General features: G+C 42.0%; 7 protein-coding genes across 8 annotated transcripts; all 7 read left to right on the forward strand.

Annotated features, from left to right (window-relative positions):
• Positions 1 to 16,441: 16,441 nt before the first annotated feature.
• Positions 16,442 to 47,549, forward strand: LOC311034589 (uncharacterized protein; the record flags this gene model as incomplete). Of its 2 annotated transcripts, none has more annotated exons than XM_084042469.1 (14): positions 16,442 to 16,700; positions 19,818 to 19,888; positions 22,541 to 22,657; positions 29,644 to 29,820; positions 32,213 to 32,308; positions 36,619 to 36,714; positions 39,099 to 39,188; positions 39,774 to 39,890; positions 40,598 to 40,687; positions 41,280 to 41,396; positions 43,834 to 43,923; positions 44,506 to 44,622; positions 46,969 to 47,085; positions 47,326 to 47,549. In XM_084042469.1, the coding sequence occupies exons 1-14, from the start codon at positions 16,666 to 16,668 to the stop codon at positions 47,547 to 47,549; spliced, it is 1,554 nt and encodes a 517-aa protein (XP_083898595.1). In that variant the 5' UTR covers positions 16,442 to 16,665. The 2 variants fall into 2 exon arrangements, with proteins under 2 accessions (XP_083898595.1, XP_083898596.1); XM_084042470.1 differs by having other exon boundaries at positions 16,442 to 16,684.
• LOC311034591 (uncharacterized protein) lies at positions 47,417 to 53,367 on the forward strand. Its single transcript, XM_084042472.1, has 2 exons — positions 47,417 to 48,759; positions 50,375 to 53,367. The coding sequence occupies exons 1-2, from the start codon at positions 47,569 to 47,571 to the stop codon at positions 50,408 to 50,410; spliced, it is 1,227 nt and encodes a 408-aa protein (XP_083898598.1). The 5' UTR covers positions 47,417 to 47,568; the 3' UTR covers positions 50,411 to 53,367.
• A 1,569-nt stretch (positions 53,368 to 54,936) lies between these two features.
• On the forward strand, positions 54,937 to 60,574 carry LOC311034593 (rano class II histocompatibility antigen, A beta chain-like). The gene is made up of 6 exons (XM_084042474.1): positions 54,937 to 55,077; positions 57,520 to 57,789; positions 58,063 to 58,347; positions 59,355 to 59,471; positions 59,649 to 59,678; positions 60,242 to 60,574. The coding sequence occupies exons 1-6, from the start codon at positions 55,014 to 55,016 to the stop codon at positions 60,280 to 60,282; spliced, it is 807 nt and encodes a 268-aa protein (XP_083898600.1). The 5' UTR covers positions 54,937 to 55,013; the 3' UTR covers positions 60,283 to 60,574.
• A 2,086-nt stretch (positions 60,575 to 62,660) lies between these two features.
• On the forward strand, positions 62,661 to 111,624 carry LOC311035199 (H-2 class II histocompatibility antigen, A-U alpha chain-like; the record flags this gene model as incomplete). The annotated part of the gene is made up of 5 exons (XM_084043278.1): positions 62,661 to 62,977; positions 64,620 to 64,877; positions 109,667 to 109,767; positions 110,565 to 110,745; positions 111,473 to 111,624. Exons 1-5 carry the CDS (start codon positions 62,902 to 62,904, stop codon positions 111,622 to 111,624), a joined length of 768 nt encoding a protein of 255 aa, XP_083899404.1. The 5' UTR covers positions 62,661 to 62,901.
• Positions 82,442 to 88,102, forward strand: LOC311034594 (rano class II histocompatibility antigen, A beta chain-like). Its single transcript, XM_084042475.1, has 6 exons — positions 82,442 to 82,571; positions 83,357 to 83,626; positions 84,770 to 85,054; positions 86,333 to 86,446; positions 86,560 to 86,589; positions 87,928 to 88,102. Exons 1-6 carry the CDS (start codon positions 82,508 to 82,510, stop codon positions 87,966 to 87,968), a joined length of 804 nt encoding a protein of 267 aa, XP_083898601.1. The 5' UTR covers positions 82,442 to 82,507; the 3' UTR covers positions 87,969 to 88,102.
• On the forward strand, positions 88,908 to 93,956 carry LOC311034595 (H-2 class II histocompatibility antigen, A-U alpha chain-like). The gene is made up of 5 exons (XM_084042476.1): positions 88,908 to 89,045; positions 90,589 to 90,846; positions 91,188 to 91,288; positions 91,747 to 91,927; positions 93,741 to 93,956. The coding sequence occupies exons 1-5, from the start codon at positions 88,976 to 88,978 to the stop codon at positions 93,860 to 93,862; spliced, it is 732 nt and encodes a 243-aa protein (XP_083898602.1). The 5' UTR covers positions 88,908 to 88,975; the 3' UTR covers positions 93,863 to 93,956.
• A 3,213-nt stretch (positions 111,625 to 114,837) lies between the features above and the next one.
• Positions 114,838 to 120,238, forward strand: LOC311034951 (tripartite motif-containing protein 16-like). Its single transcript, XM_084042986.1, has 6 exons — positions 114,838 to 115,208; positions 115,620 to 115,715; positions 116,276 to 116,509; positions 117,043 to 117,202; positions 118,409 to 118,459; positions 118,610 to 120,238. The coding sequence occupies exons 1-6, from the start codon at positions 114,840 to 114,842 to the stop codon at positions 119,125 to 119,127; spliced, it is 1,428 nt and encodes a 475-aa protein (XP_083899112.1). The 5' UTR covers positions 114,838 to 114,839; the 3' UTR covers positions 119,128 to 120,238.
• The last annotated feature ends 23,941 nt before the right edge of the window (positions 120,239 to 144,179 follow it).

Genomic DNA, 144,179 nt, shown 5'->3' on the forward strand with positions numbered 1-144,179 from the left:
TAATATTGTTGCTATATGCTGTTGTGGTACACATTCACATCATTCTGACGTTCATACTGTACATACTTGAAGTACCATTAAATAAACAGTATTATTATTGGTTGACAGTCTTTGACGGGTGTCTTGTGTCTGTGTCTCAACGGGGGTTGCGCTGGGACGACGCCAAATGCTGGGATTGGTATCCCTCTATCTGCACCAGGAAGATCTGAGCCCCCCATTGGTGACGTCACAGTCACAGCAGTGACGTCATACCGGTGACATCACTGTGTGGGGGAGTGTCATTGGTTACCTGGAGATTGTAAACCACAGATCAAAGATTCACAATGAGACAAAACCGTTTTAGAACACTAACTAATTAGAAGCATAGCTAATTTGTTTTAACCAATCAAGAAAGAGCACTGTCTACTAGGGATATTCTCGACGAAATAAAGTAAAGTAAAAAGTTACTCAAAATTGTACAAAAAAGTACATGTATTTAGTTACTTTCCACCACTGATTGTCATAGCAATTTGTCGACTGTTGAGAACTGTTGATTTCACTATATTGGCCTGTACACTGGTAGAATGAAACGGTAATATAGTTTATTTTTGTATATAGCTTACAAGAGATGTGCTTATAATTGTTCAAGAAATAATTAACTCAGCATGGAAAAAGCAAAAAGTACAAAGTCTTGGTCGACTAAGACCAAACTGAGCATTTAATTGATGATTTGACCATGAGGGGACAGCCCTACTGAGGGGGTTCAGCCACGGGGCCCACAGACTGGCATGGGGCCCTGGTTGACAGTTCAACCCATTACGACCGGTAAAGCATCTGTCATTTTAACCATTATCTTATACTTTGGCTAGTCAAAAATAGCAGATCTACAAGCTCATAGCGTGGCACTCGGTGCCGCGCTATGAGCTTGTATATCTGCTATTTATTTTTTATTTTTTTGAGTGGTTCTCAAACTTTTTCATTTCAAGGGCCCCCAAAATTATATGTATTTGGGCGCGGACCCCCATCTCAAAATATATTGTTCCAGGGACCCCCCAGAAGCAAAGATTTGAGTTAAAAATGTTCGCTTTAAAAATTATATATATATTCAAAGCTTTGCACAACTTCACGATTTTTCAAAAATAGCAGATCTACATTTGAAAAATCTGCTATTTTTCAAAAGCCAAAGCATAAAATAATGATTAAAGTGGTTGCACAGATGCGTTCCCGCCTTCCCGGCCTTAATAAGTAACCCTTGGGTTCGGCAGCCTTTACATTTGCAACCCTTTTGTTGTTCATGTGATATAGGATACAAATAAAGAGACGATGAGATGATTAAGACAAATTGTCAGGTTGTTTTTTATGTATGTTCCAATTACAATTCCTTCTTTTGGAATTCAGTGATGACGGTGTCACATTGACATAATTAGTTGTAGATCTACAAGCTCACAGCGCATCACAACGTCACAGGAAAGTGACAGTATAATGTAAAGTGATTAGATGTGGTAATTAAACATACAAACACACCAGTATGGTCCTTTAACCACTTAAACCACTTAAACTCCAGCATCCGGAAAATAGCAGATCGTGAAGCTCACAACGCGTCGCAACGCGACACATTGTGAGCTTGTTGATCTGCTATTTTCAGCGAAAGCTTTTTCAGCGAAAGCAATAACAGAAAACAGAAAAGACAATAGCATAGAGCCCTGAGTGGTTAAGAACATTTTTGGTTAGCATTTTGGTCAGCAACCAACTGTTATGCGTAACTACAGAAGTATAAGTGTGGATTTTGATTTGTATTCCTCCTGCAGAGGACAGACTTGACAGTGGGATTATTGAGACAAACATTTTATATTTTAACATGCAGTCCAATAATCTGGCATCACACTGATAATTAAACCAATATAGTTAAAGAACATCATCCACATGGCAAATACAAGACATTTCACTATGTGCAGCAAAACATTATGCACTGATGACAACATAAGCACATTCTAACCAAATATGTGAACCACGTTTTGGCCATTCCAAATTATATCTTGTCCCATATAGCAGTGGTTCTCAACCTGTGGGTCGGGACCCAGATGACAATGAAGTGACAATTTAAGGACTTTTAAAAGTCACAAAAAGAAAGAAAGAAAGGGAAAAAAGACCATTACTGCATCAAAGTAATCAGCAAACTATACTATAAAAACTGGTCAAACATTGGCCAAATTGTCAAATAATATAAGAAACAGGCAAAAATTATGAAAATAGCCGATCTGCAACGCGAGGCGCTGTGGGCTTGCGGATCAGCTGTTTTCACAATATTTATCTGTGGAACCGAGTCAAACTAAATGTAATGCCTCAACTCCTACATTCCAAGTGCTTATCAGGGTAGGGGGTACCCAGTTCAAAATATGATTATTTTGGGGGGTCCCCAGTTCAAATATGATTATTTTGGGGGGTCCCCAGTTCAAATATGATTATTTTGAGGGGTCGCGTACTGGAAAGGTTGAGAATGAGTGCGTGCCATATAGGGTGTGACAGCTACACCGTAGTAGTGTGACAACGATACATGTGTGATGAGGTCGTGGTTATGTCTCCAACATGGTCGGCGGAGATTGGATATTCTTTGCACACACGAAGGGCTTCTTGTTGTTGCATGCCAGGTCATTCCATTCCAATGACACTGAAGAGGAGGACAAACGGGTGTTAATGGGAATGCGCGCGCGTGCGTGCGTGCGTGAGCGTGCGTGCGTGCATGCGTGCGTGAGTGTGTGTGTGTGTGATTACCTCCAACATTCATTTCCAGACATTGCTCACTAGAACTCATGGTCAGTCCGTGGAGCCACTTCTTAAAGTCGAACCTGCTACCATCGCTCCACAGCCACAGTCCATTCTACAGACAGACACACATTAGATTGATCATTGTTGCTTTGTACAACTGGACATGGTCACTTTGCACATTTGGGTGAACATCAGCTGTTTTTGATCAGAACTGATTGCACATGTAAACGTTGCTAATTACGATAAGTTACGGTGCCTGTCTAAGGCAAACTTCCCTAAGTATTAATACACCTATCACTGTATTTTGTATATATTATTTCTTATTATTACACGGCTTGGTTGAATGCTCGATTCTGATTGGTCAGTCATCGGTCATTATTTCTGGATAATGACCGATGAGCTCTATAACGGACCGCTGTGTAATCAGAGACTCAGAAACCATGGGGGAATACCAAAACGCTCGCCCCAAAACACAGTCGCCTCGGGGCAAATCCGGCGGTATTACAGGCAAATTGGCAGTAAATAGAATGGGGGGCGAGTGTGTTTTGGGGCGAGTTTTTTTCCATTTCGTCATTTGTTTTTGCGAGGCGAACTTGTCCGCCCAGCCCAATACTTATGGAATACTTTCATTGCCGTAAGCAAGGAAATACTTCGTTTTGTTGTTACTTTTGGGTAAATGTATTTATGTATTTATTAAGTAGCCGTGTAATAAGGGCGATTAACCACCTCGGCTGCGCCTCGGTGGTTAATCGCCCTTCAGGGCTTTAAATTTCAATAATGACTACCTCCCCATGCATTATCCCTTGCTTACTAATTTGTTATGTGCTACTTGTTCATGACCATGATACAGTGAGGAGCATGGTTGCCTGGAAGCCAGATGGAGAGGTTGGTGTTCAGATGGTAAAACCTGCAACCTCGCTTTCAGAGTAAAGACAACAATGCACTCATCTAAGGCAACATTTTTTAACACAGAGTGAGAGACAGAATGGTCCGCAGCAGGGAGACATCTTCCCTTGCAGTCTGAGATCAGTCCAATGCTGCCGCTGCCTTTGCTGTTGTGCCCATAAGGGGCGACCTCGGGCATTAGTCAGTGGGAGTTGGTGTTCTGTTCCACACACAGTCATAGATGCTCTGACAGAGATACTGGGGTCAGATACAGCCATCGCCTCAGAGTTAGACCCTACCCACTCCAAGGTAACATCAGCCCAGCAAGTCCGGCCAGTCTGATCACACACCGAAGTTCACACACACACACACACACGCGCACGCGCACACGCACACGCACACGCACACGCACACGCACACGCACACGCACACACACACACACACACACACACACACACACACACACACACCTAGTAGTACCTGTATTGCATCCGTTCCTCCTATCCAGGTGCGAGGGAATTCATGGGTGTTGCCTCGAGTCAGAGTCTGCAGGAAGCGAAGCTCCTCCTCGCTGTGGACCGACGTCAGCGTGGCCCCCTCAAACAAACAGTACGTCTGACAGACAGACAGACAGACAGACAGACAGACAGACAGACAGACAGACAGACAGACAGACAGACAGACAGACACACACACACAGACAGAGAGGTTCACCAGTCAGTACTCAAAGCTGCTTTGTTTTCAAACCACCTGATGACGAGGAGAAGAAAAATGAGTGTGGGAGAGACTGATGGGGGGATGAAAGCCGAGAGAACGAAAGAGGAAGGCGAAATAACTAGGCTACTAAATACAGGGGTTATACGTATAGGGCATATCAGTGGCGGACATTTTCTGGTTCCACCTCAAAAAAGCCAATGCATTTTTCCCATAGAGATTTCCAAAAATATTTAGATACATTATTTTAAGCCTAGAATCAAGCCATCCAGGGTCCTAGTGATTCATGACCATAGAACATTGTATTCTGTAGGAAAAAAATCTATATTTAATTATATGATATACTATATTTAATAAATACCCTTTGTTTTACTTTTTTTTTTTTTTTTTTCACAGAATCAAATGGTTTATGATCATCATTCACCAGAACCGTGGATTACTGACCGTCTCTCTCTCTCTCTCTCTCTCTCTCTCTCTCTCTCTCTCTCTCTCTCTGTCTCTCTCTCTCCATTCTACTCACCTCAGCTTCGATCCAGGTCTTTATGGTGCTGATGAAGATGTAGCAGCGCGTGCCAAAGCGATGCCAACCAGGCGGACAGAAGTCGTTCTCTTTGTATCCCTCTGAGCTGGAAGCTGAGGAAGAGGATGGATGGATGGGTGGTTGAGTGGGTGGGTGGATGGATGGAAGTAAATGGTAGTGACACAAGAGTGTAAATGGTAAATGGACGCGACATACTAAAGCCTATACAACTTGTGCTATAACCACACCCCCCTTCTGTGGCCAACGCGGAAGTGCCTCTGCATGCCTACAACAACTGCGGGCATTTTTAGCGGTGCCAACCGCTCTACACTTGACTTTGTCCGTATGTCCGTCCGTCCGTCCGTCCGTATGAGCCTGACGGCAAAGAAGAAACATACAAACACACACACACACACACACACACACACACACACACACACACACACACACACACACACACACACACACACACACACAGCCTTGGACATTGCCTATGCCATCTCTCCTCTCTTTGGCCACACGTGCCACTGCTTATCAAAGAGGGGTCCAGGGACCCCCAATGATGTTATGTCCATCCACCCGTTTATAGCACGGGATTTCAAACAGCTATAACTCCAGTTCGCAGCATGCCACCAAGTCCTAATTTGATATGTGGACTTAGACCACCAATAGGGACGAGCATGAATTGCTGAAGTTATCAAAGCAGGCTCCAGGGACCCCCCCCGTAAGTTATGTCCGTCCGGCCGTTTCAGCACGGGATGTCCGTTTCAGCACGGGATGAGCACGGGATTTTAAACAGCTATAACTCCAGTTTGCAGCATGCCACCAAGTCCACATTTGCTATGTGGACTTAGACCACCAATAGGCACGAGCATGCATTGATGAAGTTTTCAAAGAGGGGTCCAGGGACCCCCAGCGCCCGTATGAGCACGGGATGAGCACGGGATTTTAAACAGCTATAACTCCAGTTTGCTGCATGTCACCAAGTCCACATTTGATATGTGGACTTAGACCACCAATAGGGACCAGCATGAATTGCTGAAGCCCCGCCCCCTCTGTCTTCCCATTGGCTGGCCTTCAAACAGCCATAACTCAAGTTCGCAGCATGCTATGGAGTACAAATTTTGTACATGGACTACCGCCCCAAAGGCACCGCTTCCTTCACACAGGGTGTGATTTTTTTAGCCCGTATAGTTTTTGACCGCGACGGAGGCGCGCCGTCCCAAGTGAACTTGAGCCACGTGAGGCACCACCAAGCGAGCTGAAGCCAGCGAGTTGCCGTGCCGAACGTTGCGAAGTTTCGCTTGGGCCGACTCAGCGCCGTCCGAGTTATGTACCGATAGGGACGGAATCGTAAATCACGTTTTGGGGAGAGCGTTTGCCCCAACTGCCACTCAAAGTGGCTACTGGCCAATCACAGCGCGTCCTTGCACAGGCGTATTGGCCAGTCACAGCGCGTCCTTGCACAAGCGTATTGGCCAATCACAGCGCGTCCTTGCACAAGCGTATAGGCCAATCACAGCGTGTCCTTTCCTTGCACAAGTGGTATAGGTTTTGGGATGACGCACAGTCGCACACACGTGAACTCACTGCAGTCTACAGGTATAGATCCGGGCGGGGTCCTGGTGCCGGGTATCTCCGCTCCGGTGAGGACGCTCACACACCAGCAGTAACCCGAGGAGGCCCAGCACTGCTGGGGCAGGAAGTTCCCGTCCGGGCTGCACTGTGGGACGTACGCGCCCACCACGGGCCTTGCTCTCTCCCTGTTATTCTCCTGCTGCGTGACGAACGCACAGCGCGAGGCCGTCTCCTCCCGACCCACGCTGATGTCACTGTTACCGGGGACGTCCGTGGAGTTCCTGGGCATGCTGACCGCGAAGGACTGGCAGAGGACGAGGACGAGGGGGAGAATCTGGAGGCGCGACATGGATGGCAGTCGCATGACGTTGATGGTGGTGTCTGTGGAGGATGGAGAGAGAGTTGGAAAGGAAGAGGAGACAAAGACAAAAGGGGGACAGAAAAGGACAGAGAGAGAGAGAGAGAGAGAGAGAGAGAGAGAGAGAGAGAGAGAGAGAGAGAGAGAGAGAGAGAGAGAGAGAGAGAGAGAGAGAGAGAGAGAGAGAGAGAGAGAGAGTTGGAAAGGAAGAGGAGACAACAGAGAAAGGGAAACAGGAGAGAGAAAAGGGGGACAGAAAGGGACAAAGTGAGAGAGAGGGAGAGGGAGAATCAAGGGGACAAGGAGACAAGAAGATTAGCTGAATTAGCTGAGAGAGAGAGAGATATGAACATATTTTCAAATATCCAAAGTATAAAATAGAATTTTAAAGTCTCCCTTAAACTGTTCATAGGGATGAAGGTACCACCTCAAGGACCCCATTTTGAGAAACTGTTCCTCATTAGTTCCATAGTTGCATTCATTTTGAGGCATCCTGGCAGCTCAGGTAGCTGGCATACAAGTTCACAGGTGCTCCCATAATACTGTATATCATGCCTACTCTTTTACAGTGGTGGAAAAAGTACTCACATGTTTTACTTAAAAAGTTAAGTAAAAGTATACTGTGGTGTAGAAAAAACTCTGTTACAAGTAAAAGTCCAAGTAAAAGCCCGGTAATCAAAATTGACTTTTAAGTCAAAAAGTACAAAATAAAACGTAAAGTATAAAAAGTATTGGCATCAAAAATCTTACGTACCAAAAGTAAACATACTCATTGTGCAGAATGTCCCATTTCACAAGTTCAAAATGTGTAAAAAATCTTTTGAAAATAGCAGATCTACAAGCTCACAATGTGTCACATCGCGACGCATTGTGAACTTGTAGATCGGCTATTTTCAAATGGCCGAAATGTAGGGCTGAAGTGGTTAATGTATGTTTTGTAATAATAATCTAAATCAGCAAAGTAACTAGTAACTAAAGTTTTCAAATAATTGTAGTGGAGTAAAAGTACAATATGTGCCTCTGAGATGTAGTGCAGTAGAAGTAAAAGTATTGGAAATGGGAAATACTCCAGTAAAGTAAAAAATCCTCAAAAGTGTACTTAAGTACAGTACTTGAGTAAATGTACTTAGTAACTTTACACCACTGCTCTTTACATTGAGAAACATTACTTTCACATCACCATAATGTAACACAACATAGGGCTGGGCTATATCATTATATCGATATCGCGATATAAGACTAGATCTGGGATTCGTCAGGGATTTGGGATTTTATAGTATTGTGATATGGCATGAGTGTTGTCTTTCCCTGGTTTTAACCATTTAAGCCTTATTATACTCAGCAATTGTCATATATTTTCAAAAAGTAAAAGCTCACAGCCGTGGTCTTTTTTTGAAAAAAAAAATGTAAACAAAGAAAATCGATATTATAGTCACAATACGATATTATCATCACAAAATCAATATTGATGTATTTGGTCAAAAACATTGCTTTAAAAAAAAAAAATAATAATATCCTTCAGCCCCAACATAACAACTTCAAAGCTGCACTATGTAACCCGGGATTTGAACACGGTTCCCTACGCGAGCGCTGACATTTTTTACCATTGAGGTAATAGAGCCGGCCTGCTTGCTCGGCGGATAAATTGACCTTCAGGTCAAAATTGGGGTCAGATCCTGTGTCTAGGTGAGACATAGCCCCCTTGGAACCTCTCCCTCCGCTGTATGGCTCCGAGATGAGGTTCCACATTACTAGGTGCCTGTAGGGGGGGGTGGGACCGGCGAATATTTTACTATGCATGATCCTTATCCTTTTCTGCACATCATATCCAAACAGTAAAGTTCGTCGTCCCTGCTCTCAGATGTTTAAAATTTTAGCGCTCAAGAAAATCTAACCGGCGGGTTCAAACAAGCGTTTTGATTGCTTTTTTTAGTCGGCCTGTGTCACGTTTTCCCAAAGCAATCTTACGGGAGCAGTACTGCTCATGCGGACGGGCGCTGACTGGCCACAGGCTGACTAAAAAAGCGATTTAAACGCTTGTTTCAACCTGTCACTTAGATTTTCTTGACCGCTAAAAGTTAAAACATCTGAGAGCAGGGACGACGGCCGTAACTTTTTGGATACGATGTGCGGAAAAGGGTAAGAATCGTGCATAGTGGAAAATATTCCCCGGTGTCCCCCTCTTACAGGCACAGAGCAATGTGGAACCTAATCTCGGAGCTATACAGCGGAGGGAGAGGTTCCGATTGGAGCTAAGGTGAGACGTGACCTTTCACACAATCAAAATAGAAGAGCAGGGAGACAAAGTACAACCACTCCAATTGTATGAGTTATATTGTATTAACATACTCTACCATACAGATTGGACAAAATTACATTTGCTTTAACATCAACTTGAACTAAACACAGGCACTCACTTTTAGCAGAGCGTAACGGCCCAGAGCGCATCGTTGACAAAAGTCCAAAGTGAAATAGCTGCGTGTCTGTGTCCAGTGTGTCTCATGTCCAGCCAGCCTGTTCTGGGTCCTGGCTATATGGCGTCCCAGCCTTTATTAAAGTAGAAGCCAAATGCAACTTTATCTTCTGACAGGGCCGTCAGCATCACCTTACTTCCCTGAGGCGTCGGTTTAAGTACAGTGGGTCATTTCTATATTTCTATTAATAACACGCCCCAAAGATTCTCCTCTGTCGAATGATTCCTATCATGTGTCTCTAATACAATGGCACTTAGCCTCCTGTGGTCGTGAGTAGATTATGTATCTATTGTGTGGGTCTTGTCACCGTGATACTGTTGAAAAAGGCGTCATTGTAGACGCAAATGGTTCACGAACCCCCATTGATATCAAATGACTAGTTTTTCTTTAGAGTGAGATGCTGAAAAACATGTTGTATGTAGACACAACATATAGATTTCACTGTGAAAAGTGGCAATCTTAGCCGGAGGTTTTATTCTAGCTTGCAGGTTTTCAATTCCAAACAAACACTCCCATTTATCTTTCTTTTTTTAACTGCTGAAGTAGCTATCTCTCAGAAAATATATTTTGTGTCCAAAATACATTTTTGAGAGAGAGAGAGAGAGAGAAGAGAGAGAGAGAGAGAGAGAGAGAGAGAGAGAGAGAGAGAGAGAGAGAGAGAGAGAGAGAGAGAGAGAGAGAGAGAGAGAGAGAGAGAGAGAGAGAGAGAGAGAGAGAGAGAGAGAGAGAGAGAGAGAGAGAAAGAGAGAGAGAGAGAGAGAGAGAGAGAGAGAGAGAGAGAGAGAGTGAGGGAGAGAGAATATACGAACATATGTTTATATGACATAAACGAAATTGGCCGCCTGCATATATGTCTCTATATATGTACATATATATCCATATATGTGGCATATGTGTGGACATAGAATAGATATATTTCCTATATATCCACATATACGCACATTTATGAACCTGAATGTGGCATATATGCGGCATATATTCTGCATATACTTGCCATATATTGGCATTAAAAAAAACGTCCGGCCACCGGGGGGGGGGGCATGCCCCCCCTAACAATCGCCTAATTTGTCTGTCCCCACAATCAGTCCACATGAGCAGGTGAAAGATCCAACTCTTCCTTCCCACGGTCACAGTCATTGTGCACGTGTGTGACAGATTACTTCGCCGTCTAACTGTTTATGCGTGTGTCTTTGTTGGACAGCAGCATTGTTGTGTCGTAACATGTTTTTAAACTTCTCAGGGCACTGTAATGTCACTCAGCCTCGCCCTCTGCAAACACGTAATCTCTCAAGACAGATTCAGCAGCCAGCTGCAAATTCAAAGGCTGTTTTCCCCTTCTTATTTTGCCAATTGGTTCCCAGATTGGCAAACAGGAAACAGGAACCACTAAACATCAACATGACCAGAGTTCAGTGGTGTAAAGTAACTAAGTACATTTACTCAAGTACTGTACTTAAGCACAATTTGGAGGTATTTGTACTTTACTTGAGTATTTCCAATTTCCAATACTTTACTACTCCACTACTACACTACATCTCGGATCCAAATATTGTACTTTTACTCTACTACAATTATTTGAAAACTTTGGTTACTCGCTGCTTTGTAGATTTAGATTATAATTACAAAGCATAAATTAACCACTCAGCCCTCCATACATTTCGGCCATTTCAAAATATCCGATCTACAAGCTCACAATGCGTCGCGATGCCACGTGTTGTGAGCTTGTAGATCGGCTATTTTCAAAGGACTTTTATACATTTGAAAACTTGTGGAATGGGACATTCTGCAGAATGAGTACTTTTACTTCTGGTACTTTAAGTATTACATTTGTAGTTTTATTGGAGTAAATTTTGAACTTTTACTTGTAACAGAGTATTTCTACATTGCAATATTGATATCTTTACTTAAGTAAAAGATGTGAGTACTTTTTCCCCCACTGCTAGACAGTGCGTAATTTTTGCACGCCTTTGACCTGGAGTATTTGGAATCCTCCCTGTAGACGTGCCAGGTTGGTGTTCTGAAATTGGATGGCACTTCATTCATGAGACGATTGTTTCCCAGAATGGGTCTCTGCTTCACTTTCCCTGTGACCAGCTGACATTGTTATCTATTTCCTGATGGTATCAGCCACTGAAACACAATGATGATATTGTGTATTTTTGTGTGTAAAACTTGACAGTCGTCCAAGGTATTAGCACAAAAAGCTGTGTCTTCATCCCTTCAATCCGATTCCAGACGTTGTTACTTTAAACCTTTGGTTTTGTTTCATATCTAGGCTATCTAGGCTCATATCCACCACACCCAGGCCATTGGCAGAGCAAGTAAAAGCTGAGCCATTCGAAGGTTTAAGCCTTTATTGTTTCCAGGGCAGCAGCAGCACCCGTAGGAATTTCATGAGACATGAGAAGATTTGGTCAAAGTTGGTATAGACACGTTTTGAGGACTTGACCTTTGAACTCACATTAAAAGGAACAGTCTGTCTGTTATTTCTCCAAGATATACCACTCCACTTTGTTTTGTATTGATCAGTTGTTTCAGAATCAGAACAAACAGCTTTATTGTCACATCACAGGTTTACAGAAGTAAAACGTAGATATTAGTTTTCGTGCATAGTTCCCATCGTATCGTTATCTCCATAGAAAGAAAGAAGGGGAAGAAGAAGAGTTTATTTACACAAGTTACCTGAGATAAGATCTAAAGGTGTGTGAGCACCTGTATACTGTATCAGTATACTGTGCATGATATACTTATGGACGTTAGTTAAGGTGCTAGAAAAACACACAATAAAAAGACAAAAGTCAGTGCGTTGTACATGGTATTAAAGGAGAATTTCGGCCGACGGTTTTCTCACCTTTCTGACGATGTTATGATATCCTAGGACGAGTGGTACAGTAGGGTAATTTCATAACTCCATATCGGGTCCGCCGCAGTTAAAAATCCACGCCTATGGTCCTTGCTCTAAACACACGCCACTTTTTTTCTACAGTTCCTGGAGCGCGGGGAGCTCGCCTCCCATCATGCGCTCTGCCGATCGTACTACTCGCTGTAGGCTGATCTTTTCTCGGGCAGTACAGTTCCCATACCAGGCCGTAACAGAGTCTGATAGAACGCCTTCAACGATGGATGCGGTGTCCTACTCCGAACTTCTTCAGGCGGCCGAGCCAATACAGTCGCTGCTGAGCTTTTTTCCTCACGTGTGTGGTGTGTGTCTCCCATTTGAGATCCTCCTCGATGTGTACTCCGAGGAACTTGAACTCGCTGACCCTTTCCACTGCAGCGCCATCGATGAGGATGGGCACATGATCCCTCCGTGGCCTGCTGAAGTCCACGATCAGCTCCTTGGTCTTGTCGACGTTAAGGGCAAGGTTGTTCTCCCGGCACCAGAGTGCCAGTGAGTTGATCTCATCTCTATAGTCAGACTCGTCATTGTTGACGAATCGGCCTATCACTGTCGTCCGTGTACTTAATGATGGTGTTGCATACGTGTACAGGGAGTAGAGGAGAGGGCTCAGCACGCATCCCTGGGGTGATCCAGTGTTGAGGGTCAGGGGGTCAGATGTGATGCTGCCCATTCTCACCACCTGATGTCGGTTGGTAAATGGTGCATTTTAAATGGTAAATGGTGCATTTATATAGCGCTTTTATCCAAAGCGCTTTACATAGATTGTGCATTACATTCACCCATTCACACACACATTCATACACCGATGGCAGAGGAAACCATACAAGGCACCAACCTGCTCATCGGGAGCAATTAGGGGTTCAGCGTCTTGCTCAAGGACACTTTGACACTAACTCTGGGGGATCCCCCCAGCCCAGGATCAAACTGGGAACCTTGCGGTTTCCAGTTCACTCTACCCGGCCACTCTACCCCTGAGCCACTGCCGCCCCTAGATACAAGAAGTCTTGCATCCAGTCGCACATGCTTGGGTGTAGCCCTAGGTCTCGGAGATTTGTGTCAAGTTTTTCTGGGACAATGGTGTTGAATGCTGAGCTGTAGTCCACGAACAGCATACGCACATATTTGTCCTTCAGCAGTTTGTTGTCCACGTGCGAGAGGACGGTGTGGAGAGCCATGGCAATAGCGTCATCGGTGGATGTGTTTTTGCGATATGCAAACTGCCACGGGTCTAGCAAGGCAGGAAGCATGGAGCAGATGTATTCCCTCACCAGCTTCTCAAAGCATTCGCTGACTTACAGGGTGAGAGCGACAGGTCTCCAGTCATTCAGGCGTGTCACACTTTGGCCTTTTTGAGAATGGGCACAATGGTTGACATTTTGAAGCCTGCAGGGACCACAGCCTGGGGAGGTTAAAGATGTCAGCGAAAACACCCGCCAGCTGGTCTGCGCATGCTTTAAAGGACCCGGCCTGGAATCCCATCAGGTCCCGCCGCCTTGTGGATGTTGACCCGTGGGAAGGCTGTGCGCACGTCTCTCTCCGAGATGGTTAGAGGGTTCTCCTCTGCTGGTGCTGCTGATGGCCCTGGGCTCTTAGGGGCCCTTCGATGGAACTGGACCGTGCAGCCATTGACAATTTACTAAAATTAAATGTATAGGTTAATCAAATATCAAATGTGTGGGCCCCTCCTCTGTATTTACAGCAGTGATTCTCGCTGGGTTTGAGGCCCTTCAAGGGCTCCTGGACTCCAAGGGCTCCTGGGGCCCTTCCATATATGATGGAATATGATTAAGGATTTCATATCATACACACCATACCTGTAACTTTCACTAGCCCCCCCCAAAAAAGGTGTGTAATGCCTGCCATGTGCCCTTGATGTCGCCAATGCTGAATTGGTCTTCGATCTTTGCAGTGTAGGCCTTTTTCGGGAGCTAGGCTTTGACTTTTACAGGGGCCAGTTTCGAATTGCAGCCACCTGTAGGTACTCTGTTAGAGCGGTTTTGAAGGAGAGTAGGGTTTTACACTCCTTCACTATAGCTAATGGGGGGGGGGGGGGGGTCCTTTATCAGTCTCTGAGACTGTAATATTACTGGTTCCCATTTAATGTTGAAAACATCAGTCCTTAGTTGTAGTTTAGATGTAATGCTTTCCATCATATTGTGCTTTTTAATCTCTCCCCACCATTATTGGTCTTTGTTTTCTGTTAGCTTTAAATAAATTGCTATATTATTGTCAAAAAGCGGTGAGTATACTTCAATACCATACATGCGCAATAATACTGCAATAATGTATACTACAATACTATTCTTCAGTAGCTTACTATATACTATATAATATCATCTAGATGTATTGATGAACTTCCATGGAGTAATTCTATAATATAATGACATTACTGTGTGGATAAGTGTGAAAATAAAACTATATATATATAATATCGGACAGTTGATCCCATGTCCTGGGCATATACTGTAGGAATAATAGACCTAGCCTGGTAAATCCTCCCTCCGGAAATCTCATTTCCATTTGATTTCAGGAGTCAATTGGAAATGAGATTTCCGGAGGGAGGGTTTACCAGGCTATAATAGACCTGGGATGGCAGGTTGTTTGTTATCTTAGTCATTCCTGGTTCAAGGAATGTTTCACATAAACATTACTGAAACCAAGTTGAAGAATGCTTTGCTGCCATCTACTGGACATTTTCCAGATTGCCCACATCTTTTCTTTCTTTCATATTTCAAGTTTTCAAATGGATAAAATGTATAAAGATCTTTTGAAAATAGCAGATCTACAAACTCACAATGTGAGGCATTGTGAGTTTGTCAATCTGCTATTTTCAAATGGCCGAAATGTAGGGCTGACGCGATTAATGTATGTTTTGTAATAATAATCCAAATCTACAAAGGAATCACTAAAGTGTTTAAATAATTGTAGTGGAGTAAAAGTATAATATTTGCCTCTAAGATGTAGTGGACAGAAGTGAAAGTACTGAAAACAGGAAATACTCCAGTAAAGTAAAAAAAAAAACTCACAATTGTACTTAAGTACAGTACTTGAGTAAATACATATGTACTTAGTTACTTTACACCACCTGACTGTGTGGAGCGAGAACAGGAAGTGACGCACAGCTGGGTGATGTATTGTCCAATCCACTGTCTTTAGCATTGTGTCGGTGAGCTTGCTCAAAGATATTCATCAGTAAAGATACGCCACACAAATCCTACAAAATGGTCTAGTAGAAGTAGATCCCGCGAGAGTGTGTTGCAGGGACAGAGAAAGGTCGATAATAAAGTAGATTTTCTCCTCGTTTGTCTCAGAAAAATACCCATTTTAGTATGAAAAATCTTGGGAAGATTATTCAATTTATTTGTGTGGCTTTTGAGGATCGGGTCCAATATTTAGTTCTGTGACCATGGAGCTAAAGCATGGTTCTTCAGAAGCAGTGGTGTAAAGTAACTAAGTACATTTACTCAAGTAGTGTACAATTTTGAGATACTTTTACTTTACTTGAGTATTTCCAGTTTTCAATACTTTTACTTCTCCACTACATCTCAGAGGTAAAATATTGTACTTTCCACTACAATTATTTGAAAACTTTAGTTACTTGTTACTTTGCATATTTTAATTATTATTACAAAACATACATTAACCACTTACATTTGGGCCATTTGAAAATATAGCCGATCTACAAGTTCACAAATGCGTCGCATTTTACTTCAGTAAAACAGTTGAGTACTTTTTCCACCACTGGAATTAATAGACTCAATCTTTCCAACAAGTCTCCTTAAAAGGCGGCCGCCTAATACACGCAGATACAGGAACTTTATCTTGTCTTGTCTTGTCACGACTTGTCTTGTTTTTTGTATTCTCTTGGGCTGGCTGGCCGCTACCAACTATGAGAGTGACGACACTGGCGTTGACTCCGACCGTAAGAATGGAATGCAAAAAAATGCTCTGTCTAGCTCAATGAGAAAGTTCCGGATGTTTGGAACTACAAGCCCACGGCAGCCAGTGTTGCCAGATTCTGTGACAGAAACAAGCAACCAGGTCCAGGAAAATAGCTCACAACGCGTCGCGATGCGACGCGTTGTGAGCTTGTAGATCGGCTATTTTCAAATACAATCTTGCGGGGAAATTATAATAAGTAGATCTGGCAACCCTCCCTGATGGCAGCCCGCTTTGCGGCGAGATCAAAGCGCGTGATGCGCGACTCTCTCTTTATACGGCTCTGACTGATACCATAGCGACGTCACAGTGCTATGATAAGTTACCTAACTAACTACAGGACAAACGTCAAACTATACAGTCTGAACTTAAGTTCTGAAGCTTGGCATTCGGTTACAACAAAGAATTGGTATTCAAAAAGCAGTCTTTTAGTGTTTAATATCTAACTAAACGGTTACACGTCGCGAAGAAACGGAGAACAAACGACTATTTGTGACGGAGTTTTGGATCTCAAGGGAAAAGCTGTTCCCTCAGTGTTACCTATGAGTTGATGAAAGCAGAGAACAAAGGTACACGGAACAGCCGGTATGTATGTATTATGTTCACATTTGGTCTAAAATACTGGGTTTCTTCTTTTTTTTCTCAGCCCTAAACTAGCTATAGAATACAACTCTCGTAGACGTATTTATGATTCTGACGTTTTCAATCTACGAGAGTTGTAAGGGTTCACCCCCCCATGGACACAGGGACTTTCAGCACTATGCCCCGTAGATACTCCAAACATGTACAAATGTGAAAATAAAGGTGCTTGCCGCCACGCCCCAAATGTTAACTCTCCCTACGGGGTAGTAGTTAAATGTAATAATCCATATCTTTCAACAAAGAAGCGTTTTAATGCCGTCTGTGGCCGAACGCCATGTTTTCACCCTCGTTTACTTACCTGTTTACATTGAGTGTAATTCCGGCTTTCACCAGATGGGGCGCGTCAATACCGCCCAATGGGAACTTCCGACAGAATTGGCCACAGACGGCATTAAAACACTTCTTTATTGAAAGATAAGGATTATTACATTAAACCACTACCCCGTAGCGAGAGTTAACATTTGGTGCTTGGGGGTAAGCACCTTTTATTTTCAATTTGTACATGTTTGGAGTGTCTACGGGGTATAGTGCAGAAAGTCCCTATGTCCATGGGGGGTGAACCCTACAACTCTCGTAGATTGAAAACGTCAGAATCATAAATACGTCTACGAGAGTTGTATTCTACAGCTACATCTACATAATTTCAAATATAGTGTGCTTACGCCATGGCCATGGATGTTACAATATTGTACGGGACCTCAGAAGTACCCGTATCATCCTTATTGTTCAATAAAAAGCATTTAAATCAGATCGGTGGTCATTTTCTCATAGAGTTATAACGTTGTATCAGCGTGCAATATACTCCCCAACCGATAAGGTCGCGTAGTTGGAAAGCATACGAAGAAAAATGGCCACCGATCGGATTAAAATGCTTTTTTATTGAACAATACGGAAGGTACGGGTACTTCTGCGGGCCCGAACAGTGTTATAACATCCGTGGCCATGGGGTAAGCACTTTATGTTTGAAATCTGAACGTTTATGCAGATGTACGAGAAAGTGCAAACACCAGGTTGATCATCCATGACGGTCGTGACAGTTGGTGTCGGCTCTTCTAGTTTAATATACATTTGACAGTTGAACTTGTAGCAGAAAACGTGTTTCCGCCATAAGTATTTTAGTGCGTGGTGGGCTGGCGGCCAGTAACTAAGTAGTGGTGTAAAGTATGTACTGTACTTTTACGTGCAATTTTTTTTTTTTTACTTTAGTGGAGTATTTTCAATACTTTTACTTCACTACATCTCACAGGCAAATATTGTACTTTTTACTGCAGTTAGTTGAAAACTTTAGTTAAGATTTGTATTACTAAACATACATTAACCACCCATAAGCTCTGTATCTTTGGCTATTTGAAAATAGCAGATCTGCAGGCATTATGTATGTATGTATGTATGTATGTATGTATGTATGTCTGTCTGTCTGTCTGTCTGTCTGTCTGTCTGTCTGTCTGTCTGGGGTCTTCAACGTTTTCAGGCCAAGGACCCCCTAGCTGAGAGAGAGATGAAGCAGGGACCCCCTCTATATTGTATGAAATGGTGTTTCAGATATACTTTTGCTGCTCTTTTTTTCCCTCTACACACCTATAACTCTTTGCCAAAAATAGCCGATCTACAAGCTCACAGCAGCGCGAGGCGTTGTGAGCTTGTAGATCTGCTATTTTTGGCTAAAGTTCTCCTCAGAAAAGGGATGCTAGGGTTCAAGTGGTTAATATAGAAAAAAGAAAAATCATACAATCATACAAAGATTTGGCGGACCCCCTGTAGTAACTCTGAGGACCCCCTAGGGGTCCCGGACCCTCTGTTGAAGACCCCTTATGTCTGTCTGTCTGTATGTATGTATGTATGTATACATACACACACACACACACCAGTGGCGTTCCCAGAAATTACATTTAGGGCAGGCGAGATTTTTTTTCTCTACCCCCTCGCCCCCCCCCACTCGGGAAAATGTCGGGGGGAAATCTCCGGGGAAACAAGTTAACAACAACACTACACTGACTACAAAACTGAAAAACGTTAATAAAAACAATATGCAAGTATAATCAAGCAATCAATTATTCAGCGGTGGTCTCTTCATGTTGTAGCCTAGTTTAATGGCTCAAGCTGCTCTCAGAGCCCCTTTTATGCCAGGTGAGTACAGGTGATGGCCCAGACCCCCACACCTGGCACTCCTGGCACCCCATGAAGATAAAGGAAAACATTTGCATCACTATAGGCGACGTCGCTCTGCCGCGTGAATGGACGAGGAGGTCCGACGGCCACTATTGTCTTTGGATTTTTTTCACTGCCTGTTTTTCAGTCTTTTACTTTATTTTCTAGGGGAGGTTAGATTTTAGTTGGGCAGGCGGCCGCCTGCCCTGCCTCTATGGTGGGTACGCCACTGACACACACACACACACACACACACACAAAATGTCAGAATCATCTTTATTGTCGCGTCACAGGTGTAAAGAAGTGGGTGAGATTGATTGATGTACTTTATTTAGTAAGACATGAGAACAACAGTACATGGAAGTACAAATTCACAATACAAGGTCTACTAAACTAGCCTGGTTCCAGACGAATCTGCCTTTGCAAAATCGCATCGCACTTTTAGCCCTCGGCAGATTACGTCTGGGATTGCACAGGGAGTTGAGCTGCCCCTGTCGCTGCGTTTTCGAACCAATCAGCGGCTGCTAGGGGCGGGATCATCCAATCACCTGCCTAGTAGCTTGAAAAAAAAAGAAAAACCGCCTGTCATCGATTCTGCCTACGGAGTCTCAGATGGAAGTACGCTGTGAAACGAAAGTGTATCGCAAGCTTCTTCCATTTGACGGTGTCAGGTTACTACTAAACTGGAAGACTCATTAAGCACTGAGCTTGTTTAAAATGAGATCCCCACGCACACAAATCATGATGACATAAGAGACAGACAGATACACACTACTATACAGAACGTCATACAATCAGCTTACAGGTTACTGGTATGAAGAGTGAAAAATATGTACAAGAGAAGGGAAAAAAAGGGAAGGGGGGGGATTGGTTGTTGTGCAAGCAGCTCCATAATCTTTGTCTTGTTTTCAGAAAGAGAGAAGACATGAAGGGGGGCAGGCAGAGCAAGGAGAAAAGGAAGACAACAGAGAAACGTGTCGCAGGTAGGCAAAAATCTAAAGATATGTACATAATATACCTATATACTCTATGACAGGGGTCTTCAGCGTTTTTCATGCCAAAGACCCCTTAGCTGAGAAAGTAATGAAGCACAGACCCCCCCCCCCCCCCCCACTACATAGAATACAAGAACGCTTGCCCCAAAACACGCTCGCCTCGGGGCAAATCCGGCGACCTCGGAACGGTCGCCACCAGGTATTCCTAAACGTAACCTCAGTAAAACTATGGCTAAACCTAACCTTATTCCTAAACGTAACCTCAGTAAAACTATGGCTGAACCTATCCTTATTCCTAAACGTGACCTCAGTAAAACTATGGCTGAACCTAACCTTATTCCTAAACGTGACCTCAGTAAAACTATGGCTGAACCTAACCTTATTCCTAAACGTAACCTCAGTAAAACTATGGCTGAACCTAACCTTATTCCTAAACGTGACCTCGGTAAAACTATGGCTGAACCTAACCTTATACCTAAATGTAACCTCAGTAAACTATGGCTGAACCTAACCTTATTCCTAAATGTAACCTCAGTAAAACTATGGCTAAACCTAACCTTATTCCTAAATGTAACCTCAGTAAAACTATGGCTGAACCTAACCTTATACCTAAACGTGACCTCAGTAAAACTATGGCTGAACCTAACCTTATTCCTAAACGTAGCCTCAGTAAAACTATGGCTGAACCTAACCTTATTCCTAAACGTAACCTCAGTAAAACTATGGCTAAACCTAACCTTATTCCTCAATGTAACCTCAGTAAAACTATGGCTAAACCTAACCTTATTCCTCAATGTAACCTCAGTAAAACTATGCCTAAACCTAACCTTATTCCTAAATGTAACCTCAGTAAAACTATGCCTAAACCTAACCTTATTCCTAACCTTATCCTCAGCAAAACAAATACAAGAATGTAAGAACCGCCGCACTATAACTACTGTATAACGAGAACTATAACTATATTGTTCACCATTGTATTTGTTGTGGCGTAAACTCTGCCATCCACTTGACCATTTTTAAAACTATATATATTTTTATAGTTATAGTGCTCAGTGTGACCTGCCCTTTGGTCAGTTTTACAGAGTTACAGACCTGTAATGGTCCATTTGGTTACTAACTATCAATCATTTAGCTGCGGGGACCGCCTGAAAACAGACAGATAGAGAGACATGTCATGCATTGCTCTGTAAAGAGGAGCAGTTCTGTTGTCCACACTTAAGTTCTATATTTACCCAGGGTGGTGACTGTTCATTTCCAGCAACGCCCTGTACAGACACACACACATTAAAACCTGTACAACCACAAATATCTTATACCGTTGACCACTAAGCAGCCCCAATGGAGCAGTTGGGGGGAGGCCTGTCACAATTATTACGTAATCGTCTAATTGCATTTATTTGAGATAATCGCAATTATTTTTGCTTAATCGTTTCCATGTTGAAAAATGTTCATACGTTTTCAAATATTAAAAAAGCAGAAATAGCTGATCGACAAGCTTACAACGCGTCACGAAGAAGTGACGCGTTGTAAGCTTGTCGATCAGCTATTTCTGCTATTTTTGCATTCCTACAAGTATTAAATATGTCAATAATGTCTTTGTAAATTTAAGTTATTTGTCTTATCTGCCCTGTGCAATTTTTTGATTACAAAGCCTAAAAGGCAAACAGAAATTATTTTTCATTGATAATGTTCCAGTGTTCAATGGCCAAACACACAATTAAATCGTTCATCGCAATTATTTGAGTGACAATTAATCGTCAACTTAAGTGTGTAATGGTGACAGCCCTAGTTGGGGGTTCAGTGCCTTACTCAAGGGCACTTCAGCGGTTGTGGGTAGTGGTGACCATTCACTTGAACTTCCCCACCCGGACTATTCCTTAACTTTCAGGCAACACGTGCGCTCATCTATCTATTAGGCCACCGCTGCCCCACTTATACTGATGCAGTGGCACGAACGTGGCGCAAAGCGTGGCCAATCCGTGAATTTATTCTCATACAATTTATTCTTATACATTCTTAATCCATTAAGACCGGGAACGCATCTGTGTCATTTTAAGATTTCTTTGGCTAATCAAAAATAGCAGATCTACAAGCTCATAGCGCGGCACTCCCGAGTACCGCGCTATGAGCTTGTAGATCTGCTATTTTCAAAAATGTGTGCAAATCTTTGAATATGTATTTTTCAAAGTGAACATTTGTAAAATATTTTGTTCCAAAGATTTGAGTTACAAATGCTCGCTTTAAAAAAATATATATTCAAAGATTTGCACACATTGTCACGATTTATTTTTCAAAATAACAAGCTCATAGGTTATTTGTAGATAGAATATATGCTATTTAGAACTTAATTGCCCCATCATAAATCAAGCTACAGTAGGAGTGTGCTGGGTCAATCAGGAAACAGTGGTGCTAATACTTGTGGTTCGATGCATAGTATGTCATTGTCAACCAGACAATGACTGGGTCTTGATCTCCATCCCTAGTTACACACAAGACAAATAGGATTAGTGCTCTTGCTCTGCATGATGATCAAAACGTAATGACCAAATACACAGGTAATTGACCAACTTTCCTCCTCCCTTATCGTCTGCTAATATTGAAGTTGAGTTTATTAATCCTGTATCAATTCCTTCATTGCAGACACATCTATGGAGTCCAGGCTGCAGGTGAAGATGATCAGACTGCAGGTGAAGATGAATTCTACAGACCCAGCTGTTCCTATTAAACAGCAGGAACCTGAAGACCAGCAGAAACTCAGTACGTTTCATGCTCTCTCTGTTTCTTTGCTTTAATATGTCCTCATCTCCCACTTTTCATTGAAAATTGATTGATTGAATACTTTATTAACAGTTTGCAAATAGTACAGTGGTATGATTTTACAATGCTTGCTATAAGGATAACACAAAAAGCCCTAGGGGCTTGTTTCCATTGTGGTTCTGTGCATATGAGAGAGAGAGAGAGAGAGAGAGAGAGAGAGAGAGAGAGAGAGAGAGAGAGAGAGAGAGAGAGAGAGAGAGAGAGAGAGAGAGAGAGAGAGAGAGAGAGAGAGAGAGAGAGAGAGAGAGAGAGAGAGAGAGAGAGAGAGAGAGAGAGAGAGAGAGAGAGAGAGAGAGAGAGAGAGAGAGAGAGAGAGAGAGACTCATTCATTCACTCACTCACTCACTCACCCACCCACCCACCCCTGGGGGAATCCTTGGGGGACTATATAGTTGTGTGAACTCTGCCATCCACTTGACTTAGAATCAGAGTGAACGTCCCTTTAATTGGTTCCATTGGGCCTTACAGGTTGAAGTTACAGATCTGTAAGGGTTCATTTGGTTCCTAACTATCAATCATTTGGCTGAGGACTGCCTGAAACCTCCCCCAAGGACCCCTTGGTGTCCTTGGACCCCCACTTTGAAAACCACTGCTCTAAAGTTTAATTTAATACTAGGCCTGGCTGTCTGTGGGTCTCTGCCTCCCATTTATGCCCATGGACGTCATCAACATCACATCAGCAGTTTTTGATGACATCAGGGAACCCCATATCCATATTTAGTTGATCAGTCATATCGTATGGTAGTGGGTACCACACAGGATACTCTGACTACAGGTACAATGGATATTCTGTACAAGTACAACAGGTATTGCATAAATGGATGGGGAATGCATTCCCTAATGGGAGACATACAGTCAGACAGATACAGACATGTTGTGCATTGCTCTGTAAAAAGGTGGAGTTCTGTTGTGCATATTCTTAACCGATTACCATAAGTCCTTATGGTTAATTAACCGTTAACCGTTAACAGGGTTTCTGTAGAAGTCTTAAGAAATATTAACTTCATCTATGTGAAAATAAGGCATTTTTATGCTTTTGCTTTTCTTTTTTGCTTTATTGTTAAAGTAGTTGTAATTGTATTCTTGCTCTGTAAAGCACTTTGAGCTGCATTTCATGTCATGAAAGGTGCTATACAAATAAAGTTTATTATTATTATTTTATAAAGGACTCAGTTGTATTTAGGTCTTAAAAAGGCCAGACAATGTTAACTGTTCTCAAGCAACATTTTTTCAGAGGACATCAGTAAGATTAGTAACACAATTAGTAACACAGATATTAGTAACACAATATCGTCAAGCTGTCCCCAGATTACTGGTACTCAAGGTAATTAATAGCTACTGTGAGTTCATCTATTCAGCTGATAAATAGACTGTCCACAGTCAGTTTCCTGGCATTCCTGGCACTTCATAAACAATAGATGTTATCACCAGATAGCCAGATATCCTGTATGTAAACATTATGGCTATCTGGACTTGGGTACAAAAGTTATCGGTGTCGTGTGCTAGCAAAGCAAAGTTTGTTGTTTACCCAGGGTGTTGGACTAAGTGCGGAACTTATTTACAGCCAGACCCTGCATGGAAGCCTTGCTGAAGGGCTATTCAGCGGTGATTCATGATTGATGTGATGAATTGGGGAATCGAACTAGGGACCTTCCGGTATCAAGGCCGCCCCTCTAACCACTAGGCCACCGCTGCTATTGTGTTACTAGTCTTAAATTTGTCATGTATGTAAGTCTGAAGGGTATTAGAAGTCTTTAAAAGGTATTATATCCACTGGTCCTCCAGGTTGGGGGTTGGGCACAGGGCTAACAACCCAGTACAGTAAAAAAAAGATCTTGTTACAGAAGCAGCAACAAAGGAAATTAACAATCCTTTGTTGCTGCCCTACATGCCAGCCGGCAGTAAGTAAGTAAGTAAAAGGTATCATATCTGACTTAACCTAAACCTGAAAGCCCGCCCACAGCTCATTAGGACCTAGATTTAACACATACCTTTCTTGACATAAATAGAAGGGAGGCTAACAATACAAAGACAAATACCATATTAGTGTTTACGTGCGTGCATGAGTGAGTGCATGCTTTAACTTGTGCGCATGGGGGTTCATTTGATAATAAGACACTTAATGCTCAAGCAGAGAAGTGTTGTTTGTGGAAGTCGGCTGTACTTAGTGGAGTAGTGGTTTCCAAACGTTTTGAAAATAGCCGATCTACAAGCTTACACTTTGTGAGCTTCAATGTATGCTATATATGATATGCTATTTGCACATGAACATCTTTTTTTGAAATAATAATTATTAAAAGGTAAATCTACTCGTCGTGACCCATAAAAATGGGACCTGCCCCTCAGTTTGGAAACCACCGCTGTAGCCTACAGCTGATGTGCTTTGCTTTGCATCAGTGATCATTCAAAGATTTACATATTTAATAAATAATATTATATTGTAGTGACTGTCTTAGGGCATAATTCACCACTGGCTCTTTAAGAGAGTGGAGGGGTCTGATTAGAGACAATACTGAACAGGTGTGTGTTGTTGTGTTGTCAGTATGAGTGAGTGTGTGAAATAAATGGGACACGTTGTTCTGCGTGCCCAAAGAGAGAAGTTGCAGTACGTTCCTTCTTGCAATTCCTACATTGGTGACCCCGACTTTCGTCTGCTAGACGTTTCTACTAGTGACAGTGACAGCACGTAACCATGGCGACGGCCGCTCCTGTTAAATTACCGGAGTTTTGGGAAGCTTCTCCCGCGACCTGGTTTGCACAGGCGGAAGCTCAGTTCGCGTTGCGGAACGTTACCGACGACGCTACTAAGTATTATCATGTCGTGTCAGCCCTTGGAAGTTCAACTGCGCTCAGAGTGGAGAGTTTGATTGTTTCCCCCCCTCGGGCGGCTAAATACGACGCGCTCAAAACTCACCTGCTGAAGACGTTCCAGCCTTCTGATGCAGAGCGTGCCGACCGTCTCTTCTCCCTGCAAGGTCTGGGTGATAATAAACCATCTGAACTTATGGATAGGATGCTGAGCCTCATGGGAGCAAATAAGCCCGATTTCCTCTTCATCCACCTGTTCCTGCGACAGCTGCCTTCTCAGGTACGGGCTGCTCTGGCCAACACTAAAATAACAGACTGCCGTGCCCTGGCTGCGGAGGCTGACAAGTTTTTTCCTCGCTGGCCAACAACAATGTGCGGCTGCGCTGTTACCTGCCCTGCCCTTTTCGCCGCTGCCCCACGTCACGGCGGTCGCTGTCGCGGCAACAGCCCCACGCCAGGGGCGGGACACTGGTTTGTGCTATTACCACACAAGGTTTGGCCCCACTGCCAAGCGGTGCCGGCCCCCGTGTTCTTTTGGCGTGCCGGGAAACGCCAGCGCCAGCACACGGTAGTGGCCTCGTGTGCTGGCCGGACTGGCAGGCTGCTTTTCATTCAGGACACAATCTCCGGCCGGCGGTTCCTGTGTGACTCAGGTGCACAGAGCAGCATCCTGCCCGCATCAGCAGCGGACATCCGGTCCAACGGACACGGCCCCCCGATGGAAGCTGCTAATGGTACCCCTATCCGCACCTACGGCACCAGGCATGTGTCTCTGGGTTTTGGCGGGCAGCAGTTCGACTGGGACTTTGTATTGGCAAACGTGTCTTTTCCCCTCATCGGCGCAGATTTCCTCTGCGCGTATGGCCTGCTGGTGGACGTGAAAAACCGCCGTTTGATCGACGCGGCCACCTACTGTTCTTACGCGTGCACGCTCGGGGGGGCGAATTCTGTCAGACTGTCCAACATGCTCTCCGCCACGGATGAGTTCACCCGGCTCCTCGCTGAGTTCCCGGCCCTCACGCAACCCACCTTCTCTTCGTCCACAGCCAAGCATGGTGTGGAGCACCACTTAGCCACTGCAGGTTCTCCGGTCTATGCTCGGGCTCGCCGTCTCGACCCTGCCAAGCTTACCATCGCCAAAGCAGAGTTCGAGTCCATGGAGCGCCTCGGCATCATTCGCCGCTCCAGCAGCCCATGGGCTTCCCCTCTTCATATGGTCTCAAAGCCTGGCGGTGGGTGGCGCCCGTGTGGCGATTACCGCCGTCTTAACGAGGCGACTACGCCGGATCGTTATCCAGTCCCGCACATCCAGGATTTTTCCGCCCACTTGGCCGGGAAGGTCATTTTTTCCAAGGTGGATCTTGTGCGTGGATACCACCAGGTGCCTGTCCACCCGCTGGACATCCCCAAAACGGCTGTGATTACTCCTTTCGGACTGTTTGAGTTTCTTCGCATGCCGTTTGGCCTTAAGAACGCTGCACAGACATTCCAGCGCCTCATGGACTCGGTGCTGCGGGACCTGCCTTTTCTTTTCGTCTACCTGGACGACATTCTCATCGCCAGCACCTCCAAAGCCGAGCACCTGTCCCACCTCCGGACTCTGTTCGAGCGGCTCAGCACGCACGGCCTTATCATCAATCCGGCTAAGTGCCAGTTCGGCCTGGCGACCATTGACTTTCTCGGGCACCGAGTCACTGGGGAGGGGGCTGTTCCCCTTCCGTCGAAGGTGGATGCCATCACGACCTTTCCTAGGCCGCTCACGGTCAGGTCCCTACAAGAGTTCATCGGCATGGTGACATTTTATCACCGTTTCCTGCCCCGAGCTGCTCACGTCATGCGGCCCCTTTATGAGGCCCTTAAACGCAAATCCCCCAAGCACGCTGTGGACTGGTCCCCGGAGAGGGACAGTGCATTCAGGGCTGCCAAGACTGCTCTAGCCAATGCAACCATGCTGGCTCACCCGTGGCCCGGGGCTCCCATCGCCATCACTACTGACGCTTCGGACTATGCTGTCGGCGCAGTGCACGAGCAGTGGGTGGGCGGCGCCTGGCAGCCGCTCGCTTTCTTTAGTCGACAGCTGCGTCCCAGCGAGCGCAAGTACAGCACTTTTGATCGGGAGCTCCTAGGCCTCTACCTGGCTGTCCGTCACTTCCGGTTCCTGCTGGAGGCTCGCCCATTCACAGCGTTTGTGGACCACAGGCCGCTGACTTTTGCTATGGCCAAGGTGGCTGAACCGTGGTCTGCACGCCAACAGCGTCACCTCTCCTACATCTCGGAGTTTACTACGGACATACGTCATGTCGCTGGCAAGACCAACCTCGTTGCTGACTGCCTGTCCCGGGCCGTCGCTGGGGCCGTTCATCTGGGCCTCGACTATGCCTGCATGGCTGCGGACCAGGCCGCCGACCCGGACGTGCAGGCTTACAGGACGGCGATCACAGGGCTTCAGTTGCAGGATGTGGCCTTCACCGATGCCGGTGCCACACTCCTGTGCGATGTCTCAATGGGTCAGCCCAGGCCTGTCGTTCCCAGTGGGTGGCGCCGACGTGTTTTCGACGCGGTCCATGGGCTCTCACACCCGGGCAGGAAGCCATCTCAAAAACTGGTCACGGCTAAGTTCGTCTGGCATGGCCTCAAAAAGGATGTAAGAGACTGGGTGACCACATGCGTGGCGTGCCAACGGGCCAAGGTGCACCGCCACACCAAGGCTCCCTTGGCGCCGTTCCTGGTACCTGAGCGGCGGTTCGACCACGTGAACGTCGACCTGGTGGGTCCCCTGCCTTCCTCCCACGGCTTCACCTACCTGCTCACCATGGTGGACAGGACAACCCGCTGGCCGGAGGCCGTTCCGCTGTCTTCGACGACGACTGCCGATGTTGCCCGGGCGTTCATCGGGACCTGGGTTGCTCGTTTTGGCGCCCCGTCTGACCTTTCCAGCGATCGTGGCTCCCAGTTTACGTCTGAGCTGTGGAACGCTGTTGCTGAGGGCCTGGGCACAAAGCTCCACCGCACCACCGCCTACCACCCACAGGGCAACGGCATGTGCGAACGTTTTCATCGTGCTATGAAAGCTGCTCTGCGGGCCAGCCTCACGGACAGTGCCTGGGTCGACAAGCTCCCGTGGGTTATGCTGGGTATCAGGACCGCTCCCAAGGAAGATCTCCAGTCCTCATCTGCCGAGCTGGTTTATGGTCAACCACTGCGGGTCCCGGGGGATTTCGTTCCCTCCACCACGACTCCCTGGTCGGCTTCCCATCAGCGTTCCTTGCTCCTGGATCGGGCCGCGACCTTTGCCCCTGTCCCCACTGCACACCATGGCCTGCCGCAGTCTCACGTCCCTGCGTCCCTGCGGTCGGCGGAGTTCGTTTTCATCCGCCATGACGCTCACCGCGGACCCCTGAGGCCCCCTTACGATGGCCCTTTCCGGGTCCTGAAGGTCGGGGACAAGGCCTTTGTCGTCGAGGTCGGCGGCAGGTCGGAGCACATTTCCGTGGATCGCCTTAAGCCTGCCCATCTGGATTTGGGCCGGCCTCTGGGCCTGGCACAGCCCCCACGGCGGGGACGCCCTCCCGCCTCTTCCCCTCCCCACAACAGGCCAGGCACGGCCTCCCAGCCCACCTCCCACGCCCCTCGCCTCCACACGCCGGCCCCTGCGCCCGTCCGGCGGAGTCGCGGTGGTCGGGCCATTCGCCCCCCTCTTCGTCTGCGATGACTTCCTTTTTCTGTTATGGTGAATTCTGGGGGGGCCTGTGTAGTGACTGTCTTAGGGCATAATTCACCACTGGCTCTTTAAGAGAGTGGAGGGGTCTGATTAGAGACAATACTGAACAGGTGTGTGTTGTTGTGTTGTCAGTATGAGTGAGTGTGTGAAATAAATGGGACACGTTGTTCTGCGTGCCCAAAGAGAGAAGTTGCAGTACGTTCCTTCTTGCAATTCCTACAATATCACAAATCATTGCCATGCTTAGTATTACACCCTTCCAAGAATCCACAACAATCAAGCAAGTTACTGGCCAGAACAGTCAATACCATAAAGAGTACTCATAATTTCACTGTTATTCTCATGACATGATCTCACGACATGGTTGTTTTTTGCCTCTCTCCCTCTCTCTTTACAGAGAAGCCAGGTCCAGTGCAGAAGCGCATTAAAAAGGAGCCTACCAACACCCGGGAGGCAGGCTTGCCGTCTGGTATGGGGATGCCAGGGATCCGGGCCGGGCATTACCCCGTCTCTGAGAGGCAGCAGCTGGCCTTGCTGATGAAAATGACGGCTGAAGAGTCCGTCAACGGTCCAGGTGCGTGCTTGTTGCAACGGAGGCCACGTCTCCATTGTATCTCTATTGTCTTTATTTATTGATATTGTGTTGTATACAGTAGCTGCTATTTGGGAAGTAACTAAGTACATATACTCGACAAGTACTGTACTTAAGTACAATGTTGAGGTATTTGTACTTTACTTGAGCATTTCCAATTTCCAATACTTTTACACTTACTCCACTACATCTCAGAGGCAAATATTGTACTTTTACTCCACTACAATTATTTGAAAACGTATTTACTAGTTACTTTGTAGATTTTCATTATTATTACAAAACATACATTAACCACAGCCCTACAGTGTATATACATTTTGGTCATTTGAAAATAGCCGATCTACAAGCTCACAATGTGTCGCAATGCGACGCATTGTGAGCTTGTAGATCGGCTATTTTAAAGAGATTTTTATACATTTGAAAACTTGAACTTGGGACATTCTGCACAATGAGTACTTTTACTTTTCATACTTTAAGTACATTTTGATACCAATACTTTTGTACTTTTTTTTTGGAATTCCGTACTTTTACTTGTAATGTATTTCTACATTGCAGTATTGATAATTTTACTTAGTAAAAAATCTCACCACAGCACTGCCCCACACACACACACACTGAGGCCGATTTCACATGCATCTCGATTCACTGCCAGAGATATGATACATTAACCATACATTGAATCCTCTGCATCGATTCACCCCTGTTCACGATGCGATTTGATAACGATTTGATCACGATTTGATTCTACACGATGCGATATGATGCAATTTGGTGCAATTGAACGTAATTCAAATGATTTATATTAAAGCCCACGTTAATTTACTGTAGGTTAGTAGGCTCATCTCTGTCTCATAGAATTCTGGGAGAAAACAAAGTGTCTGCTGGTTATGGGAGAATTGTTTAATTACTAATCATATCCTCCTATAATTTGACTAACCTCTGTGGCTGTGGTGTCTTGGTGTCTTGGAGCGCGCGACTGTTGGTGCGCGCGCTCGCTCGCGACACACACAGCTGGCAACACACCGTTGCCAGGTTTCGCGCGAGAAACAAGCAGCAAGGTCTATGAAAACAAGGCCAAACGAAACGAACCCTACAAGCAACAAGGTCTATGAAAAGAAGGCCAAACGAAGCGCCTTCACACATATACCTTGCCTCTTGGAAAACAGCCGATCTACAAGCTCACAACGCGTCCCCACACCCACCTGCACTTTCACAACCAACGCCAAAACACAATACCACCAATATTGCCCCTAAACCGCTTACAGTAGGCCTACATGGCAACTAGACTCCTTCAACACCAACATGTCTGTGCGACGGGTGACGGTGTTTGTGTGTGTTCTGTGGGGTCCATTTGGTTCCAAGACATAGAAATGCCATTAAATGGGGGTCCATAGCCCTGATGCATGTCAAACTGGGGGTCCTTGAAATTAAAATGGTTGAGATTCACTGCTAAAAAACCCTCTCTTATGGGGGTCCCTGGCATATCTTTTCAAATGGGGGTCCGCGGGCTAACAAGTGTCAATTTGGGGGTCCTTGACATAAAAACGTTTGAGAACCACTGCACTACACAGTACAAACTCACTTTTGATCCCTGATAAACTGTCTGTTCTCAGCGCATAAGCCAAACTGCACACTTTGGGTGCTCATATTCCCCTACGGGTATGGTCTAGTAGTTTATAATTATTATATATTATTACATGGGTCTTCAACAGGGGGTTGACAGGGGGGTTGAACATTTTATTTGTTTATTTTTTATTTTTTACATTAACCTCCCTAGCATCCCTATTCTGAGGAAACATTAGCCTAAAATAGCAGATCTACAAGCTTGTAGATCGGCTATTTTCGGCAAAGAGCTTATTGGCGCTTTAAGTGGTTAAATATATATGAAAATTCATTACTGGATTAATGTTACTAACATGAATCCAACATATTAATAGAAAATGTAATGTGTAAACAAATAAACACAAAACCTTAATTTACACAACACTGATGATAGTGCTGTCAAAAAAAAGTCTATGAACAAGTTTAATCTGCAGCAGTTTTATACAATATGTAGCGGGTGTCTCTGCTTCATCTCTCTCTCAGCTAGTGGTCCTTGGACTGAAAAACATTGAAGACCCCTGTATTATTATATTACTTAATCCAGGATTATACAATTTTTTGGTGCATAGTATGTCAACCAGAACTGGGTCTTGAGCTCCATCTCTCTAGTTACACACAATATATCTGTAAATCAAATTAGATTAGTGCACTGGCTCTGCATGATGATCAAAAAAGGAATTGACCAACTCTCCTCCTTCCTTATTGTCTGTTATTATTGAAGTTGAGTTAATGAATCCTGTATTCCCCTGGGATTTCAATTCCTTCATTACAGACAAGTCTATGGAGTCCAAACTGCAGGTGAAGATGAATTCTACAGACCCAGCTGTTCCTATTAAACAGAAGGAACCTGAAGACCAGCAGAAACTCAGTAAGTTTCATGCTCTCTCTCTGTTTCTTTGCTTTAATATGTTCTCATCTCCCACTTCTCAAAAAAAAGAAAACCTTAATACATGAACATACATGAACACGTACATTTAATGCATCACTACATGTGCGTACACCAGGGGCCGCGCTAGGATTTTAATCTGCCGGTCCCAATGTCCGGAAGGATTCAAATTTACCGGACATCTGACAAAAATAACGGTCATAATTATTTTTATGCATTAATGCCAAGCAGGTGCGTAAATACAGCATAACACTTAGGCCTACAGCATTATATTTTGGATTGAGCTATTTGAACATGAACCATCAGAATATACACATTTTATATAGCAGGGTCATCTTACACAAATACATGAATTACCTACATTACCATTTGCGCATGCTGCGTGCGTAATGGTTTCTCAATAATCAATTGCGTTTGAATGCATTTTCTAATCAAAGGGCACCGCACAAAATTGGGCATTTCAGATTAATCCTTCATAACGTGGCTCAGCTGACCTGTTAGGGCAATAAATTATAGACCACTACTCACTCACAGGAGGTTATAGCTACTGTATAGTTAGACAGTGGATGCCGTCCGTGCGTCTTGGGACAGCCGCGGGAAAGTTGATGAGTTGTGAGAATCCTGTGGTCTCCTCATAGAGCTATTCAGTTCAAAGTGGTAACGTTTTAACGTGTCCACCTCATAGAGTTAAAAATAGGTCCACGATTATGATTAACGTCGTGTTTCACCTCGATGCCATATTTGCAGTAGCCTAAAGCTGTTGTGGAGAGTATTTACAGTGTTGGATATTTCATCTTCAACCTGCATTGTTGTTAAACTGTAGGGCAACTTGTCAACTTTACTCACAAGTGCCCTTGTAGTAGCCTAGTATCTGTGACATATTCTAACGCGTAATGATACAACTTGTGAGTGACTGACTGTTAAATACACAACTTTATAACTTGTAACCGCGGACCGCGGACGCTGTCTGACTGCCGAGACTCTACGCAGCAGCAGCAGCAGCAGCAGCAGCAATAACAACAACTACGCAGCAGCAGCAACAACTCTCTTTCTTCCTGTTGTACCTTCACAATAAAGTGTCTCCCATTTACCGCCCAATGCAGCACATTTTACACTGGTTATTATTAACAGGAAATAGGTGTAAATTAACAGCGTGTGAACACACTCTTTCTACCTCTCTCTCTCTCCCAGAAACACACGCACGCTGTTAAGAGAGAGAGCGAGAGAGAGAAAGAAAGAGAGAGCGAGCGAGCGAGAGAAAGAGCTTGCAAAGCAGACTAGCAGAGGATTTGAAATGTGCCTGATTTGCAGTGATAATTAATGAACTGCCGTGGCATTATCAACCGGTCAGGATGTCCGAAGAGATTTATTTTTTCCTGTCTTTGTCATAAAAAAACGGTCAAAACCGGCAATTGTCGGACTAAGGCGACCTCTGGCGTACACATGCATGAAACAAGGACTGCAATGGAAATAACCCATTGACTTTTGCGTTTTGTCCTTTTGACATTGGTGTGATAATATATGTAAATATACTGTACATATATTGTTTACTATCTATCAATAAAGAGGTCAAAGTCAAATACTCTCTGGGGATTGACCCAGCACACTCCTACTAGTCCAGGGGCCAAGCCAGATTTTAGTACCACCTAAGGTGACCGTAAACGTTTTGTATTTTTGTCTTCCTACATGTCTCTAGTTTACATTTTGGTATGATAACCCTGCCAATCTTGTAGCTTCATGGCAGTTATCACTCTCTAAACAAACCTACCCCCATATGAAACCATGTTGTGTTTGTGTGTGTGTGAATCATTTATACTAGTCCATACCCGGTCGAGGCATCCGTGGGAGGATATGCGCACATGATCTGGCAACCCGGGAGGCAGTTCGTCCCATAGCTGGGCAGCCCCGTAACCATGGCGACATTCTTTTACACAAAAACGCTAGTAAACAGCTGAGATTTGGCGAAATCGAAAAAGGGGATTCGCTGTTCCGTGCACATGGTAATGGTCAATGGCTGTGTGTAAGATCAATAGCTCCAGCCACTGAGGAGAACTGGGCAGAATAGTTGTTTTTTTTCTCATTTTATAGGACAAGTTTAATCTGCAACAGTTTTATACAATATGTAGCGGGTGTCTCTGCTTCATCTCTCTCTCAGCTAGTGGTCCTTGGACTGAAAAACATTGAAGACCCCTGTATTATTGTATTACTTAATCCAGGATTATACAATTTTTTGGTGCATAGTATGTCAACCAGAACTGGGTCTTGAGCTCCATCTCTCTAGTTACACACACTGGCCCTCATTTATCAACGCGGTGCAGCCCGAATAATGAGCGTACGGCGTGATCACCGCACCTTTCGGCATTTATCAATATATCCTGACGTGGGCTTCATCCTACTTTACGCTGAGATCTCACGTCTGGTCGAGACCAGTTGTTGACGTTGGCTGCTCCCGTTTATTCCATTCTAGACCTGCAGAGCAGCATTGTTTGACTGTCTGAGAGGCGTCTGAGAGGCATCTGGACACATAATCCACCCATAAATGTATATATCTACACTAATAAATAATCCCTGTGAAAATATAACATTTTATAAAGTAATTCAAACAAACTGCTTTAACAGTCATTCGGTTAAGCTTGCAGATTTGCATGGCTGCATTGGCTATTTGAAAATAGCAGATCTACAAGCTCACAACAGGTTGCATCGCGTTGTGAGCTTGTAGATCTGCTATTTTCAGCGCAGCAGCGCTTCTACGAGAGAATTTTCGGGAGCCCCGACCATCTTTTCACTGACAGTGAGGTCTACAAACGTACAGTAGCTTGTCCTATGTTATGGAGTTATGTCATAGAGAGTTATGTAGGCTACACAACCTGGCTGGGTTAAGGATATAAACCCGACGCTCCAATATTAACGTGGCGGCACGGAATCACTGCATTCCGCCCGAGTCTCATGTACCGCTACGCTACATGAAAGACAAAGTTGGGCGCGCGCGCGTGTGTGTGTGTGTGTGTGTGTGTGTGTGTGTGTGTGTGTGAGAGTGAGAGAGAGAGCGAGAGAGCGAGTGAGAGAGGCGTGTGCGTATGCGTGTGTGGCGAGCGGGGGACGTTTCTTATTGGCTTTTCATGTCTTTAGTTGTATTCTGGTTCGTCTTCATGTCGTAAAATCGGGGCGTTTTGAGAATATTTAAGGGCGTGTTATTTAAATGACGCTCGTTTCAGCCGTGACATTTATCAACGCTGGGACCAAGTGTAAGCTCGGATCAGCTGTGTAGGATGCGTTGATAAATGTGACTTCGACGTTGGTGTACGGCCGAATATATGGAAAAATATACGCCGGTTTCTACGCTGCGTTGATAAATGAGGGCCAATATATCTATAAATCAAATTAGATTAGTGCACTTGCTCTGCATGATGATCAAAAAATCACACCCTGTGTGAAGGTAGCGGCGCCTTTGAATACATTATGTCATCGATATGTGTTTATAATGTGTTTATAGCCATGTGTCATGTGAAGCTTGACCAATCACTTTGTTGACGGGTCTGACCAATCAGAGCGTCGACGACAGATAAAGTTAAATTGAGGATCTAACTTTAAATAACTTACCTAGAAGGAGACTTTAGCCAAATAAAAATATATACAAAAAAAAACATGAGGAAATAAAAAATAAACCTTGACATCATAGTGATGTCATGAATAGTCCCCTTGCCTGACAAATCACAACCTTGACGGGCCTGACCAATCAGAACCTTGACGGGCCTGACCAATCAGAACCTTAACGGACTCTTGGATTCTCGATCGTCTCTATCAAACCATTCTGTCATAACGGATGACTGGGTCCCGAACTCAGACTTTCTATACATTCACCCTTCATCTGTTCTTGTATCTTTCTCTTTCTATTCGTCATATTAACTTTAAATAACTTACCTAGACGGAGACTTTAGCCAAATGAATAATAAGATGAAGTCATTGTCATCGTTTATATAGACATCGAATTCTATATTCATGACATCATAGTGATGTCATGAATAGTGACCAATCACAACTTTGGCGCACCTGACCAATCAGAACGTTGACGCACCTGACCAATCAGAACGTTGGCGCACCTGACCAATCAGAACGTTGACGCAAAAGCCAGGCATAGAGGGCTAATATCCGCTCTATACCTAAAGGTATAGAGCGGCTAGCGCCGCTAAAAAGGAATTGACCAACTCTCCTCCTTCCTTATTGTCTGTTATTATTGAAGTTGAGTTAATGAATCCTGTATTTCCCCTGGGATTTCAATTCCTTCATTACAGACAAGTCTATGAAGTCCAGACTGCAGGTTAAGATGAATTCTACAGACCCAGCTGTTCCTATTAAACAGAAGGAACCTGAAGACCAGCAGAAACTAGGTACGTTTCATGCTCTCTCTCTGTTTCTTTTCTTTAATACGTTCTCATCTCCCGCTTCTCATAAAAAATGAAACATACATGAACACATACATTTCATGCATCACTACATGGACTGCAATGGAAATAACCCATTGACTTCTTTTTTTGTGTTTTGTCCTTTTGATATTGGTGTGATAATATATGTAAATATACTGTACATATGTTTACTATCAATAAAGAGGTCTAAACAAACCTACCCCCATATGAAACCATGATGTGTGTGTGTGAATCATTTACCGTAAATTTCGGACTATAAGCCACGACTTTTTTCCCATTTTTTGACCCTGCGGCTTATATAACGGTGCGGCTTATCTATGGATTTTTATAGCTAACGGCCACTAGGGGACCTCCTAAATCTAGGGATTTTACACCCGCGGCTTATAGTCCAGTGCGGCTTATATTACCCTGTATATATGTACAAATCATTCAATTTAGCTGCTGCGGCTTATATTCAGGTGCGGCTTATAGTGCGAAAATTACGGTATACTAGTCCATACCCGCTCGAGGCATCCGTGGAAGGATATGCGCACATGATCTGGCAACCCGGGAGGCAGTTCGTTCCATAGCTGGGCAGCCCCGCAACCATGGCGACATTCTTTTACACAAAAACGCTAATAAACTGCTGAGATTTGGCGAAATCGAAAAAGGGGATTCGCTGTTCCGTGCACATGGTAATGGTCAATGGCTGTGTGTAAGTTCAGATCAATAGCTCCAGCCACTGAGGAGAACCGGAGAATCTCTGATTTGGTGGTGGTGATTTTACCAGTATAGAATCCATTTCTTCTGAGGAAAATTTGGTATTGTGCATATTTAATGCATATTATTTGCGTATTTGAACACATTTGTGGAAATGGATATGGACTGAACGGCGGTTCTGGACAACTTTTTTTCCCGAACAACTCGGCGGTGGGCACTATACTCCCTCCAGTCCTTGCCGATGCGGGCGCCGAGTGTGAGGTCGGTCGCTCCCGCATATGGACATGACCATATATGGGCATGGCGGTCGGATCTGTGGCTCTGGACAACCGGATGTCCATATATGCCTATATATTGGCATATCGGGTTTGTTTATGGTTATGTCTGAGTCATAGTAGCCTGTCTGATATCTGGTCTAGAGGGGCGGAGTCAAAATCTCCGGTGAAAACAACCGTTGGCTCCCCATTGGGTTCACCGATCTGTGCGCCTATCAGTGGTTCTCAAACCGGGGTCCCAGGACCCCCAGGGGTCAATGACTAACTCAGAGAGTTGCATGACTAACTCAGTTGCATGACTAACTCAGAGAGTGTACAAATGGAACCAAATGGACCCTTACGGGTCCATTTGGTTCCATTTGTACACTCTCTAAGTTAGGATTCCATAGTATAGACTGCGGTCCCAGAGATACAATTGGCATTAAATGGGGGTCCATGGCCTAACGCAGGGGTCTTCAACAGGGGGTCCAGGACCCCTAGTGGGTCCTCAGAGGTACTACAGGGGGTCCACCAAATCATTGTGTGATAGGAACTTAGTTTTTTACACTTGAACTTGAACCCTAGTATCCCTATTCTAAGGACAACTTTAGCCGAAAATAGCCGATCTACAAGCTCTACTGTGAGCTTGTAGATCGGCTATTTTGGGCAAAGAGGGGGAAGAAGAGCAGATTAAGTACAGAGTGAAAGTTTACTAAGTATTGACGCTTTAAGTGGTTATAAATGTCTGAAAATACACATTAACATGAATCCAACATCTACAAAAAGCTTTAATCTGCAACACAATTTTATGCAATATATAGTGGGGGGTCCCTGCTTCATCTCTCTCTCTCAGAGAGGGGGTCCTTGGGCTGAAAACGTTGAAGACCCCTGGCCTAATGCTTATTAAACTGGGGGTCATGGAATTTAAACCACTTTGGTTTGAGAACCACTGATCTAAATCAAATGGGATTAGTGCACAGTTTGCTCTGCACCGTGCATTATGATCAAAGAAATAATTACTAACTTGATACACAGGTGATTGACCAGCTCTCCTCCTCCCCTTTGTGTCTCTTATTATTGTCTCCGCCAGGAGACTATGTTTTCGTTCTCGTCCTTCCGTGTGTCCACCAAGCTAACATTGGTCAAGCTTCATGTGACACGTGACAATATGTTGAAAGGGTGTGCTTTGATTGGCTAGCGAGACGCATGATGAAATAGAGACCTATACATAGGTGTGTCACTTCAAAAGATCATTTATATCTTTTGAAGTGAGGTAAGACAGGATTAATCAGGAACAGTACTGGCGGAGACCTGTGCTCCGTGGAGCACATTTTCTAGTTGAAGTTGAGTTAATTAATCCTGTATTCCCCTGGGATTTCAATTCCTTCATTACAGAAAAGTCTATGGAGTCCAGACTGCAGGTGAAGATGAATTCTACAGACCCAGCTGTTAAACAGAAGGAACCTGAAGACCAGCAGAAACTCAGTAAGTTTCATATGCTCTCTCTGTTTCTTTGCTTTGATATGTTCTCATCTCCCACTTCTCATAAAAAAAAAGAAAACCTTAAGATTAATATTGATTGTGTTACTTGGTGTTCGATGCATAGTAATATAACCACCTTCCTCTTCCTTTACGGAATCATCCTTATCTTTTGTTGTATTTTAAAAGAAAGAAGGAGTCCATGCTGAAGAACTGGCGATTTGTGGCTTGTTTTGAACAAGATGCCGCAAATCATGAACGCAGCGTCCGATTGTGGTGAAACTTTTCACGCACATTCTATGTTGAGGAACAAATGTCACCCTTTTGACATTGCCCTATTATAGCGCCACCAGGAAGCCGATTCTTGCAAAACATTCTTTTTTTTAAATATTACTACCACAAATTGTGTCCAAACATCACGCAAATCGGTACACATTATCTCTATAGTCATGTGATCAAGACGGATCCTTCCGATTTTTCATATTCCATCCTGATTGGCGAAATTCCGAACATTGCTGGGCCACAATAGCACTTTTTCTAGTTGAAGTTGAGTTAATAAATTCCCCTGGGATTTCAATTCCTTCATTACAGACAAGTCTATGGAGTCCAGACTGCAGGTGAAAGTGACTAGACTGCAGGTGAAGATGAATTATACAGACCCAGCTGTTCCTATTCAACAGGAGGAACCTGAAGACCAGCAGAGACTCGGTAAGTTTCATGCTCTGTCCGTGTCTTTGCCTTAATATGTTCTCATCTCCCACTTCTCATAAAAAAAAGAAAACCTTAAGATAAGGCGAACGGGTAAGGCACCGGCAAAGATGGGGTCCCAACTGTTTATTGCGCACCCGCTTTTACCCAACGCAAGAACAGAATGTAAACAAGAGAACAATCCCTTCACTCCTTCTCCCTTATTAACTGTTATTACTAGAAGTTCGGCCGGCTGCGCCGGCCTCACATCTAGCGCCCACGTAGCGCCCACTTGGCAGCGCCGATCACTGGCGTAGCGTCATGAGGGCCAGTGGGGCCATCATACATCTTATAAAGTAATGTGTTGACAGAGAGACCAGCTCTCCTCCTCCCCTTTGTGTCTCTTATTATTGTCTCCGCCAGGAGACTATGTTTTCGTTCTCGTCCTTCCGTGTGTCCACCAAGCTAACATTGGTCAAGCTTCACGTGACACGTGACAATATGTTGAAAGGGTGTGCTTTGATTGGCTAGCGAGACGCATGATGAAATAGAGACCTATAAATAGGTGTGTCACTTCAAAAGATCATTTATATCTTTTGAAGTGAGGTAAGACAGGATTAATCAGGAACAGTACTGGCGGAGACCTGTGCTCCGTGGAGCACATTTTCTAGTTGAAGTTGAGTTAATTAATCCTGTATTCCCCTGGGATTTCAATTCCTTCATTACAGAAAAGTCTATGGAGTCCAGACTGCAGGTGAAGATGAATTCTACAGACCCAGCTGTTAAACAGAAGGAACCTGAAGACCAGCAGAAACTCAGTAAGTTTCATATGCTCTCTCTGTTTCTTTGCTTTGATATGTTCTCATCTCCCACTTCTCATAAAAAAAAAGAAAACCTTAAGATTAATATTGATTGTGTTACTTGGTGTTCGATGCATAGTAATATAACCACCTTCCTCTTCCTTTACGGAATCATCCTTATCTTTTGTTGTATTTTAAAAGAAAGAAGGAGTCCATGCTGAAGAACTGGCGATTTGTGGCTTGTTTTGAACAAGATGCCGCAAATCATGAACGCAGCGTCCGATTGTGGTGAAACTTTTCACGCACATTCTATGTTGAGGAACAAATGTCACCCTTTTGACATTGCCCTATTATAGCGCCACCAGGAAGCCGATTCTTGCAAAACATTCTTTTTTTAAAATATTACTACCACAAATTGTGTCCAAACATCACGCAAATCGGTACACATTATCTCTATAGTCATGTGATCAAGACGGATCCTTCCGATTTTTCATATTCCATCCTGATTGGCGAAATTCCGAACATTGCTGGGCCACAATAGCACTTTTTCTAGTTGAAGTTGAGTTAATAAATCCTGTATTCCCCTGGGATTTCAATTCCTTCATTACAGACAAGTCTATGGAGTCCAGACTGCAGGTGAAAGTGACCAGACTGCAGGTGAAGATGAATTATACAGACCCAGCTGTTCCTATTCAACAGGAGGAACCTGAAGACCAGCAGAGACTCGGTAAGTTTCATGCTCTGTCCGTGTCTTTGCCTTAATATGTTCTCATCTCCCACTTCTCATAAAAAAAAGAAAACCTTAAGATAAGGCGAACGGGTAAGGCACCGGCAAAGATGGGGTCCCAACTGTTTATTGCGCACCCGCTTTTACCCAACACAAGAACAGAATGTAAACAAGAGAACAATCCCTTCACTCCTTCTCCCTTATTAACTGTTATTACTAGAAGTTCGGCCGGCTGCGCCGGCCTCACATCTAGCGCCCACGCCCACGTAGCGCCCACTTGGCAGCGCCGATCACTGACGTAGCGTCATGAGGGCCAGTGGGGCCATCATACATCTTATAAGGTAATGTGTTGACAGAGAGACAGACAGGCTAGATATAGATAGATACCTGTATAGTTAGATAGATAGAAGTTTCGTTTTATGCTGATGGATGGATATATAATGTACATTTGTTTGTACTCAAGTACTGTACACATTTGAGGGATTTTAACTTTACTGGATTATCTTCAATTTTCAGTACTTGTACTTCTACTCCACTACATCTCAGAGGCAAATATTGTCCTTTAGTAAACTGTAGATGTGTATAATTCTTACAAAACATGCATTAACCACTTTATCCCTATATACTTTGGCTATTTTAAAATAGCCGGTGTACACGCTCACAACGCGTGCCTTTGCGAGTTGTTGTGAGCTTGTAGATCAGCTGTTTTCTAAAGATTTTTTAAACATGTTGACTTATTAGAGGTTGCACATGAACATGAACATAGCTGCTATGCTCAGGTACCTTAGCTTGTTTCTTATCTCAGGTACTCTTGTAAATATGTAGATAACTTGTTTGGCCTTTCTGCTGTTCTCTTGTCTGATCTCCTTCCCACTTACCCCCCTTCTTCTTCTCCCTCCCCCCCTCTTCTTTCTATGGAAATTAACGTTGTGATGGGAATGATGTAAAAAACGAATTTCACCCACTTTTTTACCTTATAAACCTGTGATGTGACAATAAAACTGATACTGATTCTGAACTCTGCAGCCGTACTGAGGCGTTCAAACACAAACACTCTGACATTGAGCTGGCTTCACACAACAAACATGAGCACCAGGCTGCTGTTTGTCCAAAACACACAGTATCTCCTCTCCCGTTGCTGCGGCTGACTGTGATGTCGGCAGCGAGCTGTGTGTCTCCAAGGCTGGTGATCATTTGGACGTGACATTGTGTCACAAAAACCCACAAAATACACCAAAATAACACTGTTCAACGGGCTAATTAGTTAGCATTGATGACATTGACCACACTAACGGATATACAGGTTGTTGATAAGATGTTTAACATATCCGTTTGAGTCACGACAACAGCGTTAGCATTAGCTGCATGCTAACGCTACTCATTTCTTAGTTTAGCTACACGCTAGCGGCCCATTATAGGCAGCTCTTGGCTAATAATCCTTAAACCCAACTAACACCAACACAGTAATGGACATAAGCATTCACATACATGCTTTAGACGGTATTAGCAACAACCAGCAGCAACAGAATCCAAGTATATCAGGCCACGTTGACCACGTTAGCTACATGCTAACGGTGAAAGTGCGTTAGCCTCATGCTAACGGCTCATGTTAAGCGCATACACCGATCGCCGCTATGCTATCACAGTAGTGGACATAAACATGCGTTACATTAGTAAGAGGCTGCAGTGACCTCAAAGTATTGACAATATGAATGACAGGGTGATTTATTAGAGAAATGACGGTGATTGTGCTATCCAGCTGGGCTCGCACAACAATCACGGAGCCCAGCCGTTGTGGCGTCTGACTGTAATGGCGACAGTGAGCTATGTGAGCCAGTACTTGATGCTGCTGTCTACAAACTGCCCTCAGCATGACACGACCAATGAGAGTTAGCAAGATACGGTGTGTGGGACATAGCGTCTCTGCCCCATAGCCTGTAGATCTCTCACACATGATTGGCGTAGCCTGCGTTGCCAGGTCTGACATTTGTATAAGCGATTTTGGGCTTATTTGGGCACGCTTTTGGGGCTCGTTTGCATAGCCCATGGCAGCGCTTGTTTCTTGCCCGTTTTACGGGTGTGGCAACGAAGGTGCTCAGTTTTGGTCGCAGATGATGATGATTGGCTGTTAAAAGAACCATCGGGAAGTAAATTGCGAGCTGGCGAAGTGATTTGCTTAAGTATTGGGGCATAATGCATTTCATATTAATTGTACATCCTGCAAGTACAGTAACGGTATGGGAAGCAGCTGGTGTTACAGAGAATATTGAGGAATTTTGGAGGAAAATGTGGGGTTAGTTGGGCCATGTGTCTGCTTGGAGAGTGGCCCCATACACTCGTGTACACTCCATGAGTGTGGCTGCCAATTATGGTGGCAGGATTGAAGTTGAGTTAATTAATCCTGTATTCCCCTGGGATTTCAATTCCTTCATTACAGACAAGTCTATGGAGTCCAGACTGCAGGTGAAGATGAATTCTACAGACCCAGCTGTTAAACAGAAGGAACCTGAAGACCAGCAGAAACTCAGTAAGTTTCATATGCTCTCTCTGTTTCTTTGCTTTGATATGTTCTCATCTCCCACTTCTCATAAAAAAAAGAAAACCTTAAGATTAATATTGATTGTGTTACTTGGTGTTCGATGCATAGTAATATAGCCACCTTCCTCTTCCTTTACGGAATTATCCTTATCTTTTGTTCTATTTTAAAAGAAAGAAGGAGTCCATGCTGAAGAACTGACGATTTGTGGCTTGTTTTGAACAAGATGCCGCAAATCATGAACGCAGCGTCCGATTGTGGTGAAACTTTTCACGCACATGCGCACATTCTATGTTGAGGAACAAATGTCACCCTTTTGACATTGCCCTATTATAGCACCACCAGGAGGACGACTCTTGCAAAACATTCTTTCTTTTTTTATATTACTACCACAAATTTTGTCCAAGACGGATCCTTCCGATATTTCATATTCCCTTCTGATTGGCGAACATTGCTGGCCCACAATGACCTACCTGACCTGGCGGAGACCTGTGCTTGGAGGAGCACTTTTTCTAGTTGAAGTTGAGTTAATTAATCCTGTATTCCCCTGGGATTTCAATTCCTTCATTACAGACAAGTCTATGGAGTCCAGACTGCAGGTGAAAATGACCAGACTGCAGGTGAAGATGAATTATACAGACCCAGCTGTTCCTATTAAACAGGAGGAACCTGAAGACCAGCAGAGACTCGGTAAGTTTCGTGCTCTGTCCGTGTCTTTGCCTTAATATGTTCTCATCTCCCACTTCTCATAAAAAAAAGAAAACCTTAAAGGAGAATTTTGGGCTAAAGTTTTCTTACCTTTTCTATGAGCAGGGGTGCACATAACTTTTTAGGTCTGGTACGCAGAAGAGCACCTGGACATGTGACTTGGTGCGCATGGCGCCCGTCCCGTTTTGTCAACGGGGGGAGGGGGGTTCAGCCCGTTTTGTCAACGGGGGGGGGGGGGGGGGGGTGTTCAGCACGGCGCCCACAGGACAGTTTTGTCAACGGGGGGGGGGGGGGGGGGGGCGAGAAAAAAAGGACGCTCTGCTTCTAAATTCCGCCGATTTTCGCCGTTTTATTTTCCTCACGCTGTTACATAAAGCCCCCAAGGTTGGTGCCCTGTGCTGCTGCGCTGATTTTATCCGCCAGATTGGGACGTTCACGGCATATTTTGTTCATTTCATTTCGTTCATCATCGGTGACGAGTGCCTCTAACAGCCGCTGCTGGCTGCGTGCAGGCAGCGAGGCAATGCGAGGCGATGCGAGGCGACGCGAGTCATATCTCTACCCCTGCGCCTAATGGCTGTACATGGGGCCGACGGGTGCTTTAGAGTGATTGTGTGAGTGTGGCTTCAGGAAGTAAATTCCTAGCCTCGATCTCCAGGCTTTTATTTTTTAGTTTTGCTAAAAAATAAAAGCTTGGAAATTCCTGTCCCAGCTGTTGGTGCGCAAAAGCGCCTCGCGTCGCCTGATGTGGTGCGCATTTTTTATTTTGGGTGCGCATGCGCACCTGCGCACCAGTTATGTGCACCCCTGTCTATGACGTTATGATATCTTAGGATGAATGGTACAGTAGAAAAATTTCATAACTCCACCCCTGAGCCACCACAGCTTAAAAGGTGCGCGGATAGGCCTTAGGTTAGATCACATATTGTAATAGCTTTTTTCTTTATTTTTTTTGGTGAGATCTGACGTTCATAATGACAGAACACTGTCCCCCCCCCCCCCCCCCCCCCAAAAAAAAACAGAAGTCTCGCTAGACGAGATTTCAATCTCGTCTAGCGAGACTTCTGTTTTTTGTTTTTTTTGCATAGTGTTCTGTCATTATGAACGTCAGATCTCACCAAAGAAAAAGAAAGAAAAAAATTATCCTTTAAGATAAGGCTAACGGGTAAGGCACCGGCAAAGATGGGGTCCCAACTGTTTATAACGCGCCCGCTTTTACCCAATACAAGAACAGAATGTAAACAAGAGAACAATCCCTTCACTCCTTGCCGGCGTGCTCAACCTTAAAGGACCATACCACCTATTTATACAGCATAGGGTTACAGTATGTCAACCTAGAACTGGGTCTTGATCTCCATCCCTAGTTACACTCAAGATCAATCTAAATCAAATCTAAATCAAATAGGATTAGTGCACTTGCTCTGCACTGGCTCTGCACGATGATCAAAAAGTAAATGACCAAATACACAGGTGAGGTCATTGACCAACTGAACTCTACAGACTCAGCTGTCCCTATTAAACAGGAGGAGCCTGAAGACCAGCAGAAACTCAGTAAGTTTCATGCTCTCTCTGTTTCTTTGTGCGTAAATCGGTACACAGTATCTCTATAGTCATGTGATCAATACAGATCTGTCCGATTTACTATATTCCATCCTGATTGGCTAAGATTGGCTTCACAAAGTTTGCAGGATTGGTTCGTTTTGAAAAAGATGCCTCAAATCATGAACGCAGCATGTGTTTTCTGTGAAAATGTCCACATAGATTCCCACTTGGCCCAGGAAGAAATGCCATTTGAAAACCTTCAAATCAGCCTCATGGTGGCGCTATAACAGGCCGATTCACATTTTTACCTATAACTGCACCGATCTGCGTGAAACTTTGCACGCACACTCCATAGAGGCCAAGGAAAAACCTTTGCCCAGCATTTTTCATATATCCCTGTTAGAGCGCCACCAGGAGGCTGACTTTTGTAAAACATTTTTTTTGCTCTTACTCCTTCAGATTCTGTCCAAAAATCTCGCAAATCGGTACACAGTATCTCTATAGTCATGTGATCAAGATGGATGTGTCCGATATTTCATATTCCATCCTACTTGGCTAACATTGCCTTCTAAAGTTTGCAGGATAGGTCCGTTTTGACCAAAATTCCTCAAATCATGAACGCAGTGTGCTATTTCCGTGAAATTCTGCGCGCACATTCCCACTAGGCCGAGGAAGAAATGCCCCCCTTTTCACATTGGCCTGTTATAGCGCCACCAGCAGGTCTAATTTAGCAAACCCCATTTTTCAAACAAAATGCCCCATGGGATTTCAATTCCTTCATTACAGACAAGTATATGAAGTTCAGACTGCAGGTGAGGTTGACCAGACTGCAGGTGAAGATGGATTCTACAGAACCAGCTCTTCCTATCAAACAGGAGGAACCTGACGGCCTGCAGGAACTCCGTAAGTTTCATGCTCCCTCTGTGTCTTTGCTTTAATATGTTATCATCACCCACTTCTCATTAAAAGAGACAACCTTGAGATAAATATTGATTGTGTTTTTCTTCTTTTGTAAGTAAAACAAAATGTCAAGGAACTGGGTACATTCCAATATTTCAAAGTAAAATGCTGGCTCTGAACTCAAAGGCTATGACGCATGAAGCCAGTTCTTATCAGGTCTTTGTTTTCTGTTTTCTTTCTCAGGTGCTCTTCTTGCCCTGTCCTCAGTTAAACCAAAAAGTCACCCCTGTGACCAATGTGGAAAAATCTTCTCTACAAGTACTCGTCTCATAATACACCGAAGAGTTCACACCGGAGAGAAGCCTTACCACTGCGATCACTGTGGGTTCAGATGCACTCAAATGGGCAGCCTCAAATCACACAAGAGAATTCACAGTGGAGAGAGGCCATTCGGCTGTGACCTGTGACGAGTGTGGGAAAAGATTCATGAACAGCTCCAATCTCCATAAACACAAGCTACTTCACACCGGAGAGAAGCCGCACTACTGTGACCATTGTGGGACGAGCTACACTTCTATTGGTAACCTCATATCGCACAGGAGAATTCACACTGGAGAGAAGCCTCACCGCTGTGAGCAGTGTGGGAAAACGTTCTCGCACAAGCATAACCTCGTATCGCACAAGAGAAGTCACACCGGGGAGAAACCTTATATCTGTGATTGTGGAAAAGGCTACCGCCATCCGCATATGCTTAAGCGTCACAAGAGAACACACACAGGAGAGAGGCCGTACCGCTGTGACCAGTGTGGAAAAAGCTACACTCGAATGTTTGACCTCGCGACTCACAAGAGAGTTCACACCGGAGAGAGGCCTTACTGCTGTGACCAATGTGAAAAATCCTACAATTACGGGTCTGAGCTCAGGGAACATAAGAGAGTTCACAGCGGAGATAAGCCTTTCTCCTGTGACCAATGTGGAAAAAGCTTCACGTACAGGAGTAACTATAGGAGCCACATGAAAATTCACTCTGGAGAGAAGCCTTTCCACTGTGAAACATGTGGGAAGTGTTTCGGTAAGTATGGTTCATTACAAGCCCATCAACGCACCCACACCGGAGAGAAACCTTACCATTGTTCCGTATGTGGGAGACGCTTCACTGAAAAAAAATCCCTTAAGAACCACACGAGAATTCACACTGGGGAGAAGCCTCACCGCTGTGACCAGTGTGGGAAGAGCTTCATTCAAACGTCTGAGCTCACGTCACACATGAGAATACACACCGGAGAGAAGCCTTACTGCTGTGCCCTGTGTGGGAAGGGCTTCGCTCACTCGACCAGCCTCACCAAACACATGAGGACCCACACCGGAGAGAAGCCTTTCGCCTGCGAGCATTGCGAGAAAAGGTTCGCTACAGATGGTGGCCTCGTGAAACACACGAGAGTTCACACCGGAGAGAAACCCTACCGCTGTGACCAATGTGGGAAAGGTTTCGCTCAACACTATCCCCTCGTAGTACATAAGAGGCGTCACACTGGAGAGAAGCCTTTCAGCTGTTACCATTGTGGGAAGTGTTTTTCTTGTAATAGATACTTAATGGACCATAAGTGCGCCCATGCCGCGTCCCATCCAGGACCATCTCCGTTAAACGGAAGGGACCCGAAGACCACCAGGACCTCAGTAAGTGCTATTCTCTGTACCTTTTCTCTCATGTCCAGGATGATAATATTTCCGCTATAGGCTGTAGGGATGTACATCAGTGGTTCTCAACCTTTTCAGGCCACGACCCCCCCCCCTCCCCCCCAAAAAATCACACCCACTGTGAAGAGAGTGGTGCCTTTGAAAGTGTAACTGGTTGCATCCGCAACAATCAGCAACAACATGTTGTCACGTGTCACGTGAAGCTTGACCAATCAGCCGTGCTCAAACATACGGACGGACATACGAACGGACATACGGACACACAGACAAAGTCAAATGTAGGAGTGGTTGGCACCACTCAAAAATGAACTGGGGACCCCCCCCTCTCTGACAAGCACTTGGAGTTGTAGGAGTTGAGACAATACATTTAGTTTGAGTTGGTGCCACAGTTAAATATTGTGATAATAGCAGATCTACAGGCTCACAACGGGCATCGTGAGCTTGTAGATCTGCCATTTTGTTCGCTTCTTTCTTATATTATTTGTCAATTTGGCCAATGTTTGACCAGTTTTTATAATGTAGTTTGTTGATTACTTTTGATGCAGTCTTTTTTCCTTTTTTTATATGGTATTAAAAAGGTCTTTAAATTGTCACCTTACTGTCATCTGGGGACCGCCCAAAAAAATCATGTGGGGACCCCCCTGGGGTAAGACTAAGACGGTGCTTAAGTACTTTGTCAGTCTTTTTTTCCCTTTTAAAAAAAAATGTGACTCCATACTGCGGTGCGTGCATGTGTGTGTGTCCGTCTGCGCTTGGTATGCTCCTGATCGTTGCGTACAACCTCACAAAATGGATTGTTACATGTACACATATGTAGCTTTCACGTGCACTGACCGATGCCAAACATGCAGCAGGAAGAGATCAGCCTTGATCATCATGTACTCACACGAAATCCCAGCCTGTGAAATCTTAACCCAGTAAAATCGGGAAAGCATCCATGTAATTTTAGATTTTAGCATTGGCTATTCAAAACTAGCAGATATACAAGCTAACAGAGCATCACTTCTGCTATTTTAGAACACAAACGGAAAGGTTTGAGAACTACTGATTCAGAACGCATTTGTAGAATCGGCCTCAGGACTTAATGGGTTAACATTAACACATTGATTGCCAAGATCGCATTGATGCGTTCTTTCAAATCCATCGCTTGCTTGCCAGCAATTCAAAAGAACGCATTGATGCATTCTTTTGAATTTTCATTGTTTAATCTGTGATCGCGCGGGTCTGTTTATTTTTCATCAGCACTTTCGTTTTCCACTTACGTCACACTCACCCGGAGCCGGATGTATAACGCAGATTTTGTTTCCGGGTCACATTGTTTTTCTCTGGTCATTTTCGGCCAGAATAGGGAAAAACACGTTTTTTCATACGGTATAAAAAACGAACGGACAGCTCAACTTCTATTTGCTTTAGTCCGGGTGACTAACAGTCATCGTCGTCGTGTATCACAACTGCCCGCAGTTTTCTTCTTTAAACTTGCCCCGGGCAATCGGACCCTACGTTTTAATTTCTACTCGGTGCTCGACTTTTAGTTAGTTTCATGCATGTTAATGTCCCGTTTCTTTGGCTTCAAATGTGTTCGTCTCTCTTACAGGCTGTGTTAACCAGCTCTGAATCGCGTGACGTCTGACATCCAACCACCAGGGTCCTCTGGACATCGAGGCGGATCAACCAGGTGTGATCAAGTGACCCGTTTTTTTTTTTACCAGTACAAAAAGACTAAGTCACAATTCAGCAGCCCTTTTTCACATTTCATTTACTAAATTTGCAATAAAATTGCAACTCTGACTATATGCAATTGTAAATAGTTCCACCATACATTACAGTAAAGGGAAGCGAATTGTGTCATTGTAACGTATTGACAAGTTGAAGTTATATTACGGTTCAAGTCGGTGAATGGTCATATTTATTTTTCTTAACCCATTAAGACCTGAGGCGATTCTTTAAAACAAATCTAAATCATAACAGTTTTTGGAAAAAAATCTAAAAAAAATGTTTTCAGGATTTTTCAAAAATAGCCAAAGACATCTAAAGTGACACAGATGCGTTCCAGGTATCAATGGGTTAAAGAGTTTGCTAACACTTTCTATGAAGCCCTTGTGTATAATGCATTATAATGATGCTTAAAATACATTATAATATGCTTATAAAACTTTATAATTATAGTTGACCGATTGACTTCAAACTTGTGTCATGTGTATCGCCGAGTGGGAATTCAGTGCAGGGACTGGCGGCTGTACGGATTCATAGAAACGGTTCGTTGGCAGGAGTAATGCACGTAAATTCTGTTGAGCTGTAAATGACGTGTTGATCATCAATGAGATCAACTCAGGCTTAAGGACTTTGAGGACGGATCCAGGGTAGTCAGTCAGCAATGGCTGATTTGTGTTTATTAATTTATTGTCTTATGTCATGTGTTCAACTTCTGTTTAGTTTGAAATTAGTTTTTAAAGGGGTTTTCCTAAAGTATTTATCTCTTAACCCATTAAGACCGTGAACGCATCTGTGTCATTTTAGATTTATTTTGGCTATTAAAAAATAGCAGATCTACAAGCTCATAGCACGGCACCGAGTGCCGCGCCGAGTGAGCTTGAAGATCTGCTATTTTATATTTTTTTCAAAAAACTGTTAGGATTTAGAAAAACATTCTTGAATCGGCCTCAGGCCTTAATGGGTTAATCTTTAGTTTTTATTAGTGACAGTTTTAGTGTAATAATAGAAAAACATTGAAAAAATATGTATTCACTTTTAAATTCGTACCCCCAATCCCCCTAAAACTAAGGACATTTTCTCTATGATTTTACATTTGAGTTGGTCTTACTTAGCTCATAATATGGTTTCAGTCGGTTATCGTTGTTTTTGTGGTGTTTCTGTGGTGTTTCTGTAAAGCCTAGTTTTATTTATTTGTTTCAGTTAACTAAACTATAAATAATCCAAGAAACGTGTTGAGTTGTATTTAAGTTCCTGTTCTGTTTCATAACCATTATGGTTACTATCTATATAAGTTAAGGTTTTTGGAACGAAAACCCACATTTTTAATTTAACAAAGTATCCTATATCATATCATAAATAATATAATTACATGTCTGACATTTGTAACAATTTGACGCTTTTGCATTTTATTTTCATAAATCAGGGCCATTGAACACCCTTTACGTCTGTGTGTTGGTAAAAAAAAATATTGAACCAATGAAAAGCATTAAAAAGCGCTTCTGACAAAACCAGCTAACTCCATTGGATCCTCAAACTTTCTGCTAAACCAGCTAACTACACCGGAGTTAGCTGGTTTTGCTGACTCTAGGCTCCACCCCCTTTTGACCTCCAACCTCATTGTGAGCTTGGAGGTCCATTCAGCTGTTCTTATCAATGATGAACAAAACCTCCACTTTTTTTCATTTCCTGAAAAATGAACATTTTGGAGTTAGCTGGTTTCTGCCAGATAGCAGAGATATACTATAGTGGTTCTCAAAAATTCAAGGACCTCCAAATTGATACATATTGGGCTGCGGACCCCCATCTGAAAAGACTTTGTGCCAGGGTCCCCCAATGTAAGATCTTCCCAAAATGTTCAAAAATAGCTGATCTATAAGCTCACATCGTGACGTGTTGTGAGCTTGTTGAATGGCTATTTTTGAAAAGGCCTAAATATGAAATAAGTCTTAAAGGGCAAGACCACTTTGGTAGAGTTTTGGGTTGTGAATTTACCTTGCCATGATGTAACCCCAAAAGTGGACAAGAAATCAAAAATAAATGCTCCATTGATTAGAAAAAAATCTGGGTTTGGTGATGTTCTATATTGTCTGAATCGGCTTTGTTTGTGTTAGTTTGTTCGAAAAGAGTGACTTTGAGAGATGTTTAACCGACACCGTACAATGTAAGTCAATGAGGAGCATATATTGAATTATCAGTTTCTAATCAATGGAGCAATTATTTTTTCTCGTCCACCTGTGGAGTTACATCATGCCAAGGTAATTACACAACCCAAACCTCTATCAAAGTGGCTTTTTAAGTATTTAAACTGCTCGTTTTGCCCGGGGCTCAAGGACCCCTGGGGGTCCCTGGACCCCCTTTGGGAACCACTGCTGTATACGTCTACTCTCAGCACCCACTCCTCTGCCTGATTGTTTAGTGTGTTTTACCCCATTAAGACCGGGAACGCATCTGTGTCATCTTAAGATTTCTTTGGCTATTACAATTTTCACGATATTTCAAAAAATAGCAGATCTACAAGCTAACTCAAAGCACGGCACTCCAGGGACCCGCAGTGCTCCCCCCCCCCTCCAAAAGCACTGATCGGATTAAAAAACGTTTGCTTTAAAATATATATATAAATACATTATATATTCAAAGATTTGCACACATTTTCACGATTTTTCAAAAATAGCAGATCTACAAGCTGCTATTTTTGAAATGCCAAAGTATAAAATAATGGTTAAAGGGGTTACAAGGATGCGTTCCCGGTTTTAATGGGTTAACTATCTTCAGCCTTGATTTTATGACCTGGTTGATCATTTGTTGCCTGTTTTGGGGCCACTGTCTCAGATTTTCCCTCTGGGTTTGTTTATTTGCTTGCTTGTAAGCTTGTGTTGTTTCAATAAACCACCTTTTAAACGGTTCCTTTGTGCCCTCTTCAGTCTGCATTTGTTTCCTCCTCCCTGCTCACAAACTTACAGTTTAAAGACCCTGTAATTTATAGTCACCATTACGTCTGTGGTTTTTTATTGTTGTTGTAACCAGGGTTGCCAGATTATAATTTCCTCGCAAGATTTTATTTGAAAATAGCCAATCTACAAGCTCACAACGCGTCGCATCGCGACGCGTTGTGAGCTTGTAGATCTGCTATTTTCAAATAGCTGATGTATATGTTAAAGTGCTCACGTGGTCGCTAATCTGTCCACTACAGGGTGCTGACTAAAACAAACTCAGTCAGACTCCACAAATGACAAATGGTGAGTCACACATTCTGACTCATTGTCAGTGGTTTAAAGTAACTTAGTAAATTTACTCAAGTACTGTACTTAAGTAAAAATGTTAGGTGTTTTTACTTTAGTGGAGTATTGCCAATTTTCAATACTTTTACTTCTACTCCACTACATCTCTTGAGGAAAATATTGTACCTTAACTCCACTACAATTATTTGAAAACTTTAGTTACTTTGTAGATATAAATTATGATATTATAAAACATACATTAACCACTTTAGCCCTATTTTATACCTAGGCTATTTGAAAATAGACGATCTACAAGCTCACAACGTCTAGCATCGCGACGCGTTGTGAGCTTGTAGATCTGCTATTTTCAAACATTTTAGTACTTTTACTCTTGGTACTTTAAGTATATTTTAATGCATTTGTACTTTCAGGGGCGCCGATTTATGTACGGGCTACTGGGGGCGCAAGCATGCTCGCTCGCATTTTTTTTTTTGTTCGAGTTTGTTACTTTTTTAGGGGGGGTTTTGTTACTTTAATGTGGTTAATTTGGTACAAACAATGTTTGTGGTGTTGGGTGCTCGTCATTTCTCCTGGGTGCTTTAGCCCCGAGGCACCCACAGTATTGGCACCTTTGTGTACTTTTACTCAAGTAACATTTTGAACGCAGGCCTTTTACTTGTACAGAGTATTTCTACTGATAATTATTATTGATAATTTCACTCAAGTAAAAGTGAGTACTTTTTCCACCACTGCTCATTGTTGTTAATATAATGATATTAAAGCTGGAATCCATAACTTTTATGTCCTACCCGTAATTCGAACCCAGGTCTCTTGTGACGAGAGACCAAATTTCTACCACTCCGGGTGAAACATTGTACTTCAGGCAGTACTACTTGTCAACCACTAGGTGTCCTCCCAACACCAGGGTGTAAATGTCTCAATGACCAGAGAGGCCACCTCCAACCACTGCTACATGTACTAGTTATGTTGTATTAACTCAACTTAAAATATCATTTTATTCATTAAAATAAGCAACTCCAATCATTTATAACTACATCAAAGTTGTGAATCTTTTCCTGCGCAGAAGTCTGGTTTTGATTACTGTTTAATTCAGAATACAAGGGGGGGGAAACTGTTGAGGGACTGTAGTCTTCACATAATCTGTTGTTGTTTGTGTTGTTATAGTAACCAAATCACAGCTTGTAGATCAGCTTTTCTGGTGCGCGACACTGTCGAACATCAAAGTCCAAATGGGGCTTTAACTGCCAGTGACTGCAGACTGTTCCTCATTCCTGGTCGATCATGGCTGTGGTAAAATGCGTCTGCTCTGCACTCTGGATGTTCATCCTGTCTATGCCTGCTGTGGGTGAGTTCACCGGAGAAGTGTTTCTTTTCTTGACATTTGAGATGTATTATTTATCATGATGTTACGTGTGTGTGTGTGTGTGTGTGTGTGTGTGTGTGTGTGTGTGTGTGTGTGTGTGTGTGTGTGTGTGTGTGTGTGTGTGTGTGTGTGTGTGTGTGTGTGTGTGTGTGTGTGTGTGTGTGTGTGTGTGTGTGTGTGTGTGTGTGTGTGTGTATACAAGTAGGCAGTGAGTATTAGGCTGAATCCACATTTGAAAGACCAGAACAAGTTGGAAAACAGCAATTAGTTGACATTAAGCTTTTAAGAAATATATATGTGTATGTATATATATATATATACACGTATGTATGTATGTATGTATATCTCACATACACACACTTGTTGGAAGACTTGGTGTATGTGTGTGTGTGTGTGTGTGTGTGTGTGTGTGTGTGTGTGTGTGTGTGTGTGTGTGTGTGTGTGTGTGTGTGTGTGTGTGTGCGCATCATGTTACAGTAAATGTAGGGAAACAGGACATTTCCCACCAGATCAGTAAATGTGGGAAAGGTCACAATACAGCTAGACAACTTAAAGGTCACTGTGAGTTCATTGTTGTAGAGAGAAGTATCAACTTCACCTTCCTGTTAAATCATGTCTCTCATGTTCTGGATCATGTTTAAAAACTCATATTTTTCCAAAGATTTCAGAGGGAGGACAGGGGATCATGCAGTATGTGCAATTTAAAAATGGCCAATAACCTGTTCAACCTTTTGTTAATGGCGGGTCCGCGGACCACCCTGGGTCCAAATGATCCAACACTGAGGATTTTACAGTGAATATTGGAGTTTCAGAGATTAGTGATTAGAGATTCATTAGTGGTGGAAAAAGTATGACATTTTTTTACATAAGTAAAAGTATCAATACTGCAATACTGAAATACTGTTTCAAGTAAAAGTTCTGTATTAAAATATTCGATACCAAAAGTATTGGTATCAAAATGTACTTAAAGTACCATAAGTAGAACGTACTCATTATGCAGAATGTCCCATTTCACAAGTTTTCAAAATGCATACAAATCTTTTGAAAATAGCAGATCTACAAGCTCACAATGCATGCAATGCATGTCTAACTTGGGATCTTGAAAAAAAAACGTTGAGATTCACTGACCTATATGACTTCCACAATGGCTTTCCAACTTGGATGTGGTGGCATGAGGTCATTGGCTGCACGACACGGGCACTCGGCTTGATTCTCAAGGCCTTGCTGTCGGCGCACCTTGCCTCAAGTGATGAAATGTGTGTAAAAGCATTCTTTATTCTGTTGAGAGTGAGACAAAACCAGCGCTCCCCCCTCCCTCACTAGGGTCCATTCAGTCTAGCACCTCAAGGTGGCGTCCGGGGACCGCCAGGGGTCCTCAGGTGAGTTCCAGGGGGTCCTCAGCAAAAGCGTCACAATGCGTAAATCCATTTATATATGTTGGCTATTCAAAAATAGCAGATCTACAAGCTCGCAGTGCGGCACGAAGTAACCCGCTGCGAGCTCGTAGATCTGCTATTTCTTATAACAATATTGAAAACCGACAAAATAATTTCAGATGGGGGTCCACGGCCAAATACATGTTAATTTGGGGGTCCTTGATACGAAAACGTTTTGAGAACCACTGCTCTAGCATTAACCGCCTCAAAACATTCTGATGGACCACTCTCTGGTGGATGTCATGCCCAATTTAGGATCTGTTGTATATAATAATAATAATAAACTTTATTTGTATAGCACCTTTCATGACATGAAATGCAGCGCAAAGTGCTTTACAGAGCAAGAATACAGTTACAGTTACAACCAATTTAACAATAAAGCAAACAAAAAATAAAATAAAATAAAAGCAAAAGCATAAAACATTAAAATAGGCAATACAGTGAGGACTTAAAATCAACCAAAGAGTCAGCTAAAAGCAAGAGTGAAGAAATAGGTCTTGAGCTGTGCTTTAAAGCTATCGACAGCTATTTGTCATAACTTTGTATGACAAAGTTAAAATCAGGCTTTAGTGTGCTTATTAAATATATTATTTTATGAATATAGACATTTACCTGCCATTGGAAATCCCTGTTTTCCTACATTTACCATATAATTTAAATGTATTATTAATACATTTATTTGTTATTCAATAATGAATTAATTAAGTGACTCATTAATTCATTCATTCATTTTCAGGCGCACCTGCCTCAATTGATGAAATGCATATAAAAGCATTCTTCATTCAGTTGAGAGTGAGACAAAACCAGCGCTCCACCTCTCTCACTCAGGTCCATTCAGTCTTAACCACCTCAGAGCGTTCTGATGGACCATTCTCTGGTCTTTTAGCCAAATAAATCTAAAGTGACACAGATGCGTTCCAGGTCTTAATGGGTTAATCAAAACAAGTTGAAAACCAACCTTTTTATAACATCACTTTCACCCCTGCAGATGGTCTATTCGTTCATGGCATTATGCACTGCCAGTTCTCTGCCAGAGACAGCAGTGATGCTGTGTACCTGGAGCAGTACTACTTCAACCAGAGGCTGGTGGCTCAGTACAACAGCTCTACGGGCAAGTACACCGGCTACACCAAGGAAGCCATACGCTATGCGGAGGATGCCAACAAGAGCGCTTACATCATGGCGTTGCAGAGAAATAACAGTAATCACAACTGTATGAGCCACGTGTCTGCAGCGTATGATGCACTGAAAATAACTGGTGGGTGTATGAGCTAATGAGTACTGACCAGAGGTGGAAAGTAACTAAGTGAATTGACTTAAGTCTTTACTACTTTAATGAAGTCTTTACTTGATGGTGTGTGTGTGTGTGTGTGTGTGTGTGTGTGTGTGTGTGTGTGTGTGTGTGTGTGTGTGTGTGTGTGTGTGTGTGTGTGTGTGTGTGTGTGTGTGTGTGTGTGTGTGTGTGTGTGTGTGTGTGTGTGTGTGTGTGTGTGTGTGTGTGTGTGTGTGTGTGTGTGTGTGTGTGTACCAGTGCAGCCCAATGTCAGACTAAGGTCTCAGCGTCCATACCGCGGCAGCCGTCATCCTGGCCTCCTGGTGTGCAGTGTTCACAACTTCTACCCCAAAACCATCCGAGTCACATGGCTGAGGAACGGACAGGAAGTGACCTCGCACGCCAGCTTCACCGAAGAGCTGACCAATGGGAACTGGGCGTACCAGATTCACACTTACCTGGAGTACACGCCCACATATGGAGAAAAGATCACCTGTAAGGTAGAGCACGCCAGCCTCCAGGAGCCCATGCTAACTGACTGGGGTAATAATATAATAATAATAACCATGACAACCGTAATAAGAGTTTGTTCAATGCAAACGAAACAATATTTTTTTATCAAAAGCACATTTCAAATGTCAATCATTGCATTTTATCTCCGCCAGGCCGACAGGCCAGGAGTCAGAGATTATCGGAGAGTTTTCGCCCCTGTCTGTGTGTCAGTGTGTATATCTGTGCTGGACCGATCGGTGTCAAACTCTGAATGCCCACTACCAGTAGATCTCCACCCCACCTTTTTTCCCAAATTGGCTTGGTGGTGCTATAACAGGCCACTTCACGTTTTGGCCAATAACTCTTGAACCGCATGTTGTAAAATCTGTTTTTCCCCCCTGGATTTCTTGGATCACGACACATACATACAGTGTAGGCCATGCCCATTTCTGCCATTTTGCAATTTCTTCTTCTTCCAATTGGCAATGATTGTAGTTTGCAGGAGGGGCCTAATGTACAAAACATGCCACAAATCATGTCCAATCTACCAATGGCATTGACTATAAAATGGGGTTTTGATATTCCATACTGTTTGTCTGTAATTGGCATCAAAGAGTAGTAGGAGGGGCATATTTCTTACAAGAATCGGCATATATCATGAACACAACATCCAATCAACCCCAAATTGGAATCTCATCTTGATAGAGCGCACCTCCAAAACTGCTCACAACCCATGACTTACACAGCCGTGGCTAGGTAAACCCAGCCTGGCGGAGATAAGCACTAAGAGCCAGAGGAGCACACTTTTCTAGTCTTGATATTCCTAGCCATGTACATTGATGATCTTGGAATTAAAAGTTAAGTTAACTCAATGCCTAATACAGTAGATGCTTATTTTTTAGCAAAACGCGAAGGAAAATAAAAGCCTGGAGATCGAGGCTAGCTCAAACATAACCTGTCGTATGTAAGCCAAAGGGTGTATATTTTGATAAAGCAGATCACAAACATGAATGTGGTCTGAAACGTTAGTTGTTTGTTGACTGTGTTGTTGTTGTCAGATCCTACAGGTATGACGGAGTCCCACAGGATTAAGATAGGAATTGGAACAGCTGGCCTGCTAGCGGGACTAATGGTTCTCCTTGCTGGATTGATCTGCTACATGAGGAGCAATACTGGTGAGACTAATGAACACAAAGACAGAAAGGAAGAAAGAAAATAATAGTTAGAATTCACAGATGGGTGTTCTCCTCATTTAGAATAATTAGTAGTAAGTTGTAATTCAAAGAGGTATCTGTAATCTGTGTTATAACTTTAGGTCACATCTCTGAATTTGCCATGTTAACTTTCCACAGCTGGACTGGTGCAGGTGCCACTAAGAGAAGGTACGTTCATACATTACTGTAGGCTTTATCTTCAAATATTACATTTAACCACATGAACCCCAGTGTCCAGATCTACAAGCTCACAATGCATCGCCACGCGACACATTCCAAGCTTATCCGCACGTTTCCTAGGGCGTTGTGGGCATCACTTCCTGTCGATTTGCCATCCTGATACCTGATCAAATCGACAGGAAGTGATGCCCACAACGCCCTAGGAAACTTGTGGATAGATCGGCTATAAAATGATCTATAGAAGGGATTTGAGGTTGATTGAGGGAAACAGCCCTTTAGCAGACCTAATATAGAGCCCTGGGGGACTCCAGTCATAGAGTTTAAGTGGTCAATTCACAGAAACAATTACACTTTGGTTTGGGTTGTGTATTATCTTAATGATGATGATCCAAATATTGTTAAGATATATATGATAGTTGCTCCGTTTGAATAGACACAGCATTTGTTTAGTTTTTTTTCATGTCAACCTTCTGTTTATATTACTATTTGAAGAGTCTGGATCTTCTTCCTTATTCATAGTCAATTCATCTCTACCTGTCCCTGCGTTACAGCATCGTCTACGAGAGAAGACACACCTGCAGATCCACAGTGATGTTCACGAGGCTTTCAAACCACATACATGTTTGACATTGTGGCCTTTTGTAATCTAACTTTGTTTCTTTCTCTACCCCCATGACTCTTCTCTTACACCTGTAAACTTGTGATGTGACAATAAAGTTGAACTTTTGCAGGGTGCTCAGCTGTACGGTTTGTCTTATAGGGCTGGGTTTTACAACCTCACGATCGATATGTATTACGATACAGAGGCCACGATCGATATGTATTACGATACAGAGGCCACGATCCATATGTATTACGATACAGAGGCCACGATCCATATGTATTACGATACAGAGGCCACGATCCATTTGTATTACGATACAGAGGCCACGATCCATATGTATTACGATACAGAGGCCACGATACGATATGTATCGTGATACGCGGTGATTTTGAAATAAATTTAGTTTAGCAGAGTCCTAGACCACCGATTGCTGATTGTTTTGACCGATATATTGTCAGAAAATATACAGTTTCCAAATCATTTAAACAAAAAGCAAGGAAATAAATACAAATAAAAATAAACAATGTTTTGATGGATGAATGCAAAAGAGTTAAAGATTTAATCATGTATATCACCACTGTCTGGCAGAAACTGATGCTTCTTTTTGAAAGCCGTGTCACACAGCATTTGTCTTACAGTACTGTCAGAAGTAATTTGTGATGCCCATATTATTCACCAGCAGCGGGGTTGGTTTTCCCTGTTCACTCTCTAGGTATGTCTTACTTACAGTGTTGTCAGATGTCATTTGTGATATTCAGCTAAATATATCTGCCCATATTTACCAGCAGCGGGGTTGGTTTTCCCTGTTCACCTTATAGTTCCCAGCAGTGAGCAAAGATATGCTCTTCTCTTGTAAAACCAGTCAGACTGGCCTGACGGTGCCATCGCAACCCATGACGATGGGGTTGCCACCGTGCCAGGCTGTAATGTAAACAAATACCAAATTGGACCCATAAGAGTCCTAAGCAGGGCTTAACCCGTTAAAACTGGGGAAAGCATTAGTGTCACAATACAGTAGCCTTTCCATTATGCAGAATGTCCCATTTCACAGTTTCTTTCTAAATTCATCCCTATAGCTTTGGAATGAAAAGGCATTGTTTTTTTTAGGGTTTTTCAGAATCGACACAATGTTAGCATAACGCTGGCCAGGCATTTCAGTAGTGTAAAGTAACTAAGTACATTTACTTAGTGCAGTGAGTGGCAGTTGGGGCAAACGCAGTCCCCACAACCTCATTTACGATTCTGTGCCTATCGGTACATAACTCGGACGGCGCTTAGTCGACTAGCAGACCATCGGCCGATCGGCGCGGGCGCTCCTGGAGGCGCTCGGGCGCGCCTCTTCGGCCTCAAGGTCTGCTGAGTCGGCGCGCCTCCGTCATGGTCCAAAACTACACTTTATCGGCGAAAAAAAGTAGTCTGCGGTTGTTTGAAAAAGTATTGTCCCAAACAGGAGTCAAACCCAGACGGCCCAGAGGTAGTGGATCAGCGGTCCAAAGATTATCGAGGTGCGCCACTGAGGCCGGTGCCAAGATTGGATATTTGGGCTGTATTAGAATGTGACGTCCTAACTCTCTAATGTAGAGGAAAGAAGTCCCCGCGAGGCACTCCCGCATCCCAGATAGAGAGCCCTGTATAAAATACTGGAGGTTATGTGGTTATATTTACTTTGTGGGCCGTGCCGTGGAGTTATATTTACTTTGTGGGCCGTGAAGTGGAGTTATATTTACTTTGTGGGCCGTGGAGTGGAGTTATATTTACTTTGTGGGCCGTGGAGTGGAGTTATATTTACTTTGTGGGCCGCCCAGACCCAAAAAGTGGAGAAAAAAAGTTTAAAAAAAAAATATATATATATATATATATATATATTTTTTTTTTAACAGCCGGCCTGGTCGGCCTGAATTGTGCGGCCGTTCTGGAATTGTCCCAAATTTCCCAGTGGCCAGCACGTCCCTGCAGGTAACTGTATGTCAAATGCATACAGAGAGCCCTGCCAGCTGGGGATGGCGAGCAGAAGATGACATTTGGCAAGTAGCGTGGATGACACTCTACCAATTGCCCAGATTTGTGAACAACTGACAAAAGCCGGTGCAAGACTGAACGTCATGGTAGATGCAAGTGCTACCGCTTTGGCGTTCAGTGCACACAGCTGAGTGCCTGCAAATGTGACGATTAGAACAATTTGTGATCCAGACATGGGGGGGGGGGGGGTAAAAAGTCATATGTTGATACCAAAATAATCAAAATCCAATCACAATCCAGGTCAAAATACACATAAAATGTCTTTCCCCAGCAGCCATTTTGGAAAGTGGCAGCCACATTGTTTTTTGTGGCTGCCACTTTCCAAGGGCTCTCTAACCTAGCATTACGGTAAAACCTGTCAGAAACTGTGTGTGTGTGTGTGTGTGTGTGTGTGTGTGTGTGTGTGTGTGTGTGTGTGTGTGTGTGTGTGTGTGTGTGTGTGTGTGTGTGTGTGTGTGTGTGTGTGTGTGTGTGTGTGTGTGTGTGTGTGCCTTCCTCCATTGGTGAGAAAGAGGAAGTAAAGACAATACAACAGCCGTGGCGACTCCAGTGTGTCTTTGATGACTCTGTGATACACCGTAGAGAGAGATGAAGAATCCTACCACCACCACCATCCTCCTCTTCATCCCACTGACTTTCACAATCTGCTACACCACTTCTCAAAGTAAGAATCTTGCCACAAATTAATAATAATAATAATAATAATAAAACATTGACCAATATGTGTATTTAAAAAGCAGGATACATAATCAATGGAGAGAGGTTGGTAGTAATTAGTTACATTAACTTTTTTGAATACATTTGACTTGTAAGCCGAGTAAACATACTTTTCACTTTCACAAGAAATACTTGTACTTTTACTCCTTTACATTCGGGCCAGATGTAAAGGAGTAGAAGTATAATTTTTCAAATGATTTGGCAACATTTCACTTTGTTACCCAGAGACTTCAGACAATTGTGTTTATTTCTAATGGACAATATCGTTTTAGATTTTAGATTTTACTTTTCGATTTGAAATATGATATACAATAGTTTTTTTCTTGCTTTTTGTTGTTGCTACAGTGACATCATGCCCTTGCCCTAGTACAATAATAGTGTATAGGGTAACGGAATCATTGTCATGTCAAAGTCAAACAAAGGTGCTTATTCTTGCGTGGACTTGGCTCATTTTTGTTGCCCGGGAGCATTAAAGGAGTAGTTCACCTAAACAACAAATATATTCTACCAATTTCACACCCCATGAAGCCTTGAATTCATGGAGATTTTTCTGTTTTTGCCCTATTCCTAAGTCAGTAACCCCCAAGACAATGGTGGAAGATTGAAGATTGTTTTTTTGCGGGTTTTTCAGAATGGACACAATTTTACCATAACGCTGGCCAGGCATTTCCAGTGGTGTAAAGTAACTAAGTACATTTACTCAAGTACAGTACTTAAATACAATTTAGAGGTATTTTTACTTTACTGGCGTATTCTACTTCTACTCCACTACATCTCAGAGGCAAATATTGTACTTTTACTCCACTTCAATTATTTGAAAATTTAAGTTACTTGTTACTTTGCAGATATAAATTATTACATTATAAAACATACATTAACCACTTTAACCCAATGTGTGTTTTTATAATTACCAGCAGTTAAACCAATAACTAATTTCCACACATGAGGATAATATATTTCAGCAGTCTTATCGGTCAGCAGAAGCAGACTCAGAGTTTGTGATTGAATGGACTTGCCCCCTTAGCAGGGGCTGTCAGTAAAACAACAATCCATAAAATATAGGTATTGTATATCTAGGTATAATCAAGCAACAACACAGAAATGTCTGGGGGTCACACAAAAGCCTGAGCAGACATGCAAATGAAGTGTCCAGAAATGTTCCCTTTTAATGACCAGAACGTATCAATTAGTACATAATCTAGGCCAGGGGTCTTCAACGTTTTCAGGCCAAGGACCCCCTAGCTGAGAGAGAGATGAAGCAGGGACCCACTCTATATTGTATGAAATTGTGTTTCAGATAAACTTTTTCTGCTCTTTTTTCCCTCTACACCTATAACTCTTTGCCAAAAATAGCCGATCTACAAGCTCACAACGTTGTGAGCTTGTAGATCTGCTATTTTTGGCTAAAGTTCTCCTCAGAAAAGGGATGCTAGGGTTCAAGTGGTTAATGTGAAGAAAAAAATCATATCACACAAAGATTTGGTGGACCCCCTGTATTAACTCTGAGGACCCCCTGGGGGTCCCGGACCCCCTGTTGAAGACCCCTGATCTAGACTACTAATTAGTAAATGTTATATTTGTTTTTCCAGTTATCCATGACATTCGGTATGTGGTGGGCTGCACTGCAAACAGCACTGAGATACAGCTGGCCTTTGACGGAGACGAGGCATTTTACGTGGACTTCCAGAAACGAGAGGTCGTGTTCACCGCTCCCCCCTTCCTTGGCAGTCTACCCTCAATCTTGGATATTCAGCATTTGCTTGTCAATGCTGGGAAAAACAGGAAAGTGTGTTGGGAACTGCTGGCGGTATTGACGGCAATGGAGAAGAATCCACCCGAAAAACAAGGTAAAGGACAAAATATAGCTTCTATATATTATACAGTATATATATCTGTATATATCAACATGTTCTTCTGCCTACACATACGTCATGTCCTGGTCAATCTGGGAACCCTGAGCTAACTGAAAATGAAAAACAGCGACCTCTGCTGTTTGTTCTATCTCAGTTAGCTCTGGGCGGAAGAAAGTCTGCCTTCACCGCTCCACTTCCGGGTGGTGCGACTATGTTTTCATTCCCACTAACGTTTTTTTTTTTCTTTTTTGGCTGGACTGAATAGTGAGGGGACACAGTGTCCTTTAATTAAACAGGCTCCGGCGCCACTGCGTTGAAGACCCCTGGTTTAGAATATTTCGCGGTCCCGTTTTCATTTTTCACAAGATCGGTGGTTGTTGCAATGACCTGCACTACTATACAGTACTTCACCATATGTTGCGCTATGACGAAATAACCCCACACAATCTAACAGCATGTACGTTCCCGAAAAAGTAATTGCGGATTCGGCCACGCCCCGAAATACCCGTATGTGTGTCTCAAAGAATGAGCCATGTTGTTTCTAATTTGATGACGTCACCGCAGGGATTGGTCAAGGCCCAGGTTGCCTATAGGTCAGGGGTCTTCAACAGGGGGTCCGGGACCCCTAGGGGGTCCTCAGAGTTACTACAGGGGGTCTGCCAAATCTTTGTGTGGTATGATTCTTTTTTTTACCTTAACCACTTGAACCCTAACATCCCTTTTCTGAGAACTTTAGCCAAAAATAGCAGATCTACAAGCTCACAACGCCTCGCGCTGCGAGGCGTTGCGAAACACAATTTTATAGGGGGTCCCTGCTTCATCTCTCTCTCAGCTAGGGGGTCCTTGGCCTGAAAATGTTGAAGACCCCTGCTATAGGTATTTAACAAGGTCCCTAATCAAGCGCAGGTGTTGCTTGTGGCAGAGGCACACAGTTTTTTGACTGTGTTCATGAGGGCTGGTGGTGTGTATGTGTTGACTGTTTATTTTTGCCCTATTTATTTATTTATTTATTTGTATGTATGCTGAAGTGACGACCAAGTGACAGAGAATAAATATATATATTTTGTGGAACTCAACCGACATGTTCTGGACATCAATTTGTATTGAGCACATGTCTGAACTTTAATCCCTGGCCGTCGGCAATCCCAGTATTGCCAGAAGTATAGGACTTTTGACACTACAGCTTCTTTACTCTACAACAGTGATGGACATGTTCTTTTTTTATTTATTTAGTTTTTTTGTTTTCAGTAGTCAATTAGTATTAATAGAGTATATTTTTTAAGTCAGAGTTTGATTAATCAAACATCATCTTCCATTGGCCATTGTAATCATTACATACAGTACATACTATAGAGCTGTAGACCCCTGTTATTGAACAGACACTCTAAAGCAATGATTACTGTCAGAATACAAACACTTATTTTACCAAAAAAGTATCTCTTACTTACTGCATATTTAACCTTTGGAACCCGCCACTCCATCCAACAGAAGCTCCTGACAGTGTCCTATACCCATCAGAGGAGGTGGAGCTGGGGAAGGAGAACAGACTCATCTGCTACGTCAAACACTTCTACCCTCCATCCATCCAGGTCAGCAGAGGTGGACTAAAGTACTCAAACCAAGTACTTGAGTACAGATTGTCCTGGTCAAATATTACTTCAACTACAAGTGAAAATGTCTCTGTAAAAATTGGTTCTTGAGTACTGGAGTACTCAAAAGTGCATGTTCCCTCCCTACAAATTAGTTTCAATTCAATCTTTATTAGCAGACTCAGGTCCATAGACAAGGTACAAGGAATAAACATAAAAGAAACACGACAGGCAGTATGGAGTGGTGTGCAATAAGCCTTAAACAATGACACTTTACTAGAACATTGACTGAACTTAAGAGCAATAGAGTTTGCTTGAGCATACAGCTTTCAGTGGAGTCAAAAGTGCAATATCTGTCCTGTAGTTCAGTGAAGTGAACGTCCTAAGTCCGAAAAATACAAATACTCAAGTAAATATATCTCATTACTTGTCCACCGCTGCAGGTCAGCTGGACCAGGAATGGTGAAGCGGTGAACCACGGAGCGTCTCTGAGCCGCTACTTCCCTGATGAGGACGGAACCTTCCACCAGTTCTCCTCACTGGACTTCATCCCCCATGAGGGAGACGAGTACAGCTGCAGTGTGACGCACCCTGCCCTGGACCAGCCCACGGTCAGGTTCTGGGGTCAGTATGATGCTTTCAACATGTTTTTATGCATGGACCAGCCCACGCTCAGGTTCTGGGGTCAGTATGATGCTTTCAACAAATGTTTTTATGCATGGACCAGCCCACGCTCAGGTTCTGGGGTCAGTACGATGCTTTTAACATGTTTTTTAGGATTAGGGTTATCCATAATTACAGATTGCACATGGAACTCACACCATTAATAGACCCTGTTATGATTTAACCCATTACGACCTGAGGCCGAGTCTACAACTGTCTTCTGAATCCACAGTTTTCTGGACCCCAAAAATAAATAAATGTATTTGGCCGCCGACCCCCATCTCAAAAATATTTTGTTCGAGGTACCCCCAGAAACAAAGATTTGAGTTAAGAATGTTTGCTTTAAATATATATATATATATATTAAAAGACTTGCACAAATGTTCACGATTTTTCAAAAATAGAAGATAAACAAGCTCATAGCGCGACACAAAGTGACGCGCTATGAGCTTGTATATCTGCTATTTTTTAATATCCAAAGTATAAAATAATGCTTTTTAGCTCAAATCTAAAACATGTGACATTAGTGATATGCCTGATTTCACACTAATTGACCATATTCTTGAAACTGCAAGACACAATGAACAATTTAAATGTAACAGGAAATGATTATTTTGGATACCTTATAATCCCACGGTGGAACTTCCACATTAAACAATGAAGTGGAAGTTTGAGGTTAAAAGTCTGTTAAAGACAACAAAGACAACATAGTGGATAAAGGAGAACTTGGGCAGAATACACTTTTTGTTTGTGTTCATTAAGTGAGAAAAAATAATATTTTGACTCATACTGTATTCCCAGATAACCGTACAACCTATTAGGCCAGGGGTGGGCAAGATTTCTTTCCAGGGGGCCATACTGACTTCCATAAAGTGAGTGAGGGGCCACACATTGTACAATTGAAACTTGAAACATATAGTGCTAAATTATGTTAAAACTACATGTATTTGGTAGACATGCCATGATGCCACACTACTTTATGATAAGGTACTTGCTTTCACAACAATCATTTTCAGTTACAAAATGTTGTAACTGAAAATTGTTCTGTTATTTTTTTTTTCTGTATCGCTCTGTACTCTGGCCTTACAATAACAAGATGACTTTCATAAAACAATCCACGTCAATGCCGTATCAACTTTTAAATGAGCCTATAAATGTATACAGCATCTTATCTGATATGCACCACTCCATAGGTCACTGATCAAACGCATTGCATAGTGTTATAAATATGGACTCAAGGTTGACTGTTTCACTGTTAAATAATAATAAAACATTTGAGTACATACGGATGGAGGAATGCAGGTAGTACTCAAATGGTACATATGAATTACTATTAATTGGAGTAGTTAAATAGATTTTTCTGAAAACCATAAACATATGGCAGCCTTTTAGAATATACATTTTCGGTGGGGCATACTGACTTCCATAAAGTGAGTGAGGGGCCACACATTGTTGAAACTTGAAACATATAGTGCTGAATTATGTTAAAACTACATGGATTTGGTTGACATGCCACACTACTTTATGATAAGGTACTTGCTTTCACAACAATTATTTTCAGTTACAAAATGTTGTAACTGAAAATTGTTCGGTTAATTTTTTTTTTCTGTATCACTCTGTACACTGGCCTTACAATAAAAGATGACTTGCATAAAACAATCCACGTCAATGCCGTATCAACTTTTAAATGAGCCTATAAATGTATACAGCATCTTATCTGATATGCACCACTCAGGTCACTGATCAAACGCATTGCATAGTGTTATAAATATGGACTTAAGGTTGACTGTTTCACTGTTAAATATAATAAAACATTTGAGTACACTACACACGGATGGAGGAATGCAGGTAGTACTCAAATGGTACATATGAATTACTATTAATTGGAGTAGTTAAATAAGTTTTTCTGAAAACCATTAACATATGGCAGCCTTTTAGAATGTACGTTTTTGGTGGGGGTCATTTTGTTTTTCTTTGAGGACTTGGCGGGCCTGATTAAGATGGTCAAAGGGCCGGGTCCGGCCCCCGGGCCGTATGTTGCCCATGTGTGTATTAGGCCTACCCAACGTTCTACCAAAGTTAGCATGGGGTTATCTCGTGACTCAAATTCAACTAATGACTTGTACACTTACATTATTCTCGTACAACTAAAACAGTGGTTCTCAAAGTGGGGTGCGGTGACCCAGAGGGGTCCTTGAAAGGGTTCCAGGTGGTCCCAATCCCCAGCTAAATCATTGATAGTTAGGAGAAACTTATGGTCTATAAAACACTCGTACAGTTTGGTATGCATTTGTAGACCATAGACCCCCATAACGCTGAGAGTGAGAGCTGTGGGGGGGGGGGGGGGTCTGTGGTCTAATACATACCAAACTGGGAGTCCTTGAAATAAAACAAGATATGACACAGTCATATGATACCAGTTTGCGGCATGGCTATTTTCAAATAGCCGACGGTTGAAAGTGCTCATGTGGCCTATAGTTGCTTCTTTTGGGCTTGCTTTCCTAGACCTGGTTGCTTATTTCTCTCACTAAACATGGCAACGTTGAAAGGCCAAATGAGGAGCAGCGCCACAGTTCATAGAGATACATACAGTGGCCGAACACAGTATTGCGTGTCGGGGTCGTCTTTAGATCCCATATTCTGAGAGGATATTGAGCCCTCATTGGCTAAATGACCAACCAATGAGGAAAAAGTCACGCAGATGGACCAGCCGATGAGGAAAAAGTGCCTACTAGCGAGTGTAGATATAGACCAGGTTTGGCAACCTGGTAAAAAGTTTTAGAATGACTTAACAAAACAAGCAAGTAATAGGCTAAAGAAAGCGCTCAAAGCAACAACAGCTCTTTCACCCTTTTGTTGTGTCTCTGGTGGCATTGTGATTTGTTGTCCCTCTGCAGACTCAGAGCCTGAGCAGGTGGTGAGGCCCAGTTCTGGAGTGGACGTGTTCTGTGGAGTGGGCCTGACTCTGGGCACTCTGGCCGCAGCAGGGGGAATGTTCCTCATCGTCAAGAGTGGCCGTGTGTGATGTGGAGGAGGAAGCTGTATAGTGGCGAGTTTTGAGCTTGTAGATCTCACTCTTTTGGAAAGTGCAGTTTTGCCCTCGACACTGAGATTTCCGTACTGTACCAGCCGTATTAATGAGAATGCTAAGACAAACTCAATGCACAATTTATAAGAAAGGGTCATGAGGGTCTTAACAAAACATTTTCAGGGGCAGAACAGTTGTTGCAGTCCCCTTTGCAAAGTATATATGTGTGGAAAATTGAATTACAATTTAATTCACTGTCGTGTCAATCAAGCTGCTAAGATAGTTGTATGTTTTTGTAACTTCTACCTCCGAACTGCCCCTTGATGGTAGGACTTCCGGGGCAGAGTACTTAAAAGCAATGCAATCAGGACGTTACAGGAACGCCCTATTACACCAGTCTACAGAATAATATATATTCTCTACTGAAAATCTGTATGGAACTTGATATTACTGCTGCAGTTACTACAACTACAAATGTGTAGCAAATATGTGGTTCAAATTACTAAGGTGTATATTTTTGTACAATGTAAATACAACTACTACCGGTATTATCACATTCATCACATTTTCAGATTATTATTGTTTTGTACTGTATGTCCTGTTCAAATAATAACATGTTTACTACTTCTGCTACTACTATTTTTTTTTGATTGATTGATTTATTGATTGATTGATTGAATACTTTGTTGGCTAGATTGAAAACAGTACTGTTAGTTCTAATCTCTTGATTGACAAGGTCCCCAACCAATAGCATTCATTTCCGGTTGTATAGGAAATGACGCGATATGGCGTCATATCCTATGCATAACCCCCCCCCCCAATTCTGAATTCCCATAGACGTTTTTAATATCGCGTCAAATAAGAACTGTGTTCCAAAAATAAACAAATGATCCCGGCGAATTGACTCGTATGGATATGAAGCATCTGACGGTGAGAAAACGCTAATGTTACTTCCGCCGAATTATCGCAGCGAAACTGTGCAAAGTGCACACACACTCCCTGGATACCAATTCAGAACCTCTGCCCAAAATTGTTCACATGGGCCTGTTATAGCGCCACCAGGAGGACACTTTTTGCAAAACACATTTTTTGACAGAACTCCTGCAGATTTTTTCCAATCCAAACATCACACTATCTACATAAAAACGTTCAGATTTTTCCATTCCTTCCTGTTTGGCTAAGAATGGCGTCCAAAATGTCTCCGTCTTGAAAAAAATGCCTCAAATCATGAACACACCATGCAATTTCTGTGAAATGTTGCATGCACATTCATACTAGGCCGAAATGCCACTTGATTTCTTTTTTCTTCAAATCAGCCTCACAGTGGCGCTATAACAGGCCGATTCGTGTTTTTACTTATAACTGCACCGATCAGTGTACAACTTAGAATGTGCACTTGCAGGCCAAGGAAAAACCCTTTCACATCTGCGTTTTATAGCGCCACCAGGAGGGCCGACGTATGTAAAACACATTTTTGGATATTACTCCTTCAGATTTTATAAATATTTCACGCAAATCGGTACACATGATCTCTATAGTCATGTGATCAAGACGGATCTGTTTTTTAAAAGATTTTTTTTACACTATTACTACTGCTGCTATTGCTAACAATACTACTAATAATGGGACAGACAATTAATACAGACCTATTTTTATCAGATTTTCTCCATCTAGCATTTCAGTACAATATTACAAAGTACCTCTAGTATTAACATTTACACTTTAGACTTATTTAATATTGTTAATAGCAATGATGAGAATGCCACCAGTAGTAGCCTATTACTGTGTAAAGTATAATATTAATAGCAAAAGAGATAGTACTAGTAGTAACACATTATGAGGATTATTAAATTGTAATTATAAGACACATCATTATAATAATCATCATCATCCTCATCATCATCATCATAATGTACCCTGATGGTAGCAGGAAAAGTGGGCACCTCAATGTAAAATTGTCTGTATGGTCCAAAATGTACATTTTCTTTATATGTGAAGTAAAGTATACTTAGAACATTGATAATTAAGGCCTAATCTTTCTACAATTGCTACAATACCTGTATATACAATCAATTTTAGACCAATTTTCAAATATGAAATGTTTTAACATTTTGGACAAAATGTTGGACAAAACTCGAGGTTACGAATGTAACCCCGGTTTCTTTAGAATTCGGAGTAACATACTCACTATGGGATATCAGCGCCTCCTGGCGATGAACAGAGCTACATACCATAAACTCCCGGGCCATTCATTGTCTGAGAAGGGTATGTCACGTGTCCGGTAACCCGGAACCGGCTTAAAGCCGCTCTCGTGACGTGGCTCATCCTCTTTAACAACCGCTCTCTGCATGCAGATGTACACAAACAGGGGTGTTAGGTGAGTATGTTACTCCGAATTCTAAAGAAACCGGGGTTACATTCGTAACCTCGAGTTTCTTGTCAAATTCTCCGTAACATACTCACTATGGGATACATAAACCCCCCTGGGGCTTATAGCCATACAGAACCCTCCCAGCCCCGCACGCCCCCTAGCCGCAAGGCCCCGCCCCCATGGGCGTGACCTTTGGCCTCACGGGCGCCCCGGCCCCAAGGGCCGGGGTGCGGGATATTAGGAAAAAGAAGACCCTGACAGACCAAGTCTGCCTTATTCAGCTAATGAACAGACACGAGTCTGTCCCATAAGTGAAAACAAGGAAACAGGGCCCTCTCCCCTAGAAACCTACCAACGGTGGTTCCGAGGGGACTAGAGAGAAAGGAAGGTAGGGAAGAGAACAAAGGCAGGCTAACACAAAAACCCTGCCTAACCTCCCCCACCTTAACTAGAGGCAGCTGCTACGCCCAGAACAGCGTGCGCCACTGACGCCGCCGCCACATCCAGGCTGTAGAAGGCCGCAAAAGTCGAAGGAGACGACCAATTAGCGGCCGTGCACACCTCCTGGACCGAAACTCCTCTGGAGAGGGCCCAGGACGTAGACACACCTCTAGTAGAGTGAGCCTTCAGTCCTTCTGGAACTGGAACGCCACCACTGACATAGGCCAGCCTAATGGCATCCAAAATCCAACGAGAAAGCGATGCCTTAGCCACTGCCTTCCGCCTACCACCTGGGCCGTAGGAGACAAAAAGCTGCGACGACGACCGGCCGACAGCCGTCTTCTGGCAGTAGAGCTTCAGAGCCCTCACTGGACAGAGACAGTGCAACCGCTCATCCTCCGCCGAGGCGAAAGGAGGCGGATGAAAAGCTACCAGCTCAACCGGTGTCTGAGTCACCACTCCGTTCTTGGGAACAAACGCCATGTTGGGTTTAAGCAAGACCCTGCTGCCGTCTCCCGAGAACCTCATGCACTCCGAGCTCACTGAGAACGCATGCATGTCGCTGACCCGTTTAGCTGTAGTCAAAGCCACCAAAAGAACCGTTTTGAGACTAACGATCTTCAGATCCACAGACTCAAAAGGCTCAAACGGTGGGAGGCAAAGTGCCTCCAACACCACCGTCAGGTCCCAGGCCGAGAAAAGGGGCCTAGAGACCGGCCTGGCTCGCCTGGCACCGTTCATAAAACGGCGCACCAGATGATGTCGGCCAACCGTTATGCCATCGAAACCTTCGTGACAAGCGGAAATGGCCGCCAGGTACACCTTCACCGTCGAGAAAGCCAGGCCCTGATTCAACTTGCCTTGCAAGAAAATGAGGATGCTGCGCACTGGTGCCTGGAAGGCCACCACCGGCGGTGACTGCTCCAGACCCCATGCCACGAACATGTTCCATCTGTCGTCGTACGCAGCCATCGTGGAGACGGCCCTCGCACCCTGGATGGTAGCCACCACCTCAGGGGGCAGGCCATACGAAGTCAAGGTCTCCCTCTCACGGGCCAAACCCACAGGTCTAGGTCCTGAGGCCGTTCGTGGTAGATGTCGCCCCCTCCCTGCTGTAGCAGGCTCCTGTACAACGGGAGGGGCCAAGGATCGGCGTAGAGGAGAGGCGTTATTTCCGACCTCCACACGCCCCACGCCGGAGCCACCAGCAGCACTGACCGACCCTGACGCCTCACCCGCTCTAAAGTTGGGGGAATCAGGTCCAGTGGCGGGAAAGCATACAGCAGCTCGTCCGGCCAGTCGTGCGCCAGGGCATCCAGGCCCAGGGAAGGGTCCCCCACCTTCACAGAGAAAAAGCGAGAGCACTTCGCGTTCTCTTTGGAGGCAAACAAGTCGACCTGTGCCCGACCGAACCTGGTCCAAATCAGGTCCGTCACCCACTGGTCGAGGGACCAATTCTCGTACCGAAGTCTGCCCCTGGACAGCAGGTCCGCCCCGCTGTTCAAGAGACCCGGTACATGCGAAGCTCGTATTGACGCGAGGCGCGAGTGGCACCAATGCGTCAATCTGCACGCCAGGCTGTCCAACACCCGGGAGCGCAAGCCCCCCTGTCTGTTGATATAGCACATGGTCGTGGTGTTGTCTGTCCTGACCATGACATGACAACCGCGGATGCGAGCCTCGAAGTATTTGAGAGCAAGATAGACCGCCATCAGCTCCAGGTAGTTGATGTGGGCCTCCCGTAGACTGAGGTCCCACACTCCCCTGGTCGAGCGGCCCTCGTGAACCGCGCCCCAGCCCGACAAGCTGGCGTCCGTGGTGATGACCTTTCGTGACGTCACAACACCTACACTGACCCCCTCGGACAGAAAAGCTGCTTGTGACCACGGTCTGAGTGCTTCCACGCACCGTGGAGGTACCAAAACCTTCAGAGAACCCATGGTGGACGGGATCCCGAGAGCCAGCATCCACCTCTGGAAAGGTCTCATGTGGAGCCTGCCCAAACGGACCAGGTGTATAGCCGAGGCCATGAGACCTGCCGCTTGCATGCACAACTTGTAGCTGACTTGACGCCCCACTTGAAAGGACCTCACACAGGCCAAAAAGCTGTCTATCCTGTCCTGGGATAGGCGTGCCACGAGCGTGTTTGAGTCCAGTAGGATCCCTATGAAAGTGGTCCGCTGGGACGGGACCAACACGCTCTTCTGGGCGTTGATGGTGAAACCCAGCGACTGCAGGTGGGAGATGGCCACCTTCGTATGTTGCGTCACCTCCTCCCTCGAGCCCGCCGCCAAAAGCCAGTCGTCGATGTAAGTCGACAGACGGATCCCCTGCTGCCTCAGTGGAGCCACAGCCGCGTCGGTGCATTTCACGAACACCCGGGGGCTCAGAGACATTCCAAAAGGGAGGACAGTGTACTCGTACACCCTCCCCTCGAAGCCGAAGCGCAGGAACTTCCTGTGCGGTGGGTAAATCGGGATGTGGAAGTAGGCATCCTTGAGATCGATGCTGGTCCACCAGTCGCCCTGGCGGACCGTCCGCAACAGCGCTGCCGTTGTCAACATTCGAAAGTTGAAAACCGTCAGATATTTGTTGAGACCCTTCAGGTTCAGAATGGGTCGTACACCCCCCCCCTTCTTTTTCACCAGAAAATATTTCGAATAAAAACCCAAACGGTTCTGGTTCGGAAGCACTTCCCTGACAGCGCCTTTGCTCAAGAGGGAGGCCACCTCCTCTCTCAAAGTGTTGGCTGCTGGACCTTTGGCCTGGGAAAACAGCACTTTGTCTGTCATTGGTTTTTTTTTTGGAAAATTGCAGCCTGTAACCCTTTTGTATTGTGCGCAACACCCAAGGATTCGGCTTGCATAATTTCCATTGCTCTACACACTGAGCGAGCGGATTGGTCGATGACGTCATCGGCCGCTCGGAATGTGTGTGCGTTGTCATGGGAACCATTGACGCTGCTACTGGTGACAGCGGTGCTAACCCCGAGGGTCCCGCTAGAGACAGTAGGGGTACTAACGGTCTGTCCTGAGGACTCGGCAGAGTCACGTGACTGGACACGGGGACCTTCCCTGACGTCAACATTCGGTTCGTCCGTCGTCGCCGCTCGCCTGTTCCCACGGAAACCAACGGCGCTGCCGATTGGACAGGCGGGGCTGTGCGCGTTAGTAACGCTGGCCTGCCTGAGGGACTCGGAGGAGTCACGTGACCGGCCACGGGAAAAATTCCCGACGTCAGAAATAAGCCTACCTCGGCCGTCGTCTCTGCGCGGAGCGTCGACAAAGTTATCCTCTCTGAAGGAGGCGCCCTGTCGTATTCCAGCGGCAGACGAGGCCTTCTGTTTCCATGGAAACCTGTGAGGTGTGACAGCTGAGGGGTCGTCTGTCCTTCCAAAATGGCGGAGACAGAGGTCCGCTCTTTCTGACTCAAGCACTTCCGGTTCACAGTGACGTTTGATCGCTTCCTGTGAGACGGAAGGCAAAACCGCCGTGACCCTGTTCCACTGGCGCTTCGGCGCCCTCTGGCGGACAAGGGTGGCGTCGGTTTTTCTATTACCTCCAAATGATTTATTCCCTTCATATGATCCAACACATGCACAGATGTTGTCCCAACAATGTCCGCGACACCGGAGTTCGGGTGACCCGGACATTGTGGGCTCATGGGATGATGACACTGATCCATTGCATGCACAGATGTTATCCCAGCAATGTCTGCCGCACCGGAATTCGGGCGCCGCAGACATTGTGGGCTTATTGGATAACAACATTGATTCATTGCATGCACAGAGGTTACCCCAGCAATGTCTGAAACACCGGGGTTCGGGCGATCCAGACATTGTGGGTTTATGTAATGAGAGCGTTGGGGCAGAGATGTCTCGAGAACGGGGACACCACTGCTCCTCTGCTCTAGGCCACGTGAAATAATGAGCGGGTTTGTAGCATTCAGCACATTTATTTTCTCCACAAAAAAGGGTTTTACATAAACCGTGTTTTGAACACACATGTTTAGAACACACACATCTTTTTGCACACAAAAGTCCACATTTTGCACACAAAGTTTTTTCGCGCTCATGGAGCCGTCCACGACTCTGTCCACCGAGGCCTGTAAAGCCACTGTCCTCTTCCCCAGCATGAACGGCCGAGGGGGGGGCTGAGCCGGTCTGTGCACCGGCGATAGAGTGTCACTTACCCCGCCCGCCACGGCGAGGCTTCCCGCTGTCGCGACGTGGAGGCCTGTTGGTGTTGGGTGCGGGTTGTTGGCGGGGTGGAGGTCTGGCCCGCCTGTTCCCTACCTCGCGAGCACCGGCCGAGCTGAGGAGGAGGACCGGGAGGTGTTGGCCTGTCCACGGCGGGAAGAGGAGGAACGTCCTCTGGCCACTGGCCTTTCGTTGCGGGCCGGGAAGATGGTGGGGGGGCTGGTTCCAGCACGCCGGCCGCTGCTTCCCGCTGTGCCTTCCTGGACTCCGTCGAGACGCGGAGGAACTCTGAGGCGCCCGCAAACAGATTATCTGGACATAAAGGGAGCGCCATAACGCTCTTTTTTGCATCGGTCACTTCTGCTCGAAACTCAGTGAGCTCGAGCCACCGAGCCCGTTCAATCGCTGCGCTGTCCGCCATGGATTTTCCGGTCCATGCTGTAGCGTGGCGAGTCACTTTTATGGTGAGCTGCTGAAGGGCTTCCAGCTCCTCAGCGTCCTCGCCCCACTTCTCCTTCAGCTCGGCCAGGCGCCGCGCGGTCGAGCCCTGGAGGATGGCCACCATGTTTAGCGCGCGAGCCGCCAGCGCCGATGATTTGTAGGCTTTTTTCACCGCCACGGAAAGTGCCTTTTCCTTCGGCACGGTGAAATGAGGCTCAGGGGTGAGGGCCACTGCCTGTCGCTGGTCCACAATGCCCTGGGCCAACACGCGGTCCATGGGGGGGCAGGCGATCAGACCCATCGTGGGAGCTCCCACTACGTCGAGAGGAAAACCCAGCCTCGTAGGCTCGGAGTGGTTCGCCCAGGTGGACATGAGGACCCTCGCGAAGCCTTTGGCGGGCGGAACCTTCCTGAACCTGGGCGCGCGCTCGTCTTGTTGGGTCAGACCCTGGTACTCGTCATCAGGAGCGCTGGAGGATGCTCGCTCCTCCAGCGGACGTTCGAGGCCACATCTGGCTAAAGCCCTGTCAATAATGGCTGAGACTGGTTCCTCGCGCTTGGCGGGGTCGGATTCCAGTTCCTGCGCGGCCGGCCAGCTGGGCGCCAGGATACTGCCTGAAGACTCCATGTCGCCGTCCCGACGTGGAGTGGAGACGGCGGCCTCCTCGGGAGCCTCCTGGTAGGAGGGTAGTTCGCCCTCCTCCTCCCCCTCCTCCATGCTGCGAGCATCGTTGTCGTCGGAGTCCTCGCTGAGGTTTGCCCACGCACCGCTGTCCCGGTACGCCTGCTGTAGCAGCGGAGTCGACGGCTGGGAGGAGGGGGAGGAAGGGCCGCTGGTTGGCTGTACCTGAGTGGACCCCCCAGGCACAGCATTCGCGGCCGCTGTCGCGCTGCGTAGCACGGCTGGTGTAGCAGGCTGGTGCTGCGGGCGGCTGCTTGCGCCGCTCTGGAGCCCCGGGGCTGCTGGAGGACCCATGGTGACGCTGGGACGCACGAGGATGCCTGCACCGCTCACATTCCCCGGGCCGGAGTCGGTTGTAACCCTGGTCGGGGACGGGGCGTCGCCTCTCCCCTCATGGAACTCTTGCGCCCTGGCTAGGCGGCAGTCGAGATGGAGCCTTGAGAAGAGGGCGCAGTCCTCACAGCGTCCCTGTGCCTTCGGATAATGCCTCGCTGCATAGGCATGGTGTAGGCCGAGGCAGGCGATGCAGAAGCCATGGGGGTCATCTCCGGCAATGAGACGACGGCAGACCTGCAAACCGCAGGCGCGTGGAGTCTCCATCGTTGGTGCTAGCGTCGAGTGGAGAAAAGCTAACGCTAAGCTAGTTAGCCTGTAGCTAGGCTAAAAGCCGGCCGGCTTGTCACCGTGCTAGCACGTGGAAAAACTTTTGAGAGAAAAGCTTGGAAAGTAGAAGATAGAGCCGCGGGAGCGGAACGAGAATTTTTTTTTTTTTTTTTTTTTTTTTTACACACGGAGGAAACCCGTAGGTCGGTACAGGTACCACCTTGGTGGGCTAGAGTTGTATTCTGTCCATTTTCAAGGTAAATTCAAAGATATCGTTCTGGTATGTCTGTTAAGCTGTATTCATCTGCCATGCAGAGAAGCGAAAGAGGATGAGCCACGTCACGAGAGCGGCTTTAAGCCGGTTCCGGGTTACCGGACACGTGACATACCCTTCTCAGCCAATGAATGGCCCGGGAGTTTATGGTATGTAGCTCTGTTCATCGCCAGGAGGCGCTGATATCCCATAGTGAGTATGTTACGGAGAATTTGACAAGAAACATTCTGTCAAAAAGGAAGAAGAGCCCACTCTTCTTTATCCATCCAGAGATTGCGTTCAGGTGTTTATTATTGTCTGCAAATCTGTCCACCCGAGGGTGCTAAAAAACAAACACAGTCAGACACCATGAATGACAGATGATGAGCCACACAGCTCAACTATAACACTACTCTAAGTTAATGTCCATTCATTCACTCATTGTTGTTAAAAACCCTCTAAAGTCAGCCAGGACACCCATGACCCAGGAATAGGGATGTCCGATATTATCGGCCTTTATCTGCCGATATTAGCTTAAACATTTAATATCGGTGAGATGTGAGCTTACCATAATCACAGTAATCCTTAATCATATTCAAGGGCTTTTGGAGAGAAATGAGACAGACTTCAGTCATTTTCAAATTAGAGCACTGCAGAAAGCGTGTGTGTGTGTGTGTGTGTGTGTGTGTGTGTGTGTGTGTGTGTGTGTGTGTGTGTGTGTGTGTGTGTGTGTGTGTGTGTGTGTGTGTGTGTGTGTGTGTGTGTGTGTGTGTGTGTGTGTGTGTGTGCGTGCGTGCGTGCGTGCGTGCGCGCGCGCGTGCGTGTAATAGGCCAACATCTAATCTAAGATTAGTGGGACTCATATAAATGGCCACCAGTGAGTCCCCGGGACTCACTTACGGTAATTGAAAACCATTGTCATTGTATTCTATTAGATTTATTAGATACCATATTGATATTATAGCCATTTTATTTGATTAGATATGTGATGTTGTTACCTGACAATTCGCATATATCGGTATCGGTTGACATCGGTATCGGAAATGAAGAGTTGGACAATATCGGAATATCAGACATCGGTAAAAATATATATTATATTATATAATATAATAAAATGATATTAAAGCTGGAATCCATAACTTTTATGTCCTACCCGGGATTCGAACCCGGGTCTCTTGTAACGAGAGACCAAATTTCTACCGCATGCAGGGATGCATTGGTTTTGGAACTTGGTAACACGGCTTGCAACCCCTTTTTTGAGCAGGAGCACGCGCGCGCACACGCATCGATTTAAAACAACCCTTATTTCACACCTCAACAAAGTTTACAAAGGCTGGTGACTGCCAGGTGTCACACCATCATGAATTAACATAGGAATGAGCCTAGAGATGCTTATCAATTGTCCATCGTGTGACCTGTCGTGTAGGTGTTAAGCGACGTGTGCGTGACGTCATTAAAATAGCGTCCTACCACCAGGGCCGGATTAACCCTTCGTGGTGCCCTGTGCTACGACCCGTTTTGGTGCCCCCCGGGACCGTTTTTTCAGCTTGGGGTGGTGTGCAGTGCGGAAAAAATTGACGTTTCACCGGCGCGTTTCACCGTGTTAGCGCTCCTTCAGCAGCCGCTGCTTCTACATTTTGGTGCTTTTCGGCGATATAGTTCTGTCTTCTTTCACTTTCTCCACGCCGTTTGGTGCCCCCCCAAGGTTTGTGCCCTGCGCTTCAGCACCTAAAGCCCTTCCGCTAAGCTGGCACTGCCTATACCGCTAACAAAATCACCAATAGAGCACCGAAGTCTGACGTAATTTACACATCCTACCTGGTTCGCGGTTTTCCACCCCCGTTCTGAATTCCCATAGACGTCTTTAATATCGCGTCAAATAAGAACTGTGTTCCAAAAATAAACAAATGATCCCGGCGGTTTGAATCTTATGGATATGAAACATCAACTGACGGTGAGAAAACGATAATGTTACTTCCGCTGAATTAGTTACATTTTCGCCAGAAACAGACTGTATCAAATATAAGTGACTGACTATCATAAACGATACAGAACCTCCTCCCTGAAAATATCGCCGAGACAGTTTGTTTATTTTTGGACCACAATTCTTATATGAGACGATTCTAAGATGACCCAATGTTATTCTCCATAGAGAAATTACTTTACGAACCAGGGGATGAACGAGTGACGTCAGGACTTCTGTACTCTATACAACACTGACTACTTACCACCTACCACTAGGTGTCCTCCCAACACCAAGGTGTAAATCTCAATGACCAGGGAGGCCACCTCCAACCACTGCTACATGTACTAGTTATGTTCTATTAACTCAACTTAAGAATATCATTTTATTCATTAAAATAAGCAACTCCAATCATTTATAACAACTACATCAAAGTTGTGAACCTTTTGCTGCGTAGAAGTCTGGTTTTTAATTACTGTTTAATTCAGAATACAGGGGGAACTAGAAAAAGTGCTCCTCGGATCACAGGTCTCCGCCAGGTCAGGTATGTTATTGTGGCCTCCTGGTGGCGCTATAATGTGAAAAGGTGCGGCATTTCTTCTTAGGCCTTGAACGGTAATCGGACACTGCATTCATGATTTGAGGCATTTTGTTCCAAAAATGTGTTTTGCTAAATCAGACCTGCTGGTGGCGCTATAACAGGCCAATGTGAAAAGGGTGGAATTTTTTCCTCGGCCTAGTGGGAATGTGTGTGCACAATTTCACGGAAATCGCATGCTGCGTAGATGATTTTAGGCATTTTGTTCAAATCGGGCCAATCCTGCAAACTTTGGAAGGCAACTATAGCCAATCAAGATGGAATATGGAAAATCAGACAGATCCGTATTGATCACATGACTATAGAGATACTGTGTACTGATTTGCGTTATGTTTGGATAAAATCTGTAGGAGTATTATAAAGAAATGGGTTTTGCACAAATCGGCCTCCTGGTGGCGCTATAACAGGCACATGTCAAAAACTTGGGCCAGAGGTTCTGAATTGGCATCCAAGGAGTGTGTGTGCACAGTTTCGCAGCGACCGGGCCAACGGTGCCGGAGATTAGCTGCTCACAGACAGATGGACACACGGACGGACACATGGACACACACACACACACGGACGGACGGACGGGGTGCAAAACATACTCTCTCGCCATGCCTTCGGCCTGGCGGAGACAAAAAGCAGGTGAGGGACTATAGGCTACACATAACCTGTTGTTGTTTGTGTTGTTATAGTAACCAAATCACAGCTTGTAGGTCAGCTTTTCTGGCGTGCGACACCGTCGAACATCAAAGTCCAAATGGGGCTTTAACTGCCAGTGACTGCAAACTGTTCCTCATTCCTGGTCGATCATGGCTGTGGTAAAATGTGTCTGCTCTGCACTCTGGCTGCTCATCCTGTCTATGCCTGCAGTTGGTGAGTTATTTTTTACATTTGAGAGTTTTTTACTTAAATAAAACTATCAATACTGCAATACTGAAATATTGTTACAAGTAAAAGTTTGGTAATCAAAAAGCTTGAGTAAAAGTACAAAAGTATTGGTATCGAAATGTACTTAAAGTAGCAAAAGTAGAACGTACTCATTATACAGAATGTCCCATTTTAATTGTTGTTTTCAAATGTATACAAATCTTTTGAAAATAGCAGATCTACCAAAGTGAGATCAGGCTGGATCTACAAGCTCACAATGCATCATATTGCGATGCATTGAGAGCTTGTAGATCGTCTATTTTCAAATGGCCGAAATGTATAGAGGGCTGAAGTGGTTAATGTATGTTTTGTGATAATAATCTAAATCTGCAAAGTAGCAACTAAAGCTGCCAAATAATTGTAGTGGAGTAAAAGTACAATATTTGCTTCTGAGATGTAGTAAAAACTAAAAAAGAATACCTCAACATTGTTCTTAAGTACAGTGCTTGAGTAAATGTACTTTACCCTCTAACCCTAACCCTAAAATCAGCCTTTAATGTGCTTATTTTTTTTTTTTTATATAAATATAGACATTTCCCGGCCATTGGAAATTCCTGTTCTCCTACATTTACCATATCATTTTTATTAATTATTAATACATTTATTTATTATTACATTACAAATTAATTAAGTGACTAATTTATTTATTTATCCCCTTAATAAAAAAAAAAATCTGCAAGACTGTAAACAAGTTGAAATCCAACCTTTTAACATCACTTTCACCCCTGCAGATGGTCTATTCGCTAATTGGCTTGTGCACTGCCAGTTCTCTGCCAGAGACGGCAGTGATGCTGTGTACCTGGAGAAGTTCTACTTCAACAAGAGGCTGATGGGTGAGTATAGCAGCGTTACGGGCAAGTACACTGGCTACGTGAAGGAGACCATACGCTATGCGGAGGACTTCAACAAGAGCCCTTACATCCTGGAGAAGAGGAGAAGAATCAGTAATCACAGCTGTATGAGCCGCGTGTCTGCAGTGTATGATGCACTGAAAGATACTGGTGGGTGTATTAGCTGAGTACTGACCAGTGTTGCCATGTTCGCTTATAAGCGACTTTTTGCTTGTTTTTTCTGTAACGTGGCTTGTAAATATTGGTGGTTGCGTTTTTTGGGGGGCGTGTTTCTAAAGTATAGTTGCTTATTTGGGCTTGCTTAATTTTTAGTTATCAAATATTTTCATGTCATGGACCCCATCTGAAAATGTTTTGTGCCAGGGAGCCCCGTACCGTACCAGAATTGTGTTGTTAGAATGTTTAAAAAATGTTTCGCATTTGATTTTTAGATTTTTATTTTTAATAGCAGATCTGCAAGCTCACGGCGCATCGCATCGCGACTTGTTGATCGGCTATTTTCAAACAGCCGACGTATACAGTAGGCTATATAGGTTTAAAGTGCTCATGTGACCTATGGTTGCTTCTTTTGGGTTTGTTTTCCTAGACACGGTTGCTTATTTCTCTCTCAAAATCTGGGAACACTGGTACTGACATATATATATAGGCTAGCCAACTTACTATATTCAATTCAATCTTTATTTCAGACCCAGGAAGATCCATATCATAATTATACAACAGAACACAATGAAATAACAGAAATAAAAAATAAAATGCAATTGGCCCACATTGTTCAGTTTCTGACATACAAACATGTGCGCCAATGATTTCACAGTCTAGAGGAGAACGTGACAAAACTGCTGTAGGCTTAATGCATAGGCTTAATGCATAGGCTTTAGGGGCTGTAGCCCTCGGCACAAATTGCGTCCGGCCAGAAGGGGAAAAAAAGACCTGAGTATTGCGAGTAACGCCCCTGAAATACTGCTGAAATAGCGCTAAATCGGTGCCGAAATGTGTCACCAGCACCCCTCACTCACCTCACCGATGAAGCGAAACAAAAAGTGCCCCCCCCCTGAACATTTCAGTTAAATAAAATGTACTGTCAACTCTAGTTTTTGTTATTTCGTTTAAGATAACTATAATGTGTGTGTGTGTGTGTGTGTGTGTGTGTGTGTGTGTGTGTGTGTGTGTGTGTGTGTGTGTGTGTGTGTGTGTGTGTGTGTGTGTGTGTGTGTGTGTGTGTGTGTGTGTGTGTGTGTGCGTGCGTGCGTGCGTGCGTGCGTGCGTGCGTGCGTGCGTGTGTCCGTCCACCAGTGCAGCCCAATGTCAGACTAAGGTCTCAGCGTCCATACCGCGGCAGCCGTCATCCTGGCCTCCTGGTGTGCAGTGTTCACAACTTCTACCCCAAAACCATCCGAGTCACATGGCTGAGGAACGGACAGGAAGTGACCTCGGACGTCAGCTTCACCGAAGAGCTGACCAATGGGAACTGGTTGTACCAGATTCACACTTACCTGGAGTACACGCCCATACATGGAGAAAAGATCACCTGTAAGGTAGAGCACGCCAGCCTCCAGGAGCCCATGCTAACTGACTGGGGTAATAATATAATAATAATAATAATAATAACTAGAAAAAGTGATCCTCGGAGCACAGGTCTTGGCCAGGTCAGGTTTGGTTATTGTGGCCTCCTGGTGACGCTATAATAGGCCAATGTGAAAAGGGTGCCATTTCTTCTTAGGCCTTTCACGGCAATGGGACACTGCAAATCGGCCTATTATAGCACCACCATGATGCTGATGTGAAAAAAAATCTTCCTCGGTCTAATGGGAATGTGCGTGCTAAATTTAACGGAAATCGTATGCTATGTTCATGATTTGAGGCATTTTGTTCAAAACAAACCAATCCTGCAAACTTTGGAAGCCAATCTCCAATCAGGATGAAATATGGAAAATCCACGTTGATCACATGACTACAGAGATAATGTGTACCGATTTCCGTGATGTTTGGACAAAATCTGTAGGAGTGATCTAAAAATAATTGGCCTCCTGGTGGTGCTATAACAGGCCAATCTGAAAGGTTCGGGGCAGAGGTTTGACTTTGGCATCCAGGGAGTGTACAGTATGTGCACAATTTTGCAGCGACCGGGCCAACGGTGCTGGAGATTAGCTGTTCACACACACACACACACACACACACACACGCACACGCACACGCACGCGCGCAAAACATACTCTCTCGCCATTTTGCATTTTCTTCATAATTCAGTCTTTTTTTTTTTTTACATATTCATTCCAATTGGCAATGATTGTAGTTTGCAGGAGGGGCCTAATGTACAAAACGTGACACAAATCATGTTCAATCTACCAGCGGCATGGACTATCAAGTTGGGTTTTGATATTCCACACTGTTTGTCTGTAATTGGCATCAAATAGAAGTAGGAGGCGCCTATTTCGTAGAAATATCGGCATATAACGCAACATCAACCCCAAATTGGAATCACATCTTGAGTGGCCTCTATATAGAGCGCACCTCCAAACCCATGACTTACAGTACACAGCCTTGGCTAGGTAAACCCAGCCTGGCAGAGGAGTTCACTTTTCTAGTCTTGATATTACTAGCAATGTACATAGGTGATCTTGGAACAACACAGTCTCACTCCCAAGAAGGCACATATTGCCTTTTGGTCAGAACCCCAGGAAGGCACTATGTGTCTCCCCGGGGCCGCCCCCGACAATATGTGCCTAAAGTGAACTCAATGTCGTATGTAAGCCAAAGGGTGTATATTTTGTGTGACTGATTTGATAAAGCAGATCACAAACATGAATGTGGTCTGAAACGTTAGTTGTTTGTTGACTTTGTTGTTGTTGTTGCCAGATACGGCTATGACAGAGTCCCAGAGGATTAAGATAGGAATGGGAACAGCTGGCCTGCTAGCGGGACTAATGGTTCTCCTTGCTGGACTGATCTGCTACATGAGGAGCAATACTGGTGAGACTAATGAACACGAAGACTGAAAGAATATAATCTGATATACATTTTAATCATGAGTTTGTTATGGGTAGAATAATTAGTAATACGTTTGCCATGTTAACTTTCCACAGCTGGACTGGTGCAGGTGCCACTAAGAGAAGGTACGTATGTACATTACTGTAGGCTTTATCTTCAAACATTACATTTAACCACATGAACCCCCAGTGTCCAGATCTACAAGCTCACAATGCATCGCCATGTGGCACATTGCAAGCTTATAGATCGGCTATACAATCATCTATAGAGGGGATTTGAGGTTGATTGAGGGGAACTTTAGCAGACCTAATATAGAGCCCTGGGGGACTCCAGTCATAGAGTTTAAGTGGTCAATTCACAGCAACAATTACACTTTGGTTTGGGTTGTGCAGTTATCTTAATGATGATGATCCAAATATTGTTAAGATATATATGACAGTTGCTCCGTTTGAATAGACACAGCAATTTGTTTTGTTTTTTCCTGTTTATCTTTCTTTCTGTTTATATTACTATTTGAAGATCCGGATTCACAGATCCAGTCTGCATCTTCTTCCTAATTCATAGTCAAATCAACATGAAGTTGACATTTTGTATAATAAATAAATAAACGCTGGACAGGTTTTCTAATATTATATATTGCCAGATTCTGCTTTGTTTGCATGCGTTTATGTACCAAAAGTGAAGAGTGACTTTTTCTAATAACGAGACAATTTGAAAATGTTCTGATCAGTGGAGAAACTATTGTTATCTTACCAATAGTTACATCAAACTACACAACCTCAACTTCTACCAAAGTGTACATTTGCCTTAGCTTTGAGTTATACTGTTGTGCCTATTGATGACATAGTAGTAAAGACCACACGGAACCACACGCACCTACAGTATAAAACCTTCCTACATTTCCCTCTGGGGATCAATAAAGGTTTATTTTAATCTTCATCTTCATCTAACTGCCCCTCCACGACACTCCCTCTAAATCCCAAACAGTGGGTCAGGACCCATTTGTGGGTCACGGATCCATTTTTGTGGGTCGTGAGTGAATATCCCTTTATTTTTTGTTTCCTAAATGTTGCCATTAATTATAATTTTTAAAGATTTTTTAAAGATTTCTGCAAAGATGCGTTGTAAAAGAAATTCGAAAATAATTTCATGAATGAACAAAAAATTATCAAAGAAATTCCCTAAATTAAAAAACAAATGTTTAAGAAGTGTGACAATATCAGATCTGCAAGCTTGCAACACAGCGCGAAGCGACGCGTTGTGAGCTTGTAGATCAACTATTTTCACAAGTTTGGGTCCCAGGCAAACATCTGATTTCTCTTTTGGGTATTGAGCTAAAACGTTTGGGAACCACTGCTCTAAATTACCCACTGTTGAAGTAAGTAAATAAAAGGGTGTGTGCCTTCTCTCCTACAATCAAATATATGATGCCTTTCACCTCTCTATCTGTCTCTGTGTTACAGCATCATCTATGAGAGAAGACACACCTGCAGGTCCACAGTGATCACCAGGCTTTCAAACCACATACATGTTTGAGTGTCTTTTTGTAATCTAATTTTGTTTCCCCATGTTTCTTTCTCTACTCTCATAACTCCTTTCTTACACCTGTAAACTTGTGATGTGACAATAAAGTTGAAGTTTTACAGGGTGCTCAGCTGTACGGTATGTCTTACAGTGTTGTCGGACGTCATTTGTGATATTCAGCTAAATATATCTGCCCATATTATTTACCAGCAGCGGGGTTGGTTTTCCCCGTTCAGCCTACCTAGTTCCCAGCAAAGCAAAGATATGCTCTTCTCTTGTTAAACCAGTCAGACTGGCCTGACGGTGCCATCGCAACCCATGACAATGGGGTTGCCACCGTGCCAGGTAGAAGGCTGTAATGTATACAAATACCAAATTGGACCCATAAGAGTCCTAAGCAGGGCTTAACCCATTAAAACCGGGAAAGCATTTGTTTCATTTTAGATTAAGCATTCATCTGAATACATAAAAACTATGATAAACCATTCACTTGAGATATACTGTAGACGGTGCAGTGGAAGAAGTACTCAGATTCTTTACTTAAGTAAAAGTATCAATACCACAATGTACTACCATTTTACTTGAGAAAAAGTACAAAAGTATTGGTTTCAATATATTTTTTATGTATCAAAAGTTACAGTAGCCTTTCAATTATGCAGAATGTCCCATTTCACAGTTTATTTCTAAATTCTTCAAATTTTCAATATCGTGGATCCCTAGTTTTGGAATAAAGAGGCATTGGTTTTTTGTGGGTTTTTCAGAATGGACACAATGTTACTATAACGGCATGGTTGATATTGGTTGTATTGGCCAGATATTTCACATCAGTGCATCCGTAATCATTACGGTAAAACCTGTCAGAAACAATGTGGATGTTTGTGTGTGTGTGACTTCCTCCATTGATGAGAAAGAGGAAGTAAAGACAACACAGCTGCTGTGGAGAAGTGTGTGTCTTTGACTCTGTGATCCACCTTACTGCCGAGAGAGATGAAGAATCCTACCACCACCCTCCTCCTCATCCCACTGACTTTCACAATCTGCTACGCCACTTCTGAAAGTAAGAATCTTGCCACAAATTAATTTAATAATATTTTTTATTTAATAATAATAACAATAATAATAAAAAGTAGGATACATACAATGGACAGAGGTCCGTAGTAATTAATTAAAAAAATGTTTTAAATACATTGTTCTTGTAAGTAGAGTAATTATAATAACATACTTTTCATTTTCACAAGAAATATTTGTACTTTTACTCCTTTACATTCGGGCCAGATGTAAAGGAGTAAAAGTGTCATTTTTCAAATTATTTGGCAACATTCCACTTTGTTACCCAGAGAGACTTCAGACAATTGTGTTTATTTCTATTGGAACTTATCATTTTATATTTTATACCTTTCAATCACATATTAAACAATAACTCAGAAGTAACTAAGTGCTTGAGTAGTCTGTTCACTATAGATACGTTCCTACTCAAGTAATTATCTGGAAGGCTACTTTTACTTATTTTTTAGTATTTTAAAGTAACAATAATTTTACTTGAGTATAGTTTTTGGCTGCTCTACCACCTCTGTCAACCAAGAGAAACAAATCTAAATGAATAGAAGATAACATTGAGAAATCTTAAAAAATAAAACGGGACATGAATTTGTCCAGCATGGTGACATTAATAGCAAAGGTAAAGTATTGGTAAAGAGGTGAAACCATGCAAGTGTGGGAGTCTTTGCATTAAATTCAATACTTTTCAATTTGAAACATGATATACAATTGTTTTGTTTTTTTTCTTGCTCCAAAAAAGCAACAACAGTGACATCATGTGACATCATGTCCTTGCCCTAGTACATGTGAATAGGGTAAAGGAATTATTGTCATGTCAAACAAAGGTGCTTCTTGCATGGACTTCGCTCATTTTTTTGCCCGGGAGCATTAAAGGAGTAGTTCACCCCAAAAATGACTTATATTCTACCAATTTCACACCCCATTCATGGAGATTTTTCTGTTTTGGCTGTATTCCTGCCAATAATTTGATGACCGGCGGACTCTCCGGTAGGAGACTGAATATTTGACTCTCTCTTGGAAGTCCCATATAACATTTTCATAACATGGTGGTTGTTGCAGTTCCCTACACTACAGTAATAATAGCCATAGTTTTACGCTTGGACATAAAAATATATCACTGAATATGATCTGTCTTACAAACTCAATGCTGTGTTGTTTTTACCCCCAAGACAATGGTGGATTTGGCCACTCAATGTCTGTTTTTACAATTACAAACAGTGAAAGCAATAACTAATTTCCACACATGAGGATGATATATTTCAGCAGTTTTATTGGTCACCAGAAGCAGGACATGTGTTTTCAATGAGACTAACACAGAGTTTGTGATTGAATGGACTTACGGGGGGGCATATCTGCTAAAATTAATATAAAATATCTAGGTATTGAATCAAGCAACAACAAAGGAATGTCTGGGGGTCACACAAAAGCCTGAGTAGACATGCAAACGAGCCCAGAAGTGTTAGTGAAATTCCCCTTTAATGACCAGAACGTATCAATTAATACACTCTACTAATTAATACATGTACTATTTGATTTTCCAGTTATCCATGATGCTCAGTATTTGTTGGGCTGCACTGCTAACAGCACTGAGTTACAGCTGGCCATTGACGGTGACGAGGCATTTTACGTGGACTTCCAGAGACGAGAGGTCGTGTTCACCGCTCCCCCATTCTTTGGCAGCCTACCCTCAGTCTTTGAGATTCACAATAAGATTCTCAATAATGCTGAGAAAAATGGGAAAATTTGTCGGGACTTGCTAGCAGTAGCTACGCCAACGCTGAATCCACCCGAAGAACTAGGTAAAGGACAAAATAGCTTATTTGCTCTGCAGTGATTTTTGTTTTCAGTAGTCCATTAGTAGAGTACATTTTTAAGTCACAGTTTGATTATTCGAGTTGATTAATCAAACATCATCTTCCGTTGGCCAGTATAATACATGCATACATACATACATACATACATACATACATACATGATTTTGTTTTAGTTTACTATAGAGCTGTAGAGAGTGAGTCACCTGTTATTGAACAAACACGCTATAGCTATAATCACTATCAGAATACGAAGACTTATTTTGCCAAAAAAGTAACACTTACTTGCTGCATATTTAACCTTTAGAACCCTCCTCTCCATCCAACAGACGCTCCTGACAGTGTCCTGTATCCATCTGAAGAGGTGGAGCTGGGGATGAAGAACAGACTCATCTGCTACGTCAAACACTTCTACCCTCCATCCATCCAGGTCAGCAGAGGTGGACAAAAGTACTCAAACAAAGTACTTGAGTACAGACTATCCTGGTCAAATATTACTTCAACTACAAGTGAACATTGCTCTGTAAAAATTGTTTCTTGAGGACTGGAGTACTCAAAAGTGCATGTTCCCTCCCTACAAATTAGTTTCAATCCAATCTTTATTAGCAGACTCAGGTCCATAGACAAGGAATAAACATAGAAGAAACACGACAGGCAGTATGGAGCGGTGTGCAATAAGCCTTAAACAATGACACTTTACTAGAACATTGACTGAACTTAAGAGCAATAGAGTTTGCTTGAGCATACAGCTTTCAGTGGAGTCAATATCTTCTCAGCTTTCAGTGGAAGTGCAATATCTGTCCTGTAGTTCAGTGAAGTGAACGTCCTAGTATCGAAAAATACAAAATACTCAAGTAAATATATCTCATTACTTGTCCACCACTGCAGGTCAGCTGGACCAGGAATGGTGAAGCGGTGAACCACGGAGCGTCTCTGAGCCGCTACTTCCAGGATGAGGACGGAACCTTCCATCAGTTCTCCTCACTGGACTTCATCCCCCATGAGGGAGACGAGTACAGCTGCAGTGTGACGCACCCTGCCCTGGAGCAGCCCGAGGTCAGGTTCTGGGGTCAGTATGATGCTTTCAACATGTTTTTATGCATGGACCAGCCCACGCTCAGGTTCTGGGGTCAGTACGATGCTTTTCAACATAATAGCTCTGGCCATGCAGATGGAAAGTACACTTTCTTAAGAAGTACTCTACTACTTAAAGGGATAGTTCACCCAAAAAATAAATTTCTTTCTATCGATTAGTCACCCCATGGAGACTTGAATTCATGGTATATTGTATTGTTTTCGTCTCATTCCTAAGCCAATAGTTAGTTGACAAGCGAACCGGTAGGCAGCAGTTCCGGTAGGAGACACAAAGGAGACTCTTTGTCTTCTACCGGAACTGCTGCCGGTCATCAAATTATTGGTTTAGGAATGCGACAAAAACAAAAAAATATCCATGAATTCAAGTCTCCATGGGGAGTGAACTATCCCTCTAAGTGCAATGTTGAGGTACTTTTACTTTACTGGAGTATGTCCTGCCATTTGAATTGTTTATTGTGTCTTTTGGGGTATAATGTTTATGTTGGAAAAAAAAAAACTTTTCGTAGAGCATTTCTAGAGATAAACTATGGTCATTTAGTGTGAAATCAGGCATGTCACATGTTAATGTCACATAATGTGATCCACTCTGATTTTTCTGTGTCTTGATTCTTACTATTAAAGCCACTTTCCTTTAAATCATAACAGGATCTAAAATTTTTGTGAGTTCCATGTGCAATCTGAAGTTATGGAATGAATTGGCGTAACGACCAAATTGGGGCTGGAAAAGGGGTAAAAAGCAACAAAAAACTAAAAAAGTAGTGTTAACGGGTGCAAAGATTACACAAACTGCACACCTAGTAACTTGTTATCCATAATTACAGATTGCACATGGAACTCACACCATCAATAGACCCTGTTATGATTTAACCCATTAAGACCTGAGGCCGAGTCTACAACTGTCTTCTGAATCCTAACAGTTTTCTGAAAAACGTATGTCAGGGACCCCCAAAATAATATGTATTTGGCTGCTGACCCCCACCTCAAATTTTTTTTGTTCCAGGTACCCCCAGAAGCAAATATTTGAGTTAAAAATGTTCGCTTTGAAAAATAATATATGTTCAAAGATTTGCAAAAAAGAAAACACTATTTAAAAAAAATTGCAGATATACAAGCTCACAGCGCGGCACAAAGTGACACGCTATATGAGCTTGTATATCTGCTATTTTTGAATAGCCAAAGAATAAAATAATGCTTTTTAGCTCAAATCTAAAACATGTGCCATTAGTGATATGCCTGATTTCACACTAATTGACCATATTCTTGAAACTGCAAGACACAATTTAAATGTAACAGGAAATGATTATTTTGGATACCTTATAATCCCACGGTGGAACTTCCACATTAAACAATGAAGTGGAAGTTGAGGTTAAAAGTCTGTTAAGACAACAAAGACAACATAGTGGATAAAGGAGAACTTGGGCAGAATACACTTTTTGTTTGTGTTCATTAAGTGAGAAAAAAAGAATATTTTGACTCATACTGTATTCCCAGATAACCGTACAACCTATTAGGCCTACCCAACGTTCTACCAAAGTTAGCATGGGGTTATCTTGTGACTCAAATTCAACTAATGACTTGTACACTTACATTATTCTCGTATAACTAAACCAGTGGTTCTCAAAGTGGGGTGCGGTGACCCAGAGGGGTCCTTGAAAGGGTTCCAGGTGGTCCCACTCCCCAGCTAAATCATTGATAGTTCGGAACTTATGGTCTGTAAAACACTTGCACAGTTTGGTATGCATTTGTAGCAAAGCAACAACATGATTTGTTGTTCCTCTGTGACTCAGAGCCTGAGCAGGTGGTGAGGCCCAGTTCTGCAGTGGACGTGTTCTGTGGAGTGGGCCTGACTCTGGGCACTCTGGCCGCAGCAGGGGGAATGTTCCTCATCGTCAAGAGTGGCCGTTTGTGATGTGGAGGAGGAAGCTGTATAGCGGCAAGTTTTGAGCTTGTAGATCTTTCAGCGCGCTCTTTTGGAAAGTGCCGTTTTGCACTTTTGTTTCTGTAACTTCTACCACCTACCTGCCCCTTGACGGTAGGACTTCCGGAGCAGAGTACCTAAAAGCAATGCAATCAATCAATCAATCAATCAATCAATCAATCAATCAATCAATCAATCAATCAATCAATCAATCCTTCGTCTTTGTCGCATTCGGTTGCAGGAACGCCCGATCACACCAGTGTACAAAATAATCTATGACATCTATGACACAAAAATGTATATATATTCGATTCTGAAAATCTGAATGGAACTTGATATTACTACTGCAGTTACTAGTACTGCAACTACAAATCTATGACACAAAAATGTATATATTCTCTTTTGAAAATCTGTATGGAACTTGATATTACTACTGCAGTTACTATTACTACAACTACAAATGTGTAGCAAATGTGGTTCAAATTACTGAGGTGTATGTATATGTTCTGTTCAAATATTAAAATTATTTCTGCTACTACAAAACATATTTTGATTGATTGAATACTTTGTTAGCCAGATTGAAAACAGTACTGTTAGTTCTAATGTTGTTGCTATTGTTACCATTGTTATTATTATTATTTGTATTTTTACAATATTACTACTGCTGCTATTGCTAACAATATACTACTAATAATGGGACAGACAATTAATACAAACCTAATTTTATCAGATTTTCTCCATCTAGCATTTCAGTGCTATATAAAAATATAGCACTAAGAAGTGTACTAACATTTACACTTTAGACTTATTTAATATTGTTAATAGCAATGATAATAACACATTATTACTGTGTAAATTATAATATTAATAAAAAGATATACTAGTAGTAGTAACAAAATTATGAGCATTATTCAATTGTAATGATAAGACACATTGTTATAATCATCATCATCATCATAACATTTTATTTAAAAAAGATTACCCTGATGGTAACAGGAAAAGTGGGCACTAAGGAAGAGTGGGCACCTTGATGTAAAATTGGCTATTTGGTCCAAAATGTTAAAAAATATATATATTGGAAAACGATCTAAAGTAAAGTATACAGGATTAGAACTTGCTTGAACATTTGCTAATTAAGGCCTAATATTTCTACAATTGCAGCAATACCTGTATATACAATCATTTGTAGACCATTTTTCAAATATGAAATGTTTTAACATTTTGGACAAAAAAGGGCACTAGGCCCACTCTTCTTGTATCCATCCAGAAATTGCATTCAGGTGTTTATTATTGTCTGCAAATCTGTCAGACACACACAGAGAAACACAGTCAGACACCATGAATGACAGATGATGAGCCACACAGCTCAACTATAACACATCTCTAAGTTAATATCAAACATCTAATTCATTGTTGTGAATATAATGATATTAAAGCTGGAATCCATACCTTTATGTCCTCCCCAGGATTCCACTCCAGGGGAAATATTGTACTTAAGACCATCAATCAGTACTACTTGTCAACCACTAGGTGTCCTCCCAACACCAGGGTGTAAATGTCTCAATGCAGGGAGAGACCACCTCCAACCACTGCTACATAGTTGTATTATCATACTCTACCTTACACATTGGTTAACATAACCTTTTATTTGTTTGAAATTAAACCGCTTTAACACTAGTTAACTCCAATCAATTATAACAACTATATCAACGTTGTGAACCTTTTGCTGTGCAGAAGTCTGGGTTTTAATGACTAATTAGCTAATTAATAATAAAAGAAAAGCGATACAAAGTCCAAATGGGGCTTTAACTGCCAGTGACTGCAGAATGTTCCTCATTCCTGGTCGATCATGGCTGTGTTTAAATGTGTCTGCTCTGCACTCTGGCTGTTCATCCTGTCTATGCCTGCTGTGGGTGAGTTAAGATGTGTTTTGTTGTCATTTGATTTGAGAGAGTATAGTTAGTACACCAGGATACTGACACCAGGATACTGACACCAGGATACTGACACCCACATACTGACACCAGGATACTGACACCAGGATACTGACACCCACATACTGACACCAGAATACTGACACCCACATACTGACACCAGAATACTGACACCCACATACTGACACCAGAATACTGACACCCACATACTGACACCAGAATACTGACACCCACATACTGACACCAGGATACTGACACCCACATACTGACACCAGAATACTGACACCCACATACTGACACCAGGATACTGACACCCACATACTGACACCCACATACTGACACCAGAATACTGACACCCACATACTGACACCAGAATACTGACACCCACATACTGACACCAGAATACTGACACCCACATACTGACACCAGGATACTGACACCCACATACTGACACCAGAATACTGACACCCACATACTGACACCAGGATACTGACACCCACATACTGACACCCACATACTGACACCAGAATACTGACACCCACATACTGACACCAGAATACTGACACCCACATACTGACACCAGAATACTGACACCCACATACTGACACCAGAATACTGACACCCACATACTGACACCAGGATACTGACACCCACATACTGACACCAGGATACTGACACCCACATACTGACACGATCATGTATTAGGATTCCACATTTGAGATACCAGAACAAGTTGTAAAACAGCAATGAGTTGACATTAGCTTTTCCACCTCTTTATCTGTATCACCAATGCACATTGGAAGTGTGGTCAGACTGTATGTGCTCTCTGTCTCTCTGTGTGTGTGTGTGTGTGTGTGTGTGTGTGTGTGTGTGTGTGTGTGTGTGTGTGTGTGTGTGTGTGTGTGTGTGTGTGTGTGTGTGTGTGTGTGTGTGTGTGTGTGTGTGTGTGTGTGTGTGTGTGTGTGTGTGCGTGCGTGCGTGCGTGCGTGCGTGCGTGCGTGCGTGCGTGCGTGCGTGCGTGCGTATACTATATGATACAGTAAAAGTAGGAGAACATTGGTTTCCCCACAGATCATTTAATTTGGGAGAAGTCAAAATATAGCTATACCACTGTTGGTTTCTACATGTACTCAACTATTGTGCTAAAGTGAAAGTTGTGATGTAGCATACTTTTAATTGACTTGTGAATATCCATTTTTATACTTAATGCTTCTACGCCATACATCTCAGATGCAAAGATTGTACTCCACTACAATTACATGAAAATGTGTGTTACAAGTTACTTTGTAGATTTGGATTATTATTACAAAACATACAGTAACCACTTCAGCCCTATATACTTTTCGGTAATTTGAAAAATGAAAATAGCACATACATTGCATTGTATAAGCTCACAATGCATCACATCGCGACGCATTGGAAGCTTGCAGATCTGCTTTTTTCAAAAGATTTGTATGCATTATGAACTTGAAATGGGACATTCCGCACAATGAGTACTTTCTACTTTTGGTACTTTAAATACATTTTGTTATCAATACTTTTGTTCTTTTACTCAAGTACATGTTGAATTCCGGACTTTTAGTATTTCTACACTGCAGTATTGATATTTTTACTTAAGTAAAAGATGCGCGTACTTTTTTCCACCACTGCCTTCCCCCTGCAGATGGCCTGTTCGGTTATGGGCTAGTGAGCTGCCAGTTCACTGCCAGAGATGCCAGTGATGCCGTGTACCTGGAGCAGTACTACTTCAACAAGGAGCTGTTAGCTCAGTATAGCAGCGCTACGGGCAAGTACACCGGCTACACCAAGGGCCTCAAATGGATTGCCGAGGTCATGAACCTGAACAAAGGCAGAATGGCAGAGATGAAAATAAAGAGTCATAAAGAATGTATGAGCCACGTATCTCTCATGTATGATGCACTGACGAATCATTCTGCTGGTGCAGGGGCCTTCGGTACGTATTTGAGTATTAACCCATAGGGCGTAGCAGTGGTGTAAAGTAACTAAGTACATTTACTCAAGTACTGTACTCAAGTATAATGTTGTGGTACTCTTACTTTACTGGAGTATTTCCAATTGTCTATTCTTTTACTTCTACTCCACTACATCTCGAGAGGCAAATATTGCACTTTTACTCCACTACAATTATATGAAAACTTTAGTTACGAGTTACTTTGCAGATATAAATGATTACATTATAAAAAATACATGTGGCACCACAAAATGTCCGCCACTGCTATGCCCTATACATGCATTTTATATATGTGTCCACCAGTGCAGCCCAATGTCAGACTGAGGTCTGAACGTCCACACAGGAGCAGCCGTCATCCCGGCTTCCTGGTGTGCAGTGTTCACCACTTCTACCCCAAAGCCATCCGAGTCACATGGCTGAGGAACGGACAGGAAGTGAACTCATCCGACGTCAGCTTCACGGAAGAGCTGACCAATGGGGACTGGTCGTACCAGACTCACGCTTTCCTGGAGTACACGCCCAAGTCGCCCATACATGGAGAAAAGATCACCTGTAAGGTAGAGCACGCCAGCCTCCAGGAGCCCATGCTAACTGACTGGGGTAATAATATAATAATAATAACAATAACTATGACAGCCATAATAAAATGATAAGAGTTTGTTCAGTGCAAATTAAGCAATATTTTATCGTCAGTGCATTTCAAATGTAAATCTATTGTCAATGTCAAGTAAGACTTTGCTCTTTATCTCCGCCAGGCCAACAGGCCAGGAGTCTGAAATTATGTTTTCGCCCCTGCACTCAGAGGAGCACGCTTTTCTAGTCTTGATATTAGTTTGCAACATACATAGGTGATCTTGGAATTAAAAGTTAACTCAATGTCTAATACAGTATGCAGTTTGCGCTAACATTACCTGTAGTGTTGTAAGCCAAAGTGTGTATAGTGATAAAGCAGATTACAAACATGAATGTGGTCTGAAACGTTAGTTGTTTATTGACCGTGGTGTTGTTGTCGGAGCCTGCAGGTATGACGGAGTCCCAGAGGATTAAGATAGGAGCGGGATCGACTGGCCTGGTGCTTGCTGGACTGATGGTTCTTCTCGTTTCTGGATTTATCTGCTATAAGAGAAGAAATACTGGTGAGATGAATGAACACAAAGAAATAAATAAATAATCTATTATAAATTGTAATATATCAGTTTAATATTTTCAAGTGCACATTTTCTCATGCTCACATCATATTGACCATGATACTGACCATGATACTGACATCATAATGACCATGATACTGACATGATACTGACCATGTAGTGGAGCGGCTAAATGCTTTTTATTGGCAGAATCTTTCAGTTGATGATAAAAGCGTGAAAATTGGCATGAGCAGTCTCCATGGGTCACTTGACAAGAAAATTGTCCGAGGCAGTTGTAATTTCAAGATGGCGGCCATTTTTCAAGATGGCCGATACCTTAGTGAGCAGTTAAGTGATATGATGGTTTATTTGGTGATACAAGCATGAAAATTGGCATGAATAGTCTCTGTGGGTCACTTGACAATAGGCCACCCACAGCTACTTCACATTTCAACATGGCGGCCATTTTTCAAGATGGCCAACACTTTAGTGGAGCATTTAAGTTATATAATGGTTCATTTGGTGATACAAGCATGAACATTGGCATGAGCAGTCTCTGTGGGTCACTTGACAATAAGCCACCGACAGCTACTTGAAATTTCAAGATGGCGGCCATTTTTCAAGATGGCCACCACCTTAGTGGAGCAGTTAAGCTTAAGATACAAGCATGAAAATTGCCATGAGCCGTCTCAAAAGGTCATTTGACAAGAAACCCCACAACCACCGCTTGAAATTTCAAGATGACTGCCGCCCGCCATGTGGATCTTTAAATGATACCTTTTCTCATAGAAATGTATTGGGTTCCTCAAAAAGCTCTGTCAAGAGAGGTTGTTTGACTGTGTTTTGTCTGACTACTCGCCCACGACCAGTCCAGTTTGGTAAAACCTGTCAGGAGTTGCCTCCCACCGGCATAGCTCTCAGGGTTCACTGAGGTACACAAGCTCCCTTACCACGACACGGTAACAGTCACAAGGGCGGATTTATTTTTTTATTTTTTAACTAACAGCCATTACATGTGTCAAATAAATACTAAGAAATGGGGAAACAAAAAATATGACTAATAAATGAGCACAGTTGTGGTGCTGATTAGCACAGTTGTGGTGCTGAACGGACAGTGCTCCAAAATTATAATTGAGCAATGGCTAATACTGAATGGCAGTAGCCACGGAACCATGACAAACTATACTAAGGAACTAAACTGAAAATATGCTTCACCGTTACGTACGGCAGTGGAAGGCAGTGGAAGCAATGTTACAAAGTAACAACTGAAAATTACACACTAATAGACTGGTGACAAAGTAAAACATGATGCACTGATGTGGCGAGGGGAAGCCGAGCCATAGGCTTACACTTGAAAACACAGAGGACAACGGGGAATAACTCTGGCAAAATAAACATGCAAATAGGTTCTAGCAGGGGCAACTATATAGGCATGTGCAACTGAGTCCATATCTGAAGCACTTACTGTACACCTTCCAGTACATGCCTTGGTGCACCCACATTTGGTCAACTCCCAACAACTCTCCGCAATAGGTGGAAGTGGAGTCCAGAAGACTTTCCACTTCTCGTCCTGTTCCACCCATCCCCAGTCAGATGGCTCGGCATTTGTGGATGTCGCTTCAATGCCTGTCCCCACACGTATCCAGCCTCATAAGAAGCACGTTTGGCATGCTCTTTGAGTGCTGCTTGAGTTGGTGGGATCAAGTCATAATGTCTTTGCTTTCTGGCAAAGAGATCAAGATGTAGATGCTCTCTTTTTGGCCCTTTCCAGCTCTGTGATGTTGAACCTAAGTTTACAGCTTAAATTATATTTTGCTCTGTTTCTTGTCAATGTGCTTTCTATGCCATCACCTTCATCTAGTCGGGTTAGACTAAGTAAGATAGGTAGAGCATTGATCTTATGAAATAATGGAACATTTCTTGCAATGGTATCATAACCAGTACGATCGTGCTCTCTGTTGAATAAACTCGGCTGAATGAGTTTTTCCTTGGTGACCTGCTGACAAATGAAACATCTGTCCCAGTTAGTTTTCTCAACTGTTATGATGGCTTCTGCCATGTCTGCAGCATAGGCCGAGGGTTTATCCTTTTACCACCTTTTACCAAGCACTTTGATGTATGGGATACAACTAAGTTGGTGCCTTAACCCTACACCTAGTCCGATCGTTCATCCAATGCCATTTAAATCCTGTGCGATCTGTACACCATCCGGTTAACTAAAACCCCATTAACCTTGGCTCGGCTCTCCCGCGCTGGCACAACCTGTCAATTCAGGTGCGGCTATCTAATTGTTTTGGGGTAAATTAGACAGCATTTGGGGTACTAACTTTCAATTAGCTGACATTGAACCCCACTCTGAGTTTAACAGCAGTGATATATCACCAGTGTGCCCTGGTAGTGCGGATATTCACTCTTATCTAATCTATCTATGATCAACAAAACTGTATTGTGATGTGTTAAAAGTTGTTCTTTAGCATAATAACAATAATCGTATAATTGTCCTTAATGAAAAAAAAACATACATTTCTATGAGAAAATGTATCTTTTGAGGATCCAGGGGGCGGCCATCTTGAAAATAGAAATTTCAAGTGGATGTGAGTGTTTTCTTGTCAAGCAACCCTTAGAAACTGCTCAAGCCAATTGTAATGCCTGTATCAACAAATAAACCATTATATAACTTAATTGCTCCACTAAAGTGTTGGCCATCTTGACAAATGGCCGCCATCTTGAAATTTCAAGTAGCTGTGGGTGGCCTATTGTCAAGTGACCCACAGAGACTGCTCATGCCAATTTTCATGCTTGTATCACCAAATAAACCATTATATAACTTAATTGCTCCACTAAAGTGTTGGCCATCTTGAAAAATGGCCGCCATCTTGGAAATTCAAGTAGCTGTGGGTGGTCTATTGTCAAGTGACCCACAGAGACTGCTCATGCCAATTTTCATGCTTGTATCACCAAATAAACCATCATATCACTTAACTGCCCACTAAGGTGTCGGCCATCTTGAAAAATGGCCGCCATCTTGAAATTACAACTGCCTCGGACAATTTTCTTGTCAAGTGACCCGTGGAGACTGCTCATGCCAATTTTCACGCTTTTATCATAAATTGAAAGATCGTAGCACTTAGCTGCTCCGCTAATGATACTGACATGATACTGACCATGATACTGACCATGATACTGACATGATACTGACATCATACTGACCATGATACTGACCATGATACTGACATGATACTGACATCATACTGACCATGATACTGACCATGATACTGACCATGATACTGACATGATACTGACCATGATACTGACCATGATACTGACATGATACTGACATGATACTGACATGATACTGACCATGATACTGACATGATACTGACCATGATACTGACCATGATACTGACCATGATACTGACATGATACTGACCATGATACTGACATGATACTGACCATGATACTGACCATGATACTGACCATGATACTGACCATGATACTGACATGATACTGACATGATACTGACATGATACTGACCATGATACTGACCATGATACTGACATGATACTGACATCATACTGACCATGATACTGACATGATACTGACATCATACTGACCATGATACTGACATCATACTGACCATGATACTGACCATGATACTGACCATACTGACATCATACTGACCATGATACTGACATGATACTGATCATGAAACTGACCATGATACTGACACCATACTGACTTCAATGTTTGAATTTCACTTGACAATACTGGCGGGCCATATCATACAGATGTGCCACTTCAAAACTTCAAATGTCCTGCCATCGCCAAGACAGTACATTTTCAGGGGATTCCCAGGGCAATAAGAGGGACAAAGAAGGGCATTTAAAATGCTGAATTATTTTGATGATCACTGCTTTTATGATGCTAATTAATTTGAGCAACTGGTCAAGGACCTCTTCAAATCACCTTTCGCCTCATAATGAGTCTGACACCTTCTTCAACACACATTCTTTTGTTCTCATGTATATGGATGTCTGTTGAAGGGAAAAACGGGGGTGTGTAGTGACAACTTCTTTTCAGGGGCAAAACAGTGCCTTTTTAAGGGCAGAACAGGGAGGGAAAAAATGCATTTTCAGGGCACTTTCAGGGAAAGAACAGTAACGTGTGAAGTTTTGAAGTGGCACATCTGTATTTACCCTCTTGCCACAATTGGACCCCGGGCTGGACTTGGACATGAGAGATTTATTAAGATATAAGATATTGATGAAGCAGGGATGTCACCAAAGATAGAGGAACATTAAAACTAATGTCAGTATGTTGGGGGGGGGGGGGGGGGGGGGGTTTCTTATGCAACACTTGCTTTTTAACACGTCTTGTAATACACAAGCTTTGCAAAATCTAAGTCACTGCTTCAGACTCCAAGTTATTCCCCAGCTATGAGGTTCCAGGCCAGGTTCTCGACCACACAAACATTTAATCATCACCAGAGGCAGCTCCACGAATCATGTTCAACCCAGATTTGGCTCAACAAAGGGAATGAACTCATTCTCATGCTATTCATAAAAATGTGGAACGCCCTACCAAAAGGAGTAAAGGAGTGTAAAACCCTACTCACTTTCAAAACTGCCCTAAAGATACACCTTCAGGAGGCTGCAATTCGAAAATGGCCCTGGAAGACCTGGAACGCATCTGTGTCACTTTAGATTTCTTTGGCTATTCAAAAATAGCAGATATACAAGCTCATAGCGCGGCACCAAGTGCCGCGCTATGAGCTTGTAGATCTGCTATTTTTGAAAAACCTTGAAAACATTTTTTTTTTTTTTTTTTCAAAAAACTGTTAGGATTTAAAAAAAAATTAAGAATCGCTTCAGGTCTTAATGGGTTAATGAGTCTTCCAGTTTAGTAGACCTTGTATTGTGAATGTTGTACTTCCATGTACTGTTGTTCTCATGTCTTACTAAATAAAGTACATCCATCAATCAAAAACCACATGAACCCGTGAACCAATATCAAAGCGACATTTTGCTTTACCTTTACTTTACACTGTTGTTGCGTCTATGGATGAGGTAGTAGTTCAGACCAACACGGAACCACACCCACCTACAAAGCCTTCCTACGTTTCCCTCTGGGGATCAATAAAGCTATCTCACTTCCCCTTCACGACACTGCCTCTCAGCTTTCCCATTGTTGGTACAAGTAAATAAAAGGAGATCATTTATTAATGCATTAATAATTTATTAGGCCCGTGCTTCCTTCTCTCCTACAATGAAAGTATGAGGCCGTTAACCTGTCTCTATCTGTCTCTATCTGTCTCTATCTGTCTCTATCTGTCTCTATATGTCTCTATCTGTCTCCATATGTCTCTGTCTGTCTGTCTTACAGCAGCCTCTATGGGAGAAGAGACGGCTGGAGTTCTACAGTGATGTTCACCAGTCTTTCAAACCACATGCATTTTTGACACATGCTTTTTATCATTTGTTTCCTCTGTTTCTTTCTCTACTCTTTTCTCTAAACTGCTAAATGTTGGGAGCTTGTACAATGTTTTTATTTAATTTAATTTCAGCCACCTATTTACATCTGTAAACTTATGATGTGACAATAATGTTGAGGTTTTGCAGGGTGCTCATTGTATGTCTTGTATTGTTATATATTCACATTTGTGACACTCAGCTTAAAGCTCTATTATGTTTGTGAATAAAATGTTATTTTGTCCATTCTGTATGGTTGAGTATGTTATAAACCATTTAAACGGGGAAAGAATCTGTGTCATTTTAGATACTAACCACGTTAACCATTATTTTATATTAAGAGCTTAAGATATGCTATTTTTGACAAATCTGGAAAAAATGTGAAAATCTTTGAATATATATATTTTTAAATATTTTTTTTTTAAACTCAAATCTTTGCTTCTGGGGGTCCCTGGAACAACATATTTTGAGATGGTGTCGGCGGACAAATACATATTATTTCCACATTGTACATACATATTTACATACATATTTCCACATTGCAGTATTGATACTTTTACCCAAGTACAAAATGTGAGTACTTTTTCCATCACTGCTTATCACAAATCCAGATTGTGACCTCCTCCATTGGTGAGAGAGAGGAAGTAAAGAAAACACAGCAGCCGTGTAGACTCCAGTGTGTCTCTGATGACTCTGTGATCCACCTTACTGCAGAGAGAGATGAAGAATCCTACCATCACCATCCTCCTCTTCATCCCACTGACTTTCACAATCTGCTACGCCACTTCTCAAAGTAAGAATCTTGCTGCTAATAATCAGTGGTGCAAAGTAACTAAAGTACAATTTTGAGTTACTTTTTTACTTTACTTCCAATATTACTTAAATAATAATAATAATACTTTTACTTCTACTCCACTACATCTCAGAGGCAAATATTGTACTTTTACTCCACTACAATTATTTGAAAACTTTAGTTAGTAGTTACTTTGCAGATATAAATTATCACATTATAAAACATACAATAACCACTTTAGCCTTATTTTATACATAAGTTATTTGAAAATAGACAATCTACAAGCTCAAGCTTGGTGAGCTTGTAAATCTTCTATTTTAAAACATGTGTACTTTTATTTGTGGTACTTTAAGTATATTTTGATGCCAATACTTAGTGTACTTTTACTCCAGTAACATTTTGAACACAGGCCTTTTACTTGTAACAGAGTATGTTTATATTGTGGTACTGCTACTTTTACTTAAGTAGTACTTCTTCCACCACTGCTTATAATAAATAATAATACATTATATACAATTAAAAGCAGTGCATATACATAAACAATGGACAGAGGTGGATAGTTATTCGATTTATTTTTTTTACTTTTGGAATGCATTGTATTTATATGAGTAGTTTAAATAACATACCTTTCACTTTTACAGGACATAATTGTACTTTTTCTTCTTTACCTTCGGGCCAAATGTAAAGGAGTAAAAGTGTGATTTTTCTTGTTACTCAGAGAGCAACAATACATTTTGTTTATTTCTATTGTTGGACAACTTATCATTGTATATTTTAGACCATTGAATTACGTATGAAACAATAACTCGCATCATATGAAGTAACTCCTTCAGTAGTCTTTTCACTAGATACTTTCTTACTAAAGTAATAATCTGGATGACTGCTTTGACTTCTATTCATTATTTTAAAGTAACAATATTTTTACTTGAGTTTTTGGCTGCTCTACCCACCTCTGTCAACCCGAGGGAAATACATCTAAAAGTAAAGAAGATAACACTGAGAAAGGTTGAAAAAATAAATAAAACTGATTTCAAATGCAAGGAAATTAATCGGCCTTACATGGTGATATTAATGGCAAAGGTACAGTTAAGGGTAACTAACAGGATAGGTGGGCTCCAAAAATATTTGGAAATTGTTTTTAAGTAAAGTAAAGTATACAGGATTAGAACATGCTTAAACATTCAACAATTAAGGTCTAATATTTCTACAATTGCTAGATATTGCTACAGAACCTGTATATCAGCATAAACAAGAATTTGAAGGATAAAATTAAGTCTGATAATGATGTATCGTGCATGTTCACATCATGTATACAATACTTTACATTACTTAAAGGGATATTTCACTTTCAAACATGTTTGGGGTCATGTTACTGTCTATTCAGGCTTTTGTGAACACCCGAGACAGTTTTTTAGTTGCTTGATTCAGTATGCAGATATTTGATATTAATTTTATCCGACACACCCCCTTCAAATTGAATACAAATATTAAATGAAAAATGTAATTGATGTATTAAGGACAATATCAGTCATCCGAACCAAGAACTGGTGTTTTCAATGAATCTAACATGGCTAAAATAGAGTTACAATGGGTTTGTATCGGGTTTGACCTGATAAAATGAATATCAAATATCTACATACTGAATCAAGCAACTTAAAAACTGTCTGGGGTGCTCACAACAGCCTGAATAGACATTAAAATTACCCCATACATGAAATATCCTTAAGACCATTTTTCATTTTTTTATTACATTTTGGATAAAAATAGCCAAATTTACATCGAGGTGCCCAGATATCCCTAGTGCCCACCTATCACGTATCCCTTAGTAGGTGAACCCATGCCAAGTGTGCGGATCATTTGCTGTGGTCGTCCTCACGTTAAATTGAAAACGTTGTAATTTGGATACATAATTATATTTCTGTATTACTTTTTTCCAGTTCGCCATGATGTTCAGTATTTTGTGGGCTGCTCAACATCGAACATCACTACAGACATACAGCTACAGCTGGCCATTGATGGCGACGAGGCATTTTATGTGGACTTCCAAAGAGAAGTGGTCGTGTTCACTGCTCCCGCATTCCTTCACATCGCTGTACAATCAATCTTTGATCCTCTCCATACGCTTGTCAATGCTAAAAAAAGCAATAAATCGTGCCATTTAATTCTGGAATATATAAACAAACTGCATAACAATCCACCCGAAGAACAAGGTACATTTTCAATTTTGTCTATTACGTACTTATTTGGTTGGTTGGTTGTTTAGAGTATAGCCAACAGTGGTGGACAAAGTACTTTTTTTGATTGATTGAATATTTTATTAGGCAAAAAAATGTACACAAAACATCACAATTACATTTATAATACTTTGTCTAAAAGGTCCGTCTTATTTCCATTGAGGTCCTTGGTATTCACTCAGTAAAAGCACAGATACTACTGGTCAACTTTGCTCCACTACAAGTAAAAGTAGCTCAGTCAAAATTAGCCTATTAGTATTCAAAAGCACAGCTTTTAAAAAATACTTAAGTACAAGTAAAAGTAGGAGTACATTTTAATCAATGCATTGCTGGAACCTTGTAAGCAGAGATGTAATTTGTCTTTGGTAAACACAGTAAGAATTTGAAAATGAATGGGGTTTTTTTTTGTCTCTGTGTGCGTTTTTCATCCCTGAAATCTCAAACATGGACTTCAGATAAGGCCATGGGTGTTCTTGTGTTGACGTCTATTTGCAACACAGCTGAGGTCTGACTCAGACGTTGTATGTTTTTTTTTTCATGGTTTACAGAGGAACGTCGTGTCAACGTCGTTTCAACGTCTTTATGTAGGCTAACGCCGTTAGTTTAGGTCTTGTGTCGACGTTGTATGAACGTCTCACTCTGAAAAATAAAATCGACATCAACACAACAGTTACACAACAATTTATAAGACCACTTTAATAGTTGATTATGAATCTTATCTTTTGACATTGTATAATCATAAACTGACTGAGCTGGCAGTGTGCCCAGTATTAACAGAGTAGAGAACAGTATAATTCAAAGGTGAATGCTTTGCCAACTGAGATACCCAAACACAATACATATACTGGTTTAGTGTGCTACATGGATTTAGTGAGACATTTTATTCTGTTGTGTAGTGTCGTATATTGGTCCATTTATCAGACAGGAAAAACACTATTCCATAACTATTCCCTAGGTGCAGGAATATAACAAGGATCCAGTTCAGAGAAGAGGGTTTGTCCACAGAAATGTATTTATTTCCATAGACGCTGACACCTGCATTGCCAATCACAGAGTGTGCCTGAATCACAACAACATCACAATATAAACAGACTGACATTTCACATAGGACCATCCTACTATCTCCTTCTTGACCACTCACAAACTGATTTCCAGGAACAAAAGATTTCTTGGGGTGGTCCTTCTCAGTCACATAATGGATTACAATCTGTCTTGGTTTTAACACATAACATGTATCTATCAAACTGTACTTTTACACAAGCTCATATTATGAAATCATTGTTTATCATCTTATTACCTTCAATATAAGCCCACACATGTATGTATTCAACCTTGTATGAATGAGTTAAACGAAACGAGATGATTAAAACAACATAACATTTTCCTTTGAGTCAAGAAGAAAAGTTTACATGCAACTAACTGATTTCTTCCACAACCACATTTGTTCACACTTGTGTACTTACAAGAAAATAAGCTTTTACCAAGAGATCAGAATAATACAGTATAAATTCAATCTGAGTTTGCATGACTTTACCACAGATTTTTTGGAGAGAGAGAGAGACAGATGCATTTCACCTCTGCTTCCCAAAGTGAGGTCCGGCGCCCCAAGGATCCCTTTGGGCGGTTCCAGGGGGTCCCCAACAAAATATGTTAATTCTTTGTCCATCTGAAATCAAAAACAAATAATTATGTCAAAAGGTAATCCCAATCTTTGGTCAAAACAAATCATTCCTCTACTAGCATGGCTGGCACAGAGTTTACATGTCAAAGTACAAGAAGTATGTGCAGTGGATACATTCTATTTGACTACTTTTGATCATTTACAATTTATTTCTGTAAAACTTCAGCTAGACAGAGTTCTTTCAGACATAATCCCACCTTTAGTTAAATTAAGTAATTTACTGGTACTGTACTTCTTTGAAAATAGCCGATCTACAAGCTCACAACGCGTCGCAAAGCGACGCGTTGTGAGCTTGTAGATCTGCTATTTTCAAAACACGTTCATACATTCGGAAACTTGTGAAATGGGACGTTCTGCATAATGACTACTTTTACTTTCAGTATTTAAGTAGGCCTATATTTGAGAATACTTTTGTACTTTTACTCAAGTACATTTTTTATACCAGACTTTTATCTGTAACAGAGTATTTCTACATTGTGGTATTGATACTTTTCTGTAGAGAAATGTAGAACTTTTTCCACCACTGATTTCTACATTGCTGTATTGATACTTTTCCCACCACTAACCCCACCTCTCCATCCAACAGAAGCTCCTGACAGTGTCCTGTATCCATCAGAGGAGGTGGAGCTGGGGAAGGAGAACAGACTCATCTGCTACGTCAGACACTTCTACCCTCCATCCATCCAGGTCAGCAGAGGTGGACAAAAGTACTCACACCTAGTGCTTGACATACTTGAGTCAAAGTATAATGTAGATCACTGGTTCCCAAACTTTTTTTTTACTCGAGACCCAAAACAGAAATTTGATGTCTCCCTAGTGAAAATAGCAGATCTACAAACTCACAACGCGTCTTGATACGACGTGTTGTGAAATTGTACATCGGCTATTTTCTCATTTATGGAATTTCTTTGATTTTATTTTTATTTATTCATGGAAATGTTTTGAAATGATAATAATTAACACAATGTAGGAAACAAAAAATAAAGGGACATTTACTCGCCTGACCCATAAACATGTGTCCGCGACCCACAAATGGGTCCTGACCCTGTGTTTGGGAAACAGTGATGTAGATACTCCTGAAACCCAGCTACCAGTGACATCATCGATGAGGAATCCAAGCTAATAGAAACTGCAGGCTTTCTATTCCTGGAAAGTTAGCATGCTTTAATAGGAGCCATTGTTTAAAAAAAATACACATTTTGAAATATTGTTTGAAATCACTGGTAGACGGGTTTCTGAACTGAGTAGAACAATAATTGTACCATATTATAATGTGCATTAGAGAGGACCAATTATATGAAAATAGGTTTAAAATGGGTGAAGTGGTCCTTTAAGTGGTTAATTCATAATGTACTTTCTCCCTTTCGAGAAATGTAGTCGAGTCAAAAGTACAATATCTGTCCTGTAGTGAAGTAAAAGTCATCATAAGTATCCAAAAAAAAAAAAACAATACTCAATTAAATGTACTTTGTCCTCCACTGCAGGTCAGCTGGACCAGGAATGGTGAAGCGGTGAACCACGGAGCGTCACTGAGCCGCTACTTCCCTGATGAGGACGGAACCTTCCACCAGTTCTCCTCACTGGACTTCATCCCCCATGAGGGAGACGAGTACAGCTGCAGTGTGACGCACCCTGCCCTGGAGAAGCCCGAGGTCAGGTTCTGGGGTCAGTATGATGCTTTCAACATGTTTTTATGCATGGACCAGCCCACGCTCAGGTTCTGGGGTCAGTATGATGCTTTAAACAAATGTTAGTTTATGTTACGGTCTCAAATGGACCCATTTGTACCACCACCACCACTCTCAGAGTTATGGGGGCCCGTGGTCTAATGCATACCAAACTGGGGGGTCCTTGAAATTAACAACTTTGAGAATAACTAAACGAAACAAAACTAGACTAAACTAATACTAAAGCAAGTGATAGACTAAAGCAGGGGTCTTCAACAGGGGGTCCGGGACCCCTAGGGGGTCCTCAGAGTTACTACAGGGGGTCCGCCAAACCTTTGTGTGATATGTTTTTTTTTTTACCTTAACCACTTGAACCCTAGCATCCCTTTTACTGAGGAGAACTTTAGCCAAAAATAGCAGATCTACAAGCTCACAACGCCTCGCGCTGCGAGGCGTTGTGAGCTTGTAGATCTGCTATTTTTGGCAAAGAGGTCTAGGTGTAGAGGGAAAAAAGAGCAGACCAAGTAAACAAAAAAAGTTTAATCTAAAACACAATTTTATACAATATAGAGGGGGTCCCTGCTTCATTCCTTCTCTCAGCAAGGGGGTCCTTGGCCTGAAAACATTGAAGACCCTTGGACTAAAGAAAGCACTCAAAGCAACAGCAGCTCTTTTAGCCTTTTGTTGTGTCTCTGGTGGCATTGTGATTTGTCGTTCCTCTGCAGACGCAGACGCTGAGGAGGTGGAGAGGCCCGGTTCTGGAGTGGACGTGTACTGTGGAGTGGGAGTGACTCTGGGCACTCTGGCCGTGGTGTTCGGGGGAACGTTCCTCCTCGTCAAGAGTGTCAGTGTGTGTCCAGCATCAGGGGTGTTGTGATGTGAAGATATACAACGCGTTTTGAGATTGTACATCTGCTATTTTCTGCACGACTGTCATACAACACAGCATAAATTACTCATTTTGAACGTTTTGAACCGGTTTTTGTACCGACTTTCACTATTTTGGAAAGTGCAGTGTGAAACTGCGATTGCCATAGCCTACCAGCCAGATTACAGAAAATGCTAACAAAGAGTCAATGTACAATATCTTTTAAGGCTCATGAAATGGGTCTTATCAACATCTACAAGGTGTAAAACAAGAGGCAGAACAGTTGTTGCATTGAAGTATCTCTGTGCTGGAGTTACAATTTAACCAATTATGACCTGAACGCATCTGTGTCACTTTAGATTTCTTTGGCTATTCAAAAATAGCAGATATACAAGCTCATAGCGCGGCACCGAGTGCCGCGCTATGAGCTTGTAGATCTGCAATTTTCGAAAATTGAAAAATAGTTTTGTTTTTTTCAAAAAACTGTTGCCAAGCTGCCAATATACATCTACCACCTACCTGCCCCTTGATGGTAGTACTACAGGAGCAGAGGGCTTGTATTGTACAGTACCTAAACAATCAATGCATCAATGAATACTTTGTCTTTGTCACATTCCGTTGCAGGAATGCCCCATCACACCAGTGTACAAAATAATCTATGACATCTATGACACAAAACATTATATATATATATTCTATAATGAAAATCTGTATGGAACTTGGTATTACTACAGCAGCTACTAGTACTACAATTACTACTCACTGTGTATCAAATATGTGGTTCAAATTACTATGGTACAGTACATACATATAGTATACATTTGTACGGTGGGAAAACTGTGGACATTTTGCTAATAATACTACTACTGGTATTACTATTACTGCTATTGCTTGTACTACTGCAAGTAGTATTAATAAAAAATGCAGATATTTTTGGGTTGTCCATTTCAAATACTACAACTTGTATTACTTCTGCTACTACTAGTACTAATGTTGCTGCTATCGTTACTACTATTTCTCCTACGCTATTATTACTACTATTGCTGTACCTGGGTAGCTCAGTCGGTAGAGCACTTTAGGCCAGTCAATATAAGCAAAAAAAAAGGCCCAACCCAAAATAAATTGCAATAGTAATGTGTGATATAGTTTTTATTCGTTCTAATACCCTCCTACGTCATATATTAAAAGTTTTCCTTCATGGATTTAGTGGAACATTTTGAGGTTTTTAAGCGGTTGTGGTCTTGGTCAAATTGTGTTAAATATTGGAGGGTGTACGTGGAGTTATCCAACATATTTGTCTTTTCTTGAGTATTGGGGGTCAATATTTCCAGTAAAACACTTTATGAGAGGATATTTTAATGTCTGATGCCTGCATTTGGGTCAACGGTACTCCCAACACCCATTTGTTTGCCGCATTTGGCACTTACAGTTTGTCATGCTGCTCATATGGGAGTCAAATTATAAATTACTCCAGCTGAACCTGAAGTGAGGGGACAAAAGAAAAGAGAATACAGATGACAAGCAATAAGGCATCACTGAATTGGCCACCAGATGTCACCCTTGTATCATTTTCAGGTCTCCCCTTTATTATGATCAAGTTCTCCTGTCTTGCCATGACATATTTGTAATCCTAGAGAGTATTAGAGCGTTTCACTATAATATATGAGCTCACTGGAGTCTGGAGGAAGTGGAGAGAATGTGGAACTAGAGAGAAAGTCGAGATATTTTACTAAATAAAAATACACATTTTCTGCCATAGCCTACTTTACCCCATATGAATAACCCTGATTATCTTGTAACCTAGTGTCACCACCACCACCAGGCTTTTCCACATGGAGGGGAAATGATGGTGTAGTGTGCGAGTCCAGCTGTACAACGTTCAACCACAAGCTGAACCTGTTTGTGCTAAAAAAAATCACTGTCTCTTTAAAACCACTGCCTCCTCCAAACATCCAGGAAGTCCCTCCCTTTGACTCTCCTACTTTCCTTCACAAGAAACGAAACTCAGAGCTGTTGTTTGTTTCTCTCTCAGTCTCTCTTCAGAGTAAAACAAAGTGTTGTGTTTTCTCTCAGTGTGAGTGTGGTTGTCAGTCAAATGGCACAACAGCAGCAGCAGCAACAGACATGTGATCTGGACCAGGACCAGTTCTGCTGTCCTGTCTGTCTGGACCTTCTAAAGGAACCAGTGACTCTACAGTGTGGACACAGTTACTGTAGAAGCTGTATTGAGGGTTACTGGGACCAGTATGAGGAGACTGGAGTCTACAGCTGTCCCCAGTGCAGAGAGAGCTTCAGTCCCAGACCTGTTCTGAGAAAGAACACCTTGCTGGCTGAGGTGAGATGACCTTACAAGTTACAACCACACATTAAACTACATGTTCTGCTACACAAAACTCCTTGTTGACTATTGTGATAGATGGTAGTTATACTATATGTTGGTTACTTACTACACATTATGTTATGTATGTTGATAATGTCCACAAATACTAAGAATACTATTTATACAGCATTTTAGACCAGTGGTTCTCAAAGTGGGGTCCGGGGACCCCCAGGGGTCCATGAGGGGAGTCCAGGGGGACCCGAACAAAATGTGTTAATAGAGCACCACAGTCTATTTAACCACTGTAATCTCACAAGACAATGAAATGCAATATTTTAAAAATATTTTAACAACATAAATCTTGTATGGGGGTTCCTGGCACAAAATATTTTTCATATGGGGGTCCGTGGCCAATTACATATTAATTTGGGGGTCCTTGATATGAAAAGGTTTGAGAACCACTGGTTTAAACAGATACTAGGTTTGATAATATCTTAGTTTATTTGCAGTCTACTTACCTTATGCTGTCATTTTGTTGACTAGGGTAATTTACTCTGATCTTTGACTGTGTTAGTCACTGGTTAATCATTAAACTCTAGCGTCCCTATTGTTGCCATTTCATTCACTTTAGGCAAACATAATTGCAGATACATAGGGTTCTAGTGGTTAAGAGTGTCTGCTAAACGCTGACATTGTACATTTGTAACAACATAAAGCAATCAACTTTATGGAATGCAAAGTTCAGGACCACTGCAGTGTTCAGATAATGTTACAATGATCTTACTAGATGAACTAATACCTGTAATGTCTCACTGTGTTTATCACCATGAACCTCACAATGACTGTGTTGTATTTGTCATCAGTGAGTGACCTCCCCTCCTCTTCTCTTTACTTCCAGGTTGTGATGAAGCTGAGCAGTACAGGAGGTCAGCAGTCTTCTGTCTCTGCTGCTCTGCTGTACGCCGGTCCAGCAGACGTGGCCTGTGATTTCTGCACCGGAGCCAGACGTCACAAAGCTCTCATGTCTTGTCTGGCGTGTCTGGCCTCTTACTGTGAGACTCACCTCCAGCCTCACTACAATGTTCCTACTTGGAAGAAGCACAAGCTGGTCCCAGCCACCAACAAACTGCAGGAGAAGATGTGCTCCAGTCATGACAAGCTGATGGAGGTGTTCTGTCGCACAGACCGCCAGTGTATCTGCTATCAGTGCCTCATGGATGAACATAAGGGCCATGACACGGTGTCAGCTGCTGCAGAGAAGGCAGAGAAACAGGTAGGACCACGATCACTTGAAGACAAATCATAAGAGAGATCATGTTTTAAAGACAGAAGCAGAACTACATGACCATGTCAGAGACATTAAAAGCACAAATGGGTGTAATACATTTTTTTAAAGGATGAAGTACACTCATTTTGGACCCAATGAAAAACAGGTGATTGATAACTTTTCATGAATGGTATTTAATGTCCATTAATCTTGCCCCTGCAAAAGTGTATTTTGAGGAAGTTACAAAGTTGATTTAAGATGATGTTTACTTTGGATCCAAACTAAACTGTCTCAATATACTTGTTTTTACCCTGTATCCTGTATGAGTTCTCTTGCTCCTGATTGGATAGAATTGGTATCCCGGCGTGAAGATGTACTTTGTTTTCAAGCCAAACGGTCTCTTCCTGTTTCTTGCAGAAACAGCTGGTGACAATTCAGGAGGAAGTCCAGCAGAAGATCCAGGAGAAAAAGAAGGAGCTGAAAGACCTGAGACAGGTCATGGAGGCCCTGAATGTGAGCTGATATTATGATAATATTTCTTGTATTTGTGTTTACTGTGATGCTATATGTGTCATCAGAAGCACTAAAGAAGTGCTTTTCATGTCAAGAACCCCCAATTAATATGTATTTGGCCGTGGACCCCCATTTGAAAATACTTGTGTACCACTAACCCACATATAATATTTGTGTAGTGCAAAATGTCTATTCTCTTAAGATGTTTTGAAATGAGCAGATCTACAAGCTCACAACGTGTCATGATTCGTTCGATGTGTTGTGAACTTGTAGAACGGCTATTTTCAAATAGCTGATGTATATAGGATTATGGTTGGTTAAACAAAATGTGATACTCTATTAACACATTTTGCTGGGGACCCCCTGGAACCCCCTGGGGGTCCACTGCACTAAAGTACCCTGAATGACAGTAAAGAACAGTGACAGTAAAGAATCCATCATATCATGGAACTTATTGAATGGCCACCTATACTGTGTGTGTGTGTGTGTGTGTGTGTGTGTGTGTGTGTGTGTGTGTGTGTGTGTGTGTGTGTGTGTGTGTGTGTGTGTGTGTGAAGCAGAGCTCTGCAGAAGCAGCAGTGGAGGCCAGTGACAGGATCTTCAGTGAGATGATGGTCTCCATTGAGAGAAGACGCAGTGAGCTTAAAGAACTGATCAGAGATCAGCAGCAGACTGCAGTGGCTCAGACTGAGGCTCTCCTGAGGCAGCTGGAGGACCACATGGAGCAGCTGGAGAGGAGACATGCTGACCTGGAGGAGCTGTCCAACACTGATGACATCATCACTTTCATTCAGGTTCCACACATGGCATTTTACTGTTTGGTTTTGACTCATTTAGGAGAAATCAGCTTCATATTTCATCTCATTCCATCATGTCATATTATATTACATTCCATTACATCATAGTATATTACATGACATGGCATAACATGACATTATTAATGTTGGTAGTTACTAATACTAATATAGTTCTAGTATACAGTAGTTGTACAGACCACAATAACAATGTCAGAATTAGGCCTGTCACAATGTCGCATAATCACAATTATTTGAGATAATCACAATTATTTTCTACAATTGTCATAATTGTAAACATTTTCAAAAAATAGAAGATCTACAAGATCAGCTTCTGAACTTGTAGATTGGCTTCTTCCACTGTTTTGTAAAATATTTTGAAAGTATAACATTATTCAATATCTGCCCTGTACAATTTGTGTTCGTAATGTGTGCTGGTTGAACAACAAGGACATCAGCTCAACTCCACCAATTGTGATATATTTTGGTAAGAATATTCTAATCTATCTCTGTCTATACTTGTCTCTCTCCAGAGTTTCCAGTCTCTCTCCAGTTCCAGTGGATCTCCAGTCTCACCCAGTGTGGTCATCTGTCCTGTGAGGTCCTTCACAGATGTGATTGATGTGGTGTCTGGTCTGAGAGACCAACTAGACAACATCCTGAAGACAACTTGGCCAGAGATATCGAGGAGAGGTGAGATTTAAATGTGTTTCTTGATATTTGAACTGGAGCAGACTGATGGTACACAGGTTGGCTGTCTGTCAGATTGAACAGAAACATTGAAGAATTTAAGCAAGAATATTCCTCAAAGGAGAGGTTAGGGTCAGATTTAAATGTCTTTATTGTGTTTTAACCGGCCCCTATACTGTACAGTACATTTCTAAGTGTTGAAACAGTTTGTACAGGTGGAAGTATGTCTGGGAAGGCTACTAAAGCCTGTAGTATGGGGGGCAGTAAATTAGTGTGACCTGTGTTTCATGTCACCCGCTACAGTATAAAAATGCACCATTTACCATTCTTTATTATTATTATATGTTTGTGCTCAATAAATGATCTTGAGGAGTTCTCTCTCCTGATTGTATGAAATTTGTAACCCACCTGAAAATGTATTATAAATGTAAAATGAGAGACGGGGAGACAACTGTTACTGAACAAACACTATATAATAGCAATGATGCTATAATATTTTGAACTTTTTGACAAAACCCTTGGAACTTCAGTTTAATCCATTCTTCAGTAAGATGTCTGTCATATATATGCTATATTAACCTCGCATCACCAGTCTTTCCACCTCGGAGGAAAGCCTGGTATGCGTTACTAAAGACCCATATGATCCGGTCTAGGCCACGCCTACTGAAAAAAAAAAAAAGAAGAATCCTCTTTCCGGATTCTGCCCATCCGGTTTTGCGGTGCCGCTTTGTTTTGGTTCCCCAATCCCTATTTAAATGGAATAGAATTTCCCCGTGGGATAATACAGACGCTAAATAGTCTCCGGATAGTGCACGCACATTTAAAAAATAAGCTAAACTATGCCGCATCAAGGATTTTATTAGGACGGACCTATATTGGGGTGAGACGTCTTTCCGGTTCTGCCCATCCGGCCACTTTTTTTTCTTTTTACTTCCGCTCCCGACCGGATCATATACCCGAAAATGGAATGCTGCCCAGGCTAATGCTATATGTGCCTTTAAGAGAGCTTCGTTACGACACTGCCGTAAAGCAGGTCTGTTGTTGTCTTTTACGTCAGTCGTATGTTAACTTGTGACCTCCTGTAGGCTCACGCTGTATGTTTTACATGCCTGAAGTCAGCAGTAAAGTCTATTGGTTTTGACCCTTTGTGTGGACATTGAAATCCTTTACAATGTCATGATGACCTTTACTGTTTTCTTGTGTCTCCAGTTGATGTTTTACATCCAGCGGAGCCTCAGACCAGAAAGGACTTTTTACAATGTGAGTCCATGTTGATGCAGGTTCTGAACGTTGAAGTTTCATTCTGATATGTTGTTATTTAAAGCTCTAATGAGTTTGATCTGAGAGACTAACTCTAAACACAATAAGGTTCATGAGGTTTGATTTTTCTTTTGTCGTGTGTTCTCACAGATTCCTCTCCTCTGTCTCTGGACATGAACACAATAAGCAAACAGCTCTCCCTGTCAGAGGAGAAGAGGAAGGTGACTTATACACAACAACTACAACCTTACCCTGATCATGCAGAGAGATTTACTGCGTACCGTCAGGTGTTGTGTACAGAGGGTCTGTCTGAACGTTGTTACTGGGAAGTAGAGTGGAGTGGTAAAGGGGTTCGTATAGCAGTCTGTTATAAAGACGTCAGCAGACAAACCGGCTTTGGAGACAATGATACATCCTGGTGTTTACAGTGTATTGATAAAAACTACAGTTTCAAACACAACAGTGTTGAGACTAAAGTGTCAGGGCCTCTCTCCTCCAGAGTGGGGGTGTACCTGGACCACAAGGCAGGTACTCTGTCCTTCTACAGTGTTTCTGACACAATGACCCTCCTACACACAGTTCAAACCACGTTCACACAACCTCTCTATCCAGGGGTAGGGCCTTATTCTAGCTATGGAGATACAGCAGAGCTGTGTAAGACATGGTAGACATGTTAAGATACTGATGATGATATTCAGTTGAAAACTAAAGCTTGTGTAAGAATGATGTGTACAGTATACTACACCATCATGATCAATCAATCCATTGCATTTCTTTAATAAGCCTAATGCAGGCAATCATTATACAGTATGCCCTGTTATCTTGTTGATATTACTACAGAGCCCTCTGTCAGTCTATGTAGATTGGTTGTACTAAATGTAGTGGTTCTCAAACTGTGGGTCTGGACCCCTTGGAGGTCCCCAAATGATGATATTTTGCTTAATGTGCAACATTGTTTTCTCAATAGTGTATACTATACAGGGTATCTGCACATTTCTAAAGTGACAATTTAAGGACTTTTAAGACCTTTTGAATAACTCTAAAACAAAAAATAAAACATGGCATTACTGCGTCAAAAGTAATCAACAAACTATACTATATAAAATGGTCAAACATTGGCCAAATATAACCTGACTTGGTTTCACATAACCTGAACATGTGAAAATAGCTACAAGCTCACAACGCCTTGCAACGCTAGGCGTTGTGAGCTTGTAGATCTGCTATTTTCACAATTTTAATGAAGTCAAGCTAAATGTAATGCTTCAACTACTGCAATTCCAATTGCTTGTCAGGGTGGGGGGTCCCCAGTTCAAATATGATTTTGGGGGGTCCCCAGTTCAAATATGGTTATTTTGGGGGGTCGCAGCCTGAAAAGTTTGAGAACCACTGGTGTAATGTGTCAGTAAGGTATTGTGTGTCAACAGTTAATCGATTTAATCGTTTATAAAAATATATTTGAATGTTATGAACAATGTTGTTGTTTTATACCCCTCATTTTTCTTCCTCTCCCATTTTATAAATATAGCAGAAACCTTGGAGTCCTTCAAAAACACTTAAAACCTGCCATGTTAAAAACAAAAGAGGGGGGGAAAGCTTCTTTAATATCCGATCTACAAGCTCACAACTTATCTGGCAAAATGAACAAAATGTTTCAAACTTTCAATTCATATAAAGGAGTTTGAGACCGTCAGGTAATTATATTTTTTTTAATTAACTTTACTTCATTTACACTGACTTGTCTTTTCAAAATAAATGTGAGCACTGTGACTGCAACCTCTATAGCAGAGTGTTTTAGTCTTATTTTGAAGAATGTTTCTGTTTCTGTCTCTCTGTGAAAGTTGTCTCCATGTTTAGATGATGTTTTATACAGGATGTGAAGATAGATGTTAAAACAGGGTGAGGACTGAGGGGTGTGTGTGTGTGTGTGTGTGTGTGTGTGTGTGTGTGTGTGTGTGTGTGTGTGTGTGTGTGTGTGTGTGTGTGTGTGTGTGTGTGTGTAAAAAGTCAAACTTTTGTCTATGCTACATAGTTTCCTGGATAATTATAATATTTAAATATTATACATAGTGTAAATATAATGCTGAGTTTGCTTTTATCAACTTTCTATGTTTTACTAACTGTACACTTAAACCGTTTTGATTAAAAAAGTAATTACTTTCCATCACAGGCTTCCACACATAGATTCATAATGAATGACATCATTGACATGACATATCATGGGTTAATGACTCATTCACTTTGGATTACAACTGGACTTTGTATCATTTATTACTTATTTTCCTGTTGCACAATGATGAATGAACTGTCTCTTTTCTTCAGTCAGTTTATTAGAACTTCTTCAGCAAAATAGAACAACAGTTTTCAAGTTCACATCACTTCCTCAATAGTACAATAGACCAGTGGTGTAAACTAACTAAGTACATGTACTCAAGTAACAATTCGGAGGTATTTTTTACTTTACTGTAGTACTTCCCATTTTCAATACTGAACATTTTATTGGACAGAAATGTAAAAACAGCACGAGTACAGTCAAACACTTTGTCTAAAAGGATAACACCACAAAAGTCCTTGCGGTCTTGTTTCCATTGGGGTCCTAGGTACTGGGGGCATTGACCCTTAGACTATCTTAAAACTACATCCCATCACTCAAATACCCCTTAATTGCCTCTGAGATGTAGTGGAGAATTAATAGTCACTAAGTCAGTCAATAGGCTGTTGTTTATCTATAACCCAGTTCAGGCCGTGACCCCCAAAAATAATCATAATTGAACTGGTAACAGACTGAACAATGAAAGATTATAGGCCTTTGAATTGTGTCTATCAAATTCATGCAGTTTTAACATAATTCACCACTATGTGTTTCAAGTTTCAATACATAAATCTTATGTGTGGCCCTTCACTCACTTTATCAAAGTCAGTTTGGCCCCTATAGAAAATAAAAACCTGTTTTTTATGTCCAGTGAAGTCAAGACCTACAAAACCAAAACATCTGGGGGGAAAAAAATGATTGTTTTTCTAAAAACATCATTCAATCATAATATCTCAGAATGTGACATATTTATGCATGCACAGTAGACTAATGATTATATTTCAGAAACTGATTCCCTGGGAAATACATATTTCAAAATGATGGCGCATATCATGTTTATTAACCACTTAAACCCAATATGGGTAACCAGAGTCCCTCAGGGCTCAATACTAGTGTCTTTTCTGTCTTGGGTTATTGTGGGGAAAGCTTTCGCTGAAAATAGCCGATCGACAAGCTCTCAACGCGTCGCAGCGCGACGTGTTGAGAGCTTGTCGATCGGCTATTTTCTGTGACAATACGGATGCTGGGGTTTGTAAGTGGTTAAAAATAATATTGAATATAGAAGTCCTAAGTACATTTGCTGTAACATTTTGTTTAGTTTATTTAGTCACAAGCTCTCTTTAACGCTTTTCATCAGTTACACATTCATGAAAATCACAGACAGACTTAAGGAGATAATGTACAATCCCACTGTTACTTTTTCAGGATTCAAATTCCCAAAAACGTCAAAAGTTTCGAGCTCGCGGATCTGCTACTTTTGATGCTTCAGTGTGACGCTGTAGTATGATCAAGCAGGGCGTTAATTTACGAACGAAACACAAAAGCTCAGAACATGGAGATAAGAGGTTTCTGCCGACAGCGACAATATTGCGTCATTTATACTTGGTTGCGTGACGAAAAAGGTAACAATCCCATGACCTTGTGGTCTGAAGTCAAGAGCTCTTCCAACAGAGCTAACCAAGCACACTGACCTTTGTACATTGACATTACATGAACGTGATGGGTCATTCCACCAAATTAATTAAAGGCATTTGGCTCATACACTTTACAAGTGGGCTTATTGTCAGCAACAGCCAAGAACACAGGAGTCTATATCCTATTACAGCACTAGACCCCAGGGAGACAGACACATGCTGATTTGCCATTTCCAGGATTTGAGTCTTGAGTCCCAAGACTGAGTCCCTTGAGTCGAACCAATTACTCCCACGGAGACATCAAATTTCTCTTTTTGGCCTTGAGTCTTGGATTTGATGTCTCCGCGGGAGTAATTTGTTCGACTCAAGACCCAAAAGAAGGTGAACTGACTGTAAAGATTCAAAATGTCATATATAGAATAGAAACCCCATTCAAACTTTAAAATGTTCATCCTAATATGGACATTTTTGCCTGAAAAGGGATCTTTGAAATGTTTCATTGTTTTAGAATAGTACTCCTTTAAAAGTTTAGAGATTTATAATGGAGGTCGATGGAAGATTTTGGGACCTCAAAAAAACACGTTCACCTAGAAACTCGATTCACAGTTCAAAAAATCCACCTTACTGTGGACATGCATGCTTGAGATTTTTTTTTTGGAAATAATTTGTAGTTTTGGAGATATGTAACTTTAAGCGCCCCATGTATTGTCGATGCGGCAATGGACATTTAAAGGCAGGCCTACAACTACATACTTACGCCTAGTAACCTCATTCATACTTTAAAATGTTCATCTTACTGTGGACATGTTTGCCTGAAAAGGAATCTTTGAAATGTTGCATAGTTTTAGAATTGTACTCCTTTAAAAGTTCAGAGATTTATAATGGAGGCGGATGGAAGGTTTTGGGACCTCAAAAAAACACTTTCACCTAGAAACTCCATTCACAGTTCAAAAATTCCACCTTACTGTGGACATGCATGCTTGAGATTTTTTCTTTGAAATCATTTATAGTTTGGGAGATATTTAACTTTAAGCGCCCCATGTATTGTCGATGCGGCAATGGACATTTAAAGGCAGGCTTACAACTACATACTTACACCTAGTAACCTCATTCATACTTTAAAATGTTCATCTTACTATGGACATGTTTGCCTGAAAAGGAATCTTTGAAATGTTGCATAGTTTTAGAATTGTACTCCTTTAAAAGTTCAGAGATTTAGAATGGAGGCGGATGGAAGGTTTTGGGACCTTAAAAAACACTTTCACCTAGAAACTCCCTTCACAGTTCAAAAATTACACCTTACTGTGGACATGCATGCTTGAGAAACTTTTTTTATAAATCATTTGTAGTTATGGAGATATTTAACTTTAAGCGCCCCATGCATTGTCGATGCGGCAATGGACATTTAAAGGCAGGCTTACAACTACATACTTACGCCTAGTAACGTCATTCATACTTTAAAATGTTCATCTTACTGTGGACATGTTTGCCTGAAAAGGAATCTTTGAAATGTTGCATAGTTTTAGAATTGTACTCCTTTAAAAGTTCAGAGATTTATAATGGAGGCGGATGGAAGGTTTTGGGACCTCAAAAAAACACTTTCACCTAGAAACTCCATTCAAAATGTACTAAGTCCAGAGCTCGATGAATGTTAGGGACGGAAAAAAAAGTCACTTCAAAGTACTACCATTCAACTCTAAATTGCCTGAAACGTACTCCTAACAGGTTTTTTGGGGGAAAATTTACCAAAACTTTCGTTAAGGTAAAAAGAAAATCGTTTTGGTAAAAAGAAAATATACTAAGTCCAGAGCTCGATGAATGTTAGGGACGAAAAAAAAATCACTTCAAAGTACTACCATTCAACTCTAAATTGCCTAAAACGTACTCCTAACAGGTTTTTGGGGGGACAATTTACCGAAACTTTTGTTTCGGTAAAAGGAAAATCGTTTCGGTAAAAAGAAAATTTACTAAGTCCAGAGCTCGATGAATGTTAGGGACGGAAAAAAAAGTCACTACAAAGTACTACCATTCAACTCTAAATTGCCTGATACGTACTCCTAACAGGTTTTTGGGAGGACAATTTACCGAAACTTTCGTTTCGGTAAAAAGAAAATCGTTTCGGTAAAAAGAAAATGTACTAAGTCCAGAGCTCGATGAATGTTAGGGACGGAAAAAAAAGTCACTACAAAGTACTACCATTCAACTCTAAATTGCCTGAAACGTACTCCTAACAGGTTTTTGGGGGGACAATTTACCGAAACTTTCGTTTCGGTAGGTAAGAAGAAAATCGTTTCGGTCAAAAGAAAATTTACTAAGTCCAGAGCTCGATGAATGTTAGGGACGGAAAAAATACTCCTAACAGGTTTTTGGGGGGAAAATTTACCGAACAAATCGTTTCGACTCTAAACTCTAAATTGCCTGAAACGTACACCTAACAGGTTTTTGGGGGGAGGATTTTGGCCTCCACACTTAGTAATTTTTTCGGATTTAACTTTCGTTTCGGTAGTGACAAACTTTCGTTTCGGTAGTGACACAATGGTGAAAAAAAAAGTCACTACAAAGTACTACCAATCAACTCTAAATTGCCTGAAACGTACACCTAACAGTTTTTTTGGGGGGCGATTTTGGCCTCCACCACTTAGTATTTTTTTCGGATTTAACTTTCGTTTCGGTAGTGACAAACTTTCGTTTCGGTAGTGACACAATGGTGAAAAAAAGCCACTACAAAGTACTACCAATCAACTCTAAATTGCCTGAAACGTACTCCTAACAGGTTTTTGGGGGGACGATTTTGGCCTCCACACTGTCGTTTTTTTGGATTTAACTTTCGTTTCGGTAGTGACAAACTTTCGTTTCGGTAGTGACACAATGGTGAGAAAAAAAAAGTCACTACAAAGTACTACCAATCAACTCTAAATTGCCTGAAACGTACTCCTAACAGGTTTTCGGGGGGACGATTTTGGCCGCCACACTTAGTGATTTTTTCGGATTTAACTTTCGTTCCGGTTTTGTTTCGGTAGTGACCCAATGGTGAAAAAATAAATTTACTAAGTCCAGAGTTCGATGAATGTTAGGGACCAAAAAAAGTGTCACTACAAAGTACTACCAATCAACTCTAAATTGCCTGAAACGTACTCCTAACAGGTTTTCGGGGGGACGATTTGGCCTCCACACTTAGTGATTTTTTCGGATTTAACTTTCGTTTCGGTTTCGTTTCGGTAGTGACCCAATGGTGAAAAAATAAATTTACTAAGTCCAGAGCTCGATGAATGTTAGGGACCAAAAAAAGTGTCACTACAAAGTACTACCAATCAACTCTAAATACGTACTCCTAACAGGTTTTTGGGGGAACATTTTTTTTTTTCGTTTCGGTAGTGACACCATTGTGTCACTACCGAAACGGAAAAAAAAATACGAAGTCCAGAGCTCGATGAATGTTAGGGACCAAAAAAAAAGTCACTACCAATCAACTTTAAATTGCCTCAAACGTACTCCTAACAGGTTTTTGGGGGAACAATTTGTTTTTCGTTTCGGTAGTGACACCATTGTGTCACTACCGAAACGGAAAAAAAATTACTAAGTCCAGAGCTCGATGAATGTTAGGGACAAAAAAAAAGTCACTACCAATCAACTTTAAATTGCCTGAAACGTACTCCTAACAGGTTTTTGGGGGAACAATTCTTTTTTTCGTTTTGGTACCGAAACGAAAAAAAAATTACTAAGTCCAGAGCTCGATGAATGTTAGGGACAAAAAAAAAAGTCACTACCAATCAACTTTAAATTGCCTGAAACGTACTCCTAACAGGTTTTTGGGGGAACAATTATTTTTTTCGTTTTGGTAGTGACACAATGGTGTCACTACCGAAACGAGAAAAAAATTACTAAGTCCAGAGCTCGATGAATGTTAGGGACCAAAAAAAAAGTCACTACCAATCAACTTTAAATTGCCTGAAACGTACTCCTAACAGGTTTTTGGGGGAACATTTTTTTTTTCGTTTCGGTAGTGACACCATTGTGTCACTACCGAAACGGAAAAAAAAATACTAAGTCCAGAGCTCGATGAATGTTAGGGACCAAAAAAAAAGTCACTACCAATCAACTTTAAATTGCCTGAAACGTACTCCTAACAGGTTTTTGGGGGAACCATTTTTTTTCGTTTCGGTAGTGACACCATTGTGTCACTACCGAAACGGAAAAAAAATTAGTCCAGAGCTCGATGAATGTTACAGTAGGGACCAAAAAAAAAGTCACTACCAATCAACTTTAAATTGCCTGAAACGTACTCCTAACAAGTTTTTGGGGGAACATTTTTTTTCCCGTTTCGGTAGTGTCACTACCGAAACGGAAAAAAAATTACTAAGTCCAGAGCTCGATGAATGTTCAATCAACTTTAAATTGCCTGAAACGTACTCCTAACAGGTTTTTGGGGGAACAATTTTTTTTTCGTTTCGGTAGTGACACCATTGTGTCACTACCGAAACGGGAAAAAAATTAGTCCAGAGCTCGATGAATGTTAGGGACCAAAAAAAAAGTCACTACCAATCAACTTTAAATTGCCTGAAACGTACTCCTAACAAGTTTTTGGGGGAACAATTTTTTTTTCGTTTCGGTAGTGTCACTACCGAAACGGAAAAAAAATTACTAAGTCCAGAGCTCGATGAATGTTAGGGACAAAAAAAAAAGTCACTACCAATCAACTTTAAATTGCCTGAAACGTACTCCTAACAGGTTTTTGGGGGAACAATTATTTTTTTCGTTTTGGTAGTGACACAATGGTGTCACTACCGAAACGAGAAAAAAATTACTAAGTCCAGAGCTCGATGAATGTTAGGGACCAAAAAAAAAGTCACTACCAATCAACTTTAAATTGCCTGAAACGTACTCCTAACAGGTTTTTGGGGGAACATTTTTTTTTTCGTTTCGGTAGTGACACCATTGTGTCACTACCGAAACGGAAAAAAAAATACTAAGTCCAGAGCTCGATGAATGTTAGGGACCAAAAAAAAAGTCACTACCAATCAACTTTAAATTGCCTGAAACGTACTCCTAACAGGTTTTTGGGGGAACCATTTTTTTTCGTTTCGGTAGTGACACCATTGTGTCACTACCGAAACGGAAAAAAAATTAGTCCAGAGCTCGATGAATGTTACAGTAGGGACCAAAAAAAAAGTCACTACCAATCAACTTTAAATTGCCTGAAACGTACTCCTAACAAGTTTTTGGGGGAACATTTTTTTTTCCGTTTCGGTAGTGTCACTACCGAAACGGAAAAAAAATTACTAAGTCCAGAGCTCGATGAATGTTCAATCAACTTTAAATTGCCTGAAACGTACTCCTAACAGGTTTTTGGGGGAACAATTTTTTTTTCGTTTCGGTAGTGACACCATTGTGTCACTACCGAAACGGGAAAAAAATTAGTCCAGAGCTCGATGAATGTTAGGGACCAAAAAAAAAGTCACTACCAATCAACTTTAAATTGCCTGAAACGTACTCCTAACAAGTTTTTGGGGGAACAATTTTTTTTTCGTTTCGGTAGTGTCACTACCGAAACGGAAAAAAAATTACTAAGTCCAGAGCTCGATGAATGTTAGGGACAAAAAAAAAAGTCACTACCAATCAACTTTAAATTGCCTGAAACGTACTCCTAACAGGTTTTTGGGGGAACAATTATTTTTTTCGTTTTGGTAGTGACACAATGGTGTCACTACCGAAACGAGAAAAAAATTACTAAGTCCAGAGCTCGATGAATGTTAGGGACCAAAAAAAAAGTCACTACCAATCAACTTTAAATTGCCTGAAACGTACTCCTAACAGGTTTTTGGGGGAACATTTTTTTTTTCGTTTCGGTAGTGACACCATTGTGTCACTACCGAAACGGAAAAAAAAATACTAAGTCCAGAGCTCGATGAATGTTAGGGACCAAAAAAAAAGTCACTACCAATCAACTTTAAATTGCCTGAAACGTACTCCTAACAGGTTTTTGGGGGAACCATTTTTTTTTCGTTTCGGTAGTGACACCATTGTGTCACTACCGAAACGGAAAAAAAATTAGTCCAGAGCTCGATGAATGTTACAGTAGGGACCAAAAAAAAAGTCACTACCAATCAACTTTAAATTGCCTGAAACGTACTCCTAACAAGTTTTTGGGGGAACATTTTTTTTTCCGTTTCGGTAGTGTCACTACCGAAACGGAAAAAAAATTACTAAGTCCAGAGCTCGATGAATGTTCAATCAACTTTAAATTGCCTGAAACGTACTCCTAACAGGTTTTTGGGGGAACAATTTTTTTTTCGTTTCGGTAGTGACACCATTGTGTCACTACCGAAACGGGAAAAAAATTAGTCCAGAGCTCGATGAATGTTAGGGACCAAAAAAAAAGTCACTACCAATCAACTTTAAATTGCCTGAAACGTACTCCTAACAAGTTTTTGGGGGAACAATTTTTTTTTCGTTTCGGTAGTGTCACTACCGAAACGGAAAAAAAATTACTAAGTCCAGAGCTCGATGAATGTTAGGGACAAAAAAAAAAGTCACTACCAATCAACTTTAAATTGCCTGAAACGTACTCCTAACAGGTTTTTGGGGGAACAATTATTTTTTTCGTTTTGGTAGTGACACAATGGTGTCACTACCGAAACGAGAAAAAAATTACTAAGTCCAGAGCTCGATGAATGTTAGGGACCAAAAAAAAAGTCACTACCAATCAACTTTAAATTGCCTGAAACGTACTCCTAACAGGTTTTTGGGGGAACATTTTTTTTTTCGTTTCGGTAGTGACACCATTGTGTCACTACCGAAACGGAAAAAAAAATACTAAGTCCAGAGCTCGATGAATGTTAGGGACCAAAAAAAAAGTCACTACCAATCAACTTTAAATTGCCTGAAACGTACTCCTAACAGGTTTTTGGGGGAACCATTTTTTTTCGTTTCGGTAGTGACACCATTGTGTCACTACCGAAACGGAAAAAAAATTAGTCCAGAGCTCGATGAATGTTACAGTAGGGACCAAAAAAAAAGTCACTACCAATCAACTTTAAATTGCCTGAAACGTACTCCTAACAAGTTTTTGGGGGAACATTTTTTTTTCCGTTTCGGTAGTGTCACTACCGAAACGGAAAAAAAATTACTAAGTCCAGAGCTCGATGAATGTTCAATCAACTTTAAATTGCCTGAAACGTACTCCTAACAGGTTTTTGGGGGAACAATTTTTTTTTCGTTTCGGTAGTGACACCATTGTGTCACTACCGAAACGGGAAAAAAATTAGTCCAGAGCTCGATGAATGTTAGGGACCAAAAAAAAAGTCACTACCAATCAACTTTAAATTGCCTGAAACGTACTCCTAACAAGTTTTTGGGGGAACAATTTTTTTTTCGTTTCGGTAGTGTCACTACCGAAACGGAAAAAAAATTACTAAGTCCAGAGCTCGATGAATGTTAGGGACAAAAAAAAAAGTCACTACCAATCAACTTTAAATTGCCTGAAACGTACTCCTAACAGGTTTTTGGGGGAACAATTATTTTTTTCGTTTTGGTAGTGACACAATGGTGTCACTACCGAAACGAGAAAAAAATTACTAAGTCCAGAGCTCGATGAATGTTAGGGACCAAAAAAAAAGTCACTACCAATCAACTTTAAATTGCCTGAAACGTACTCCTAACAGGTTTTTGGGGGAACATTTTTTTTTTCGTTTCGGTAGTGACACCATTGTGTCACTACCGAAACGGAAAAAAAAATACTAAGTCCAGAGCTCGATGAATGTTAGGGACCAAAAAAAAAGTCACTACCAATCAACTTTAAATTGCCTGAAACGTACTCCTAACAGGTTTTTGGGGGAACCATTTTTTTTTCGTTTCGGTAGTGACACCATTGTGTCACTACCGAAACGGAAAAAAAATTAGTCCAGAGCTCGATGAATGTTACAGTAGGGACCAAAAAAAAAGTCACTACCAATCAACTTTAAATTGCCTGAAACGTACTCCTAACAAGTTTTTGGGGGAACATTTTTTTTTCCGTTTCGGTAGTGTCACTACCGAAACGGAAAAAAAATTACTAAGTCCAGAGCTCGATGAATGTTCAATCAACTTTAAATTGCCTGAAACGTACTCCTAACAGGTTTTTGGGGGAACAATTTTTTTTTCGTTTCGGTAGTGACACCATTGTGTCACTACCGAAACGGGAAAAAAATTAGTCCAGAGCTCGATGAATGTTAGGGACCAAAAAAAAAGTCACTACCAATCAACTTTAAATTGCCTGAAACGTACTCCTAACAAGTTTTTGGGGGAACAATTTTTTTTTCGTTTCGGTAGTGTCACTACCGAAACGGAAAAAAAAATACTAAGTCCAGAGATCGATGAATGTTAGGGACCAAAAAAAAAGTCACTACCAATCAACTTAAAATTGCCTGAAACGTACTCCTAACAGGTTTTTGGGGGAACATTTTTTTTTTCGTGTCACTACCGAAACGGAAAAAAAATTAGTCCAGAGCTCGATGAATGTTAGGGACAAAAAAAAAAGTCACTACCAATCAACTTTAAATTGCCTGAAACGTACTCCTAACAAGTTTTTGGGGGAACAATTTTTTTTTCGTTTCGGTAGTGTCACTACCGAAACGGAAAAAAAAATACTAAGTCCAGAGATCGATGAATGTTAGGGACCAAAAGTTTCAGGCAACGGTACTCTGGACTTAGTCATTTTTTTTCCGTTTGTGGTGACGAAAAAATGCTGGTGACGAAAAATGACAAAAAATGCTGGTGACGAAAAATTACGAAAAAATGCTGGTGACGAAAAATGACGAAAAATGCTGGTGACGAAAAATGACGAAAAATGCTGGTGACGAAAAAATGCTGGTGACGAAAAAATGCTGGTGACGAAAAATGACGAAAAATGCTGGTGACGAAAAATGACGAAAAATTAGGGTTGTCCGATATTGGCTTTTTTACCGATAACCGATATACCGATATTGTCCAACTCTTAATTACCGATACCGATATCAACCGATACCGATATATGCGGGGATTATTGTGATTAGGGTAAGCTCAAATTTCATATCACACACACCATATACAGTAAGAACTCCTGTAACTTATTTATAAAGCAAAAAAAATAAAAATATATATATATTTTTTTTTTTTTTCAAAAACCGATACCGATATTTTCCCGATATCAATTTTTATGCTAATATCGGCCGATAATATCGGGAGGCCGATAATATCGGACATCCCTACGAAAAATGCTGGTGACGAAAAAATGCTGGTGACGAAAAATGACGAAAAATGCTGGTGACGAAAAATGACAAAAAACGCTGGTGACGAAAAAATGCTGGTGACGAAAAAATGCTGGTGACGAAAAATGCTGGTGACGAAAAATCACGAAAAATGCTGGTGACGAAAAAATGCTGGTGACGAAAAATGACAAAAAATGCTGGTGACGAAAAATGCTGGTGACGAAAAATGACGAAAAATGCTGGTGACGAAAAATGACGAAAAAATGCTGGTGACGAAAAATGACTAAAACTGCTGGTGACGCAAAAAAATGCTGGTGACGAAAAAATGCTGGTTACGAAAAATGACGAAAAATGCTGGTGACGAAAAATGACGAAAAATGCTGGTGACGAAAAAATGCTGGTGACGAAAAATGACAAAAAAATGCTGGTGACGAAAAATATATATATATATTTTTTTTTTTTCAAAAACCGATACCGATATTTTCCCGATATCAATTTTTATGCTAATATCGGCCGATAATATCGGGAGGCCGATAATATCGGACATCCCTACGAAAAATGCTGGTGACGAAAAAATGCTGGTGACGAAAAATGACGAAAAATGCTGGTGACGAAAAATGACAAAAAACGCTGGTGACGAAAAAATGCTGGTGACGAAAAAATGCTGGTGACGAAAAATGCTGGTGACGAAAAATCACGAAAAATGCTGGTGACGAAAAAATGCTGGTGACGAAAAATGACAAAAAATGCTGGTGACGAAAAATGCTGGTGACGAAAAATGACGAAAAATGCTGGTGACGAAAAATGACGAAAAAATGCTGGTGACGAAAAATGACTAAAACTGCTGGTGACGCAAAAAAATGCTGGTGACGAAAAAATGCTGGTTACGAAAAATGACGAAAAATGCTGGTGACGAAAAATGACGAAAAATGCTGGTGACGAAAAAATGCTGGTGACGAAAAATGACAAAAAAATGCTGGTGACGAAAAATGCTGGTGACGAAAAATGACGAAAAATGCTGGTGACGAAAAAAATGCTGGTTACGAAAAATGACGAAAAATGCTGGTGACGAAAAATGACGAAAAATGCTGGTGACGAAAACATGCTGGTGACGAAAAATGACAAAAAAATGCTGGTGACGAAAAATGACGAAAAATGCTGGTGACGAAAAAATGCTGGTGACGAAAAATGACGAAAAATGCTGGTGACGAAAAAAGTGCTGGTGACGAAAAAATGCTGGTGACGAAAAATGACGAAAAAATGCTGGTGACGAAAAATGACAAAAAATGCTGGTGACGAAAAAGGACGAAAAATGCTGGTGACGAAAAATGCTGGTGACAAAAAAATGCTGGTGACGAAAAATTACGTAAAAAAACGGTGGCGAAAAAAATGCTGGTGACGAAAAATGACGAAAAATGCTGGTGACGAAAAATGACGAAAAATGCTGGTGACGAAAAATGCTGGTGTCGAAAAAATGCTGGTGACGAAAAATGCTGGTGACGAAAAATGACGAAAAATGCTGGTGACGAAAAATGACAAAAAATGCTGGTGACGAAAAAATGCTGGTGACGAAAAATGACGAAAAATTCTGGTGACGAAAAAATGCTGGTGACGAAAAATGACAAAAAATGCTGGTGACGAAAAATGACAAAAAATGCTGGTGACGAAAAAATGCTGGTGACGAAAAATGACGAAAAATGCTGGTGACGAAAAAATGCTGGTGACGAAAAATGACGAAAAATGCTGGTGAGGAAAAATGACGAAAAAATGCTGGTGACGAAAAATGACAAAAAATGGTGTCACTACCAATCAACTTTAAATTGCCTGAAACGTACTCCTAACAGGTTTTTGGGGGAACATTTTTTTTTTCGTTTCGGTAGTGACACCATTGTGTCATTACCGAAACGGAAAAAAAATTACTATAGTAATTTTTTCGGATTTAACTTTCGTTTCTGGTAGTGACAAACTTTCGTTTCGGTAGTGACACAATGGTGAAAAAAAAAAGTCACTACAAAGTACTACCAATCAACTCTAAAATGCCTGAAACGTACTCCTAACAGGTTTTTGGGGGGACGATTTTGGCCTCCACACTTAGTCATTTTTTCGGATTTAACTTTCGTTTCGGTAGACAAACTTTCGTTTCGGTAGTGACACAATGGTGAAAAAAAAAAAGTCACTACAAAGTACTACCAATCAACTCCAAATTGCCTGAAACGTACTCCTAACAAGTTTTTGGGGGGACGATTTTGGCCTCCACCCTTAGTGAGTCCAGAGCTCGATGAATGTTAGGGACCAAAAAAAGTCACTACAAAGTACTACCAATCAACTCTAAATTGCCTGAAACGTACTCCTAACAGGTTTTTTGGGGGGACGATTTTGGCCTCCACACTTAGTCATTTTTTTCGGATTTAACTTTCGTTTCGGTAGTGAAAAACTTTCGTTTCGGTAGTGACACAATGGTGAAAAAAAAAAGTCACTACAAAGTACTACCAATCAACTCTAAATTGCCTGAAACGTCCTCGTAACAGGTTTTTGGGGGGACGATTTTGGCCTCCACACTTAGTAATTTTTTCGGATTTAACTTTACTGGTGAAAAAAAAAAGTCACTACAAAGTACTACCAATCAACTCTAAATTGCCTGAAACGTACTCGTAACAGGTTTTCGAGGGGACAATTTTGGCCTCCAGACTTAGTGATTTTTTCGGATTTAACTTTCGTTTCGGTTTCGTTTCGGTAGTGACCCAATGGTGAAAAAATACATTTACTAAGTCCAGAGCTCGATGAATGTTAGGGACGGGAAAAAAAGTCACTACAAAGTACTACCAATCAACTATAAATTGCCTGAAACGTACTCCTAACAGATTTTTCGGGGGGCGATTTTGGCCTCCACACTTAGTCATTTTTTCGGATGTAACTTTGGTTTCGGTAGTGACAAACTTTCGTTTCGGTAGTGACACAATGATGAAAAAAAAAAAGTCACTACAAAGTACTACCAATCAACTCTAAATTGCCTGAAACGTACTCCTAACAGGTTTTTGGGGGGACGATTTTGGCCTCCACACTTAGTCATTTTTTCGGATTTAACTTTCGTTTCGGTAGTGACAAACTTTTGTTTCGGTAGTGACACAATGGTAAAAAAAAAGGCACTACAAAATACTACCAATCAACTCTAAATTGCCTGAAATGTACTCCTAACAGGTTTTTGGGGGGACGATTTTGGACTCGACACTTAGCCATTTTTTCGGATTTAACTTTACTGGTGAAAAAAAAAAGTCACCACAAAGTACTACCAATCAACTCTTAATTGCCTGAAACGTACTCCTAACAGGTTTTTGGGGGGACGATTTTGGCCTCCACACTTAGTCATTTTTTCGGATTTAACTGTAATACCAATCAACTCTAACTTGCCTGAAACGTACTCCTAACAGGTTTTTGGGGGGACGATTTTGGCCTCCACACTTAGTCATTTTTTCGGATTTAACTTTCGTTTCGGTAGTGACAAACTTTTGTTTCGGTAGTGACACAATGGTGAAAAAAAAGGCACTACAAAATACTACCAATCAACTCTAAATTGCCTGAAATGTACTCCTAACAGGTTTTTGGGGGGACGATTTTGGACTCCACACTTAGTCATTTTTTCGGATTTAACTTTACTGGTGAAAAAAAAAAGTCACCACAAAGTACTACCAATCAACTCTTAATTGCCTGAAACGTACTCCTAACAGGTTTTTGGGGGGACGATTTTGGCCTCCACACTTAGTCATTTTTTCGGATTTAACTGTAATACCAATCAACTCTAACTTGCCTGAAACGTACTCCTAACAGGTTTTTGGGGGGACGATTTTGGCCTCCACACTTAGTCATTTTTTCGGATTTAACTTTCGTTTCGGTAGTGAAAAACTTTCGTTTCGGTAGTGACACAATGGTGGAAAAAAAAAAGTCACTACAAAATACTACCAATCAACTCTAAATTGCCTGAAACGTACTCCTGACAGGTTTTTGGGGGGACGATTTTGGCCTCCACACTTAGTCATTTTTTCGGATTTAACTGTAATACCAATCAACTCTAACTTGCCTGAAACGTACTCCTAACAGGTTTTTGGGGGGACGATTTTGGCCTCCACACTTAGTCATTTTTTCGGATTAAACTTTCGTTTCGGTAGTGAAAAACTTTCGTTTCGGTAGTGACACAATGGTGAAAAAAAAGGCACTACAAAATACTACCAATCAACTCTAAATTGCCTGAAATGTACTCCTAACAGGTTTTTGGGGGGACGATTTTGGACTCGACACTTAGCCATTTTTTCGGATTTAACTTTACTGGTGAAAAAAAAAAGTCACCACAAAGTACTACCAATCAACTCTTAATTGCCTGAAACGTACTCCTAACAGGTTTTTGGGGGGACGATTTTGGCCTCCACACTTAGTCATTTTTTCGGATTTAACTGTAATACCAATCAACTCTAACTTGCCTGAAACGTACTCCTAACAGGTTTTTGGGGGGACGATTTTGGCCTCCACACTTAGTCATTTTTTCGGATTTAACTTTCGTTTCGGTAGTGACAAACTTTTGTTTCGGTAGTGACACAATGGTGAAAAAAAAGGCACTACAAAATACTACCAATCAACTCTAAATTGCCTGAAATGTACTCCTAACAGGTTTTTGGGGGGACGATTTTGGACTCCACACTTAGTCATTTTTTCGGATTTAACTTTACTGGTGAAAAAAAAAAGTCACCACAAAGTACTACCAATCAACTCTTAATTGCCTGAAACGTACTCCTAACAGGTTTTTGGGGGGACGATTTTGGCCTCCACACTTAGTCATTTTTTCGGATTTAACTGTAATACCAATCAACTCTAACTTGCCTGAAACGTACTCCTAACAGGTTTTTGGGGGGACGATTTTGGCCTCCACACTTAGTCATTTTTTCGGATTTAACTTTCGTTTCGGTAGTGAAAAACTTTCGTTTCGGTAGTGACACAATGGTGGAAAAAAAAAAGTCACTACAAAATACTACCAATCAACTCTAAATTGCCTGAAACGTACTCCTGACAGGTTTTTGGGGGGACGATTTTGGCCTCCACACTTAGTCATTTTTTCGGATTTAACTGTAATACCAATCAACTCTAACTTGCCTGAAACGTACTCCTAACAGGTTTTTGGGGGGACGATTTTGGCCTCCACACTTAGTCATTTTTTCGGATTAAACTTTCGTTTCGGTAGTGAAAAACTTTCGTTTCGGTAGTGACACAATGGTGAAAAAAAAAAAGTCACTACAAAGTACTACAAATCAACTCTAAATTGCCTGGAACGTACTCCTAACAGGTTTTTGGGGGGACGATTTTGGCCTCCACACTTAGTCATTTTTTGGGATTTAACTGTACTACCAATGAACTCTAAATTGCCTGAAACGTACTCCTAACAGGTTTTTGGGGGGACGATTTTGGCCTCCACACTTAGTCATTTTTTCGGATTTAACTTTCGTTTCGGTAGTGACAAACTTTCGTTTCGGTAGTGACACAATGGTGAAAAAAAAAAGTCACTACAAAGTACTACCAATCAACTCTAAATTGCCTGAAACGTACTCCTAACAGGTTTTTGGGGGGACGATTTTGGCCTCCACACTTAGTCATTTTTTCGGATTTAACTGTAATACCAATCAACTCTAAATTTTCTGAAACGTACTCCTAACAGGTTTTTGGGGGGACGATTTTGGCCTCCACACTTAGTCATTTTTTCGGATTTAACTTTACTGGTGAAAAAAAAAGTCACCACAAAGTACTACCAATCAACTCTAACTTGCCTGAAACGTACTCCTAACAGGTTTTTGGGGGGACGATTTTGGCCTCCACACTTAGTCATTTTTTCGGATTTAACTTTCGTTTCGCTAGTGACAAACTTTCGTTTCGGTAGTGACACAATGGTGAAAAAAAAAGTCACTACAAAGTACTACCAATCAACTCTAAATTGCCTGAAACGTACTCCTAACAGGTTTTTGGGGGAACAATTTTTTTTTCGTTTCGGTAGTGACACCATTGTGTCACTACCGAAACGGGAAAAAAATTAGTCCAGAGCTCGATGAATGTTAGGGACCAAAAAAAAAGTCACTACCAATCAACTTTAAATTGCCTGAAACGTACTCCTAACAAGTTTTTGGGGGAACAATTTTTTTTTCGTTTCGGTAGTGTCACTATCGAAACGGAAAAAAAATTACTAAGTCCAGAGCTCGATGAATGTTAGGGACAAAAAAAAAAGTCACTACCAATCAACTTTAAATTGCCTGAAACGTACTCCTAACAGGTTTTTGGGGGAACAATTATTTTTTTCGTTTTGGTAGTGACACAATGGTGTCACTACCGAAACGAGAAAAAAATTACTAAGTCCAGAGCTCGATGAATGTTAGGGACCAAAAAAAAAGTCACTACCAATCAACTTTAAATTGCCTGAAACGTACTCCTAACAGGTTTTTGGGGGAACATTTTTTTTTTCGTTTCGGTAGTGACACCATTGTGTCACTACCGAAACGGAAAAAAAAATACTAAGTCCAGAGCTCGATGAATGTTAGGGACCAAAAAAAAAGTCACTACCAATCAACTTTAAATTGCCTGAAACGTACTCCTAACAGGTTTTTGGGGGAACCATTTTTTTTTCGTTTCGGTAGTGACACCATTGTGTCACTACCGAAACGGAAAAAAAATTAGTCCAGAGCTCGATGAATGTTACAGTAGGGACCAAAAAAAAAGTCACTACCAATCAACTTTAAATTGCCTGAAACGTACTCCTAACAAGTTTTTGGGGGAACATTTTTTTTTCCGTTTCGGTAGTGTCACTACCGAAACGGAAAAAAAATTACTAAGTCCAGAGCTCGATGAATGTTCAATCAACTTTAAATTGCCTGAAACGTACTCCTAACAGGTTTTTGGGGGAACAATTTTTTTTTCGTTTCGGTAGTGACACCATTGTGTCACTACCGAAACGGGAAAAAAATTAGTCCAGAGCTCGATGAATGTTAGGGACCAAAAAAAAAGTCACTACCAATCAACTTTAAATTGCCTGAAACGTACTCCTAACAAGTTTTTGGGGGAACAATTTTTTTTTCGTTTCGGTAGTGTCACTACCGAAACGGAAAAAAAAATACTAAGTCCAGAGATCGATGAATGTTAGGGACCAAAAAAAAAGTCACTACCAATCAACTTAAAATTGCCTGAAACGTACTCCTAACAGGTTTTTGGGGGAACATTTTTTTTTTCGTGTCACTACCGAAACGGAAAAAAAATTAGTCCAGAGCTCGATGAATGTTAGGGACAAAAAAAAAAGTCACTACCAATCAACTTTAAATTGCCTGAAACGTACTCCTAACAAGTTTTTGGGGGAACAATTTTTTTTTCGTTTCGGTAGTGTCACTACCGAAACGGAAAAAAAAATACTAAGTCCAGAGATCGATGAATGTTAGGGACCAAAAGTTTCAGGCAACGGTACTCTGGACTTAGTCATTTTTTTTCCGTTTGTGGTGACGAAAAAATGCTGGTGACGAAAAATGACAAAAAATGCTGGTGACGAAAAATTACGAAAAAATGCTGGTGACGAAAAATGACGAAAAATGCTGGTGACGAAAAATGACGAAAAATGCTGGTGACGAAAAAATGCTGGTGACGAAAAAATGCTGGTGACGAAAAATGACGAAAAATGCTGGTGACGAAAAATGACGAAAAATTAGGGTTGTCCGATATTGGCTTTTTTACCGATAACCGATATACCGATATTGTCCAACTCTTAATTACCGATACCGATATCAACCGATACCGATATATGCGGGGATTATTGTGATTAGGGTAAGCTCAAATTTCATATCACACACACCATATACAGTAAGAACTCCTGTAACTTATTTATAAAGCAAAAAAAATAAAAATATATATATATATTTTTTTTTTTTCAAAAACCGATACCGATATTTTCCCGATATCAATTTTTATGCTAATATCGGCCGATAATATCGGGAGGCCGATAATATCGGACATCCCTACGAAAAATGCTGGTGACGAAAAAATGCTGGTGACGAAAAATGACGAAAAATGCTGGTGACGAAAAATGACAAAAAACGCTGGTGACGAAAAAATGCTGGTGACGAAAAAATGCTGGTGACGAAAAATGCTGGTGACGAAAAATCACGAAAAATGCTGGTGACGAAAAAATGCTGGTGACGAAAAATGACAAAAAATGCTGGTGACGAAAAATGCTGGTGACGAAAAATGACGAAAAATGCTGGTGACGAAAAATGACGAAAAAATGCTGGTGACGAAAAATGACTAAAACTGCTGGTGACGCAAAAAAATGCTGGTGACGAAAAAATGCTGGTTACGAAAAATGACGAAAAATGCTGGTGACGAAAAATGACGAAAAATGCTGGTGACGAAAAAATGCTGGTGACGAAAAATGACAAAAAAATGCTGGTGACGAAAAATGCTGGTGACGAAAAATGACGAAAAATGCTGGTGACGAAAAAAATGCTGGTTACGAAAAATGACGAAAAATGCTGGTGACGAAAAATGACGAAAAATGCTGGTGACGAAAACATGCTGGTGACGAAAAATGACAAAAAAATGCTGGTGACGAAAAATGACGAAAAATGCTGGTGACGAAAAAATGCTGGTGACGAAAAATGACGAAAAATGCTGGTGACGAAAAAAGTGCTGGTGACGAAAAAATGCTGGTGACGAAAAATGACGAAAAAATGCTGGTGACGAAAAATGACAAAAAATGCTGGTGACGAAAAAGGACGAAAAATGCTGGTGACGAAAAATGCTGGTGACAAAAAAATGCTGGTGACGAAAAATTACGTAAAAAAACGGTGGCGAAAAAAATGCTGGTGACGAAAAATGACGAAAAATGCTGGTGACGAAAAATGACGAAAAATGCTGGTGACGAAAAATGCTGGTGTCGAAAAAATGCTGGTGACGAAAAATGCTGGTGACGAAAAATGACGAAAAATGCTGGTGACGAAAAATGACAAAAAATGCTGGTGACGAAAAAATGCTGGTGACGAAAAATGACGAAAAATTCTGGTGACGAAAAAATGCTGGTGACGAAAAATGACAAAAAATGCTGGTGACGAAAAATGACAAAAAATGCTGGTGACGAAAAAATGCTGGTGACGAAAAATGACGAAAAATGCTGGTGACGAAAAAATGCTGGTGACGAAAAATGACAAAAAATGCTGGTGACGAAAAAATGCTGGTGAGGAAAAATGACGAAAAAATGCTGGTGACGAAAAATGACAAAAAATGGTGTCACTACCAATCAACTTTAAATTGCCTGAAACGTACTCCTAACAGGTTTTTGGGGGAACATTTTTTTTTTCGTTTCGGTAGTGACACCATTGTGTCATTACCGAAACGGAAAAAAAATTACTATAGTAATTTTTTCGGATTTAACTTTCGTTTCTGGTAGTGACAAACTTTCGTTTCGGTAGTGACACAATGGTGAAAAAAAAAAGTCACTACAAAGTACTACCAATCAACTCTAAAATGCCTGAAACGTACTCCTAACAGGTTTTTGGGGGGACGATTTTGGCCTCCACACTTAGTCATTTTTTCGGATTTAACTTTCGTTTCGGTAGACAAACTTTCGTTTCGGTAGTGACACAATGGTGAAAAAAAAAAAGTCACTACAAAGTACTACCAATCAACTCCAAATTGCCTGAAACGTACTCCTAACAAGTTTTTGGGGGGACGATTTTGGCCTCCACCCTTAGTGAGTCCAGAGCTCGATGAATGTTAGGGACCAAAAAAAGTCACTACAAAGTACTACCAATCAACTCTAAATTGCCTGAAACGTACTCCTAACAGGTTTTTTGGGGGGACGATTTTGGCCTCCACACTTAGTCATTTTTTTCGGATTTAACTTTCGTTTCGGTAGTGAAAAACTTTCGTTTCGGTAGTGACACAATGGTGAAAAAAAAAAGTCACTACAAAGTACTACCAATCAACTCTAAATTGCCTGAAACGTCCTCGTAACAGGTTTTTGGGGGGACGATTTTGGCCTCCACACTTAGTAATTTTTTCGGATTTAACTTTACTGGTGAAAAAAAAAAGTCACTACAAAGTACTACCAATCAACTCTAAATTGCCTGAAACGTACTCGTAACAGGTTTTCGAGGGGACAATTTTGGCCTCCAGACTTAGTGATTTTTTCGGATTTAACTTTCGTTTCGGTTTCGTTTCGGTAGTGACCCAATGGTGAAAAAATACATTTACTAAGTCCAGAGCTCGATGAATGTTAGGGACGGGAAAAAAAGTCACTACAAAGTACTACCAATCAACTATAAATTGCCTGAAACGTACTCCTAACAGATTTTTCGGGGGGCGATTTTGGCCTCCACACTTAGTCATTTTTTCGGATGTAACTTTGGTTTCGGTAGTGACAAACTTTCGTTTCGGTAGTGACACAATGATGAAAAAAAAAAAGTCACTACAAAGTACTACCAATCAACTCTAAATTGCCTGAAACGTACTCCTAACAGGTTTTTGGGGGGACGATTTTGGCCTCCACACTTAGTCATTTTTTCGGATTTAACTTTCGTTTCGGTAGTGACAAACTTTTGTTTCGGTAGTGACACAATGGTGAAAAAAAAGGCACTACAAAATACTACCAATCAACTCTAAATTGCCTGAAATGTACTCCTAACAGGTTTTTGGGGGGACGATTTTGGACTCCACACTTAGCCATTTTTTCGGATTTAACTTTACTGGTGAAAAAAAAAAGTCACCACAAAGTACTACCAATCAACTCTTAATTGCCTGAAACGTACTCCTAACAGGTTTTTGGGGGGACGATTTTGGCCTCCACACTTAGTCATTTTTTCGGATTTAACTGTAATACCAATCAACTCTAACTTGCCTGAAACGTACTCCTAACAGGTTTTTGGGGGGACGATTTTGGCCTCCACACTTAGTCATTTTTTCGGATTTAACTTTCGTTTCGGTAGTGACAAACTTTTGTTTCGGTAGTGACACAATGGTGAAAAAAAAGGCACTACAAAATACTACCAATCAACTCTAAATTGCCTGAAATGTACTCCTAACAGGTTTTTGGGGGGACGATTTTGGACTCCACACTTAGTCATTTTTTCGGATTTAACTTTACTGGTGAAAAAAAAAAGTCACCACAAAGTACTACCAATCAACTCTTAATTGCCTGAAACGTACTCCTAACAGGTTTTTGGGGGGACGATTTTGGCCTCCACACTTAGTCATTTTTTCGGATTTAACTGTAATACCAATCAACTCTAACTTGCCTGAAACGTACTCCTAACAGGTTTTTGGGGGGACGATTTTGGCCTCCACACTTAGTCATTTTTTCGGATTTAACTTTCGTTTCGGTAGTGAAAAACTTTCGTTTCGGTAGTGACACAATGGTGGAAAAAAAAAAGTCACTACAAAATACTACCAATCAACTCTAAATTGCCTGAAACGTACTCCTGACAGGTTTTTGGGGGGACGATTTTGGCCTCCACACTTAGTCATTTTTTCGGATTAAACTTTCGTTTCGGTAGTGAAAAACTTTCGTTTCGGTAGTGACACAATGGTGAAATAAAAAAAGTCACTACAAAGTACTACAAATCAACTCTAAATTGCCTGGAACGTACTCCTAACAGGTTTTTGGGGGGACGATTTTGGCCTCCACACTTAGTCATTTTTTGGGATTTAACTGTACTACCAATGAACTCTAAATTGCCTGAAACGTACTCCTAACAGGTTTTTGGGGGGACGATTTTGGCCTCCACACTTAGTCATTTTTTCGGATTTAACTTTCGTTTCGGTAGTGACAAACTTTCGTTTCGGTAGTGACACAATGGTGAAAAAAAAAAGTCACTACAAAGTACTACCAATCAACTCTAAATTGCCTGAAACGTACTCCTAACAGGTTTTTGGGGGGACGATTTTGGCCTCCACACTTAGTCATTTTTTCGGATTTAACTGTAATACCAATCAACTCTAAATTTTCTGAAACGTACTCCTAACAGGTTTTTGGGGGGACGATTTTGGCCTCCACACTTAGTCATTTTTTCGGATTTAACTTTACTGGTGAAAAAAAAAAGTCACCACAAAGTACTACCAATCAACTCTAACTTGCCTGAAACGTACTCCTAACAGGTTTTTGGGGGGACGATTTTGGCCTCCACACTTAGTCATTTTTTCGGATTTAACTTTCGTTTCGCTAGTGACAAACTTTCGTTTCGGTAGTGACACAATGGTGAAAAAAAAAGTCACTACAAAGTACTACCAATCAACTCTAAATTGCCTGAAACGTACTCCTAACAGGTTTTTGGGGGGACGATTTTTGCCTCCACACTTAGTCATTTTTTCGGATTTAACTGTAATACCAATCAACTCTAACTTGCCTGAAACGTACTCCTAACAGGTTTTTGGGGGGACGATTTTGGCCTCCACACTTAGTCATTTTTTCGGATTTAACTTTCGTTTCGCTAGTGAAAAACTTTCGTTTCGGTAGTGACACAATGGTGAAAAAAAAAGTCACTACAAAATACTACCAATCAACTCTAAATTGCCTGAAACGTACTCCTGACAGGTTTTTGGGGGGACGATTTTGGCCTCCACACTTAGTCATTTTTTCGGATTAAACTTTCGTTTCGGTAGTGAAAAACTTTCGTTTCGGTAGTGACACAATGGTGAAAAAAAAAAGTCACTACAAAGTACTACAAATCAACTCTAAATTGCCTGGAACGTACTCCTAACAGGTTTTTGGG

Source organism: Gymnoscopelus microlampas (assembly GCF_963454915.1).
Source record: "Gymnoscopelus microlampas genome assembly, chromosome: 19".
NCBI lineage: Eukaryota > Metazoa > Chordata > Actinopteri > Myctophiformes > Myctophidae > Gymnoscopelus > Gymnoscopelus microlampas.

Coding starts and splice junctions, on each gene's coding strand:
- LOC311034595 (XM_084042476.1), top strand. CDS start 88,976: ATGAAGAATCCTACCACCACCCTCCTCCTCATCCCACTGACTTTCACA. Junction 89,046..90,588: donor CTGCTACGCCACTTCTGAAA/GTAAGAATCTTG, acceptor TTGATTTTCCAG/TTATCCATGATGCTCAGTAT. Junction 91,928..93,740: donor GCCCGAGGTCAGGTTCTGGG/GTCAGTATGATG, acceptor TCTGTGACTCAG/AGCCTGAGCAGGTGGTGAGG.
- LOC311034951 (XM_084042986.1), top strand. CDS start 114,840: ATGAAGCTGAGCAGTACAGGAGGTCAGCAGTCTTCTGTCTCTGCTGCT. Junction 116,510..117,042: donor ACATCATCACTTTCATTCAG/GTTCCACACATG, acceptor GTCTCTCTCCAG/AGTTTCCAGTCTCTCTCCAG. Junction 117,203..118,408: donor GCCAGAGATATCGAGGAGAG/GTGAGATTTAAA, acceptor TTGTGTCTCCAG/TTGATGTTTTACATCCAGCG.
- LOC311034593 (XM_084042474.1), top strand. CDS start 55,014: ATGGCTGTGGTAAAATGCGTCTGCTCTGCACTCTGGATGTTCATCCTG. Junction 57,790..58,062: donor TGATGCACTGAAAATAACTG/GTGGGTGTATGA, acceptor TGTGTGTACCAG/TGCAGCCCAATGTCAGACTA. Junction 59,472..59,648: donor CTACATGAGGAGCAATACTG/GTGAGACTAATG, acceptor AACTTTCCACAG/CTGGACTGGTGCAGGTGCCA.
- LOC311034594 (XM_084042475.1), top strand. CDS start 82,508: ATGGCTGTGGTAAAATGTGTCTGCTCTGCACTCTGGCTGCTCATCCTG. Junction 86,447..86,559: donor CTACATGAGGAGCAATACTG/GTGAGACTAATG, acceptor AACTTTCCACAG/CTGGACTGGTGCAGGTGCCA. Junction 86,590..87,927: donor GCAGGTGCCACTAAGAGAAG/GTACGTATGTAC, acceptor TCTGTGTTACAG/CATCATCTATGAGAGAAGAC.
- LOC311034591 (XM_084042472.1), top strand. CDS start 47,569: ATGAACAGCTCCAATCTCCATAAACACAAGCTACTTCACACCGGAGAG. Junction 48,760..50,374: donor CGAAGACCACCAGGACCTCA/GTAAGTGCTATT, acceptor TCTCTCTTACAG/GCTGTGTTAACCAGCTCTGA.